The 142,669-nt window shown below is 43.8% G+C and overlaps 4 protein-coding genes and 1 long non-coding RNA gene across 6 annotated transcripts; 1 reads left to right on the top strand and 4 right to left on the bottom strand.

The window, feature by feature from the left end:
- Window positions 1-6,144: 6,144 nt before the first annotated feature.
- GPAT4 (glycerol-3-phosphate acyltransferase 4) lies at window positions 6,145-32,422 on the bottom strand. Of its 2 annotated transcripts, none has more exons than XM_026689039.2 (13): window positions 32,183-32,422; window positions 24,043-24,826; window positions 17,604-17,673; window positions 17,199-17,496; window positions 16,493-16,567; window positions 15,061-15,150; window positions 13,352-13,445; window positions 12,496-12,611; window positions 12,271-12,326; window positions 10,054-10,139; window positions 8,035-8,163; window positions 7,848-7,927; window positions 6,145-6,924 (listed from the first exon to the last, which is right to left on the bottom strand). In XM_026689039.2, exons 2-13 carry the CDS (start codon window positions 24,205-24,207, stop codon window positions 6,816-6,818), a joined length of 1,368 nt encoding a protein of 455 aa, XP_026544824.1. In that variant the 5' UTR covers window positions 24,208-24,826; window positions 32,183-32,422; the 3' UTR covers window positions 6,145-6,815. The 2 variants fall into 2 exon arrangements, with proteins under 2 accessions (XP_026544824.1, XP_026544823.1); XM_026689038.2 differs by lacking the exon at window positions 32,183-32,422 and adding an exon at window positions 26,223-26,351.
- A 10,204-nt stretch (window positions 32,423-42,626) lies between these two features.
- Window positions 42,627-109,596, bottom strand: FER1L5 (fer-1 like family member 5). Its single transcript, XM_087969815.1, has 47 exons — window positions 109,575-109,596; window positions 108,915-108,970; window positions 107,659-107,750; window positions 104,886-104,994; window positions 103,121-103,228; window positions 101,687-101,815; window positions 101,205-101,267; window positions 100,403-100,453; window positions 98,816-98,846; window positions 97,569-97,684; window positions 96,333-96,456; window positions 94,561-94,658; window positions 93,575-93,643; window positions 89,379-89,492; window positions 88,042-88,219; window positions 87,226-87,350; window positions 85,544-85,644; window positions 84,453-84,567; window positions 81,480-81,611; window positions 80,931-81,094; window positions 79,323-79,437; window positions 77,791-77,893; window positions 76,202-76,365; window positions 74,984-75,157; window positions 73,960-74,101; window positions 73,372-73,449; window positions 71,882-72,063; window positions 70,540-70,701; window positions 69,625-69,723; window positions 68,769-68,930; window positions 66,496-66,661; window positions 66,059-66,084; window positions 62,214-62,324; window positions 60,874-60,996; window positions 59,318-59,473; window positions 58,272-58,363; window positions 56,705-56,875; window positions 55,262-55,410; window positions 54,668-54,807; window positions 54,456-54,544; window positions 53,435-53,530; window positions 51,751-51,892; window positions 48,193-48,292; window positions 47,616-47,827; window positions 45,311-45,420; window positions 44,024-44,171; window positions 42,627-43,445 (listed from the first exon to the last, which is right to left on the bottom strand). Exons 1-47 carry the CDS (start codon window positions 109,594-109,596, stop codon window positions 42,627-42,629), a joined length of 6,228 nt encoding a protein of 2,075 aa, XP_087825941.1.
- Window positions 109,597-119,864: 10,268 nt separating this feature from the next.
- Window positions 119,865-121,556, bottom strand: LOC113432475 (small serum protein 5-like). The gene is made up of 3 exons (XM_087969899.1): window positions 121,403-121,556; window positions 120,820-120,949; window positions 119,865-120,051 (listed from the first exon to the last, which is right to left on the bottom strand). Exons 1-3 carry the CDS (start codon window positions 121,530-121,532, stop codon window positions 119,943-119,945), a joined length of 369 nt encoding a protein of 122 aa, XP_087826025.1. The 5' UTR covers window positions 121,533-121,556; the 3' UTR covers window positions 119,865-119,942.
- A 5,025-nt stretch (window positions 121,557-126,581) lies between these two features.
- LOC113426653 (small serum protein 5) lies at window positions 126,582-130,502 on the bottom strand. The gene is made up of 4 exons (XM_087969898.1): window positions 130,380-130,502; window positions 128,745-128,834; window positions 127,660-127,789; window positions 126,582-126,770 (listed from the first exon to the last, which is right to left on the bottom strand). The coding sequence occupies exons 1-4, from the start codon at window positions 130,384-130,386 to the stop codon at window positions 126,662-126,664; spliced, it is 336 nt and encodes a 111-aa protein (XP_087826024.1). The 5' UTR covers window positions 130,387-130,502; the 3' UTR covers window positions 126,582-126,661.
- Window positions 130,503-137,235: 6,733 nt separating this feature from the next.
- Window positions 137,236-139,193, top strand: LOC148130008 (uncharacterized). Its single transcript, XR_015750335.1, has 3 exons — window positions 137,236-137,365; window positions 138,117-138,213; window positions 139,088-139,193. It is a non-coding gene; the product is annotated as an uncharacterized LOC148130008 (long non-coding RNA).
- The last annotated feature ends 3,476 nt before the right edge of the window (window positions 139,194-142,669 follow it).

Raw genomic sequence — 142,669 nt, 5'->3', positions numbered from 1 at the left:
GTGCAATGAAGATGCAATATCGAACTCAACTAAAGGGAAAAAACCCATAAGGTTTGTTGTGCAAAGAGGGAGGAGGAGGAGGAGGAGGAGGAGGAGGAGGAGAATGACTGTGGGGCCCTTGGTGCTCTCTGAGCTTGGTTGTTTTCTTGCAGATGTTTTATTACCAAACTAGGCAACATCATCATTGTTAGTAGGGAGTGGGAGCTACAAATATTTTCCTCTATTAGTACCACTCCCTACCAGCCCTGATGATGTTACCTAGTTTGGGTAATGAAATGTCTGCAAGAAAACAACCAAACTCAGAGAGCACCAAGGACCCCACAGTCATTGTCTCCTCCTCCTCCCTCCTTCCTCCTAGCCTGATGATGTTCCTAGTTTGGTGAAATGTCTGCAGAAAGCCACCAAGTTCAGAGAACTCCTCCTCCTCCTCCTCCTCCTCCTCCTCCTCTAAGCCCACTTCCTTCTAGCACTGATGATGTTACCTAGTTTGGTGATGAACCGTCTGCAAGAATGCCGCCAAGTTCATTTCAACCCTGAAACGCTACACATGGTTCTTTTCTCTTGACACCTTATTTCAGATTGCTTAATTTTGAAACTGCAACGCCACAATTCCTCCAGTTGCTAAGCTTCCCTTGCTCGATTTCAGGGTTTGACTGTGAGGCGAAGTTTTGCTAGGCTGTAACTTTGCCCTGGAAAGCGTCGCTTGGATCTTTACGCGATGGGCAGTGAGAGTTGAGCAGATGATACGAGGGGAGTTTGTGTGCAAGGGAGGGGGGGAGAGATCTTGGCAGCCGGATGGATGGTCCTTCCACTTCAATTCCACATCCTTTTTCTTCCAGACAAACCCCGTCGGATTTTCATAAATCAAAGCACCCCACTCTTTAATAAAAATTTATTGACTTACAAGTGATTATTTATCAAAAGGCCATTAATAGCAGATCCTGGAATGATGTGCTATTGGGTGGTGCAAGGAGACTAATAGGAAATCAATGCTTACACCCGGGTGGAATGCAGATAAGGGGGCCTCCATCTCAACCCACCCACCCAATGGCAGCCGGAGCCGGCCCTTGCCTTCCTGGTTGCCCAAGTAGACCTCCATTTATATATCATTTACAAATGGAGGGATCAATACTTTTAATCTAGAGCTAAATTTATTAACTTTCCCATCGGAGAGAGAGAGGGGTATTGACTGGGGGGTGGGGAGCGAGGACAAGAGGGGGACACTCAGGCGAGATGGATGCTTCCGAAGTCACCTGGGTGGCCTTGTAGCTGTGGATGCCTCTCGGCTCTCTCTCTCTACTTGCTTTCCTTCTTGGCTCCCTGGACAGCTGTCCTTCCAACAGATAAAGAGAATTGCCAGACAGGTGATGGCTGGGAGACGCAGCTGCCTCGCCCAGGGAAGGTGTGACTCCCAAGGTGCAGAGGTGGCATTCAGCCGGTTCGGACTGATTCTAGAGAACCGGTAGCAGAAAATTTTGAATAGTTTGGAGAACCGGCCAATCCCACCTCTGACTGGCCCCGCCAACCCCATCTATTCTCCACCTCCCATTGAGTCCCAGCTGGGTCGGCTGGGTTTTCTTTAATTGCCCTGTGCAGGAGAACGGAGCTGGAAAGCAGGTTAGTGGGGTGGGGAGGGAATGGGGATTTTGCAGTATCCTTCCGCTGCCACGCCCACCAAGCCACGCTCACCAAGCCACGGCCACAGAACTGGTAGTAAAATTTTTTGAATCCCACCACTGCCAAGGTGGCTTTCTTTGAACCGCTTGCAGTGGCACACACACACACACCACATGCACGTACAGATTCATTTTGGACCACTTAATTCCACTCCTCACTCCTACCCAAGGGAAATCTGAGAAATTTTCCACTCCTCATATATCTGGGAAGGGAACGACGCTGCTGACGATCTCCGTTGTCGTGTTATTGCTACCTGTGTTAAAAATGTAAGTGTTAAACAAGGTGTGCTGATTTCTTGCCCAGCACCTTGACTGAGCGTATCAAACAGATCTATAATTTTAAGAGAGTTGTTCTGGATACCGAGAAATTAGGAAAAGAGGCTGCCTGCTGAGACATTTCCCCTGTTATGGAATTCTACCTCGACATTTCTCCTTTATTGGAGACCCGAGGGGGTTGACCAAGTATTTCATGGGTGAAGCAAAGAGGCCTTAAGCAATTCTTCACCCAATTTGTGGGCAAAGAACCTAGCTGGTTAATTTCTTAATAGTTTTTCCAGGAAAAGATTATCCCATAATACCCAGAGGTGGTATTCAGCCAGTTCGGACCAGTTCTGGAGAACCGGTAGTGGAAATTTTTGAGTAGTTCGGATAACCGGCCAATCCCACCTCTGACTGGCCCCGCCAACCCCATCTATTTTCCGCCTCCCATTGAGTCCCAGCTGATTGGCTGGGTCTTCTTTGGTTGCCCTGCACAGGAGAACGGAGCTGGAAAGCAGGTTAGTGGGGTGGGGAGGGAAATGGGGATTTTGCAGTATCCTTCCCCTGCCACGCCCACAGAACCGGTAGTAAAACATTTTGAATCCCATCAATGATAATACCACAATGGCAGGATCCCCCCCCCCTTAGTGGGGACTCTAGTATTACTCCAGAGAAAGCTACCTCCTCGAAGACGTTTTGAAGGAAGTGTGTGAAACCAAACCATTGGAGAAAGGATGGTACCCAGAGAGAAGATCCGTAGGTCAGGGTGGAAAGGAAGGTCCTTTAGGGGCTGTCTGAACTTGGTGGTTTTCTTAGCTAGTTTGGGAAATGAACCGTCTGCAAGAAAATCACCAAGCTCGAATAATATGCAGCTAGCACTATACTAATAACATTGAGGGGAAAAGGAAATTTAACTGTTATGTGTATCTCTATACTATAGCTTGTATGGCCAAAATGATGGCCAAGAAAGTCGCACTGTGTTCAGTTTTTAATGTTTACTCAATAAAATTTATTTAAAAAGAAAGAAAACAAAACCACCAAGCTCGGAGAACTCCAAGAACGCTCCAGAAAGGATTCTGTAATGAAGACAGGCAAGGAAGGCAGGACCCTTACACACACACACACACACACACACACACACACACACACACACACCCTCTACTTCTTGGCCATGTTGCACAAAGTCCATGGCCTACCCAGAATTCTCCTAGCTTTGAAATACCTTTAGGGGAAAAAAAAAACTCGTTCTCCCAGATCGAATGGAGACGTGATAGAATGATTGCCGTAGACTTGGCGCTAGTTTTTAATTCGCGGGTCGAGAGACGCCAAGGTGACAGGCAACGGAGCAACTAAGGGGCTGCTTGTTCTGAATTATCTTTCCCCAGATCTGACCAAAGTTCAGGGTTGTACACAAACAAGGGGGGGGGGGAAAAGGGGCTGCTCCCTAGAAGGCCTGTTGCTTTTTCCCTTCCAGGAAGTTGAGAAGGTTGGGAACCCCCCACCTGTCCAAGGTGTGGAATTCTTCCGCTTGGCTGTGAAGGGACGGCCCTTCCAACAGGCCCGTGCCGATCTAAGGTAATCCCATGTTCTCAGGGACTTAAAGCCAAAGGAGTTGGAGGAAGAACGTTTGCATGTCTCGAAAGGGGGCAACCCCTGACAAAGAATCTTGGGTGGGAACAGGCGATGTGCTGGTGTTGGATCTAAGGCGGCCGTTCCAAGTTGAAGAAAGTCCTCCTTGGAAAATGTAAGATGCCGGAGAATTCTTCCAGTCCGTCTGTCTGCTGGAAAGAAGGAAGGGCAGAGCAAGGCAAGGTAAGTCGTTTCTTCACCGTGAACATCCTTACAGTCGGTCCAGTTAGAGCCTCCCTAAAGTTGGAGGACAGCCCTCATCACCTCTGGTGAAAGAGGACCTCAGGTTATCATGCTGGCTTGGGAGACAAGGGGGGCGGCAGTCCAGTGCGCTGAAAGAGAACATTCCACAGGATTCTTTTTCACACAGGTTGTACTACCAAATCTGGGTATCCGTTATTCATGTAGAGGTCCGTGTTTTCTTGAGATTATCCACCTCTGTTAAGTGGTGCAAAGGATGCGGCTGCTTTAACAATTCAAAGGGGGATGCTCCTCTGCTTCCGAGTACTTTCACAAAGTGTGTGTGTGTGTATACACACACACGCACACAGGGGTGGGATTCAACATTTTTAACAACCGGTTCTGTGGGTGTGGCTTAGGTGGTGGGCATGGCTTGGTCATGTGACTGGGTGGACATGGCTTGGTGGTCCTGTGACTGGCTGGGCGTGGCCAACTCAACATCACTCACATCGAGGCACACATCTCCTCGCCTGGCCTCTCATGACTGTGGGGATGCTGCAACAGTCGTAAGTGTGAAAAATGGTCATAAGTCACTTTTTTCAGTGCCATTGTAACTTTGAATGGTCACTCCACACAAGCAAAGTACCAGCAAAGGAGGGGAAAAAAACTCCAGAGAAGTTCCAGAGACAGGAAGTCTAGTCCTGCCAAGAATGTAATAAGGGTTAATGGAGAGGCAGTTTCTGTAAGCAACACCAGAATGTTTCCTTCCTGCCTTCCTTACAGGATTAGGCCAGTAATTTCTTCTAACAACCGGTTCTCCGAACTGCTTAGAATGTTAACAACCGGTTCTAGCAAATAGGTGCGAACTGGTAGAATCCCACCCCTGCATACACACCTTCTCCCAAGATATACATTAGCTATTTATTTGTAGATAATATATCTTGTTTGTTTGAAGAATGAGAAACTTGTTTCTAATTTGAGCGGAGATGATCACGCATGAAAGACTAATGGGGTTACCATCTAGAGGGCCACCTCCTTGTACAGACACAACACCCCAGTTTCACAGCCAGAAATTCCGGCTTGAGGTCCAGTGGGAAGGGGGCCACCTTCTGAAATCCTAAAAACCAGGTTTGCTCCAGTCAATCTAGGGCAGTGCTGGCTAACCGTTTTTGGGCTCCCGTGCCGATAATTGCATGCATGCTTGTCCTCGCATGCCATCACCCAGAAGGCAATGTGCACGCACCCCCCATGCCTCTTGTACTTCTGTGCATGCACCCACTACCCCCTACCCATGACACATGCTTCAGCACATGTGTATCTCCTGCGTGCTTCCACGCCCCTGCACCAGATACCCAACGATCAGCTGGCAGGTGGCCATGCGCAGTACACCTTTTCAATGTGAGTACTCGCTCTGCCAGCAGTAATGGCTCTGCGTGCCACTCCGGCATGTGTGTCATAGGTTCGTTACCACGGATCTAGGGTGAGGCCTTTGATCCTCAAGGACCGAGAAAGAGCTGAGGGCCTTAAGAGCTTGTGGATACCACATGACTGCAGAGTTAGAGGGAGACTGGATCATTCAGAAGGGGTTGATGCTTCAATTTTATCGAGGAATCAGAGTGGGCTAGAAATATGGGCTTGGGGGAAGGGCTGTTCAGGCTCTCAGTGAAGAAGTCAGATGCAGAGACCGCTCTCCGATGACTCCTTGGTCTTTGGGTGTATGGTTTCCACCGAAGTCCGTGCCAGAAGTAATGCTTATTCTGAAGTTAACAAGGAGCACTGCAAGGGAACCGACCACGAGAGGACCCAAGTGCCCTGGGAGGAGAAGCAAAGGGATGAGTGGCATTTCTCAAATAAGAGAAATGCCGTCGAGGCAGACTTTAAAACGGCTGGGTTGCCAGGTATCGGGGCTTCCTGAAGTCGGGGCCGCTGACTTCAGCAACCGAAACTGTCTGCCTGGCTCAGCAAGTGCTAAATGTTGCCTTTCTTTACAGCTGAAACTTAGCGGGGATTACTTGGGAAGGCTGGAAGCTGGAAGGGGACGGGGTGGGGGAATGAAGCCTGTGTAATTCGGCCCAGAGTTATTTGCAGAATCTGCTGACGCCGGGCCAAGTTTCCAAAGTCCCAAGTTCTTCAGGGGTCAAACCGGTCTCCCGCGGGGAGTCACCTGATTGCACCACCCAATTTATCAATTCCTTAGCCTGGTTTTTCCAAGGCCAACCCCCCTCCCCCCGCCCCGTCCTTCCAATAATTGTGCCAGGCGAAAGGAATTAACGTGGGGCAGCAAAGGGGGGAGGAGGCGCCAACTCTTTAAGGCTGGTTTCCAAGGGAGCCTCTCCCCCCACTGAACACCCAGAGAGCAACAATGCAGCAGAGGCCGAGGGAACACGACTCGACACCGGACTGCGTCCTTCAACATTATTTAATACAAAATGCAGAGGGGGTGGGTGGGTGGAGCCCATGCGGCAGCTGCATCCGGCTTTTCTGGAGGGGAGGCGGGAGGGGCGAGGGCGGGAGGGGCAAGGAGGCGTCGGCCCGCCCTCTGCAGCGCTCCCCACAGGAAGCGGTGGGAGAGGGGGATCTCTCGTTTGGCGGCAGAGGTCCCGCCAGCCCGTCCCAGGGAGATTGGAGGGCAGGGAGATTGAGTTGCATACAGAATCACAGATTCATTCAGAGATCTATCTTTCTGGCATCAGCTACCTGAGTCTGTTACACAAAATTTGCTTGCAAGCAAACTCACAAAATTAACTCATAACACAGGGGGACCCAGGTGGACTTCAGCCGATTCCTGCAGAAGATGGGCCAGCGCTGCGTTTTGCCAGCAGTGGCCAAACTCTCTCCATTGCCGCTCCTGGGTTCGAGCTGGAGAAATTAGGACAAGGGTCTCTTTCCTTCTGGGCACAAGGCAGCAGCACCATGGGAAGGGGAGGGAGGGGCTAGTGAATTAGGAACCCCACCTCCCAAAGCTTGAAATGCTGCTGCCGCGGGTCACTTAGGCGTCCCAAGACCAGAGATTGTTCTTAGGCAGTCAGTGCTGTAACAGATTCCCCTCCCCGGATTCCCATCTCTGGGAGCTCAGGAGCGGCTTCGGTCCTCGTGATTCCCCACGATCATCTTGCTGTAGAGCTTCTGCTGCTCTTCCTTGAAGGTGTCCTTCACCTTTTCCCTCTTTAGGCCCCCGTCCCTGCGGAAGAAGCAGCACAGCTGTCAGGGCGTTAACGGTCAAATCGGGGCCGGAGCAGGAGGTCGGCTAGGAAAAGGGTGTTTGGGGAGCATAAAGGATGGGGCTTTCAAGGTCCGTGGAGATTCTTCTCCATCCTCCAGGCCACGGTTGTCCCAAAGGTGGGGTTTTGTTTTCCCCCAAAGGGGCAACTGGACTTTTTTTTTTCTTTTGAAGACATTTCGCTTCTCATCCAAGAAGCTTTTTCAGCTCTGACAGGATGGTGGGGAATGTAAGGATTTATATCCATTCCGCACCATCCAAGTCAGCTGAAGAAGCTTCTTGGCTGAGAAGGAAGGAAGGAAGGAAGGGAGGGATGGGGAGGGAGGGAGGGAGGGAGGGAGGGGAGGGTGGGGAGGGAAGGAAGGAAAATAGCCATAGCCCTTAGACTTACAGTAGTATATACCACTTTACAGTGCTTTCCAGCCCTCTCTAAGAGGTTTAGAGTCAGCCTCTTGCCCCCAACAATCTGGGTCCTCATTTTAACCACCTCAGAAGGATGAGTCAACCTGGAGTCAGTCAGGATCGAACTGCTGGCAGTGGGCAGTTAAGCCTGCAATACAGCACTCTAACTACTGAGAGGGTGGGAGGAAACCAGCCCTTGGACTTATATACCGCTTCACAGTGCTTTACAGCCTCTCTAAGCAGTTTACAGACTCAGCCTCTTGCCCTCAACCATCTGGGTCCTCATTTTACCCACCTCGGAAGGACGGAAGGCTGAGTCAACCTTGAGCTGGTGAGATTCGAACTGCCAAAATTGCAGTCAGCCGGCAGTCAGCAGAAGCAGCTCTACAGTATTGCACCTCAACCACTGCGCCACCACGGCTCTTACACTTATTTCCTTCCTTTTGCTCCCACCTCCAATCAATCAGCTCGGATTGGCTTACCATAAGAGATCCACCAGGCCTCCCTGTCTGGCAATGGCAGATTTTACCCGGTTGGCAAACTGCACGGCATCTTCAGCAGGCTGAAAGGGAAGGCAGCCGAGAGGGTCAGTTTCTTTTCCGAAAGAACCCGGGGGGTGATCTCAGCTGATTTCCTGACATCCCAAAGGCCTGGATCCAGTGAACTCACCTCCCTGGTCATTGGAGGCAGGTACCAGACGCTGCAGACAATTGCCCAGCTAGTCATCATCCTGAGCAGATAGTTCACCATGCCGTATTTGCTGCTGTTGAAAAAGGCGTCTCCAAATTGAGGGTCATACTGAAGACAAAAAGAGAGAGAGAGAGAGAGAGAGTGAGTGTGTGAGAGAAAGGCAAGAGGGTGAGAAGGTTCGCCCAGAGCAGAAGGACAGAGACTCCAAATAGAGCATAACAGGATGAGAGAATTGGGAAGGACCTTGGAGAACTTCTAGTCCAGTCTCAGGAGACCCCTAGACCAGGGATAGCGAACCTTTTGGCATCAGGTGCCCAGGTTGGAATGCGTGTGCATAGGTGTGCGTACGTGTGTGCCGAGCACCAGAAACCTGAAGACCAGCTGGCCAGTGTGCACATGCCTGTTTTCAAGCCATTTTGGACCTGGGCTGTTTTTAGGTCATTTTTGGGGCCAAAAAACGACCTGAAAAACACCCAAAAATGCCCCCAAAAGATCGGGTTTTTTTGCCATTTTGGGGCTTGTTTTCAGGTGCTCTGGCACCTGCAAAGACCAGCTGGCCAGTGCGCATGTGTGTGCCATAAACCAGAAGAGCAGCTGGCAATGGCGCCCGTGCCCACAGAGACGCCTCTGCATGCCACCTCTGGCACACATGTCATAGGTTCGCCATCACGGCCCCAGACCATATCAGACAAATGGTTATCCAGTCTTTTCTTAAAAACATTCAGTGATGGAGCATACACGACTTCTGGAAGGCAGCCATTTCACTGGTTAATTTTTCTCACTGTCAGGAAATTTCTCCTTAGTTTTAGGTTGCTTCTTTCCTTTAATTAGTTTCCACCCGCTGCTTCTTGTCCTGCCTTCAGGTGCTTTGGAGAATAGCTTGACTCCTTCTTCTTTGGGGCAGCCCCTCAAATATTGGGACACTGCTATGTCACCCATAGAATAGAATAGAATAGAATAGAATAGAATAGAATAGAATAGAATAGAATAGAATAGAATAGAATAGAATTCTTTATTGGCCAAGTGTGACTGGACACACAAGGAATTTTTCTTGGTGCAAATGCTCTCAGTGCACATAAAAGAAAAGAGACATTTGTCAAGAGTCAAGGATCATCAGGTACATGTTTCTGTGCATCCCATTCCCTGTGGTTGAAAGAATGGCATACCCAAGAATGGCAAATAGCGTCTCTTCTCTAATTGCGTTCTGATTCTAGGATAGGTTTCATCAGCCCGTCAGGACAAATTGTCCCGGTTCACCCGTAGGACTACCCTCTGAAACCACCCACAGTGGTCTTCCTGGTATAGAGTAGGGAGGGCTGAGCACCCATCCCAAAGGGAACCAGGGCACCTAATAGTGCCTGAAGAGTTCTTCTCACCAATGCGAAGCCTGACAACGGTGTGTGTGGACTGTCGTCGACTCTTCGGATCACGGTTGGGGCAACTTTATGACCTGTGGACTTCAGCTCCCAGAATTCCTGAGCCAGCATGGACCGGCTATCCCTACGCTCCAACATAAGCGTCTCTGACAATTGATTAACAGGGCAGTTGGCAGGGTGGTGTGTGTTTGTGTTTGGAAGGGTGGGATTCTGAAAAGATCTCTGGTATCAGGAACTCACCTGGCTTTGTCCTGACCCAACCAAAATCCCAATTCTTACTCCTTGGCGCTTCTCTTGATCAGTTTGGCTGAATCCCATAAAAAGGGAAATTAAATGCGGTGGGCAGACTCCACCGGGTGTTTTCCTACCTGAGGACTACTGAACTAAGGCCATGTGGGTCACAGGGAGTACCAAAGTCCACGTTCTTCCAGTTACACACGATTGTGGGATGGCAGGAAGGCATTTCAGGAGCTGCCTTGGTGAAATGTTGGGTCCTACCTGCTTTCAGGTATCTCTGCTACACCCAGAAAGTTGAGCCACGCCTACCTTTCCAGGTGCCACTCTTATCTACATCTCTTACCTTCAAGTTTCAATGGGTTTGCTAAGCAGCAAGAATCCTTACCTTGATGGCAACAGGATAAACTGTAGCGTCAATCTCAAAACTTCCTTTCTTAAACATCATCACCGAAGTGTTGTTAATACATGTGCCTATTAAGAGAAATGAAAGATGATCTCCTGTGAGACCTGCTCGTAGTGGGAATAATGTTACACTGGGGACTGGCCAGACCTTAAAACAAGGAGGCCCCTGACCCAATCAATCTAATCAACACTCATCTGATTTAGACTGGCACACAGAAAGCAGGATTATAAGTTTCTTTGGAAACAGGACAAACTCTTTTAATTTACACTGCTTCTTCCAAATAGTGGTTTTCAGCTCAGAACAGGAAAATGGGAGCTGTTGCTCTCTTTTGTCCTTTTTGTTTAGTTATTATTTTTATTAAACGTTTGATAAGGAAGGAATGCAAGTAGAGCAGAAAAAAAAAGTAAAAAGAGAGAGAGAGAAAAAACAAAACAAAACTGAAAATATAAGTAAAATTATTTTTTTCAGAACATTAATTTTATGTAAATATCTTGTGCCATTTAAAATTACAGATCGGTCAAAATCAATATGAGAATATACATGACTTAACCAAATCCAAGCCAAAAAAAATTACAATAATTTCCACCTAGTGCCTAAAAAAGGAATCTATCCTTATCTAACAAATCATCTAAGGCTTAGTCACAAGAGGTCCTCGACTTACAACCACATTTGAGCCCAAAATGTCTGTTGCTAAGAGAGACATTTGTTAATTAAGTGAATTTTGTCTTATTTTACGACCTTGCTTGTCACAATTGTTAAGCAATTCACTGCAGTTGTTAAGTAAAACCTGGCTTCCTCCACGTAACCCCTGGGACACAGCAACCGTCATAAGTGTGAGCCGGTTGTCAAGGGCCTGGATTTTGATCATCGTGAAGTGTGAAAAAAAACACTCGTAAGTCACTTAGTGTCATTGTAACTTTGGTCTCTAAATGAATGGTTGTAAGTTGAGTTCAAAGTTTACCTTAAGAGAAAAGCAGCTCAGGTTTGGAATGCAATAGAAACCCATGCGTAGAATTATTTTACCAAAAAAAAAAAAAAGGTTTCCACACTACGGTAGAAGAAATCCTGTGGTACATTTATTTTTTTAAGTATAAAGTCATACTAGATATGTAGAAATACAATTAATATTAATTAATTCTGAGCTATATGATTGACTCATAGTGCTGCAGACTTAATTTCCATCATGGTTTAGTTTAGTTTAGTTTAGTTTATTGTCACTGCACCTTGTACAACGAAATTACCACATTTGGGACAATCAGACCATATGTCACTGCTTTTAGCACCAGCATACATCCCTCTTAGGAGACGGGTTCTGCCTATAATAAAGACGGTGAAATCTTGGCCAGAAGATGCTTCCCAACAACTTCAGGATTGTTTTGAGAACACAAATTGGGACACCTGAGCTCGAGGAACGAACTGCAACTGTTCTGTGCTATACCGAACACTGCACAGATACTATCACTGTAGATAAACGTATTAGGATCTATCCCAATCAGAAACCCTGGATGACTATAGGATGTGGAGGATGTGTGTTTGTGTTTATTTTCAATCATGATGTACGCTGAAGATGGTATTTAATTTCGTTGTACGAGGTGCAATGACAATAAACTAAACTAAACTAAATAGCATCTTCAGTGTACAATTTATGACTATGAAAATAAACACAAACACACATCCTTCGCTTTCTATGCAATTGAATTGAAAACTCCTGATATTGCATTAATATGGCACTATACAGTGGAATTCAACAGAGTTACTGCCCTGGGATAGAAGCTGTTTTTCAGCCTCTTTGTCCTTGTTTTTATTATCCTGTACCATCTGCCAGATGGTAATAGTTCAAAAAAAGGCTTCCCAGGATGAGATGGATCTTTGAGGATGTTTTGAACTTTCTTAAGGCAGCAGGAGCTACAAAGCTCTTCCAAAGAGGGGAGAAGGCAACCATTGATCCTCTGGGCAATGACATTCACCCTCTGGAGCGCTGCCACTGTGCAGTTGGCAAACCGTACAGAGGTGCAGTAAGTTAAGATACTTTCTATGGTCATGTTCAGTTAGGAAAAGGAAGCTGGGGGAATATGTGTGTGTGTGTGTCTCTCTCTCTCTCTCTACTTTTCTCTGGACTCTCACGGTTTAAAAGGCCAACTTCCCATTTCACCCATTTTAAGTAACAAACTCACTCCTCTCTCTTCATCCGGCGCTTACCTTCAGGGAAAATAAGGACGGGCAGTTTACTTTTGTCGTTAGCGTGTTCTGTTAGCCTAAAGGAAGACACAGAAAGGGAAGAGAATCTCAAGAAACGGCCCTGGTAGCTCCGGAATCAGACGTCAGCAACGCAGGACTGGTGGATTCCCGGCCGCGGACACGCCATCCAGCGAGACCCGGGCTCCACTTTCACTCTGCCGAGGGAGCAGGACGTAAGCCACGTACCTCTTGGCCACTAAATGGCGATCTTTGACCTCAGACCGTTCAAACCAGACGTGCGGACAAGCCTTCACCATGGCCCTCTGTATGACGCCCATGAGCCCCCCGTGGATTTGGCCCACCTGAGCAAAGAAGAGGGGGTCAGAGAGGTCACTTCCCGCAGCAGTCCCAGAATAATGTAGCTGGCCCAAAATAGCCGCTTCATTCAGAATAGTTTAATCCGGAAAGAAAAGTGCCTTTGGCTCGTAAGACACGTTGTCCTACAAAACGTCTGAATACCCCTCGCTGACAGATGGGGTGTCATGCCCCTGATGGAGACTGACTCCGAGGGAGAGGAGGAACAGCCGACAGGGAGTGGAAGTGGGGCTCTGCGGAGGTTGTGGAGGAGGCTGGGGAAGGGCAGAGGCCGGCTGGGCAGTCAGAGGAAGAACCAGGCCCATCCCCTCTTCATCCTAGGACACGCAGGGAGGAATGGAGAAGGCAACAACTTGGCTTAGGGGAGAGGAAGCGGCCATGATCCCCCTCATTGGTTGCAGCTGTGACAACTGGATAAGAGTTTGGACCTGCGTACTGGCGCATGCTGGAAACAAAGCGTGTAAATATCTCTAGTTTATGGTTCCTTTCTGAGTTTGGTGTCCTTCCCAGTGTGTGTTATCTGTGGACATCCTCTAGCCCTTATCTTGCCTGGTTTGTGTTGGCTTTTTTCCTTCTTCTTGTAACTGTTTGTGTGGGGATTTTTGGCTCCAGTCAAGGATATTTGGAACTTGGAAGCAAACTGAAGGAATAAAAGGGGCTTCCCCTGTTTTCTGTGACTGTGTTTTGTATCCCACCCTGGGTCATCACATGGGACTGCTGTCCTTACCATTGCATAGTAGCCATCGCTGGCCAGAATGATGACATCAATTGGAGATGTATGGTTAGCCACACAGATCCCTCCATTGCGGGGCCTGTTTTCCCTAAGGTTAGGAAGGAAAAAGGGATTACGTGAAAAACTGAAGCAAACGCTCAATTTACTCAAGAGGCAGCTTGTTTGCATGCATCCTTCGCTCCCCGTTCCCCTCTTTTTTAAAAAAAAATAAATGTTTATTCAACGTTTCAACAATTAAAAACAGATCTCCACATTTTGCAACGTTACTGTAACAGTGTTTACACTGCTTAATAACATCTATAACTATGTTATCCATAGCTGTGTTAGATTCTTCCCCATTCTAAACATTTATATATATATATATATATATATATATATATATATATATATATATATATATATATATATATATATATATACATACATACATATATTTACACATAGACGATATTTATAATTTCGCACACGTTATCATTTGATGCCTCTGCGTCTTCCCCTTAAGCCATTTGGACCAAACATCTCATATCTTGTAATATTCTCCTTCTTCCTTATTTTTCAATAACATCGTCAACCTGTCCATTTTGGCACTTTCGAATATCTTATTAATTATTGCGGTTTCTGGGGGAGGTCATAGGCTGTTTCCAGTTTTGGGGTGAAGGAAATTCTAGCAGCAGTTATAATAGGGAGTATTAAGTATTGATGTTTTTTTTAATTTAGTTAGATTCTAACATGCCTAAACAAAAAACTCTTAATGGACAAAGAACTTTTAGGCCAGTTGAACTTGTAGACTTCAAGTTTAGGCCAGTTGAACTTGTAGACTTCAACTCCCAGAATTCCTGAGCCATGCTGGCTCAGGAATTCTGGAAGTTGAAGTCCAAAGGTCATAAAAGGGCCCTAGTTCCCCACGTCTGCTCTAAGCCTTGCCCCAGAGACCAGGGCAATAGATACTTAAAACACAAGCACACAACCCTCCAAACTTATCTGAGACCCCCAAAATGCTGTGCCAACCCCCCCCCCTCAATAAATGGACAATTGCCTAGATAAATTACACCAGAAGTATAATCTCTATTCCCTTCTCCATGGCTTTTAGCAACCTTTCTTCATTTTTTGTTATTTATGAGGAAAATGTATGCCCCAAGCAATAGAAATCTCATCCAGCCATCCTTCTGGGGTTTTTTGGTTTTTTTTGACAAAATAGAGGACTTTGTTGTTCACAAACATTTAAATCTTATCATCTCAGCTATAGCAGTCAGTAATAAAAAGCTGGCTGGGTAATTTTGGGCCAGCCAGTCTCTCTCAGCCCAACCCACCTGAGAGGACTGTTGTGGTGGGGAAAACAGGAGGAGGACCGTGTTCATCCCCTCGAATTACTTATAGAATAATATAGTTGAGATAAACATCAAATAAATAAAAAAAGCAAACGAGCAAATAAACCCGTGCTAAATATTTAGAACGGAGGTCTCCAAACTTGGCAACTATAAGACTTGTGGACTTCAACTTCCAGAATTCTGGGAATTGAAGTCCACAAGTCTTAAAGTTGCCAAGTTTGGAGACGCCTGGTTTAGAATGTTTATATATTTAAACCCTAGCCAGTTCTACGTTTTGCCTTGTGCTATCGTTCTAGAGAACCGTGGCACGTGGGAAGTTTTGTTCTCTTTCTTTGGGCCGATATCTCACAAACTTCCTCCCAGTCCCCACCATACCTGTGATGATAGGTGATGATAGCTGTAAGAGCTCGTATACAGATCCGGTAGCACATCAGGTGCACATGCTTGCTGAGGAATTCTTTGTGCCTAAAGGCGAGAAGAACCGTCTTGTTATCCCATCTCAGTTTATAATTCAACCCAACGGCTGACATGCTAATAGTTTATAACATTACTCTCTTGCCTTTCCCAAACAATGCTTACAAACCTCAAGGAATAATAATAATAATAATAATAATAATAATAATAATAATAATAATAATAATAATAATAATAATAATAATAATAATAATATCCAATTTTACCCAATTTCTTCCCAATGAAGAAAAGCCATAATTTAAAATAGGTAGTAGGTTTAAGAGGGGGCTGTGAGCGTTTGTCTTCAAAGCATTCTGGGATAGGAAATGGAGACTCCAAATATTGTCTCCTCCTCTTACATACATGTGCTTTGATGTCCACAGAGACATATTGAAAAGGTGGAAGTTGCAACGCGACGGTGCCATGCAGCTGCTGTCATTTTGACAAACGCACTGGATTTGGGGGTTGCTTCCGATTTCAATGAAGGAGACTATTTGTAGCTCAGGGTTGGTGCTCTAAGTGGTTTTCTTGCAGGCTGTTTTCCTCAGCACTGCATGATGTTCTCTAGCTTGGGTAATGAAATGTCTGCAAGGAAACAACCAGACCACCAAAGACCCCTTGCTCCAGATTTCTTGCAAGAACCTGCTCCAAGGAACACCCTCTGCAAACAGGAACCTTAAAGTCTGTTCCAATAATTAACTGATTTCCAAGTAAGAAGTGAGGCGAAGAGCTTCCTCTTGAATTATCTTGGAAATCTTGAGCTGTGTAGATGCCAAGAGCTTGAGACAGGCATTTCCTTAAGATGTTATCTTACAACTAGTAAAGTCAGCCTTCTGAAATATACCCTGAGAATCCTGATCCGCCAGCCTTTTTACAGAATGGCCTATCCCTCCCTTCAAATCTCTCTCTTTTTTTCCCTTTGTGTGCCCTCAAGTCATTCTTGGCTCTCTGCTGACTGCCTTGGTAAGTCCAAGCTGTTTTCTTGGGCAGATTCTGGAAGTGGTTTGCCTGCGTTCTTCTTCCCACACCTAACCGCCTCTCTCACCTGCCCATTAAGTTTATTTAACACTCCCTCAAGAATCTGAGGACAGCACCCCACATAATGGGAAGGAATGTCAGAGAAGGTGTCCCATTTCTTTTAACTCCTGGCTGTTCTGCCAAAAGAGTTGGGTAGAGAAGGAAGATCGGCTTTGCTTTGCTGCTGAAGGACAATCCAAACTGTGGAGATGACAGCAATTCAATGTGTTAAGAGGGGATCAACCATTTTACCACCCCAACAACTGATTATCTTTTAGATGTTTACGTTCCTCCCTTTGGACAATGAATGTCATGTAATCTGTTGCTAAGGACTCACCTTCCATTGGGTAACAAACCCACCATGGTAGTGCCCGACACCAGAAGGCTAATACCAGTAAAAGCCAGGGCAACCCTACAAGGGGGGAAAAAGGGGAGGGAGGGAAAACAAGGAATTAAGGTACAATTAAGGCATAGCTGGCTGGAGAATTCTGGGAGTTGAAGTCCACAAGTCTTAAAGTGGCCAAGTTTGGGGACCTCTGCTATAGGGTGTCAACCTTGAAGCTGATCTGACCCATGCTATCTTGACAGCTTCAGAATTGCCACACTGGAGCTGAGGGGTAGGGAGGGGGGATTTGAGATAGCTGGGATTCTGTAGCCAAAACAAAATATTTTCTCTTGGGAACCAAGGACATTGTCACACGTGGTCGGAGGAAGGAGGAGTGGTGTCACCAGGCAACCAGACGGAGCCGCGATTGGACCATGCGACTGATTGTTTTGGGAAAGTGGGAAAAAAACATTTTACTTTTAACGAGGGGAAAACTGCGGGAAGTCTTCAGAGTCGGTTTATCACCAGATCTGTGCAAATGTGATATGTCCAATCAAGCCATTCTCGGAGGAATCTCTACCTGCCTCGGAGTTTTGCTTGATGATGGAATTATTACTGGGAACCCTGAAATGGGGTTTGTCCAGGAGAAACAATCAGGTGTCCCACCTTCCCCCCATCGCTGCCCCAGGAGAAGCCCAAGCCTGTCCCTGGCCTTTACCTGAGTGGCAGCAGGAAGCAGTAGCGGACCACGAAGCCCACCCCCCACAGGATGGTGAGGCGCAGGCTGATGTAGTGGAAGTTGTAGTTGGTTCGGCTCAGCAGGTTCCAGGACTCCAGCTCCTCTGCGGAGAAGCGCTTGGTCACCTCGTCGTCCATAATGCTCTCCACGCCTTTGCGGCAGAAGTAGAAGATGTCGGAGAGCTCAAACTCGGGGGCATCCAGGGTCTTGTTGCTGGAGCTCCTGCGGTTCTCCTTGATCTCCTCTTCCAACGAAGTGGGCTCTTTGGCAATGATCCCTGCAACAAGACCAGACACCTGTTCCAGCCGAACCGTAGGAGGAACGGAGCCTGACGCACCCCCCGCACCTCCCCTGCTCTTAAGAAAAGGCACCTGGCCCTCTTACCGTTGACATAGGGCTTATAAACGGTGTGGTTCTTCTCTTTGGCGCCCCGCTCAATCCTTAACGTTGCCCACTGCAAGGCATAAAGAGAAAGAAGAAGTGAGATCCTTCGGAGCCGGATGCGAAACCTTTGAACCAGGGTGCTGGCTCTGTGCGTAGATGGTAAGGAGTGACAAGTTTAGGGAAGCGATCAGAGGCTGGCAACTAACACAATGTCTTAGTTTTATCCTTGGGGTGGACAAGCAAAAGCTTGCCCACCCCAAGGATAAAACCACCCAGATGCAAACTGAGGCGACGTGGCATATGCGGTACAATGCAGTGAGCCATGTGTAGATCTGTACAACGACCACTTCACCAATGCATGGCTCAACATAGGAGAACAAACCCATCAGGGACTAGATTCAGCAGCCCATCTGCATTTAAAAGAGACAGGCCGCTCTTTTGAAGACAACAAAGTCCACATTTTGGACAGGGAGGACCGCTGGTTTGAAAGAGGGGTTAATGAGGCCATCTATGTCAAAATTGAAGAGCCCTCCCTCCACAGAGGGGGAGGGATACGACATCATGTATCTCCAGTGTACAACACAGTCCTTTCAACCGTTCCAAAAAGGCTCCACACCCATTTGCATCACTCGGGTGACCCTGAGGGCACCGAGGAACCTCCAAGTGGCCTCAATGACCCTCTAAAAGGATGCAAATGACCAGCTGTCTGCAAGGAGTATAAATCCTTCCATTCTCCACCACCCTGTCAGAGCTGAAGAAGCTTCTTGGATGAGAAGCAAAACGTCTTCAAAGAAAAAAAAACCAGAAAGTCCAATTGCCTATTGAAAAAGCACCTTTGGGACAGCCATGACTTGGTGGACTGAGAATCTCCATAGATATAACGCACTGCCTGTTTAGCAGTTCATCTAACATCATGGGGTCCAAAAATGAAAATGGAGAGGTGCTAATTTCCTGTCCCGCTTCACCAGCTTCCACTAGGCTGGAAGGAATATGCTGGACAGGATGAGGTCAAATCCAGAAGCTTTGGATAAACAGCTCCTGCATATGCTCTGTGGGAAGAAACTTGTCAAATTCAACCCTCAGCAAACTGCAGTCAAAAGTTAAATTCTGTCAAATTATGGTGAACAGAGCATGCAAAACTGTATTAGATAACTCTATAGAGCTTGACAATGTGACAATGTGACCTAGTCACCCATCTTGCTAAATTGATGTTATTAATTACATTTATGACCACAGACCCAAAGACTGCTAAGCTGTAATCTGTTTGATATCTTTGTTCTTAATGTGCGGTGTAACACCAGCTCCTGTGATTTGTAAACTACGGATCATGTATTATTAGGCTGCGAGAACGATAATTTTAGCTTCTTCCAGTAATAGACATTTTTTTTAACAGTCAAGGGATGAATTATTCATTTTTTCTGGAGGTGGCTGGTTGAGCAAAGCAGAATTTTGGAATATTGCTTTATTTTTTAAAGTAGTAGAGTAATAAGCTGTTTTGGGGCTTATACTGTATTGTTCCACTAAATGTGAGAAAATTGCCTCTCTCACGTTTCCCTTTTGACCTGGATTGCTGAAAATTAATGCCACGCTTTGCCAATCACAAATATAATAAACCATGGCATAACAGGCTGTGTGGAACCAGTGAGTCTATCCTGGTCATGGGCTTCCTCTAGAGTAGAGGATGAGTCATTAGAGAGAAGGGATGCTGGACCAGAATCCTTTGGCATAGAACAGCTCTTCCTGTCATCTTATCTCTTCCTCTTCTGTCATCATTCCTTTCTTATCTAGCCCATTAAGTAGGGGAAATCAAACTGCATTTTATGTTATGGAGGTGGAGGACACACCCACCATCTGAAATAATTCATTTTGCTTGTGGACAGTGAAAACTTGCTCTTTGAGACTGCTTGGGCAAAGAGGAAGCTTTCCAGGGGGCTCTATTTAAACCTGACCATGGATTTCTTTTCAGCTTTTTTTTTATATTTAAAACTGGCTGGTTCAGATGACAATGGAGATGTTATTTGTTGCTTGTTGGCATCTGCAAGTTTTATTTGCTTATTTTTCAATATTCCACTCTAAGCATCTTCCTTTTGGCGGCATCTAAAATCTTGACCAACACCTCTTGATAGGGGCATAGAATAAGACAGGGAGAACAGTCACTAAACCTAGTTGATAAGAATAGAAGCTTGAGGCAGCTACTTAGATGAGAGGTCTGAAAAACGAAAAGTGCTGGCTTAGAGTCAAAAGAAGGAATTTTAAAAAAAAAAAAACATAACTGAAACGCAAATCCCAGGAAGCTTCAAGAGAGGAAAAGTCAGACTCTGTGTTTAAATTGACTTCCAAGTTGCAGAATAATCAGCAGAAAGTCCTGCCATGGTAGGTGGGGCTGGAGCTGCCTTTGCTGCTGCCTAACCTTTGTACCTGGTGTCAGACAGGCTGCCCACCGACCAGGCTGTAAGGGCAAGGGAAAGGACCCACATTCTCAAAGATCCCTCTCATCCTGGGCAGCCTTTTTTGGAACTATTACCACCTGGCAGACTGTACAGAATAATAAAAACAAGGACAAATAGGCTGAAAACCAGCTTCTATCCCAGGGCAGGAGCTCTGTTGAATTCTACTGTATAGTGCAGGGTTGGTGTGGTGTTGGGGGTTTTCGGTTCAATGTGTGGAGGGTGAAGGATGTGTGGGTTTATTTTCATGGTCACGATGTGCACTGAAGATGGTGTTTGATCTCGTTGTACGAGGTGCAAGGACAACAAAGTTAATTAAACGAAACTAAAGCAAGGTGCAGCAGAAGAGGGAAATATGGAGATTCTCAGTCATCCAGGTCATGGTTGTCTTAAAGGTGCTTTTTCAAAGAGGCAACTGGACTTTCTTGTTTTTTTTCTTTGAAGACGATTCGCCTCTCATCCAGTCAGAGCTAAAGAAGCTTCTTGGATGAGAAGCGAAATGTCTTCAAAGGAAAAAAAACAAGAAAGTCCAGTTGCCTGTTTGAAAAAGCACCTTTGGGACAGCAGAAGAGGCACTTCTACCTGGCTGATTCTGAACGTCCTGGGCAGGCAGTCCGCTCCCTTCTTGCTCCCTCTGGGTTCTTCCCCTTTTCCTTTTTGGCCCCAAATCCTTCGTTTCACACCACAACATCCACACAGTCTCCTGGAAACTAGCCTATCGTTGCATTATAGAAAGATCAGGCTCACCCCTGCCCCCCCTCCTCCTCTCCCCATGCTTCTTGCCCCCTTTCCCATCTGACCCTCTGAATTTAACACAGGCTTCATTAAGAATCTTAGAAGGATGACCGACCATGCCTGTCATACACACAGCCACGGATGATGATGCCTTGAACTCCTAGAGGAAATACGAAATAGATACTCAGCAACAAAAAAGTGCAGAATCCAATTTCTTGACAGGCTCTACTTTCATGCTGAAAATAAGGGAGAAAGCACCTCTATCACGGTCTGGTTTGGCTCTGCAACCCAGGCAAGACCGACACAGACTTCAGAGAGTAATTCAGAGAGGAACTGCAGAAAAAACAATTGCTACCAACCTACCTTCCATCAAGGACCTGTGTACTGCACGAGTCCAAAAGAGAGCTGTGAAAATATCTACAGGCCCCTCACATCCTGGACATAAACTGTTTCAACTCCCACCCTCAAAACGACGCTATAGAGTCCTGCACACCAGAACAACTAGACACAAGGGCAGTTTTTTTTTTCCTGAATGCCATCCCTCTGCTAAACAAATAATTCCCACAACACTGTCAAACTACTTAGTAAAACTATATTACTATTATTATTCTTATCCTTCCTATTACCTATCTCTTCCCACTTATAACCGTGTTGCTTGTATCTTTACAATTTATATTTGTTTTATTTGTTCCCTGGTATAATTTGATTGCTTATTAGTAACATATGACTATCACTAAGTGTTGCATCTTATGATTCTTGATGAATGTATTTTATTTTTTTCTTTATGTCCACCGAGAGGCTTATGCACCAAAGACAAATTCCTTGTGTGTCCAATCACACTTGGCCAATAAAGAATTCTATTCTAAAACAAGCTGGGATAGGGAGAAGAAACGCAAGCAATGGTTGAATGGTAGCTAGAGAGATGACTTTGAAAGATTTTCAGTCCTAAGGGTAGCGTTCTGACCTATGTCCTACAAAATACGTTATGCAAAACAAGCATGGTTGCGTTATACAAGCTACGCAAAAGGACACACAGACCTGGTTCAGCTGGACAATTTAAGCAACCCTCACCAAAGCTGGATTTTTTTTGGGTGTATTATTGTTTGCTTTTCTTAGCATGGAATGTGGTCAGATCGGATCCTCCAAGGAACGTCAGAAGCCCCTCATTAAAAAAAAATTACCTACGTACATTCAGCTGACAACTGGGGGAAAAGTATTTGCAAAGGTTCTGACTCCCAAAACAGTTCCCACTGAATCTAACGCCCTGTGGAAATCCCTGGACAGAAATTAACACTCCCTCTGGGTTACAGGCAACTCAGGAGGTAGAAGGTCCTCAGGTGGCTATCAGCATGAAGGGATGTGGTGGCTCAGGCACTAAGACGCTGAGCTTGTCGATCAGAAAGGTCAGCAGTTAGGTGGTTCGAATCCCTAGTGCCGCGTCACGGAGCGAGCTCCCGTTCCTTGTACCAGCTTCTGCCAACCTGGCAGTTCGAAAGCACGCAAAAAATGCAAGTAGAAAAATAGGGACCCCTTTGGGGGGAAGGAAACAGTGTCCTGTGCGCCTTCGAAGGCGTTTAGTCCTGCCGGCCACATGACCACGGAGATGTCTTTGAACAGCGCTGGCTCTTCTTTGGCTCTGCAACGGAGAGGAGCACCACCCACTGGAGCCGGAAACGATTGGCACGGTTGTGCGAGGGGAACCTTTTACCTTCACCAGCATGGTGCGGGTCAGCCTGCTGCCAGCCATCTCATCCTTCAACTTCCTGCTGGTGCTTCACCAAGGAATCAGCCAATGTCCTGGGAAATCTCCCTGAAGGACACTTGAGAGCTATGGCCTGAAATGGTTGAAGAATGGAACGAAGAGCAGCTGAAAATGGAAGTTCCTATGATGGAGGGCTAGGAACAGGGGGGCTGTGAAACATCAGCTGAGAGAGTAAGGTCGCCAAGTTTCTAACTGCACCACATTATTTGGAGCGGTACATAGAAAAAGGACAGGTTCCTAAATTATCTCTGTATGTGAAAAGATGAACACTAAAATTGAGAACTGGGTTCTACGTGGATAAGTACAAAAGTAATTGCTCTTATAATTTGTACTTGGTCAAATAATCACAACATGCTGATAGAATCTGAACTAGGGTGGGCCAGGCCATGAAAGGGATTCTGGAGTTGTTGTGCATGGAAATACTGACCCAGAACTGCTGTTCAATACCCTGTTTTGATTTTTAAAGATGCATAAGATACTGCTGTCACCAACTTCCTTTCAAAGGAAACCAAAGAAAATCTCTAAAAGCACTCTGCTATCCAGAGTTTAACAATGGCATCTTAATTCTCCTTTATTTCCTGTTTTTATTTTTCCACAGTTTATTACTGTTAACCTGTTAACAGGACATGCTTTCAACACAATCTATTCACGCAGTACAACTATTTGATTTTAGATGATTTCAAACGCAATGAACCTTGGGGAAACTGAAGTAATAAATGCTCTTATTTTAAGACTCGAAACTCTCACGTGTATTCTGATTCTGGCTAGTTTTGGAGGAGTAAGAAAGAAAAAGAGGAGAGGTAATTTCCCAGTGACTGGCTCGCTAGGTATAATTGTTTGTGTGACTGCAACCAGCCAAGACTCTGGTAGAATTAATGAACAGTGGTAAGGGATGTACAGGGTCCCAGGGTGCGCATCAAGTTTTCGCGGGCGAAGCAGCCCTCAAGAAAGTGACAAATGGAAAAAAAGAGGGAGGTTCTTTCATGCAACGGCTTCAAGGTGACCCTCGACATGATGTATAGCTTGGTCTTATGTTTCCATCCTTGAAAAGTGATTTGGAGAGGGGGGAGAACATGGAGTTACAAGGCCGGCTTATGCCTGATCAGTATGAGGAAGGCCCACTGTCTTCCTTTTAAGGGTTGATGTCAGAGTCCGTATCTGAGCGGTAGGAGAACTGCTGTTGGGCTACTATCTGTGTAGCTACTCCATTCTGACCTGAAAGCCATCTCCACGCAGGGGAAATTTTAATGGTTAAGCAGCGCCTTGCACCTGCCTGCCAGGGACATCTTCCTTTGTCCTTACGTAACGCTGACAACCCATCGTACAGCTGGGCTTGCCTGAAACTCCACGTTTCCTAATCGAGCAGGCAAGGCCTGTGTCGAAAGAGCTGCTGAGTCATTCCTTTTTTTGTGCCGGTTGCAGGAACAACCCAGCCTCAGGCTGCTCCACCCCCCCACCCCCCACCCCGAGGAATGTTAAAGCATGGGAAACTCACCTGGAAGATCTGCAGAAGACTTTTCATGTAGAGACGGCGGATGCCGAAGGAAACGCCAAAGATGGCTGGCACAATGATGAAGACCAAAAGCAGAGTGAAGAGGACAGTCAGGGAAATGCCCAACAGGTTAACGACCAAACTGTCAACGGGCAGCAACAGAAACATGACGAAGGGGAAGAAGGCAGGCTAGGCCACGCGAGGCCAGTGCCCTGCAAATTCCCGACAGGCAGAAAGAAGCTGCCCTGGGCAGGCAGTCAGTCAGTCAGTCCTTTCCCCTGTCAACCAACAACAACTTTGAGTGTGCAGCAGGTCTCTGGCCTATCACAGGGGCCATTTCAGAGTTCACACCCTTCCTCCGGCGGGCTTGGGGTGGCCAAGAACTCCCATGATCTACTCTGGAAAGAGGCACAAACAGAAACTGGGAAGACTGGCTAGGGGTGAGAGGGTAACACAATGGGTCACTGCACAAGCCACTGGCAGGGCAGGGAACAGCTCTCCAAATGCTGGGAAGAGAAGTCTTGCTTGAGTTTTCGGAAGTACCCAACGTCTCTTTGCAAGAACGAGGTGTGCTCCTTCTCTTGTCCTGCATTGGCGGAAGAGCTGGCGCCCTGCAAAACTAGCGCCCTTGCCCCCGGGACACAAGAGCCAGCTCTGGTTGTCTCGTGGAACTTGTGGCAAAACTCCTTCGAAGGCCTCTCGATCCCATCCACCGCCGAAAGCTGCAAGATGTTTCCTTGTCCATGGAAGATGTTCTTAAAAGTACAGCGTTCCCAGATCCCAGTCACTAGTGAGGAAAGAGAAAGAAAGAAATCTCAGTGCAACCACAACGGAAGTATGGTGAGGCCACATAACCACTTCTCTTTACAAGAACAGACAGTGGCAGCAGTGTCTCCCTCAAAAAGCAGCGAAGATAAAAGCCAGGGATAAGCAAAGCAGGTCGTAAGCTCAGTAAGGTCTGCTTATAATTGAGGAATCCTTTTAGGTCCAAGGACCCACAAAGAGTTGTTCCTAGCTGAAATACTCACCGGGATTTACGTTACTCGTTTGTGGTCTTAAAAGGAAGAAACTTCCCACTAATTTGGGGAAGCTTCCTACCTATTTGTTAGAAGGAAACTGTGACTTGCCAAAGTGACCAAACAAAGTGACTAACTGTCAGCCTGGCATGCGGTCACAATAATAAGGGAATCCTAATCAGTACAAAAAGTGTTGTGCCTATAGAACCCCTTTCTTCAATCTGGTCCCCTCCTAACATTTGGGGACTTCCCATGGGTGGGGAAACTTGGGAGTATACAATTGCAGAGGGCAGCAACTTCAGAAGACTGATATTATAGGTTATTTCCCAGGACTATTTTTCAAGACAACATGTCTACAACTTACATTGCTTCCCAACAACATGTTATTACTAAGGCGTTGTCTGTTTTTTAAGATACTGTACTAAAATCTTTCAAAGAGGAAAAAGTCACTAGACAAACAGTATGGATGTGAGTGAAACACTCTCCCGCAAGCGTTAAAAAGCCCCATTTTCTAGATCAGGGGTCTCTAACTTTGGCAACTGAGCCTGGAGGACTTCAACTCCCTGAAGTCAGGCAGGCTTAAAGTTGCCAGGGTTGGAGATCCTTGATTTAGATGAATCGCATGCAATGATGTCTTTCCCTGGTGGTCTCAGAAGAGGACCATGGATCAAATTATGGAGGGGACAATCCTGAGAAAAAAGGTAGTTAAGGGACCTGTGTTCTAATCTAAGCCACTAGAATATATCGAAAACTCTAGCACCACCTGCCACTGAATCACAGATGTTGTCACAAATCAGACATTTTCAAAGATGCGATTCCCGTTTTTTCTTCAAAGACAGTCCTGAGGAATTACACTAATAAACAGGAAAGATGTACATGGAATAGCTAAATAAAAAAAAACAGAAACGAAAAGTGCACCTAATCCACACACGCTGAATCTGAACCCAAATGAACAGATCGGGAAATCCCCCTTTAAAACACCTCTAGACCTCATGAATATAATGTAAAAGTACAACCTAATACATGAAGCACTTCACTCTGAGAAAAAAAATATATTCTAATTTATAGAAAACTCTGCATTTTACTCACGGCAAACATTAGGTAAACAGAAATCACATGGGAATGGAATAAAGAGCTGGAGCTACCATCCAAGGCGTTTCCACTTACAGTTAAGAGGCAGAAGCAAAATGAAATCTCTGGAGAGCAACTCAGCTCCAGGCAGCCTTCAGCCAGATCTTAACTGCAATAGCTTATAGCCTTGCATCACAGCTGGAAGGGAACAGCAATCAGATGTTTGCAACCACGTGTAATCCCTACGCAGTGTTCCAAGAGATTCCAGAGTACAGGCTCGGGATGAGGAGTGTGTGTGTGTGTTTTTTCCATATACAAACACGCCAGAATCATGACAACCAACTGCCTAACCAGTTCTCAAATTAACTAACCCAAGAGTTATTAGCAAGAGAGACAGTGTACCTGTTTCCCCACGGGGCTAACAGATCAGAAAGGTGCTCCTGACGCAAGCTAGAGCAGAGATCTAGATTAATGTTAATCATGAGACAGTTGATTATTACAATCCCAAGGGCGGAAGTAAAAGGTATTTAACCTGATGTTCTCAACATGTATTTGGATGCAGCCCCCAACTTCTGTAGCCAATTTGTGGGGACTGTAGTTCAGATGGTCTGGGGAATACCTGACTGGTAAAAGGTTCATGTGAAGATGTTCACATCGTAGCCATCAGGAAAGCCAACTCTTAAATGACAAGTTTAGGACTTGGCAGTGAAATCACTGACTAGCTGTTACGACATCGATTAAATTCCGCAGAGGGAGATTATATTGTCTGTCTTAATATTGCATCGATATATGTACTGGAAATGGCAGATAAAAAAGGCAATTCACCAATTAAAGCATGGATTCAATTGCTCTAATGTTTCTCAACCTCAGCAAATTTAGGATGTATGAATTTCAACTCCCCAAATTCTCTAGCCAGCATGAAGAATTCTGGACACCGTCTCTTTCCCGGCTCAAGAGTGACCAATTTAGAAAACTATTTAAGAATGAATATGTTATACATATTGCGCTTCTGGGAGATGAAATCCGTGCACCTTAAAGTCGCTGCGGTTGAGAAATGCTACTCTAAGATGTGACAATAGTCACTGATTTATTTAAGCTGCATCTTCAATGTATATTAACAGATTTTTTAAAAAAGGATTTGACAAATTCATGCAGAGGAGACTCATTAATGTCCGTAGGCCATGACTGTAAAATTAAATATCCAGGTGGTGAAAAGCTCTCTGATCTGATATTGGACGGCATTTTGCTTTCTTGCCAAGCTGCTAGGTTTTAAGCAGCCCTAAAGAGCCTCCCCGCCCCTCTGCTAATAATGGTGCATTTTTCAAAATGAACTTCCTCAACTGGTAGAAACTTGAGCAAGCTGTAGCTTCTCCTATTTGTTACTTAGAAAGTCAAATAAAGAGTGAGAAAACTGAAATGTTGCACAACCGGCATACACTCTTGGTTCCTCATGTTATTGAGATTGTAGTCCAATTCTGCAAAATTTACGAACAAGTTGCTACAAACTCGGCCTTTAAAATGTTTCCTCCGCATAAACAGTCAGAGCATGCAGTTCTCACCAGCCATGGGCAGAGAGTATTGTAAGCCACTAAAACAAAAATAGCTTTTCTTTTTATAAGGAGGGGGTAGACGCAATCTGTTAAACTTGACAACCATGGCCCTAGATAATTTAGGAGTATTTACTGACATAATACATTGAATTTAGAGGCCACCCAATTCCAGATGACTTATATAATGACAGTAAAAAAGAGAGAGAGAGAACATCATGACTACTTAAAACAACATTTACAAGTAAAGGGTTCTTTCAAAAGCAAGGAAGCTAACGCAACCTCCCCACTTCTCTGACTCAAAATAAACAATGACTGGAATATTCATTGACTGGAATATTGGCTCCTATATCAGGCTAAGACATAATTATGCTTAATTTGCTTTTGATTTAGCATATAATATTAACTATTGTCATTCGTAAGCTATAATTTATAACTGAAGATATTGCATGAACGCAGCTGTAATTTAATAAGCCACAAATATGTAAGCCATCGGAACTAGCAGCCCACTGCTTTGTTTTATGTACAATATTTAAAAAAAACAAAACTAACTAGGATGCTCTTTCATTCAACGTATTTCTGAGAACCCTTATAATGAATTTTATAAACCTAAGTTACACAGGCAGCTATCTCGTTTAAACAGTTGTTTCTGAATGAAGCTAACGTACTTTTCGTGCTTTTGGGATGATACCGATGTCATAGTACAGGTGGTCCTTGACTTACGAACCACAATGGAGCCCCAAATTTCTGTTGTTAAGTGAGACATTTGTTAAGTGAGCTTTGCCACCTTTTACGACCTTACTTGCCATGGCTGTTAATTGAATCACCGCAGTTCTTAAATTAGTAATCTGGCTTCCCCATTGACTCTGCCTGTCAGGAAGTCACAAGAATTGATCACATGACCAAGGATACAGCAACCGTTGTAAGTGTGAACCAGTTGCCAAGTGTCTGAATTTTGATGGCACGATCCCAGAGATACTGCAACGGTCGTTAAATGAGAAAAGTGATCTAAGTACTTTTTTCACTTTTTTCAGTCACTAAACAGACTGTTTTAAGTTGAGGACTACCTGTAGACACCATCCTATTTACTATAAATAAATATATAATTGAAAGCAACTACAAGTATGTATTCTTCTTGTGTTCTTTTTCACTCTTTATTTTATTGTTCTATTGTTTTACTTCTGTTTTGTTCACACTCGTGTCATTTCCTTTGATTGTTGTAAGCTGCTTAAAGTTGCCCCACAGCAACGTTAGGGGGCAAATAAATTTAACAAAATAAAAATAAAAATAAAATAAGTAAGTACAAGTATCTCCAAAGCACAAGAGGGCAAGGCAAGATCATAATAGGAAGATTTGATCTGTAGCTAAGGGGAAATTTCCTGCCGATGACAACAATTAATCAGTGGAATGGCTGGCCTTCAGAAGTTGTGGGTGCTTCACCACTGGAAGTTTTCAAGAGGATATTGGACAGCCATTTGTCTGAAATGAATATAGGGTGAGTTTCCTGCTTGAGCAAGGGGCTGCACTAGAAGACCTCCAATCCTGTTATCCTATGACCAAGTGTTGTACCTTATGACAAATGTATCTTTTCTTTTTATATACACTGAGAGCATTTGCACCAAGACAAATTCCTGGGGTGTCTAATCACACTTGGCCAATAAAGAATTCATTCTATGTTATAGTATCTGCTTGTTCTGTAGAGCTTACAAGCACTTTTGTTAAAAATAGCTTATATTTTTAAATACTTATTCAAATGGTTAACTGATATTTTAGGAGCTCAAAAGATTTTAAGAAAAAAAAAACCACCCAGTTTTTGTCTAAATAGTGCAGGCACGCCTAAGTATTGTTTTCTGTATAGCTAAACCACTGCTGAATGACTTGGGGGAAAAAACCCACTGAAGGCTTCAATTCAATATTGTTTCCTGAAAGTGTAATCCTACTCAACCTGACAGCTTGCATAAGTATATTCTGTTCAAAGAATATGTATATATATGTATATTCTGTTCAAAGGCTGGGATGCTGTTTCTAGCTCTCTCACCATCATTGGTACAGATGGGAACAGGGAATATGGTTAAAGAATCTGAAATATCCTTCTGGAACATGTCATGTATTTCAGTGTGCACTTAAAAACCTGGCTTCTAAGATGATTGGCTGTATTAATGTAATGTTGAATTTGTTATTTTTGGCCAGCTTGGATGGCTTCACCACTAGACCAAAGTAGCTGTCATCAATCACATCCCGGACATAAACTGTTTCAACTCCTACCCTCAAAACGATGCTATAGAGCCCTGGACACCAGAACAACTAGACACAAGGAGTTTTTCTCTGATCGCCATCACTCTGCTAAACAAATAATTCCCTCAACACTGTCCAACTATTTATTAAGTCTGCACTACTATCACTATTAATTTTCTCATCACTCCTTATCGCCCATCTCCTCCCACTTGTGACTGTAACTTTGTCGCTTGTATCCTTATGATTTATATTGACCATTTTCTAATACGATTTGATTGCTTATTGTACCCTATGACAATTATTAAGTGTTGTACCTGATGATTCTTGACTCTTGATGAATGTATCTTCTCTTTTATGTACACTGAGAACATTTGCACCAAGACAAATTCCTTGTGTGTCCAATCACACTTGGCCAATAAAGTATTCTATTCTATTCTATTCTATTCTATTCTATTCTATTCTATCGAAAAGTGGTAAGGGATCTTAAAGCGATATAAACTCCCCTCTGTATAAACTTAATTGTAAATCCATAAACAAATATATGCTGCGTTATTTTATCAAGCCTCAACACTATATGGCACCAGGTCAACAGCATCTCTGTTCCTGTCACTCAGGACTGTTGTCATAATTATGAAATGTCTATCATTCACATCCAGACAATATGGTACATTACTTCTCTGCAGCATCAAGTCCATAGATCCATATCGATTTATATTTATCTTCTTGCACCTGCATTTGAGCTACAATTCCTTTCATTCCTAGCTATAAGCAATGGCCAATGGCCATGCTTGCTGGAGATGACACAGATGTTGTAATCTACAAATATTTGAAGAATGCCAGATAGGAGAATGGTGAACTACAGTATGTATGTCACACTCCATCCACCTGATTAGCAAGGTGATTATTACCGCTACTGATAAGATACCATTGTGCTTAATTAAAATTATTCCAATTAGATTTTTACCATAGTAAAAGCATTGCTAACAAAAAGCCTCTGTAGTCATGTCTGTCCTTTAGGGGAAAAGTCCCATAAATTGCTAATTTAATTATTATTGGAGCCGATTAAAATACTCCAAAAGAACATGCAAGGTTCTGAATCCCCCAAGGGTTGTTATCGGCCAGATATTCCCAAAATCAGAGAATAGGGCAGAAAGAAAGCAAAAAAGGTATAAAAAGAGATAAGAGGAGGGGGTCCAGCTACTTTCCAAAGCACCCGAAGGCCAGACAAGGAATAATGAATGGAAAGTGAGCAAGGAGAGATTCAACCTGGAAATAAGGAGGCATTTCCTGAACAATCAAGTAACAGAACAGAAGTTGCCTTTGGAGGTTGTGGGAGCTTCATCCCTGGAGGCTTTCAAGAAGAGACTGACAGAAATGGTGTAGGGTCTCCTGCTTGGGTGTGGAGGGGTTGGACTAGATGACCTATAGGGTCCCTTCCAACTCTATTAAAACTGACTTTAATGAAGAAAAGGACCAGGGGAGACAGGATAGCAGTGTTCTAATATTTGAGGGGCTGCCCCAGAGAGGAGGGAGGGGGTCAAGCTATTTTCCAAAGCCCCTGAAGGCCAGACAAGGAACAATGGATGGAAACTGACCAAGGAGAGAGATTCAACCTGGAAATAAGGAGGAATTTTCTGAGAGGGAGAACAATCAAGCAACAGAACAGAAGTTGCCTCGGGAAGTTGTGGGAGCGTCATCCCTGGAGGCTTTCAAGGGGATATTGGACTGCCATTTGTCAGAAAGGGCGTAGGGTCTCCTGCTTGGGCAGGGGGTTGGACTAGATGACCTACCAGGACCCTTCCCACCCTGTTAGATCTGTTAGAGCTGCCCAGGTTGGACAGCTGGCTGGGGAATTCTGGGAGTTGAAGTCCACAAGTCTTCAAGCCGACCCAGGATGGACAGACATCCCTGCAACGGTGGTTTGGATCGTTATCAGACCGAATCCCGCATCCATATTTTTATTCGTTCCGATGATTTATCCTGCCCTACTTTGTCAGGTGGGGGGGTGAGGTGGGGGTGAGGAGCTTAGGGGCGACCCCCCCCCCCTTTCCCTTCACTCTTTGAGAACAGGCGCCGCGAGGACAGCCCCCCCCCGCACCGAGGCCTTGTGACGTCATTTCCCACAACAACACGGCGAGGTAGGCCGGGCGTGTGGGGGGGGGGACGGACGGAACAACCGACGTCTCCAAAGCGACCCCCGACCCTCCCCTCTCCCAGGCGCCCTCCCCTCAGCCGCCGAGCGCAAAGGGGCGTGGCCGGGGGCGGGACACTCACCTGCCGCCACGCCGCTGCCCCTTCGGCCCGGGCCCCTCCCCCACCCAGCCACGGCTGAGGAGACCGACGCGCCGCCGCCACACAGCTGGAGCCGCAAGGGAGCCGCGCGGAGCTAGAGCGCATGCGCGCTCGGCCCTCGACGTCACCGCGTCGAGGTGGGGGGAGAGCGGGTCTTCGGGCCGCGCCGGGTTGCTCCACCCCCTTTTCCACCTTTCAGCCTCGCCTCCTCCCTTTCTTCCCGACCAACCAATCGCAGCTCGGCCCATCAGAGGCGGACGGCGCCTGCGCAGAAGGATTTGCCCCTCAGTTACCTCTCATCTCTTTCTTCCTTTGACACGTCAAAGCGTTTCGTGTCGTCTTTGTGGGTGCAAGAGGGGGGGCGCGGCGGTGACGTAGGCATGCGCCCTGTTAAGAGGGACGTTGCTTTGAGATCCCACCCTCGGGCCCGTGGACCAATGAGAAGCCCGCAATTCTTTGCCCGAAGACTGTGATTGAAGCAGAGGAGCTGCCAGTGTGATGCGGCCTTTTGTGGGAATAGAGAGATGGAGATTGAAAGATAAATGATAAAGATTAGGACAGAACAGAATAGAAATAGAATAGAATAGAAATAGAATAAAATAAAAAATAGAATAGAATAGAAAAAATAGAATAGAATAGAATAGAATAGAAATCAGAATAGAATAGAAAGAATAGAATAGGAATAATTGGAGTAGAATAGAATAAAGGAATGAAAAATAGAATAGAATAGAACGGAACAGAACAAAATAGAGAATACAATACAATTCAACAGAACAGAAAATAGAATAGAATACAATAGTCTTAAAAGAATAGAATAGTCAAATAGAATAGAATAGAACAGAACATAGAGAATAGAATAGAATGAAGGATAGGATAGAAATAAGGATTAGAATAGAATAGAACAGAATAGAACAGAGAAGAGAAGAGAATAATAACTTTATTGTCACTTTGAATGTACACTAATCTGCATACATTAAAATGAGATTTCATTGCATACAGCTCTCAGTGTCTCCACCTCCATATACTTTACATAACCATGACAGAATGAATGAATGAATACAAAATTATGCATATTCCCATATATACTGTATTATACAACATAGAGAAACAGGGCAGCCTAGTTCGTGTGTGTACATGAAATACTTAACTTTCTTCAAAGTTAAATATAAATATATATTGAAAGCCTGAAAGAAGAACAAAGTATTTGTTTTACAATAAAAGTTTTACAAAAGAGGTCTTAAGCTGTTACTTATTAAAAAAATTCTTCATATTGTTTCATTGTTGTATATATTTTTATGGGTGTACATGAATAGCTGCCCAGAGTCATCTTATAGAGGAAGTAAGAAGCATAAAAAATAAATAAGGATGCAGGTGTTTTGGTGTGTGTTAGAAAAAATAATGAACAAAACTAATTTAGCAATTTTGAAATGCTGAAAAACAGTGAAAGAAGAGGGAAAAACAAGGGAAATAATCATGAGAATGAAGAAGCTATGGAGTACATAATAAAAACCATTTATTAAATGTGTATGCCACCCAAAATTCAATGATTCCAGGTGCTTCACAATAAAAACAATCATTGTAAAACATACAAAACAATAATAATAAATCATTATCTTTTAGGATCTTGGTCTGATTGTCAGCCAGTTATGGTTTAGTCACCAACAGAAAAAAAAGCCACCACCATTTTAAAATTCTGCCATCCCAGGGAAATGCTTCATACAGTTGGACTGTTTAACACTTTAATTTACAGTAAATCAATGTTTTTCAAAGTTGACAACTTTAAGGTTCTGGTTAGTGAATTCTGGGAGTTGAAGCCCATATATATTTTTTTGAATTTGAGATGCCAAATTTGAAAAACATGAGTTTAAATTCTCCAGATACTAAATTATTTAATCCCTCATTTCTTTTCATTTTAGAACCCCAAAATAAAAACCATGCCAGATTCTCCCTTATAGTTTTCAAAGTGGCATCTCTTTGACTGAAATGAAAACCGTTTGAAGGGCAAGGCTTAACTTGCACCATCTTTTCCTTTCCTGCAAACTTCTCACCAGAGATATAGGTTACTAAATCATTGGTGACTCTAAATGGTTATTACACTTTTTTTTTCTTTTCACCTGGAGGAACCTTGAAGAAGTCAAATGTTCCACACTGAGGTGGTCTGAATTGATCAAAGTTTTGCTACCTCCTACTAATTCTGCATAATAGCTGGATTTGAAATATTAACGTATTTTGAAAAGGAAGTTCAGGTTTCTGCTTAGAAGGGATGAAATATCATTGTATCCTGAAAAATCAACATTAAAAAATGACTCGCCTAGAATGAAGGAGTCCAGCATGGGACAGCATGTTCTTTGGCATGAAAAAGCCTTTTCTTTCAACTGGCTTGGCTCAAGAAAGACGTTGTTTTGGATTGCTGCCTTTCCTGCCACAAATTCCAGTTAATCACACCAGCAGACAATATGAGAACTTGAGCTCCGTGACCTAAGAAACAGAAAATCCAGGTTACCCAGCCAGCTGAAGGTAGAGGAGATGAAAAGGACATGGGCGAAAGAGCAGTATGTTTTTCCTGGCAACACATCAATGGCTTTTTAAAGACCAGGAAGCCATGTTTACTATGTTTAAATACTGGTTTTTAGAAAGCAAAAACCACAATTCTCTTTATTTTGTAGTCCGCCAGTTATAATAATGTTTCCCTCCACCCACAACTGAATTCAGCTCCCAGTGATTGTGTTTCTCAACTTTGGCAAATTTCGTATTTCTGGACTTTAGTTCCCAGAATTCCCCAGCCAGCCTTGAAACTGGAATTGGAGTCCATACAACTTAGAGTAGATAGAAAGGAAACAAAGAGAAGGGAGGAAGAAAGAGGGAGGGAGGAAGTGAGGAGGAAAAAGGAGGGAGGCAGGGAAGGAGGAAGGCAGGAGAAAAAAAGAGGGAGCAAGGGAGTAAAGAGGAAGGAAGAAGGGAAGGAAGGAAGGAAAAGAAAGAGGGAGGGAGGAAAAAAGGGAGGAACAAGGGAAGGAAGGAAGGAGAAGAAAGAGGAAGGAAGGAGGGAAGGAGAAGAAAGAGGGAGCGAGGGAGGAAAGAAGCAAGAAGGGAAGGAAGGAAGGAAGGAAGGAAGGAAGGAAGGAAGGAAGGAAGGAAGGAGGAGGAGGAGGAGGAGAAGAAGAAGAAGAAGAAGAAGAAGAAGAAGAAGAAGAAGAAGAAGAAGAAGAAGAAGAAGAAGAAGAAGAAGAAGAAGAAGAAGAAGAAGAGGAGGAGGAGGAGGAGGAGGAGGAGGAGGAGGAGGAGGAGGAGGAGGAGGAGGAGGAGGAGGAGGAGGAAAGAGGCAGGGAGGGAAGAAAGAGGAGGGAAGGAGGGAAGGAAGAAAGATTTTCCATGTTCACTGCAATCTTCCCACAAGGGAACTCAATCGGGAAGTTCTACTGATTTTTTTTTGTCCAATCATGGTCATTCTGTTTCTTCTGTTTAGGTAAAGAAATATCCCTGAAACAATGACCCAACAGGTCATGGGTTGTCCAGGAGGATATAATAACACTTTTTGTAAATTAGAGTGTGCCCACTCTTTTCTGTACCTCAAGGAGCTGTTTACTTGACCCATCTGCACACAAGCACGTAGTTATTTATTTTTGGTTGTGTTTCTGTGTCCTTGGTAAGACCTAGAACTTTTGCTGCTGCCTTTGTTTGTTGACCATTAATTGGTAACCGATTAGATCTTTTTACTGTTTTCTCCCTAATGGCCGCTGTTTTAATTATCTGATCCTTTTCTTGCTTTCACTTACAAGCCAGGGTCATAAAAAGGGAGCCACTTATTCAAAGCCATTAAAACATGGTTTGTAATCTTTGGCCAGCAAGCAAACCGTTATCTAACAGGAAGCAATTTACCTCTCCATTCTTTTGAAGTTGTTTTTTCCCCCCAACTTCTTTGCAAGTTCTTAGTTGTAATTAGCTCACCTTTCCTAACTGGGGACTAAATTTGACTCTGCTTAACCTTTTGGAGCGAAGTCAAAGTCAATTAGATGTTGCCACAGAGGGCAACATGCCTTTTGTTTTTAAGCAGCTGATAAAATTCATCCAGGTATGATGAGAGGAAAAAAATGTTCCCATGTTGAAAAGATGCCACAGATCAAATATTTGCCACGTTGATCTGTCCGAGCAGATATTTCTGCTGTCAACAACAAGAAGGTTTAATTTTACTCCTGAGCCAATGTTAACAATAATATAAGGGCCCTGGCAGGAATTGAGGAGAGGAAGAGAAAAAGAAAAAGAAAGCAGACTTAAATGGCAAGAAATGATTTCAGAGCAACGAGAGGGCCAGGAGCTTTGCATGTCCAAGAAATCTTGGAAGGAATGGAATGCACCACACACAGGGCTCCAAAGCTTTTGGCTCTCTCCTAGGTTCTCAAATGCTAACTGTCCACAAACAAAGCCCAGCTCTGAATGCCACAGGCCTAGCCTCTCAAAAGAGGGGTGGGTCGTGCACCTGCCTCGCTCATGTGCGTCATGGGCAGCACATGGCAGAAGCTGAGAAAGTCACATTTGTGTTTGTAATGCCAGCGTGTGGGATTGTCCTGGAGGACAGAGGTCAGAAGAGGCTAAAAGATGCAGTGGTCGTCCCCCTCTCCTGTCCTCAGTGACCCCCTGCTTTCTGAACATCTGTCTTCTAACACAAGAAGGTAACAGATAACAGATAATCAGAGTTGGAAGGAACCTTGAAGGTCATCTAGTCCAACCCCACACCCAAGCGGGAGACCCTACACCATTTCTGACAAATGGCTGTCCAGTCTCTTCTTAAAACTTTCCAGTGATGAAGCTCCCAGAACTTCTGAAGCCAAGCCATTCTGATTAATTGTCCTCACTGTCAGAAAATTTCTCCTTATTTCCAGGTTGAATCTCTCCTTGTTCAGTTTCCATCCATTATTCCTTGTCTGGCCTTCGGGGGCTTTAGAAAATAGAAAACCCCTTCCTCCCTGTGGCAGCCCCTCAAATATTGGCACACTGCTATCCTGTTTCTCCTGGTCCTTCTCTTCCCTAGACTAGCCAAGCCCAGTTCCTGTAACCATTCATCGTACAGTATATTTTAGTCTCCAGTCCCCTAATCATCCTGGTTTCTCTTCTCTGCACTTTTTCTAGAGTCTTTTTTATAACGTGGTGACCAAAACTGGATGCAATACTCTAGGTGTGATCTTACTAAGGTTTTATAGAATGGCAAGATTTATCTCTCTAGTTAATCAGCCACACGACCCACCCCAAGCCACTATGAACCAAGGGTGTAGGAAACCTAGGGTAGAAGGTGTGTAGGACATCTGCTTGGGTGGGTAAAAATAAGGGTGGGATGCAGAAGTTTGAAACTAAAGAGGACCTGAAATATTTCAACGGAAATAGAGAACAAGGCTGGTTCGCACAGTGCATTAGACACTCTATATTTTTAATGACACATTAAAAATATTACACATCTCATTGAGCCATCATGGGCAGGATTTCCTACTGATTCCACTATATTGCTTCATTTTCTGTATTGAAACTGCAGCAGTGCAAGGACGCCATTAGAGTCCAGGTAGTTTTCAACTTTAGAATTTAGAATAGAATAGAGCTGGAAGGGACCTTGGAGGTCTTCTAGTCCAGCCCCCTGCGCAAGCAGGAGAATCTATACTATCTCATACAAGTGGCTGTTCAATCTCTTCTTAAAAACCTCCAGTGATGGAGCACCCACAACTTCTGGTGGCAAGCTGTTCCATTTGTTAACCGTTAGGAAGTTTCTCCTTAATTCTAGGTTGCTTCTCTCCTCGATTAAGGGAAAGGTAAAGTTTCCCCTAACACATCCATGCTAGTCATTTCCAGCTCTAGGGGGCGCTGTTCATCTCCGTTGCAAAGCTGAAGAGCCAGCGCTTGTCCCAAGACGTCTCCATGGTCATGTGGCCGGCATGACTAAACGCCTTCGAAGGCACACGGAACGCTGTTCCCTTCCCACCAAAGGGGTCCCTATTTTTCTACTTGCATTTTTTACGTGCTTTTGAACTGCTCAGTTGGCAGAAGCTGGGATAAGTAACGGGAGCTCACTCCGTTACGTGGTGCTAGGGATTCGAACCGCTGAACTGCCGACCTTTCAGATCGACAAGCTCAGCATCCTTAGCCACTGAGCCACTGCGTCCCTCCTTGATTAGTTTCCCTCAACTCTTTCTTATCTTGGCTTCTGGTGCTTTGGAGAATAGCTTGACTCCTTCTTCTTTGTGGCAGCCCCTCAAATACTGGAAGACTGCTTTCATGTCTCTCCTAATTCTTCTTTTCTTTAGACTAGCCAAACCCAACGATTCGTTTAGTGACCATTTGAAATTAGCAGGACACGTCTCTTTAATGACTCATTACTTCTTGTCCTGACCCTCTGGCGCTTTGGAGAATATCTTCTCTTCTCTGTGACAGCAGAACCTTCTCTTCAATAGATTAAACATTCCTAGCTCCTATTTCCATTTTTATACTTCTCCTCCACCCCCCTCAAATTGTCTGAAAAAGTGTAGAGAAGAGCAACAAAGATGATATTTCGTCCCTGGTTTACAGAAGGGCTGACTAGCATGGAATTTTTGTGAATAGACCGCAACCTGGTGGCACGATAAAACATAGCACACTCAGTGGGTGAAAAGAGGACTATAATGAAATCTATAGTAAATATTATCTGTTGGTGGACTCAATCATCTACAGCAGTCCCAATATGTAAAAATTACCCAACTGTGAATTGTAACCTTCCATGATGTTTTCCCCATTGTCTTTGCTTGTTGGAAGCCTGTGGACAACTGGATGTTAATGGATTGTGACCAGAGGTGGTATTCAGCAGGTTCTGACCAGTTCTGGAGAACCAGTAGCGGAAATTTTGAGTAATTCAGGAAACCGGCAAATACCACCTCTGACTGGAGATTTTACAGCATCCTTCCCCTGCCATGCCCACCAAGCCACGCCCATAGAACCGGTAGTAAAAAATTTTGAATCCCACCACTGATTGTGACCAGTGGTGGGATTCAAATGTTTTTTACTACTGGTTCTGTGGGCGTGACTTGGTGGGTGTAGTGTGGCCTGGTGGGTGTGGCTTGGTGGGCATGGCAAGGGAAGGTTACTGCAAAATCCCATTCCCTCCCCACCCCACTAACCTGCTTTCCAGCTCCGTTCTCCTGTGCAGGGCAACCAAAGAAGACCCAGCCAATCAGCTGGGACTCAATGGGAGGCAGAGAATAGATGTGGGTGGGGCCAGTCAGAGGTGGTATTTGCCAATTCTCTGAACTACTCAAAATTTCTGCTACCGGTTCTCCAGAACTGGTCAGAACCTGCTGAATACCACCTCTGATTGTGACCTTATTTTTATTTCTTTATCATATTTACATTCCACCCATCACCCTCTCAGGATAACTATTCTAGCTAAAAGACTGATATTGCTACGTAGACTGAGTCCGAAGGAGGAGTCAAACACATCATCAGACATGAGTCTCTGCGCGCCCGTAAGAGATCTAAGCCCAGCCTACTTTGAGTTCCAATGACTTTTATCCACTGCCAAATTAGCCTTGACTGTTTCAGATTCTTGTAGAGGGCCTTAAGCTTGCAACAAATCCTTATATTCTTTTGAATTGCCCAAGTTTCCTGATGTCCACGCTTGACGGATCATATACATAGAATTATAACAGTTTATTGTTTGAACATATTACACTGTATTTTATTTTTTTCACTTATTTTAAGCAATTGTGTATATATTCTATCATATACATAAAAAGCAGATAGGTCTATGCCAGATGTGGTCTTCAGCCGGTTCTGACCAGTTCTCAAGAATCGGTAGCGGAAATTTTGAGTAGTTCGGAGAACTGGCCAATCCCACCTCTGACTGGCCCCACCCCATCTATTCCCCGCCTCCCGAGTCCCAGCTGATTGGCTGGATCTTCTTTGGTTGCCCTGTACAGGAGAACGGAGCTGGAAAGTAGGTTTGTGGGGTGGGGAGGGAAGGGGGATTTTTAACTTTCTCCTGCCACGCCCACCAAGCCACACCCACAGAACCGGTAGTAAAAAAATTTGAATCCCACCACTGATCTTTGTGCACAATACATTGGGCTTAATTGTGGTTATCTAATTTGTAGCTCAGCGTGTTGGACAATCTCAAGGTGTGCCCCGACTAGTAAAATGTAAGGAAGGAAACTTGGGCTGAGGCCAGAGGACAGCAGCCAAAGAGGCCCAGAAATCTAAAAATAATGCAGAGATCAAATTGGACAAATCATTGTTCCTTTTTTAGTTCACAATGAAGTTTTTTTTTTAACATGCCACCCAAGTTGGAACAGAGCGTTGTCTGGGAAATCAATAGAGAAATCCAATTATTTTACAGAAGAGTTCAAAATAGCCTACTAATGATGAGGAACAAATGATATGTGTGTATGGGGGAACACACTGTGAGCTTAAATTTGGAGCTCAAGACTCACAGCTCAACATCTTAAGAGGGGAAGGTTTTGCATCCAAACTATAAAATGTGGGCAGGCACTTTTTTGTCATCGGAAAGGCCAAGCTTCCAAGATAAAAGACATCCAACTGGAGAACCATTTGTCCAGAATGGTATAAGATCTCCTCCTTGAGCAATGGGTTGGACTAGAAGACCTCCAAGGTCCTTTCCACCTCTATTATTTTATGTTCAATGTCTCTAGATTTGTGGGAGTTGACATTTTAGTGTAGATTCAAGAGCGGATGTACTGCCTGTTCATCAGGAAAATGAGGCTAAGAAGTAAGGCTTCTTTTAGTAGCACTCCATGTCATAAAATGTCAGGAATTCCAACTGAATTAGAACAGAACAGAGAAAAACAACAGAGTTGGAAAAGGGATCTTAGAGATCTTCTAATCCAACCCCTGCTTAAGTAGGAGACTGTATATCATTCCAGACAAGTGGCTGTTTGATCTCCATTTGCAGATACAAAACAGTGATGGACAACCATGAACAGACTTCAAGCCACAGGCTGTCCCAAACCATTTTTCTATTCATTTGTGGTGGACTCATGATTATCCCACTGATTGTGAAAATGTCAGAATTTGCAGAAATGGCAAAAGTGGATCTATTCTGTCCTTTGATTCAATTGTTGAGCATAAAGACAGATAGATAACCCTACAAATTCTTCCATACAAACTTTCTCTTATTGGATTATATTAGGTATCCTCAAGGTAACTCACAGTTATGTCGAAATGCATCTAATGTCCAATTCTTTGCATAGTTGAAATCATAGTGTAAAATGATAGTAATCTTTCCCCTATTTCATCCCATAGTAGTAGAGCCAAAGGAGAGACGCTAGCACGATGCTAGGGTCCAAGCAAGAGTGAAGAAACCTCCCCCAATGCACCAAGGGTCAATTCAATGACCAGTCAGGATTACAGATGTGACCATATGACATGGACTACATTTCCCAGGTTACCTTAACTACATTTACCATGATGCATTCCCTTAAGGGGACAGCTCCCAATTCCTAACTATCCCAATTCCCATATACTGGCTGGGCAGCATAGATCTGTCTGGTCAGGGAAAGACAATAACAACTGTTCTGAAAGGCTGGAAACCTTATATGGACTTCTTGCTGAAAGAAGAAGGAAACGATGTATGGGTTTGAAGATGAAGAAAATGTGGATTAAATGAGGAGCTGAAGAAACTTGTAAAAAAAATATTAAGACGAGGAAGGACTTTAAGATTGTAACGGTTGAAAAGAAGGTCAGACGTCATTATATTTCTTAAATATATTTATTTTTTTTATTTTTTCACTTGTTGCCTCATTTTCCTTTTCCATTTCTCTTTTGATTTATATTTTACTCCATGAAAAAAATTCCTTCATATTTTTCTTAAAAAGGACTATCTCACCCAAAGCATCAAAGGACCATTGATGGCATATTTATTTTGTATGGTATGACTTGGCTCCAGTGATGGCTGAAAACTTGTGTAACTGAATTGCAACTATTTATGGCTCTAGTTCTCTAACTAACAAGGCGTTGACTTCTCTTGAACTATATTTCATTTGAAGGAGGGGCCTTCATCACCTCTTGGAGATACCAGGACGGTGTACTTTCTTCTGAAGTCCTACCTGACTCCACACTGTCTTCTCTCTTCCTCCCTCTGCAAGTATTTCAGGAGTTGGCTTTGAGGAACATCATCAAAAGTGAAAAAGTTGGAAGGAAGGTACCAAATTCATAAAAGACCGAGTGTTTCTACTCCTTAAGACCCTTTGAGGACAACAGGGAAGATGAAGCAAGAATGGCCCTTCAGTGCAAGACATTTCAAATAGACTGTGAAGAGCAGGATTTATTTTGTGTAGCAAATTTTTTTTCACTTAACTATAACAGACCAGGGTCTTAGTAGTTGATGGTATCCTGCAAGGATTTTTTTTGGAAGAATAACGATTATTTTGGAGGTGTTTTCAGTGTTACCAATCTTTTTTTAGGAGTGGAAATTTTTTGGGGGGGGAACTGGTTTTTTCTTGGGAGAAGTTGGCCATAATTTCTTGGTAGTTGGTTGTGATGGGTTTGGGACAGTTGCTTTTGGTGTTTTCTTAGGAGATGGCTTCTTTGAGGTGGGAGGTGACACTTTCTTCAGAGTTGTTGGTTTCACTTTCTTCAGAGTTGTTGTTGGTCCTTTCTTCAGCATGGTTGTTGGAACTTTACTTGGAGTTGCTGATGACATATTCTTGAGAGCTGTTGTGGACACTTTTTTGGGAACTGCTGGAGGCTTTTTCTTGGGAGCTCCTGGTGGTCCTTTCTTGGGGGCTCCTGGTGGTCCTTTCTCAGGAGCTCCCGGTGGCCCTTTCTTGGGAGCTCCTGGTGGTCTTTTCTTGGGAGCTCCTGGTGGTCCTTTCTTGGGAGCTCCTGGTGGCCTTTTCTTGGGAGCTCCTGGTGGTCCTTTCTTGGGGGCTCCTGGTGGTCCTTTCTTGGGAGCTCCTGGTGGTCCTTTCTTGGGAGCTCCTGGTGGTCTTTTCTTGGGAGCTCCTGGTGGTCCTTTCTTGGGAGCTCCTAGTGGCCTTTTCTTGGGAGCTCCTGGTGGCCTTTTCTTGGGAGCTCCTGGTGGTCCTTTCTTGGGAACTCCTGGTGGCCCTTTCTTGGGAGATGCTGGTGGCAATGACACCTTTGAAATTGTCTGCATTATTTCTGAGGTTGTCCATGTTAATTGAAAGCTCGTGTTAATATTATTATTTGGAGACTGCTTGGACCAAGATGGACCACGCAATTTCATTGGATTGACCAACTTCATGGCCAGATAACCCTGAGTAAAGAAAGTTAGAAGATGGAGGAAACCAGTAAAAACTGAACTCTATCATCCCTCTCTCTTTCTCTTTCTCTCTCCCTCCCTCCCCTCCTCTCTCTCCCCATATGACTGACAGAGCCCTACCCCTACTACTTATAACATGTGTCAGGATTCCAACACTTAACCCAATTTAAATCGTGAGTCTCAAGCCAAACTTCCAAAACTTAAAGAGGATTTATTGGGAGTTAACATGCCGGCACTGCCTGGGTGTAGCCGACTCTGAGACACGTAATTCATTGCCACCCTTGACCCTGGTTTTCCCCCATCCCCTGGGTGTATCATCATTCATATTCTCCAATGGGACACCTCCATAGCCCAGAGTCATCAATCATACTCTCCAGTTAGAATTTTGCGTGGCAGAAACTTCGATCACCTAGAAACTATCTTTGAAAACATTTATAGAATGCAAGCTGCCCACTGTTCCCCCCTCCCTTTCTGTTGGCAACTCTAAATAGACCATAGAAATATTTTATGAGTTGACAGCATGATTCCCCTTCCAGCTTACATTTTCACATTCTTTACTGAGAAGAACTTACTGGCGCTGCGTAGATGAAATCTATGAACAGCCAGATCACCAGAAGGATGCAAATCAAAATTAGGATCTTCCATTTACTCTTCTGCCAGATAATAAAATGGATGCTCTTTAAGGGGGCTGTGAACCATAGGAAAGAGGTTTCCGGTCTCCTAGTTTGGGGGAGAAGAATGAAGAGAGACGGGGTGGTGAGATAGCCGCTGTATTCAGATGCCATTGTAACTTTGAATGGTCACTCCACACAAGCAAAGTACCAGCAAAGGAGGAGAAAGACATCCAGAGAAGTTCCAGAGACAGGAAGTCTAGTCCTGCCAAGAATGTAATAAGGGTTAATGAAGAGGCAGTTTCTGTAAGCAACACCAGAATGTTTCCTTCCTGCCTTCCTTACAGGATTAGCCCAGTAATTTCTTCTAACAACCGGTTCTCCCAACTGCTTAGAATGTTAACAGCTGGTTCTAGCGAATAGGTGCGAACCTGTAGAATCCCACCCCTGCTTTTAACCCCTAGACCTGGTCAGGGTAACTAATTGGGAAGGTGGTTTAATTTCCACCCTCCTGCCTGCCTGTCGGTTGAGAGTCTCAATCATCCAGGTCATGGTTGTCCCAAAAGACAACTGGACTTTCTTGTTTTTTATTTTCCTTTGAAAACATTTCGCTTCTCATCCAAGAAGCTTCTTCGTGGTTCTCCCAAATACCAAGAAACCACGGCCAACTTCATCCAAGAAAGAGAACTAAAGAAGCTTCTTGGACAAAAAGCGAAATGTTTTCAAAGGGAAAAAAAAACAATCAAGAAAGTCCAGTTGCCTTTTGGGAAAGCATCTTTGAGATACTTTCCTGCTTCCAAATCTGCCAATCCCTATGAATGGTGATGTAAGGCTTGCAGCTACTTTCCCAGAGATGCTATTCAGCCAGTTCTCACAGGTTAAAGAGAACCGGTAGTGGAAATTTTGAGTAGTTTGGAGAACCGGCAAATACCGCCTCTTGACTGGCCCCGCCCCTGTCTATTCTCCGCCTCCCAAGTCCCAGCTGATTGGCTGGGTCTTTGGTTCCCCGCACAGGAGAACAGAGCTGGATAGCAGGTTAGTGGGGTGGGGAGGGAATGGAGATTTTGCAGTCTCCTTCCCCTGCCACGTGCACCAAGCCACACCCACCAAGCCACGCCCACAGAACCGGTAGTAAAAAAAATTTGAATCCCACCATTGTTCCTTCCATACTTTCTCAAGTTACAATTCTGAGGACAGTCATCCCTCCACCAGGTTTTCTATCCGAGGACACCCGCGTTCTGATCTTACTCTGGTGGCTTCAGAAAAGGGTTTGCATTCGGCTCTTCTCTTCCTCTCCCAGCTGGCAGTTCGTCGGCCTCCAAATCGGTCAGCAATTCCAGAGACATCTCGATCTTTCCCTAGAAAGCCAGAGACACACAAGAACATAAAGTGGAGATGAAAAGTCATTCTTGATGGGCTTGAATATACAGTAGAGAATAACATTGGAGTTGGAAGGGACCTTGAGGTCTTAAGTCCAACCTTCTGCTTAGGCAGGAAAGTCTATACCATTTCAGACAAATGATTGGCCGATCTTTTCTTATAAACATCCAGTGTTGGAGCATATACAACTTCTGGAGTCAAGTTGTTCCGCTGATTAATTGTTCCAATTGTCAGGAACTTTCTCCTTAGTTCTAGGTTGTTTCTCTCCTTGATTAGTTTCCACCCATTGCTTCGTGTCCTTCCCTCAGGTACTTTGGAGCAGGGGTCCTCAACCACCGGGCCCCGGACCGGGACCGGTCCGTGGATCATTTTGTACCGGGCTGCTGCTACTTGGGCGCTTCCATCTTGTTTCGACGGCGCTTGAGAAAGTGCTTCTGGGTGAGCTTGTCGGTCGTCGGTTGGAAAGCAGCGTTTGGGTGCTGAAGGAATCCTCGCGCCTTAGTTTTGTCGAAGGGGGCAGTGGCTTCGAACGAAGAGCCGTCCCGATGGCAGTGGAGTCTCGCGTTACTCAGGAGGAGATTAAGAAAGAGCCTGAAAAGCCCATCGACCGCGAGAAGGTACAAAGGAGGAGTTGAAGGTGGCGGGGAGAAGCGGGGGACAGCTGGCTGGCCGGTCGCTCGGCTCGCCTTGCCTTGGTTGTGCGTGCTGATGCCGGTATCAGTCCGTGGATCATTTTGTACCGGGCCGTAAAGAATTAATAATCATGAAACTGGTCCCTGGTACAAAAAAGGTTGGGGACCACTGCTTTGGAGAATAGCTTGATCCTCTACTCCTTACCTTTGGACAGTTGTAGCCAGCCTCGCACACCTTAACACTTGTCTTGCCAGCCCATTTTTTCTGCAGCCGGCAAGGCTGGCCAGGTTTTCTTAAGGTCTCTGTAGCTGAGAACAAAGCTCTGGATCGATCCAGAGCTCCATTATCGGCTGCAGAGGCCTTCAGGAAAGCCTTGCTGGCTGCAGAAGAAGCTCCTGACAGAGAAAAGGAGGCTGGGGGCGATGGGGCCAAGTGAGGTTAATCAGTGGATGACATCCCCTGAAAATAAGACCTGTTGCCTTTTTTGGTGGCAAAGAAAAAAGAAAAAAAAGACAGGGTCTTATTAACATTAGCAATTAGAGAGCAAGAAGAAAGGGAGTACGATAAGATTTGGGGTTTATTTTATGGATGGTTAGAAAGCAGAGTAAGAAATTAAAGGATACTGTAATAATGATATACTGTAATAGATCATTCTGAATAAGTTATAACACGAATATATAACCTAGTAAGAGTTGGGATTTGCTTTCAAGGATAGCTGAAAACTGAAACAAAAAAAAACACCTAATGACATAATGATAATAATCATATAATACAATATATTTTGTTGATTAGAATATGTGAAATGTTAAAAGGGGACTATGCAAAAGAAATGAAATACTTAATTCTCCATATAATCACGGCAGCAAGAATTGCGTTGGCACAATGCTGGAAGGGTGACCAAATGCCAACAAATAATTTGATAATTCATAAAGTTCTTGACTGCGCTGAAATGGACCTACTTGCACAAAAACTTATAAGGTAGACTCAAAATCTACTACAGCTTGGGGAAAATGGTACAACTGGATGAAGGAGAAAAACCAGGAAATTGAAAGATAAGGATTTGAAAAATGAAATGGTTAAACTGAGAGCATATACCAAAAATAGAAAATGAATATTAGTAAAATTGTTTTCAATAAATGATCACACCGTCTTAGCTGATAAGAAATATATATGTTTTATGTCAATATTTGTATTTGTATATTGGTTTTGTCTGGTAACGAAACGTGGTATTTTATACACTGTATATATTTTTCTTTTTAATCTTTAATAAAGTTTGTTTTAAAATTAAAAAAAAAGAATATGAGTGCAAACTCAACAAGAAATGGATGCAAAAATTATTATGTGCACAAGATATGTGTACCCAGTCGAGACACTGTATAACTGAAAGATGGTTTTGTTTGTTGTTTTTGTTATAAAAATTAAAAAAAAACTTAAAAAAAGAAGACAGGGCCTTATTTTCGGGGAAACATGCTACGTGTAATTGGAGGTTTTAGAGATACCCTATTAGCACCCGTATCCCGCCAATCTCTTCCTGACTTACGGACACTCGTGGCTTGTCTTTCTCGAAGACAATGCAAGGCCACCAGCCCCTCATATTCCTTTGGCTGAACAGGGAAATGCATTTCTGTTTCCGTCGGTGAAAAGGAGTGGAAGATCTGGCCCTGCCGCTATCGTCCTGCAGGACTTTCAGACTGCAATCCCGAGGCCGCTTGGCAGGCCGTGGAATGCTGGTTAAGTTGATTTCCAGGTTGCCTACAGAGGAGGAACAAAAGTATAAGGTCCCCTGCAGGGAGTTGGACTAGAAGACCTCCAAGGCCCCTTCCAACCCTTCCATGGTTCGCAGAAGGTAACGCAACGTCCTAAGCAGCCCTGCTATGTACATCGGACCGTCCGAAGCTGGGCATGGAAGAATGGCAAGAAGTAACGGGTGGACAATCACGAAAGAAATGACTGGAGATAGTTGAATGGCTGGATGCCTTTCCTGTCCCCGGTGTGGAGTTTTGTTCAGCCGATATATTCTCAATCAAACAAAATGAGCATGCCGAGAGGAAAATCTTGTTGAGAAGCGGCAGAAAACTTTATTCCAAGAGCCCTCATCCTGTTCAAAAAAATCTTACCTATGAAATCGTCAGCTGAGAATTTGTCATTATCCCAGACCTGGATGATCAGTTTCGGAGGTACTTTCTGCATGGTCTCATCCAGACTCCAAAAATGTTGCTGCAAGAAAAACGGAAGGGAAGAAAATGGTATTTAAGATGAAAGCGCTAAAAAGGAGAGATTGTAATGGACGCCCCCTCGGATGTCTGGGAAGAACGGTGTGACATACATGGGAGGATAAATGAAACAGTTGAACGAAGCACCTGTCAAAACTAACGCTTCTAGAGAAGAAGATGCCTTGATCAGATCAATCGGAAGAAAAAACTAAAATTGTGCTATTAATCCTTAATGTTATTACCGGACAATAATTCCTCCCTCCCTCTTTCTTTCTTTCTTTCTTTCTTTCTTTCTTTCTTTCTTTCTTTCTTTCTTTCTTTCTTTCTTTCTTTCTTTCTTTCTTTCTCTCTTCTTTCTTTTCCTTCCTTCCTTTCTCTCTCCTTTCTCCGTTTCTTTCTTTATTCCTTTCTTTCTTTCTTTCTTTCTTTCTCTCTCTCTCTCTCTCTCTCTTTCTTTCTTTCCTTCCTTCCTTCCTTCCTTCCTTCCTTCCTTCCTTCCTTCCTTCCTTCCTTCCTTCCTTCCTTCCTCCTCTTTCTCCTTTCCTAACTTCTTCCTTCCTTCCTTCCTTCCTTCCTTCCTTCCTTCCTTCCTTCCTTCCTTCTTTCTTTCTTTCTTTCTTTCTCTTTATTTTTTCTTTCTTTTCCTTCCTTCCTCTTTCCTTCTCTCTCCCTCTCACTCTCTTTCTTTTCCTTCCTTCCTTCCTTCTTCCTTCCTTCCTTCCTTCCTTCCTTCCTTCCTTCCTTCCTTCCTTCCTTCCTTCCTTCCTTCCTTCCTTCCTTCCTTCCTTCTTTCTCTCCATCCCTCCCTCCCTCTCTCCCTTCTCCTTCCCTCCTTCTCCTTTATAACCCTGTGATTCCATTTTGGGCACTTGGCAATTGGCTCACATTTACAGCTCTTTGCAGCATAACTTTGATTTCTGATGGTTTTTTTTTTTTTTTTTTTTGCCAGCTTCTGGCATTTACTTCTAGTTTCCAGGAAAAAAAAAAAAAACATCCATTGGGGAAAACTAAGCTGTTAACACCAGTTACATTAATAACCTGGCTTCCTCAGTCACTTTGTTCATCAGAAGGTCGCAAAGGAGGCTCACGTGACCTTGGGACTCAGCAACGGTCATAAGTACGAACCAGTTGCCCAACATCTGAATTTTGATCACATGATGATGGGAACGCTGCAAAGATCATACCGTATTTGCCGGCGTATAAGGCGACTGGGCGTATAAGACGACCCCCAACATTTCCACTCAAAATATAGAGTTTGTTATATACTCGCCGTATAAGACGACCCCCCACTTGGAGGCATGTTTTTCAGGGCAAAAAGTCATCTCATACGCCGGCAAATACGGTAAGTTGTAACACTTGGGGTATTCTGGATATAATTCTTGATTGACACCCCCGCCCTTTCCCCCAAACTTACAAAGCCACCAAAATGCTTTAGAGAGGCAGCTTCGCCTTTCTCAGGCTGGCACTCAATTCCTCTCCCTTTCTTTGTGACAGCCCCGCGTGCGTGCCATCGGGACTCAAGGGTGGGGGATGGACAGCTGCCAATCTCTCTCTCTCTCTCTCTCTCTCTCTCTCTCTCTCTCTCTGTGTGTGTGTGTGTGTGGTGTGGAGGGTAATTCCGGCTATCTCTGGCCTCCGTTCGGTTTTAAAGTCGCTTGGCCGGTTCCCAAGTCAGCAGCGCGCTGGCCGGGAGACGCGGCGCCGGGTGGCAGCTCGGTGCAGGGGAGGCGGATCTTTCTCTCTTAAGTGAGGAGGGGACAAGAGGAGGGATGGGACGGGACAGGGGGTGGGAGGAGGTCCCTCGCCTTCTTCCACCGCCCACGGACCCTTTTCTTCCCAAGGGGACCCTGGAAAGCAGCTCGGGAGCCGGGTGGCCCTGCCCAGCAGGGTCCCATCAGGAACTTCCCGAGGACATCCCCCAAGCACAGCCCTCCCGGTCTTTCAAAGAGGGAGGGAGAAGCGGAGGAGCAAATTGCCGCCCCCGCCCCGCTGCCCAGAAGGAGGGCGCCACAGTCCACCCCCACCACCTTCTCCCTCCCACTCCCGGGCCATTACGCGGCTCGGGGCTGGCTGGGCGAAGCGGCCCGCCAGAGACCCTCCGCTCCACCCCCACCCCACCTCCAGATTGGCCTCGCAAGCGCCCGAGCCGGGCGGAGGGTGGGGGTGGGGGGAGGAGGAGGAAGAGACTCCGGCTGGGCTTGAAGGGGCTTCGCAAGTTGCGGAGCCCGCCCCGTCGCTCTTGCACCGAGTGACAACGTATTTACCGGCGTATAAGACGACCCCCCCACTTGGAGGCATGTTTTTCAGGGCAAAAAAGTCGTCTTATACGCCGGCAAATACGGTAACTGAAAAACGGGCATAAGTCAATTTTTTCAGTGCCATTGTAACTTTGAATGATGCCTAAACAAACCGTTGTAAGTTGAGGACTCCCTGTTACTTAAAAAAAAGACTAGAAAGTATGTTATTCCGTGGCTTTCCTGTCTGTCTCAGAAGGTGGCAGCATTTCACCATCTTTAGGCTTGGAAGAATAAGAGAGAGTAAGAGAGGGTGGGAGAGGGAGGGAGAAGGAGAAAGAGAGAGGGAAGGAGAGAGAGAAAGAGGGAGGAAGGGAGAGAGAGGGAGGGAGAAAGAGAGAGGGAAAGAGCAGGAGAGGGAGAGAGAAAGAGAGGGAGAGAAAGAGAGGGGAGAGAGAGAGAGAGCAGGAGAGAGAAAGAGAGAGAGCAGGAGAGAGAGAGAGAGAGAGAGAGAGAGAGAGAGAGAAAGAGAGGGAGAGAGCGGGAGAGAGGGAGGGAAAGAGAAAGAGAGAGGGAGAGAGAGAAGTAGAGAGAGAGAAAGAGAAAGAGAAAGAGAAAGAAAGAGGGGGATGGAGAGAGGAAGAGAGAGAAAGAGAGAGAGAGAGAGAAAAGAGGGACAGAGAGAGAAAGGAGAGGGAGAGAGAAAGAAAGAGGGAGAGAGAAGAGAAAAGAAAGAGAGGGGGGAGAGAGAGAGAGAGAGAGAAAGAAAGAGGGAGAAAGAAAGAGGGACAGAGAGAGAAAGCAAGAGAGAAAGGAATAGAGAGGGAGAGAGAAGTAGAGAGAGAAAGAAAGAGAGGGAGAGACAAAGAGATAGAGAGAGGGAAAGAGGAAAGAGAAAGAGAGAGGGGAGAGAGAAGTAGAGAGATAGAAAGAGAAAAAAAGAGAGGGAGAGGGAGAAAGAAAGAGAGGGACAGAGAGAGAAAGCGAGAGAGAAAGGAATAGAGAGGGAGAGAGAAATAGAGAGAGAAAGAAAGAGAGGGAGACAAAGAGACAGAGAGAGAGAAAGAGGGAAAGAGAAAGAGAGAGGGGGGAGAGAGAAGTAGAGAGAGAGAAAGAGAAAAAAGAGAAAGAAAGAGAGGGACAGAGAGGAAAAGAGAGAGAAAAAGAGAGAGAGAGAGAAAAAGAGAGGGTGGGGAGAAAGGGAACTAAAAGCCAGTTTATGCCCCACCTTCTTAGTGAGGACACAAGCTTGCTCCATGGGCAGATAATCCAGTGTGAATATGAACCGCCAGTTGAAGTTGCCTTCTCCTGCCAAAGACCTATAATGGACATCCGTTCTTTGCTTGTCTTCCTCCTGGCCATCCAGCCACCTGGGACCAAAGCAAAGGAGAGGGACAGAAATATTTTTAGCCAACCCAAAAATGGGATCGGATTTAGTGAAAGGTGCATTATGTAATCGGGTTGGAGTGTTGGCCAGCAGGTGTAGACGGAAATGAAAGCAGCCATGTCCACTGACTCTCTGTTGGCATGTAGGTTGTGTGGAAATGTGTGAAGGACCTTCGATGGGGGTAGAAATGACACTCCTGTCAAACCACGACTGGTTTGATTCTCCACTTCTCACAGAAGAAGCTGTGGTTTGGGGTTGTGGGATGAAGAAGGAAAGGGCCGTAGAAGTAGGAATCCAGGAATGGCGCTCAAGGGATGCAAAGAAGAGACCAAAGCCTTTGCCAAGGGAAAGATAGGATTGGAAAAAAAGAGAAGGCCTGATTCAGCGGTGGGATTCAGCCGGTACACACCGGTTTGAGGGAACCGGTAGTTCCGGCAATTAGTTAGCCCTGCCCACCCACCTCTAGTCCAGCGTTGGTGAACCTTTTTATTGTGGTGTGCCGAAAGTGTGTGTGTGTGTGTGTGCGATAGTGTGCGCACACATATTCCAGCACCCACAATGCTGCATGCACAACAGCCTGCCCCACCCCCTTACCTGCACTGCGCATACGCGCCTCCTAGTTGATTTTCGGCCCGTTTGAGGCCGTTTTCGTCTTCCCAGAGGCTCGAGGGAAGCCTTTGCAGCCTCAGGAGGCCGAAAAACGGGCCTTCTGGAAATACCGGAAGTGCCTGTTTTCAGCCTCAGGAGGGCCTCTGGAGCCTGGGGGAGGCCGTTTTCGCCCTCCTGGAAGCTTGAGGGAAGCCTCTGGAAGCTGAAAACGGGCCTGTTTCGGCACTTCTGGTATTTCCGGAGGGCCCATTTTCCGGCCTCCTGAGGCTGCAGAGGCTTTCTTCGAGTCTCTGGGAGAGCGAATATGGCCTCAAATGGGCCAAAAATCACCTGGGAGGCACGTGCATGCACAGTGCAGGTAAGTTTGGCTGGGGCTCGCGTGCCCGCACAAATGGCTCTGCATGCCACCTGTGGAACACGTGCCGTAGGTTCCCCATCATGGCCCTAGTCTGTCCTATATTTCTTTGCTTTTCAGCCCAGCTGATTCGTGTGGCACAGCGGTTTGCCGCCTATCAGCTGTTTTACTCACCATGGCTGCAGCAGAAAGTGAGTTTGAGCTGAAATTGTTTGTTTTTCAAACTCTGCACCTGCGAAGTGCGCGCTCACTGAACCGGTTGTTACACCGGTTGAATCCCACCACCGATGGCTAGACTGATGGATCTGCATGAGCTTTCTCAGTGTCTCCTCTCCCCGCTGAGATGCTGAAGATGGGAAGAGTTATGTCGCCTTTTGTTTCAGAAGAAACTTACAAACTCCCCCTGAATTATGTTACTACTTTTGAATACTATGGAACCACTTCCTTCCTCTGAAGGGGAAAAATAAATAACCAATCACATCTTTTTAAGAACAGAGGAAATGGATTCCTTATCAAAATGCACCTGATTGGGATCCCCCACCAAGATGACTGATCTCATACCCTTTCACATAGATGTCACTCATCTTGTCTCCAAAGATATTGGTATCTTCTAGATCCACATCTTTTGTGTTCCAAATTATGCAGCGGAGCTCGTATCTAGAAAGAAGAGAGAAGAAGGTGATTTTCCTATGGTGCAGAGTGAACTTGAACCCGGATCTTTCCATTCCTAGCTCAATGAGGTCAACCACTACCCTCCTCTGACTTTTGGGGTGGGGGGACAAGGAAGAAGCTTCCAGGAAGAGGAAGCTATACTTGGGCATCCCTTGAGCCTAGAGTCGGCTAAAAGTCTGCGGAGTTTCTCAGTCATTCAGGTCATGGTTGTCTCAAATGTGTTCTTTTTTCCCAGAAGGCAAATGAACTTTCTTGTTTTTTCCTTTGAAGACATTTTGCTTCTCATCCAAGAAGCTTCTTCAGCTCTGACAAACCACCAAGTGGCCTCAACGACCCTCTCAAAGGATACAAATGACCAGAGCTGTCTGCAAGGAGTATAAATCCTTCCATTCCCCACCATCCTGTCAGAGCTTGAAGAAGCTTCTTGGATGAGAAGCAAAACATCTTCAAACAAAAAAACAAGGAAGTCCACTTGCCTCCTGAAAAATTGTTTGGGGGAATTCTAAGCAGAAAACAATTCTTGGCTCCATTTGCTGAGAAAGGTGCATTTTTATTAGAGATCAAATGTATTGCAGCAATGCAGAGCCAGAACTGAGATTCGCACCAACTTCCCTACAATATGCATTCCCCTTCTTAACTGTCTTTCATTTCCCACCCCAAGGTAACCAATTAAAATCTTGCTGGCTGTTTTCCTAATGGTCAGTTCTAATATGCCACTCCCTCCTTCTTCCAGCTGGGTGAGATGACACAGCACCTACTTTTGATTTCCCAAGCAAGCCCTCGTCCCCCTTCTCCTTAGTCAGTGGCAGAACTGTCACCACATATCAGCGAAGCACAAGCAAGTGTGAGGTGGCAGCTGACATTTAGTTTAGTTGCGTAAAGCGACTTGACACAAATCGGCAGCACCTACTTCCTGGGCTTCCGTGGGGTGATATCAAATGGAGGTCCTGGGTCGCCCAAGTAGAGTGGGAAGACGTCCACCCACATCTGCAATTTACCCTGGATAGGAGAGAGGTACAGGGTTTATAAGACGATATCCACCATGATAGATTTGCCGGTCTGTCGGATTCTTCTTTCTATCAGCTAACAAGTATAGTATGAAAATCTGAGATTAAGGGTTACTTGGTCAATCCCAGGTAGAGCTGAGTCGTAGAGGGTGCGAGTTTCTATGTGTTCAGAGACCAAACCACATGTCCGGAGAAGATGGAGTGCCATACGTTCTTTGGCGGGTCCCAGAAATCCATGCGAAGGTACTTTGGTCTCTGAAAGGAGGAAACATCAGGTGGAATCCCATCAAACTCAACCCAAGGCCTTGAGTAGGCAAAACATCAGTGACTATAGTTTTAAAAGTGGGGGTTAAGAGGAAGAATCTCTAAAGTTAAAATATCTAAGGTGGGTTTGAGTGAAAGTAAGGAGTTCCAAAATGTAGTTCATTCCCTTTCCTTTTGACCGGGAGAAGGTTGATAGCTAAGGAAAGCCTTAACCAGCTTTCCAAACATTGCTAGACAGCAGTTACTTGACTTCCTGCAGGCATCTTCATAGCTTTCCTACCTGGGTTTGCAATAGTTAAAGGAGACACTGAATTTCCCAAGAATCCTAGTTGGCAACCTCCACTTCCAAATTGTGATGCTCTCTACCCATTCTTGAGTTGTCAGTGTTTGGGGCGAGACGCACTGCCCCAAACAGTACAGTACCGAAAGTTGGATGGAAACTTACCGAAGTCAGAGAGCAGATAAGTTCTACCCATGAAAACAGCTTTGCTTCCATCTTCACTTATCTCCGTCTGGGGCAAGTTTTTGGCCTGAATATGATTTTCCAAGAGTTCGCTTGGAAGAAGCTGATCTCTCCATTGTGTGGGGCCAGCCCTACAAGAGAGAGAAGGGGATCAATGTTTGTAGAGAGCGTTTTCAGAAGGACTTGTGCCTTTTTCTTGAAGCTATCACTTCAGTACAGGATAACCAAGTTGCAAGGGACCATGGAGGTCTTCTAGTGGTGGGATTCCATTTTTTTTACTATGGTTCTGTGGGTGTGGCTTGCTGGGCATGGTGTGGATTGGTGGGCGTGGATTGGTGGGCATGACAGGGGAAGGATACTGCAAAATATCCATTCCCTCCCCACCCCACTAACCTGCTTTCCAGCTCCGTTCTCCTGTGCAGGGCAACCAAAGAAGACCCAGCCGATCAGCTGGGACTCGATGGGAGGCAGAGAAGAGATGGGGTTGGCAGGGCCAGTCAGAGGTGGGATTGGCTGGTTCTCCAAACTACTCAAAATTTCTGCTACCGGTTCTCTACAACCGGTCAGAACCGGCTGAATACCACCTCTGCTTCTATCCAATCCACTGTCCAAGCAGGAGGCCCCATTCCCTTCCAGACAAATGGCTAGCCAATCTCTTCTTGAAAACTTCCAGTGATGAAGCTTCCACAACTTCTGGAGGCTTGCTTTCCATTGATTAATTTTTCTCACTCTCTGGAAATTTCTCCTTCATTCTAGGTTGGATCTCTCTTTGTTAAGTGTCTATCTGTAACAACTTCTCTCTCCCTCAGGTGTTCTGGAGAATCGGTTGACCCCCTCATCTCTGTGGCAGCCCCTCAAATACTGGATTATTGCCATCATGTCACTTCTTTTTATGGAGACTAGACATTTCCAGTTCCTGCATTTGGTAGATGAAAATAACCTGAACTTCTAAAGCTAGGAAGATGTTCCTGGGAATTTGAATATAATAGAATAACAAATTTGGAAGGGACATTGGAGGTCTTCTAGTCCAACCCCCTGCCTACACAACTTCAGACAAATGGTTATCCAACATCCTCTTAAAAACTTCCAGGGTTGGAGCATTCACAACATCTGGAGACAAGTTGTTCCACTGGTTAATTGTTCTACAGTCAGGAAATTTCTCCTTAGTTCTAGGTTGCTTTTATCCTTGATTAGTTTTCACCCATTGCTTCTTGTCCTGCCTTCAGGTGCTTTGGAGAATAGCTTGACTCCCTCTTCTTTGGGGCAGCCCCTGAGATATTGGAACTCTGCTATCCTGTCTCCCCTGGTCCTTCTCTGCACTAGACTAGACATGCCCAGTTCCTGGGTATTTCTGGGAGATGACTCCTCCAAACATCTGGAAGCTGCTAGGAGGAGAAAGATGGGATTACTCACGCGTATACTTACACACAGTAAGTCTGTGGCAGCCCACAGTTGGCCCCATAATGAGACATGAGTCGGTTCTCCAAGTCTATGGTGGTGTCCCCAACAATGTCATCAGGTGAAAAGAGGTCAAAATCAAATAATGAGATCTTCAGGTCCTTTTCTAATGGGATGGTGCATGTGAGTTCATACGTTCTTGAGAGACCACCCAAAAAAAAAAAGACGAAGAAGGAGAAGAAGAAGATATAAGTTCCCCACTCCTATCCATTCTGGTATCTTCACTCGCAGAATTCATTGCAAGAGTAGACTCCTAGGAATTTTGGGAGCTATGACCCCAACAGTCTTAAATGTTGCCTGGTTAGAGAAGGCTGGACCAGACCTTTGAATGCTTTGTCCATGAAAGCAGAAACTTAGGACTCTCGTACAGGTAAGCCTTTGTAAAAAAATAATTTTCATTTTTAACAATTAAAACAGAATGACACTTTGCTTACAATTATGAAGGAAGATCAATATTTCAACATTAGACATATTGAAAGGATATTTTGAACAATGGATCCAGAAGTTAGTTTTAATCCTATCTGCCCCTATAGATAGACTCTGTTTAAAAGGCATTATGGAAGAGGAATGAGAAATATCTAACAGGCCTGATCTTAAAATGGATTATAAGCTACAAGAATATGAAAAAAAGAGAGGTTGCACTGGATGTACAAAATAAACCACTGAAGTCTTCATCATTAAAAAGAATATAAAAATAACAAGCTAACAGAGTGACCTAGATAATTTTCCTGTATTGGATTTATCAAAATCTTATAAAAGCTTTAAAGAATTGTGTGAGAGGGGACAAAGAAAAAAAAGAAAAGAAAAGAAATCAAGTTCTATGACATCAACTGAAAGATCAAGCCAAAATAGATATGCCGTTATCTCTGATAACTCTTCATAGACCATTGCTAATATCAAGACTACAAAAAACAAGGATTTATAATTTATTTATAGATAAGAGATGGATTATGGAAAGGTGAAGAATATTCAGAAGAAAAATAGAAGAAAAAAATGGAAATATATAAAGAAATGATTTCTCACATCACAAGTCTAAACAATTTTAGTAACTTATCACCTTCTCTTAAGGTGCAAGAAATGATCTCATCTTCCCATACCTCATCTCTTATCTAATTTTTTATTTTCTATTTCTCTTTTTATGTACTTTATATTTTCTTCTTATTCTTTTATTTTTAGTTTGTATTAGTTTTTATCGTCTGTCTCTCTCTCTCTCTTTCTCTCTATCTCTTTATCATCTGTCTATCTATCTATCTATCTATCTATCTATCTATCTATCTATCATCTATCTATCATCTATCTATCTATCTATCTATCTATCTATCTATCTATCTATCTATCTATCCATCCATCCATCCATCCATCCATCCATCCATCCATCTATCACCACAAATTAGTTAACCAGGTTTGAGAGGAACATGGTCATCTGCTCCTTATGGGAGAGTGTTTTCTGCAGTCCCAATCTATGGTTACACACATCGCTTGAATGCTGGTCAGCAGTGCAACAAAGCAATCAGAATCCATTTGCTAGACTGACCTTCCAAACACAGGATCCAGGGTGTTGGGTATATATTCTTCTCGATCAGCCATCCTTTCTTTCCCTAGCTTGATCTTGATGTAGGGGTCACACTGTAAAGAGATGCAAAACAAAAGCTCCACCTTCTGTTCTCCACATCCCATCCCAGGCCCAGCACACACAAAGACACAAAGACATGGTTTCGTTCTCTTTCCTAAACGAGACTCACGAACATACGACCCTTGCAGTATAGAGACAGGTTCCTCGCCAAAATTTGGCAAGTTTGACTTACAAGAGTAGCCAGGCAGACTCTGGGAGTCAGAGCTTTTAGGAAATTCGTCAGTTGGTGCCAGTTAATAATAATATAATATAATAAGTCTTTATTGATTAGCCCTTGGGCCATATCAAAAGGTGCCAGTTCAAAACAGGGGTGGGCTTCAAAATTTTTAGCAACTGGTTCTCTGCCAGGTTGCTGGGTGGGCATGGCCTACTCAGCCTCCTGCACCACAGCAGGGGGGCCTTTTTTGCCTTCCCTGGGCTCCGGAAACTTTTCTTGAGCCTCCGGGAGGGTGAAAATGGCCTCCCCAGGCTCCGGACGCCCATTTTTCAGCTTCCCCGAGCCTCTACACAGGCCCTGTACTTACCTGGCATCCAAAAATGTGGAGACTCCTGGGCAGGGCAGGGCAGGGTTGGTGGAGCCAGCCAGGGGTTGGATTTGCCGGTTTGCCGAACCAGTCATTAAAAATGATCACATTAGCTACTAGTTCGCCTGAACCGGTAGCGCCCCCCCCCCCCAAGGTTCAAAATGGAGGTTGCAAGGTTTGTGAATCAAGCCACACGGAGTAGAAGGGAATGGACGGTTGTTGTCAGTGTTTGTATCTGCCGCTTCATTTTAACGAAAGCAGCTCTGCTCTCGTTTGTTTAATGAGGCGAGACTCCTTCCGTGCAAGCGGTCTCGCAGAGTGCCTTCGCTCCACACACTTTGCAAACCACTGAGCTCTTTTTATTGACGGTTGGCCCCAAATCACCTTGCCGGCTCTCACGGCTGAGGAGGTACTTGAACTTACCAATCCGTTGACGTCTTTTGGCTGGAGATTAAAAGCTCGGATAATATAAACGCGAACCAGACAGTCCTGGGAGACATTGGCAGGAAGCTCTTGGAACTGACGTGGTGGAGGTAGAATTCTGGGGTCTTCTGGCAAAGGATAGATCCGGAAAAGCCCCTGTAGAACAAAGCAGGGGGTCAGTGGAGGCTTCAAGGAGGACCACTGCTGGTTTTCTTTCCCCGAGACAAATTCTGCGATTTTTGAGAAAATGAGCAAATGATATTGTTCCCCTGACTCAACGCTGCTGGAATTTTGCTTCCCATGGACTATTAATGAATTGGGAGATTTGGACACATCAACGTAACAATGAAAAGCCCTTGATAAGTCACTAGCAGCAGTTCATTGGAACATGTTCTTCTCTATTGTCTTCTCTATGCAGGAGCACACCAGGAGTTATTATTATTTCCAGTTTTCATTTAAATAACCTGGTCGTTCTGATTTGTTTTACCTTAAAATGCTACTATCAGATCCATTTGGCTCCATCGCTCTGTCTACAGGCAAGTACTCCTCAGAACCTCACACTTTATGGTGTAGGTTTGATTCTAACCCTTCTTAGATATTTTAGAATCTTCCTTCCTTCCTTCCTTCCTTCCTTCCTTCCTTCCTTCCTTCCTTCCTTCCTTCCTTCCTTCCTTCCTTCCTTCCTTCCTTCCTTCCTGTCTCTGTTTCTGTCTGTCTCCCATCTATCTACCTACCTATCTATCTATCTATCACTTTTATCATTGCTATTTATCATCTATCTATCTATCTATCTATCTATCTATCTATCTATCTATCTATCTATCTATCTATCTATCTATCTTCTATCTCTATCATCTGTCTGTCATTTCTCTCTCTCTCTCTCTCTCTCTCTCTCTCCCTATCTATCTATCTATCTATCTATCTATCTATCTATCTATCTATCTATCTATCTATCTATCTATCTATCTATCTATCTATCTATCTATCTATCTATCTATCTATCTATCTATCATCTCTCTCTCTCTCCCTCCCTCCCTCCCTCCCTCCCTCCCTCCCTCCCTCTCTCTCTCTCTCTCTCTCTGTTTCCTTCATGTTCCAGTGAAACAGCTTGCCTTCTCCAAAGCATCAGAAGGCAAGGGAAGAAATAATGGATGGAAACTCATCAAGGAGAGAAGCAACTTGGAATTAAGGAGAAACTTCCTAACAGTGAGGACAATTAACCAGTGGAACAACTTGCCACCAGAAATCGTGGGTGCTCCATCACTGGAGGTTTTTAAGAAGAGACTGGACAGTCACTTGTCTGAAATGGTCTAGGGTCTCCTGTTTGAGCAGGGGGTTGGACTAGAAGACCTCCCAGGTCCCTTCCAGCCCTCTTATTCTGAGTCTTTTGTATTTTAGTTTAATTAATGTGATTTCTGTATTCTACATGCCGGTCTATGACCTAATAAAGATTTCAGTTGAGAAGTAGAGAGGTCACGAAGGACAGAAATCCAGATTTTCTGGGTAAATTTCCTCAGGTGTTTTGCCAGAGAGGGGAGTTGGGCTCATATCTTCACCTTAAATTCTCCCCCCACCACAGGGTCATCATCTTGGACTTTTCCTCGGTACAGTTGAAAGGTCTGACAGAAATCCTGGAGACCGTGGAATTCAGGAACTTCTTCCAGCTCGCAGTTGTAGATCTGGGAGCAAGTTATTTAAAAAAAAAAAAATCAATTGGAATGTTCTTTAGTTTCTCTATGTATGTTTGTGTGATTTTTATTCTCTAGTCTATGTATTCTTATATTATTGTACATTATTAAATCTACAACACTGCAAATGTAATACCTCTATTTGTATTGTTACATCTACTATATTGTAGATGTAATTATTGTAGATTAAAAATATCAATTGGGATATTCTTTACTCTCTCTACATATGTTTCTGTGATCTATATTCTCTAGTCTAAGCATCCGTCCACTTCTGTACTAACTAACTACAAATGGTCCAAACATTTTATACATTTGTTGATTTGCAAAATTGGTAAGCATTCAGGCCTCATTGTAAGTGATTATAGTTACCACACTGCATGATGTGTTGGCTGGATGTTTGAATATTCTTACTTTAATAGCTGAACATACTTTGAAAAACCCTCCCACAATTCCTCAGCCAGCATTGCCTCTTCCATTGCAAAAGATGACTTACAATATTCAACTTCATTGTGTCAGCCTTGGAATCCATATTTTACTTGGAAGCTTCGAGGCTGCCTGGGAATTTGGGAGGGGGGATTTCATAGAGAGGTGGAAGATTAGACTCAACAACACTCTTTCTCAGAGAGTCAAGGACATGTTGCCCTGCACCTGGAGGGGAGTGACTGGGGGGAATGTCTCCATTTGGGATGAAGATTTGATTGGGCCATGTGATGGACTGGTGGGTGCAGAGGATGGATCTTTGAATTCTCTTTTGGAAAGGGGAAAACCTGGAACCCTCAGATTCAGGTTTTCCCCAGATATGCCAATATGACAACTCTGATAAAATGGAACGTTGAGAAACTGTTTGTCTTCGAGTTTATTGATTTGCAGTTGGAACGCTCAGTGGTGGGATTCAGCCAGTTTGCACCAGTTTGGGACAACCGGTTGTTAACCTTCTGAGGAGTTTGGTGAACTGGTTGTTGAAATAAATCATTAGGGCAGAGAACCGTTTGTTAAATTCTTTGAATCCCACCACTGGGAACATTGACACATTGGATATGGAGACCAGCCCCAAGCTTCAGAGAAAACTGGAGATCCCTTTGGTGGATATTTGATGAAGTGAAAAACAGGAATCACCGGATGTCTCTAGGGAAACTTGGGAGCTGGTATTTCTTGTGACAATTGTTGCCCTGTGCCGTATTCTTATGATATTTCCTTTAAAAGCACACCTTTATGCTATCATAGCCCTTTTCCAGGTAGTGTCCGCTCTTTGACAAATCTCCCATTGTGGCATAGTACTTGCTCCACCAATCAATTTCTTCTTCTTCTTCCTCCTCCTCCTCCTCGGTCTGTCCAAAAGGAAAGAAAGAAGCTTGGGTATGTCCCTCTCCATGTTCTCCAACATGGGATGCAGTGGCTCAGTGGCTAAGGTGCTGAGCTTGTCGATCAGAAAGGTTGGGAAATTGGCGGTTCGAATCCCTAGCACCGCATAACAGAGAGTCCCTCGCTAAGACTGTGGGGCTCAGAGAGCTTCCAATAACCTCCGAAAGACAAGCAGCAAGGGAAAGCTCTTAATAGGCTTCATTGAACTGGGCGTTCAGCCAAGAGCATTTCACACCTCATAAAAGTGTTGCAAGCTAGATAAACAATCCACTCGGCGCTTGCAAGGGAGAGCCATTGAGAAAACCAGATAACATAGCCCCTAGCCTCCAAGGGGATTATTTCCCAAATAATAAGAATCACGTAACTCACAAGAAACTCCACTAAGACTCCAAGATCCCTCTCACAGTCACTGCTAGTAAGCCTGACTTCACCCAGTCTTTTATTTAAGTATTAAATTAAATGCATGAAATAATAAACAACTTTTTGGTATTTATCTTTTTTTTTAAGTAATTAAGACAAAGAAGCAATGTTGAGTTGGCCACACTCACCCAGTCACATGATCACCCAGCCATGACTACCCAGCCAGTCATTAGGGCAGAGAGCCTCTTTCTAAAAAATTTGAAGCCCACCCCTGGTTAAAGATGATAAGATGGATGGATGGATGGATGGTATGTATGTATTTTGCCATAGCACAGGGTCTCCAAACTTGACAATTTTAAGACTTATGGACTTCAACTCCCAGAATTCCTCAGCCAGCAGAATTCTAGGAATTGAAGTCCACAAGCCTTAAAGTTGCCAGGTCTGGAGCCCTCCCATGGAAAGCAATGTACTGATAAGGGTTTCCTACCTCAAGTACAATCTTAACACAGGAAACCCTTGACTTCCCCTCTTGATTTGGGGTGATCACCCTTGGCCTTTCTCTCTCAGGTAGCAAAATATCTCTAAGGAAATGGTTGGGTGGAAAAAAAATAATCCAGGGCTCACATTTGGGAAGATCTACAAAGGCATTTTGTCTCACAAAAATCCAGCCACATCAAAACGAAATCTTGATCCTGATTTACCTTCTTTTCTTTCGCTTTCCTCCAAGACCATAATTTGAAGCTGGTCAATCTCTGTAAGAAGCAGCAGAATTAACCTTAATTGTGATTATTGGAACAAATTCTGTTTAATCTGTTAATCTTTTCAGAAAATCCCATCAACTGATTAGTCATAATGCTGTACCTTCTACTAGAGGATTCTCTCCGAGAGGATTCTGGGATTCAAAACTTGTGGGGGAGTAAATAGTAAATGCCTGGTCATTTACTATAATCTTAGCATGCATTCTTAGCATGGCAGCTGGGAAATTCAGGGAGTTGAAATCCATCTATCTTAAAGTTGCCAAGATTGAAAAACAGCCATATAGAGTTTTGTAGCTGATAACCAGAACTTTGAATTAACAACAAATTCAGGTTGTGCAATATTGTCATGCCACACCAGTTCTGGCTCATTGGGGATAGCTATGTTCCACACCACATGAAGCTTCCAGATAGCCTGCAAGGGCAGCTCCATGCAAAGTGAATGACAGCAATCCAACTGATAGGTAATAAAGATAGGTATCAAATACATGAGTGACAGCAGTAGTACCCTGTTTCAGAAAAGGCTACAACTGGTGCAGTAGCCAAGGCAACAGAGCTTTTTCCATCCAGATCATCTTCTATATACCTGGCTATGATAGCTAAGCAGGACTCTTGAGTCTAGGACCACTAACCTTCCTTGATTGTACACCTGCTCTTCTAGTAGTAGCTCAACTCAAACCTGGAGTTGCTTGGAAGAACGTTGCAGGAACAGCAGCTCCATTGTGCCTGGATGGACTTAGAACATGTTTCCATCCACCCCATACCTGATTTCCACCAGATATTGAATTAGAACACTATCAAACTATTTACTAAGACTGTATTGCTATTCTTCTCATCCTTCCTATTACCTATCACCTTTTTCTACTTATGGCTATAACTTTGTTGCTTGTATCTTTGTGATTTATATTGTTTTATTTAGTTCCCTAGTATGATTTACGTTGACTGCTCATTTAATACCCTATTGATTATCACTGAGTGTTGTACTTTATGATTCACGATGAATGTATTATGATGACTATGATAATGATTTATCACTTATATCTTTATGTATGCTGAGAGCTTATGCACCGAAGACAAATTCCTTCCGTGTTCAATCACACTTGGCCAATAAAGAATTCTATTCTCTGCATCTGTGATGACCTGGGGTGTGGCAACACAGCCAGAAAATAGGTATGACTCCCTTTATTTGCTCCAACTTTGCCCCTTACATCCCGGTTACTCTCCAGCCTGGAGAAAAGCTCTCCCACGAACCTACAACAGCCTCTGGCTGCAGATACTCCAGTCCAAATGCTGGAAGCAGAATGACTGCAATCAATGACTCCAGCAAGGCAAAATAATGAGTCCAATAATTCCAGCAAGGCAGATGGGGGCATGACAGCATCTCTACATGGTCTGTAGATACACAGCTGACTATCATTAACATATAGATGACAATCTCTCTTGAGCTGAGGGATGGCCTCCTCAAGCGGTCTCACATAGATGTTTAACCCAATGAGGAAGAGAATCAAGACCATTGTGGAATGTCCAAGGACGGATCTCTCTTCTCCCATAACCACAAATTGACTCCCCTGGCCAGAAAGGAGTTGGAACCACCACAAAAATTAAGAAAATATTAAAGATGCAAAGGTGCAAGAATAGGACGATGACCTTGTGATATCCTATTGAGCTGTTCCTTATCTCTTATATTTATTTTGGGTAGTGGGGCTACCCAGGAAGCAGGTCTTTAAGAGGTTGCTGATAAATGTGGTGAGTTTCCCCCCTCTCCGGAGTATTTTTTCCACTCTACTGTAGCTCTAAATCTGGATCTCGCTGAATCCCATATATATGCTTGTTTTCCCAGCAAAGCCTGGATTAAATGGTTGGTTGGTGGAACAGCTTCCCTCCAGAAGTTGTAAGTGCTCCTTCACTGGAGATGTTCAAGAAGAGGTTGGACAACCATTTGTCCAGGATGGGATACGGTCTCTTGCTTGAGCAGAGGTTTGGACCAGAAGGTCTCCAAAGTCCGTTCCATTCCTGTTATTCTATGTTATTCTGTTTCAATGGGCCAGATCAGAAGTGTCTAATCTATAGCTCACTGTGCATGGATTTATTGATCACAATAAAAATTGTGTGTATGTTATTCTCTAGCTTAAGCAGGAATTTTGCCAAAGTCATAAAGCAGAAGTCTTTTCCAAGCTCTGCTATTAGGAAAATCTCTGTCTGTCTGTCTATCTATCTATCTATCTATCCATCCATCCATCCATCTATCTATCTTTCTAATCTATCTTTCTCTCTTTCTCTATCTATCCATCTATCTATCTATCTATCTATCTATCCATCTATCCATCCATCCATCCATTCTATCCATCTTCCATCCATCCATCCATCCATCCATTCTTCCATCCATCCATCTATCTATCTATCTATCTATCTATCTATCTATCTATCTATCTATCTATCTATCTCTCTATCTCTTCTTCTCTCCCTCCTCCCTCTCCCTCCCTCCCTCCCTCTCTCTCTGCTAAACAACAGGTCCCATCACAAAGAAGAAAAGAAACAAAATGATGATCGTGACACCAAACAATAGGGATACTTACCTTTTTCGTCTTCACCTTTTTAGTGACTGTTAGGGAGGGAAAGACACATTGAAAAAATTCATAAACATTTGAACAGGAACAGAATTCACCCTTTTTAGCAGATATAGTTCAATGAGTTATCTCTTCTTCTTATCTCTTCAGAAGGTTTAAAAGGGCTTTTGTGAAACTTCTAGCAACCTCAACTGGCTTCTTCTAACCTTAGCTGTAGATAGACCACAAGCCCCGCCAAAAACTGAGCTGACTGGGCCAATTCAGCTTTAGGACCTCATCTGAGTAATGATGCCCAAATTTTTAAAAAATGGTTAACATGGAAAGGATTAAGACTCTATGCCCAGTCTGCGGCATACTTGTGACTATTTCGTGCTATCATATTATCCTAAATTGTTTGATGAATAACTTATTGATAACTGACTTACTAAGACGTTTATAAAGCATACCTCGGGGCGGTAGGTTATGGACTTTGCTTTCTTCCAATGGATTGCAGTAATATTGACTCAGAGATCTGACTGTAGCTTGGCCCACCACTGGCTTATATCCAAAATCGCGGTGATCGATCACCTTCAGTTCAATGGGAGGGGAATAATCTTCATCAACAGGCAGGTACTGCAGAAGATCAAGACAGAAAAAGGAATCTTTTCAAGAGAGTTAACAATAGAATAGAAAAGAATAGAATAGAATTCTTTATTGGCCAAGTGTGATTGGACACACAAGGAATTTGTCTTGGTGCAAATGCTCTCATTGTACAAAAGAAAAGCTAGTCGAATCATCAGGACCAATAGAAGAAGATGAATTTGATAGAAGAATATAGAATATAGAGAGATGAATGAAGAAATCTTTCTCAAGTGTACATAAAAGAAAAGATACATTCGTCAAGAGTCAAGAATCATCAGGGACAACACTTAATGATAGTCATAGGGTACAATAAAGAAAGAGGGTGATCCCTCTGAGATTACTCAGTTCATAACTGCCGATTAAAGATAGACCTCACTGAACAACAGAAATGGGGACTGGAATTGGCTTTGTTAAGTGATGCAACTGTCAGGCACAATGTCACATGACTACATCACTTAGTGATGGCAATACCAACAGTACGCCCTTGATTTTGGGCAAGTCCTTCTGTCTCAGCCCAACTTACCTCACAGGCATGTTGTGCAGAAAATAGGAGGAGGGGAGAGGAGTATTGTTAAGTTCACCACCTTGAGCTATGGATAAAAAACAATAAAGGTGGGATACGAAAAAATGTAAACTAGATAAAATTGTGGATTGTTAAGCGAGAACTTCACATGACTGCATCTTGTGACTTCCTGCTGCTTTCCCACAAAGTCATTGGGGAAGCTGGTTGGAAGTTGGAAATCCCAGGAGATTCTCAAGTGGGCTGTGGAGAAGGCAAGATCTACAGAGTGAGGTGAAGTTACGCTGCACTGAGTGAATGTGGGCTGGGTAGGAAGTCCTGTAGTCCCACGGAACTGCAGGTGGGCTGGGGAGGGGTTGCTGTGATGCCAAGGGAGGGTATGTGGGCTGAGAAAAGGGTGCTACAGCATTGTGCAAGGGGGTGCAGCTGGGGAAGTGATGCTGTGGTGTGAGCCTGCTATGGAGTACAAGATCCTTGGGATTTTGTGGGGTCTCCTTGGGAGAAAAAGTGACAGGAGTGGCTTTGCTTGTGGGAAGCCAGCAGGGAAGGTTGGGAATAGCAGTCATGATTATTGTCAGCCTAGGAAGCTATATTTTACTTGGAAGCTTCATGGCTGCCACATTTAGTGTGTCAGGGTTCCGAAGGATGCCCTAATTAATGCATGAGCCTCAAGCCAAGTTTCAAAAGAAATCCAATTATTTATTAGGAGCAATATGTTGGCAGTTTTCCCAAGTGCAGTCAGCTCTGCCCCACATAATTTACTGTGCACCTATGACCCTGTTTCCCCCCTCCTCCCAGGGTGTGTCATAAATCACATTCTCCAATGAAGCACTTTCGCAGGCTGTGGAAAACATGCGTCTCTGGCTGGGCTTGGTAACTTGGGACACAATCTGGAGAAAGGCATGCGTGGAATGTGCTTCTAGTCATAGCAGCAAACTGCTACATCAGCTCTTCCCCCCTCCTTCTTATGGCAACTTGAGAGCAAGCCAGGAATGCTTTATGAGTTGACATAGTGCCTGGGAATTTGGGGAGGGGGGGTTTCATAGAGAGGTGGAAGTTTAGACTCAACAACATTCTTTCTCAGAGAGTCAAGGACATGTTGCCCTGCACCTGGAGGGGAGTGACTGGGGGGAATGTCTCCAGTTGAGATGAAGATTTGATTGGGCCTTGTGATGGACTGGTGGGTGCAGGGGATGGATCTTTGATTTCTTTTTTGGGAAGGGGAAACCCAGAACTCTCAGATTCGGATTTTCTCAGATGTTCCAGTATGACAGCTCTAATAAAATGGAACTTTGAGAAAATTCTTGTCTTGGGGTTTATTGGTTTGGAGTTGGTTAGTTGGAACGCTGATATTTATGGGATGCTGCAATTGTTGTATGAGCTGTTTGCCAAGTGCCTGGATTGCAATCACATGACCATGGGGTGCAGCGGCCATCAGAATTTTGAAGATCGGTCGTAAGTATTACTCATTCAATGCGGCCACAACTTCGAATGATCACTGAAGAAGTGATTGTTAACCAAGGACTACCTGTATTTTACTCCTCCCTCCGTTTCTTAAAGTTTGCTTATGTAACTCACCACTTTCATGAGATAGACGTTAATTGAAAAATTTGGGTATTCCTGAAAGTTCCTGATGGTGGTTGTCTGAATGGATTCTCCCCCACACTCTATAATGAGGCTAGGATTGTTCACGACCATCAGATTGTAATTCTTCATGTCTCGGAGACCCCAGGCAAGAATCTGTGGGGAGATTGGGCAAAACTGTCAGCTGAATCTTCCATCGATTGGGTATAAGATCTCCTCCATCTCTCTCGGTTGGTGCCAGCTCTTAATAACTTCATGCACATCTATATATATAGCTTTCTCGGCAGCAACATCGAAGTGGTTTTGCCAAGTTTCTCTCCTGAGATATAAAATACAGCAGGGGTCTCCAACCTTGGGCCCTTGAAGCTTGGCGGACTTCGACTCCCAGAATTCCCCAGCCAACTGGCTGGGGAATTCTGGGAGTTGAAGTCCGCCAGGCTTCAAGGGCCCAAGGTTGGAGATCCCTGGAATACAGGACATATAACTAATATGGTTGGAAGGTACCTTGGAGGTTTCCTGTTTCCTAGTCTTGGGATTTCTGATGATTTCTGCTAGTGCATGATGTATCTCAAACCAGATCTAGCATATACACTCTCTCTCATGTAAATGCACTAGAGATTCCAGAAACACATATACTTTTATTTTGTTGATTTGTTGAATGAATAAAATTTCCCTGTCTTGTTAAATACTGTAGGTCTACAGTAGCTTTCATTGTTTCCCCACTTTCTGAAGGCTCTCATATCACTGGATTGCTGGCCCTGTCACCATCCCTCCATTCCCAAGATACCTGTGGAGAAATTTCTTGCCCACCAAGATGTCTGGAGCCACCTGAATTGGTTCGCAAGCTCACCTCCACAGCCATCAGCCGCAAAATGGGCCGGATTCCTTTGGGGATTGTATAAACACCATCTTTCCAACTAGGAGGTGGAAGTTTCCCCATGGATCCGTCCTGGAAGAAGAAAAAGTTAGACCTTTCTGAAGTTGGGTACCATGCAGTAGTGGGATCCTACCTTAGTCGCTAGTCGCCTCTTGAAAAAGCACCTTTGGCACAACCACGGATGACCGGGAATCTCCATAGACATTTAGTAGCTTCTGACCTTTTTTTTTTTCATTGCATTAAAATGCAAACAGAATAACAAAACCACCCTCTTATTTTACATTTCTAAACATTGTGAGACATTTCCACCACAACAAAGTCATTCTAATCATGCATACTGAAAAAATCAAAGTTTGATATATTTCTTCCCAATTATCTATGCATCAACAGAAGGCCTCCATGGAAGGCTGGAGGCTTCCTGTAATCCTGGAAAAGATCATTCAGTTTCACGATTACATCCATTTCCTCTTTTTAGAGAATTGCTCAGGTTTGCTGAGGAAAAAGGACCAGTGGTGGGATTCAATTTTTTTTTACTACCGGTTCTGTGGACGTGGCTTGGTGGGCATGGCAGGGGAAGGATACTGCAAAATCCTCCTTCCCTCCCCACCCCACTAACCTGCTTTGCAGCTCCGTTCTCCTTTGCAGGGCAACCAAAGAAGACACAGCTGATTAGCTGGGACTCGGGAGGCGGAGAATAGATGGGGGTGAGGCCAGTCAGAGGCGGCGTTGCTACTGGTTCTCCAGAACTGGTGAGAACCGGCTGAATACCACCTCTGGACCGATCCATCATTCCGTTTGACAGTGTGGTGTTGTGCACTTGTGACAGTACCTCCAGAGTCCTCAAAAACATGTAATGTGACTTTTTCTTTCTTTCTTTCTTTCTTTCACCTTCCTATCCAAGAGAAGCTCAAAAGCAGCCATGAGGTAACCATTCTCCTCTTCGTTTCTGGTGATAGGATGCTTCTGGAGACGGGGTATACTTCGTACATTCAGATCCAGGCACACCATTGGAATGCAGATGCATCTTCCCATAAAATCATTGGATCGGGCCTATCGGAAAGAAGTGAGGCAAAGCAGATAAGCTTGTGAACAATGTGGCCAAGAGCAAAGAAGACGTGTCTGGGTGCTGGGTAAGATAATATAACAATCAGTCAGATGCTAAAGGCATTTCGGGGATGTTCTACCACATGTAGAGTTAGATCAGTTGTGGGATTCAAAAATTGTTACCACCGGTTCGGTGGGTGTGGCTTGGTGGGTGCGTGCAGGGGTGGGATTCAAATTTTTTAACAACCGGTTCTGTGGGTGTGGCTTAGGTGGTGGGCATGGCTTGGTGGTCATGTGACTGGCTGGGCGTGGTCAACTCAACATCACTCACATCGAGACACGCATCTCCTCGCCTGGCCTTCAAGATTGTGGGGATGCTGCAACAGTTGTAAGTGTGAAAAATGATCATAAGTCACTTCTTTCAGTGCCATTTTAACTTTGAATGGTCACTCCACACAAGCAAAGTACCAGCAAAGGAGGGGAAAGACCTCCAGAGAAGTTCCAGAGACAGGAAGTCTAGTCCTTCCAAGAATGTAATAAGGGTTAACGGAGAGGCAGTTTCTGTAAGCAACACCAGAATGTTTCCTTCCAGCCTTTCTTACAGGATTAGCCCAGTAATTTCTTCTAACAACCGGTTCTCCAGTGGGTGGGCCCAACAGCAGAGCAGCGGAGAGTTTGGTCTCCGCTGCTCATTGGCACTACCGACCTGATAGAACCAGGCCGAACCGGTAGAATACCACCACTGAGTTAGATGTTCTATGTAGAGTTAGAGGTCTATGTATCATCTGTGAAGCACATCTTGAAATGACAAGAACCAGTGGGGTGTAGTGCAGTGGTAAGATTCAAATATTTTTTACTACCGGTTCTGTGGGCATAGCTTGGTGGGCGTGGTGTGGCTCAGTGGGCAGGCTTCATGGGCGTGGTAGGGGAAGGATACTGCAAAATCCCATTTCCTCCCCTAACCTGCTTTTCAGCTCCGTTCTCCTGTGCAGGGCAACAAAAGAAGACCCAGACGATCAACTGGGACTCAGGAGGCAGAGAATAGATGGGGCGGGGCCAGTCAGAGCTGGTATTTGCTGGTTCTCCGAACTAATCAAAATTTCCACTACTGCTGAATACCACCTCTGGTGTAGTGGTGAAGATTTCGAAACTTCTCGTGAACCACTGAAATGTCCCCCCTACGTACGCCTGAATCATAGTCAAAGATCTCCACGGCCACAATGGGGGGATCCTGAGCCGTCCCTTGAGGATCTCCATAAATCAAAATGTCTTCAAAGAGGAGGGTCTCATCCCAGCATGGGTGCAACGTGCCGCTGATAACGTGGGTGCAGTGGCTCAAATGAAGGAAAGAGACATGAGCCACAGGATCTGTCAGAGATACAAAACCTCACTTCACTTTGCTTATTTAATTTATATCCTGCCATTATTATTATTATTATTATTATTATTATTATTATTATTATTATTATTATTATTATTATACACAAAAATGACAGTATACACAGCAGACGAGATAACCATGGTGGATTTCGTATCACAAATCACTAGTCGAACACTTCCCAAGTGTTTAGGACTGCGTGATGTATCGGCGGATTATGTGAGCAGATCCAAGTATTATTATTATTATTATTATTATTATTATTATTATTATTATTATTATTATTATTATTATTATTATTATTATTACTACTACTCAAGGTCGCAAAGTCTGTAGCAATTCTCAGTCCTCCAGGTTGTAGTTTTCCCAAAGGTGCCTTTTTTTTCCAGGAGGCACGTGGACTTTGTTTTTTCTTTGAAGATGTTTTGCTTCTCATCCAAGAAGCTTCTTCAGCTCTGAACTAGATGGTGGGGAATGGAAGGATTTATACTCCTTGAAGACAGCTGGTCATTTGCATCCTTTTAGAGGGTCATTGAGGCCACTTGGAGGTTTATTTGGCTCCTCAGAGTCACCTGAGTTCCTGGTTCCTGTAGTCTACAATTTTTTTCCTCTGGAAACCAGTGGTGGGGTTCAAATAATTTAACAACCGGTTCTCTGCCCTAATGATTCCTTCCAACAACCAGTCTACCAAACTGCTCCGAAAGTTAACAACCAGTTCTGCTGAAGTGGTGCAAACTGGTTGAATCCCACTACTGCTAGAAACTCATTCCTACCCCCACACCATTCAAAGGGTTGATAATTCCAAATTGTATCGTGAAAAGTCTGTGGCAATTCTCAGTCATCCAGGTCATGGTTGTCCCAACAGTGCTTAACTGGATGGTGGGGAATGGAGCTGAAGAAATCAGAGCTGAAGAAGCTTCTTGGATGAGAAGTGAAACGTCTTCAAAGAAAAAAAGCAAAGCCCAGTTATCTCCTGAAAAAAAAAAAAAAAGAACCTTTGAGTCAAGGTGGCAAATGTATCCAACACACCTTCCTCCTCCTATTTTCCCTACAACAACACCTGTAAGGTGACCTGGCCCAAATTCAGCCTCCTGGCTTACATAGCTAAGGCCGGGACTACAACTCACCCTCTCTTGGTGATTGGCTCAAAGTCAACTGGTCAACTTAATGCGTGGAGTAGAATTTGCTATCTCCTTTGTACGCCTCTGAGTAAATGAATAGGGATGTTCACAATAGACAGAGATGAGAGCAAGGGTGAACTAATTTTATCTTGGCTGGGTGTGTAGGAGGCATCTCACCTGCGGTCCCTTTCACAATGCTTCTCAGAAGGTCTCTGGCTTGGTACATGTAGCAGCGCAACTGGAAATACATTGGACCTAAAAAGAGGAATATTTTTTTTTCAATTTTTCTTCTGGCTTCTTCATTACAGTTTCCCAAAAGGAGACTCTATCAAACATTTAGCTTCTCATCTTATAAATCCTTTCTCTCATATCGATCCTTCCATTCCTTCCCATCCTGTCAGAGCTGAAGAAGCTTCTTGAAATGAGAAAGGAAACGTCTTCAAAGGAAAAAACAAGAAAGTCCAATTGCCTCCTGAAAAAAAGTACCTTTGGGACAACCATAACCTGGAGGACTGAGAATTTTTACAGGCCCAGTACTCTTCAATATCTTCATAAATGATTTAGATGAAGGAATAGAAGTGGAACTCATCCATTTTGCTGTCGACACTAAATAGGATGGTTTTCCAAATGATAAATTGGACACCCTTCATGGCTGCCCTTGCATAAGCCAATCTTCTCTAACCCTACTGGTTGGGTTTCCTAATATGTGAAGGCCAAACCCATCTGAAGAACCTCAACTGGAGGAAGACAGTTCTGGGAACTCACCCTTGAAGACGCAGTAGAGAAGAGGAGTGTTCTTCTTCAAGAGACCTTGGGAAGCAGGTGGCTCTAGTTCCACCTCCTCTTTTTCATCTTTCCTTCCTGCTTCAGTTTTTTTCTTTTTCTGTCGGTCTCCAACCTCCACACCCTGAAATAAAGGAGATAGTCATAATGCAACTTTGAGAAAGCGAAAGACTGAATTTGGCTTCTCTTTTTGGCAGGGAGATTCCCAGGAGCATAAAAAAAAAAAAATGAAGATGTGTGATGACCCAAAGGGGCATGGCACAAAGGCAACACAGTCAGATAATCAATAAGAGTCCCTTTATTAGCTCCAACTTTGCCCCCAATGTCCAGGTTATCTTCTGGCTGGAGAAAAACTCTCCCAGGAACAGCCTTTGGCTGCAGAAAATTAAGTCCAAAACATGAGCAACACAAGCTGTAACTTAAAGTCCAAACAAGCCAAACTGAAGTAATTAACTTGGCAGGGCAGAAGCAAGAATTTCAGGCTTGAAGGCACAGCAAAACTCACACAGGTGGGAAGATACCAGGAATACAGATAAGCCACAACAACACAGGATAAAGTCACGTTTGCTCCTAGCAGTCTGCCACACGCAGCCTGCCTTTCTTATCAACTGTCTTCCCAGCTGTAGCTAATGAAGGGAATCAGGGCCCTCTCCTCCCTCATAAGCCACACAACCTATGTTGCTCTCTTCTCCGTTCCTTCCTGCGTGCCCTAGGATGAAGAGAGGGTGGGCCTGGGTCTTCCTCTGAACTCCCTCTCCCTTGTTCTACCTTTTCCCTCCTCTGCCCAGCCGGACTTTGCCCTTCCCCAGCCTCCCCCACAGCCAATGGGACCACACTCCTACTCCCTGTCAGCTGTCCGACTTCCTCCTTGGATTCAGATTCCGACAGGGGCATGACTGATGGAGGTTGCAACCATGTAATTGAAGTCCTTCCCTCTTTAATCACTGCTGTCTTTTTGGCCCACCCTCTGGACAACCCTGGTTACGTGACAGCTGTCCTCTCTTACCAAGGAGCCTTCCAAGTAGAAAATGGGTGCCACCAGGCTGGGTGCCACCGGAGCAAGCTTCCTGCGCCAACAACGTCGCCGAAAAACATCATCTGGTTGCCTCTGGAGGTGGAATCTCCAGCCGTAGAGAGGTGCATATTCCCAGACATCCTCTTTCACTTTAATATCTAAGTGCTGCAGAAACCACAGGGAGGAACTTTCCAATTATGACGTCTTATTTTAGCCAGAATTTAGCCTTTCTCAAGCTGGTAACCCAGAGATGTTATGACAGTAGAGTGGCAAAGGATCAGAGTTGCAATTTACTTATTTATGGGTATCCATAATACCCATAAATACACCTCATACTCTTTCCTCCTCTTCTTTTCCCCCACGACAACAATCCTGTGAGGTGGGTTGAATTGACAGTGGGAGGACTGACCCAAAGTCGCCTAGCAGGTTTTTATGCCTAAGGTGGGATTAGAACTAACCACCTCCTGCTTTCTATACCAGCTCCTTTACCACTACACCAAACTGGATCTAACACGTGTGAGTGTCCCAGAGTCATCAACAGTTGAGCAGAAATTTTGGTCTAGCGGTTTAAGGCACCAGGCTAGAAAATGGAAGACCATGAGTTCAAGTTATGAAAGCCAGCTGGGTGACTTTGGTCCAGTCACCCGGACACTGTGAGTTCTAGTCCTGCCTTAACCTTGAAAGCCTAGCTGGATGATTTCGGGCCGATCACAAGGAAACTGTGAGTTCTAGTCCCACCTTAACCTTGAAAGCCAACTGGGTGACTTTGGTCCAATCACCAGGAGACTGTGAGTTCTAGTCCCGTCTTAGGTATGAAAGCCAGCTGGGTGACTTTGGGCTAGTCCCTCTTTTTCAGTCTAACCTTCCACCTGGGTTGTTGTGAGGAAAAAACAGCAATATGTGTTGGATATGTTGGCTGCCTTGAGATATTTGTAAATATAATAAAGGCGGGATGTAAATAAAATAGAATTTAATAAGTTATGACGATGACGTCATGGAAGCATCTCCTTGATAGATGAGCTTCATGCTAAGGCTACCATCTCATCCAGTGCTTCTAGTGAAGTCTTCTTGGTCGCACCCTGGACCAGCCTACCTCAGCTCTAGTTTCCCTCCACGGCCCTGGTAAAATGTCCCCGCTTCCAAAGCTCTCCCTTCATTCATCGCTGACTTTCTGTCTGACACCCACTCCCCGAGAAAAAGATTCAGTACCAGCTGGAGAAAAGCGGCCATCTGATTTTGTTGAGTCTCCCTGCCGAGGTTCCGGAAACGCTTCCTGAGCCAACGTCGCCGCCGGTGTGTGTGGTAGGTCTTCTCAGCTGTGTTCCAGGAGTGAGGAAACTCAGCAGGTGGGATGGCAACGCCATACTCCCATCCTAAGGAGGAAAAGAGGTGCCCTGAGGCCCGTGGGCAGACGAGGAAGCACACGCTGCAACACTTCCCTTCAAATTCTGCCCCTTACAGACCCGCTTATGACTGTCAGGTGTGACAAAGCCAGGACCAGACATGTCGTTTTCAATTCAGCTGGTTTATGACTCACACCTATGCACAGCAGTAACATGGCAGCCACACTAGGGGCCAACGCCTATTAATCCACATCATGTGGCTGCAGTATTATTATTTATCCTTCTGGGAGGAGGCTTCGCAGGATCCAAAACAGAACAATTAGATCCTGGAATAGCTTTGTGTCATATAGCATCAACCTTGTCAACTCTTAAGACTCTTTTTCCCCGCTATGTATTCAAAATGGACTATGATTGATTGAGAGATAGATGGAGGGAGGGAGGGAGGGAGGGATAGATGATAGATTAGATAGATAGATAGATAGATAGATAGATAGATAGATAGATAGATAGATAGATAGATAGATAGAGATAGATAGATATAGTGATATAGCTACAGATACAGATATATAGATATAGATAGATAGATAGATATAGATATAGATGATTTAGATAAAGATATAGATTTATACAGGTAGTCCTTGACTTACAATAAATAGTTCATTTAGTGATGGTTCAAAGTTACAATGTCGCTAACAATAATGACTTATGACCATTTTTCACACTTCCGGCATCCCCATAGTCACATGATCAAAATTTGAATGCTTGGCAAAGTGATTCATATTTATTTCAGACAAATTCCTTCTGTGCCTACTCACACTTGGCCAAATAAAGTATTCAGTTCAATTCAACTCAACTCAACTCAACTCAACTCAAGTCAACCCAACTAACAGTTAGCACTATTTTGGCACTAAACCACAGAATTAAGGAGGGTTTGGACTTAGTCCATTGGTGGCTATGTAGTGACTCTAGGCTAATTCCTCTTTTGACTCCACCTCCAGGCTCTCTCACTCCTTCTCGTACAATAATCCTGCCCTGCAAGCAGAGATGGCCGAACCTGCATTCCAATGTCACAATGACTATCCTGTCATCCTTGTTGATTAGTGATAAAACACTCCACATTCATGCAATGACCACTCCAGGGCTGAACAGAGCAGATATTACAGGCCTTTCAAGAACCATTATTCCTTTTTATTCAATCATCAACCTGTCTCCCTACCCAGAGGAAGTTATAAGACAATATTCATGCATTGGGTAAGGTTTCTATATATTACTAGATTTTTTAAAAATGCTAATTCTCCATCCAGAACTTTGATGAAAGATCCCCAGTGATTTATCTACCTAATGGTTGCCCTTCCACTCAGTACTTTTCTTTCAGCTCAAGTTAAATTGCTTCAGTTAAATATCTGGGCTGCTTTTTCCAAAGAAATATCTGTCTCATTGCAGCCAAATACTTGCCAGCATCGTCCACAGCCCGGTTCAATTCCACTTTCCATTCTTCTACAAAGACCCATCCAGGAGGACACAAGATGTCTTCTTTTCGGGGAGCAGGAACCCCACTCTAAGAATGGTAAGGGACAACACAGAGTAGAAAATGAGAGGAAGGAAGATCTAAGCATATATTTGAAATGCAACCTTTTGCAACCTTTCTGATTCCCCACCACCCAGAACAGGCCAAAAATGGGGTACACAGCAACTGAAAATGGGGCATGTGGGAGTCTGAAAAGGGGTGTGGAGGCCAAAAATGGGGCACGCGGAGGCAGCAATAGGCTATGGCCATTCCTGCAGCCTGAGACAGCTGATCGTTGGGAGGCCAATCCAACCGACAATCAGCTGCTTGTACTACTCAGGCTGTGCTGAAGCTGAAACAGGCTATTTGCTCTTTGCTGCAAGGAGGGAAATTGCTGGGAGGCGGAGGCAGATTATTTTTCTTGTTTTCCTCCCCTAAAGCTAGGTGCAGTCTTATACTTCGGAGCATCTTATATTCTGAAAAATACGGTAATTGTCCCCACTCTTAGGAAGTTTCTCCTTAATTCCAGGTGGCTTCTCTCTTTCTCTGACACTTCTCAGAAAACAACAGCTGAATGAAAAACTGCTGGTGACCTTCTACCGCTGCACCATAGAGAGTATCTCAACTTACAGCACCTGTGTCTGGTTTGCCAATTGCACAGAGGCAGATGGGACAGCACTCCAGAGGGTTAACGTCATTGCCCAGAGGACCATTGGTCGCCCTCTCCCCTCTTTGGAAGAGCTTTATAGCTCCCGCTGCCTTAAGAAAGTTCAAAACATTCTCAAAGATCCATCTCACCCTGGGCACACTTTTTTTAAACTATTACCATCTGGCAGACAGTACAGGATAATAAAAACAAGGACAAAATAGGGTGGAAAACAGCTTCTATCCCAGGGCAGTAACTATTGAATTCTACTGTATAGTGCAAAGTTAATGTGATATCAGGGGCTTTCAATTCAATGTGTGGAGTGTGAAGGATGTGTTTATTTTATTATGTGTTTGTGTTTATTTTCATGGTCATGATGTGCCCTGAAGGTGGTGTTTGATTTTGTTGTACGAGGTGCAATGACAATCAACTAAACTAACTAAACTAAACTAGACTCTTTGATTAGTTTCCAACTATTGTTTCTTGTCTTGCTTTCTGGTGCTTTGTAGAAAATCTCCTCCATATTGCTGCTAAGAAAATCATATGTGTGTGTCCTGGAAGTCATAGGAACTAGCTGGACCAGAAGGAGACTTTGCTTTTTAAGACTCTAAAAGCCCTTTGCTTTGAAGATTTTGTACAAAGTTCACCTTGGAAAAGAGACACCCTTGAAACACACGCCAGGAGTTTTCGTACGCTCCATTTTGGAGCTTCCAGTCCACACCCCTCAATGGAAAATCACTTCCAGCCATCAAAGAGAAGAGATGAAGAACAGCAAGCAAATCCTGGCTTACCTTCTTCGTTTCTCTTTTCTAAGTCCTAACCTGAGCCACTCACCGCGTTGCTGTAAGGGACCCTGGCTGGTTTCCATCGACGGCTAGGCTGTCGACTCTGGTTCTCGTAAACTTCCTGAATCACTTCGGAATAGTTGGTCTCTTTGTCCAGCAACAGCCTAGTCAGAAACACAGTGCAACAGGAAGTTTGGGCTGCCATTAGTGGAAGACCTTTTCTCCTGGAGTTGTGCATAATAAATTTCCAAATGGAAATAAATTTCCTTTATTGCTTCCAACTTGGCTTCACTGTTCCATTGTTTGCAGTTGGAAATTAAACTCGTTCCAAAATAATATTCCAAAAGAAAGAAAGGCAGTCCAAACTCAAAGAGCGGATAACGGAGCAATAAAAAAACCAAAAACAAACCGCACTGAAGAAAGTTCCACGACAGATGAGGATAATTAATTACAAACTTCAAGAAGATAACAAGGCACAGTCCATTGGAAGAACACCAACTAAGAGAAACCTCATCCAGGAATAAAACACGCTTTGCTTCTGGCAACTTTGTGTTTGAAAAGCCCCTTTATACTACTCTCCCCAGCTGCAACCAATGAGGAGGATCATGGCCGCTTCCTCTCTCGCAAGCCAAGTTGTTGCCTTCTGCATTCCTCCCTGCGTGTCCTAGGATGGAGAGGGGATGGACCTGGTTCTTCCTCTGACTGCCCAGCCAGTCTCTGCCCTTCCCCAGCCTCCTCCAAACCTCCGGAGCCACACTTCCACTCCCTGTCAGCTGTTCCTCCTCTCTCTCGGAGTCCGACTCTAACAAGGGCATGACAATTCTCCATCACTGAAAGCCTTCAAGAAAAGGCTGGACAGCCATTTGTTTGGGATGGAATAAGGACTCTATGCTGCCCCAGTCACTCTTACACACACACACACACACACACACACACACACAGCTAAGTGTGCTTTAGAGAGTTTATTGATGTTTCCCAGAAGTTCCCTTCACCCAGCCTCAGAACTGCCCTGAATAAATCCAGCCACAAGCAGGCCAAGATTAGTCCACAAGGCAATGGCCAACAGTCCACAAGGAAATGGAAAGTTGGTCCAACAAGCAAGTCCACCCAGGGGTGTGATTCAACCAGTGTAACAACCGGTTTGGTGAGCACACACGTTCACTGGAGTCCTTGGTGATGTTACATAGTTGGGTAATGAAACATTTGCAAGCAAGCAAGCCAGCTTAGGGAGTGCTAAGCACTCCACAGTTCTAAATTATTACTTTTATGGAATTTAGTTCCATAAAACTAGTTAGTTTTATGGGGTTTTGAGATCTTGTGAAGCAAGAGCGTTTGTTTGTGCATGTGTGTATGTGTGTGTGTGTGTGTGAGAGAGAGAGAGAGAGACGGGGGGAGAGAAAGGGAGAAAAGAGAAACAGAGACAGAGAGAAAGAAAGACAGACACACACACGCACTCATACACACGGAGACGGAGAGAGAGAGAAAGAGAAAAGAGAAAGAGAGAGAGTCAGAGACAAAGACAGAGAGACAGAGACAGACGCACACAGAGAGAGACAGAGAGGGAGAAAGCGGAGACAGAGACAGAGAGTGGGGGGAGGGAGAGGGAAAGAGTACGTTAAAGGAAAAAAGGAGATAGTTATTAAGTCCATCAGCTCACCTCCTTTGGGGTTCCACAGCCCACTCGCTGTCCCATTGCCAACCTGTGGGTAGCTGGAACGTGTCTTTGGGGAGGCTGACCTGTCCAGTCACATCTGAAAAGTTGGGGTGCGGCATAAGATCCATGACTCCCCATATTCCGTGTGTCTTCTTTTGGTTTTCATACTGAAAACACCAGAACACAAACCCTCATCCATGAGCCAACCCTGGGATGTCTTTCTAGCTTACTCTTTTACACCTTTGGGACCCTTCCCTTAAATGTTGCCCTATGACAGGAGCTCCGGAGGCATGTCTTCCCCATAGCTGCCCCGTCATTCTGGAACATCCCTTTCTCCAAGATTTGGGGGGGCCCTTGTCCTCTTACCTAGGATGAAAAAGGAGCCCAACAATTATGGTGAGATATTATGGGGCCGTGATGTCTCATTTGGGGGTTTTGTGGGCATGTATAGATAGTCCTTGATTTATGACTATAATTGGACAGGAACTTTTGTCACAGTGATGCTAAGAGCTACTGAGATTTTCACCCTGGAATTGTCCTGGCTCATCTCACCGTTTCTGCGTAGACCGCGATCCTCCCTTCGCAACATCTCATGAAGTCTGCGCAGTCGGCCATCCGCCCCATCCACATTCGAACCCGGAGCACGGCAGGGATGGGGTCATAATTCATTTTGCTTTGCATACCCTGGGAGGTGGGTGGGTGAGAACGAAAGTGTCAGGCCCTTCAACATTCATTTTGTTAATTATTAGGGTTGCAAATAGTAATAGCCCTTAGACTTATATACTGCTTCACAGTGCTTTCCAGCCCTCTCTAAGCGGTTTACAGAGTCAACCTCTTCCCCCCCACAACAATCTGGGTCCTCATTTGATGCACCTTGGAAGGACAGAAAGATGAGGGAGGAAGGAAAGGAGGGAGGAAAAAAGGAAAGGAAGGAGGAAGGGAGGAAGGAAGAGCAATAGCACTTAGACTTATATAGTACTTCACAGTGCTTTTACAGCCCTCTCTAAGCAGTTTACAGAGTTAAGAGTCAGCCTCTTGCCCCCAACAATCTGGCTTCTCCTTTTCCCCACCTCTGAAGGATGGAAGGCTGAGTCAACCTTGAGCTGGTCAGGATCGAACTGTTGGCAATCAGCAGAGTTAGCCTACAACAGTGTAACTACTGTGCCAACACAGCTTCCTTCCTTCCTTCTGCTCATTTTCCTCCCTCCCTCCCATCTTTTCCCTTTTCCCTCCCTCTCTTCCCCCTTCCTTCCTCTCTTCCTTAGCAATAGCACTTAGACTTATATGCCGCTCCACAGGCAGAGAATCGGTTGCTAAAATTTTTGAAGCCCACCCCTGCAGAAATGCTCTAGCAAATCCTGCACTGAGCAGGTGCTGGGACTAGAAGATCTCTAAGAACCCTTCCCTCTCTATGGTTCAACAATTCTAGGAAAGATGGAAGGGCTTGTCAAGGGCTTGTCAAGAACCAGAGAACCGGAAGGCATCAATTCCTAGGTTTCTTGGAGCAAAAATGACCAGAACCAAATGTGTCTTGTTACCTTTAGGAAAAGGGTATGAGTTTTGCCACAAAGCCTGCCTTTGGCATAGGGGCCGTCTTTGGAGAACATTATGGACTGGGACTTCACCCGCACATAGGCCACGCGTTGGTCACCCAACAGCATCCAGATCATCACATCGGGGATACTTATTTGAGTCTGAAAAGAGCAGAAGGGAAGAGAGGCAGCCATGACTTCCTGGTCTCACTGATGCTTTTCTTGATAATCCTGATGCTTTCTGGAGTGTTAAGAAGACTAACAGAATAACAGAGTTAGAAGGGACCTTGGAGGTCATCCATCCGCACGAGAGCTTTGGCCTTTGCATCCCGACTTTGCATTAGGATGGGGCAATGCTACTTTTGTCTGTAGAGATCCTCAGTCATCCTAGTCCTGGTTGCCCCAAAGATGTTTTTTTTTTCAGGAGGCAACTGGACTTTCTTGATTTTTCTTTTGAAGACGTTTAATTTCTAAAGAAGGTTCTTGGATGAGAAGCGAGGCATTTTCAAAAGAGAAAAACAGAAATGATACATTGCATGATCTCCTGGGACGTTGCATCATCCAGGCTTCAACCAAACTTAGCTCAGACAACCTACAGAGCCAGCTATGACCTCTACAACAGCCAATAGAATACACGTCCTTGTGCAGGAACAGGAAGTTCAAGTGCAAAGCCCAAGAGAAGGTATAAACAATAGAATACACGTTCTTGCGCAGGAACAGGAAGTTCAAGTGCAAAGCCCAAGAGAAGGTATAAACAATAGAATACACGTTCTTGCGCAGGAACAGGAAGTTCAAGTGCAAAGCCCAAGAGAAGGTATAAACAATAGAATACACGTTCTTGCGCAGGAACAGGAAGTTCAAGTGCAAAGCCCAAGAGAAGGTATAAACAATAGAATACATATTCTTGCGTAGGAACAGGAAGTTCAAGTGCAAAGCTCAAGAGAAGGTATAAACAATAGAATACATATTCTTGCGCAGGAACAGGAAGTTCAAGTGCAAAGCCCAAGAGAAGGTATAAACAATAGAATACACGTTCTTGCGCAGGAACAGGAAGTTCAAGTGCAAAGCCCAAGAGAAGTTATAAACAATAGAATACACGTTCTTGCGCAGGAACAGGAAGTTCAAGTGCAAAGCCCAAGAGAAGGTATAAACAATAGAATACACGTTCTTGCGCAGGAACAGGAAGTTCAAGGGCAAAGCCCAAGCGAAGGTATAAACAATAGAATACACGTTCTTGCGCAGGAACAGGAAGTTCAAGTGCAAAGCCCAAGAGAAGGTATAAACAGGGGAGGGATTCTACCGGTTCGGACCAGTTCTATAGAACCAGTTATTACTCTTCTGCACAGTTCTGAGAACTGGCAAATTGTGACCCTGGCTGGCCCCACCCGTCCCCACCAAGGCAGTCCTTATCTTACATGTGCAACATCGCACGCGTGCCCGGCTTCCCTGACTGCATTCTCACTGCCTGGTCACTCCTTAAGGTATTTCTTTTTCTTTTTTTTCCTCCAGATGATCAGCTGTTCCGATGATCAGCTGTGCTGGGATCCAGGTGGTCAGCTACCCAGAACCCCCTGTGGTTCTGCTTCATCAATCAACGGAACCATCTTTCCAATCAGCCTCCAGCTTCCATTTTGCCTCCAGTGTCTTTCTCCCGGCTTGGACCTGGACCTGAATATTTCTTCCAACAATCCGCTTGTGGAGAGGACCCGTCAGAGAAAGGCATTTTGGAACGAAAGACCTTTAAGGTAGAAGACATCATGTGGGGCAGAGCCCCTCATCCTTGGCGAGTCACCCTCCCCTCCATCTTCTACCCAGGAGAAGCTGCAACAAGGAGTACCTCGACTGCGACGGAAGCAATCCGATTCAGCCACCCCTCAACTTTAGGGATGAGTTTCTGCAAGGGGGTTTTCCAGTTGGTCTTCTCTGCAGCCTTGCCGATTTGTTGAAGTACCCGAACCCGTAGCTTCCACAGCTGTTTATCGAGGACGGTCACAGCTTTCTGGATGTCCAAAGCTGGCAAAGGCTTCCTGGAGATGGAGCAAGAGGAAGAAGACTCAGGAAAGATGGTGGCCGAGGAGATCGAGGTACTACGGATTCCAACCACAGAACTAGGTAGATACAAGGAGATACATGCTTTGCCAATCTTGAGACTGTTGAAGAAGATGAGTGGTGTGGTGGCCTAGAGGCGGAGCTCTCGCCTCACATTGTTGCTATTCATTGATTTCTCCAAATTTCTTCCAAAAGAGAAGAAAACTTTCAGAGGTGGGATGTATTATTCTCTAATATATTTAGTCATCCTTTAGGAGAAGGTTAAAGAAATGTCCCCTAAATTTTTTTTATGGAAGGGATAATAAAGAATCAATAGGCAGTTCCAAACAGTAATTAAAACCTGAGGCCACGCCTAAAAACTGGATTAATGTGCTAGTTCAAATACTTTTGGTTTTTGTATACCAACTTGCTGAAGATATTTTTATATAGATATATAGTATCTTCCTCTACGCAAGTCATGGTTAGCTCTCTCAGGATTTGTTGAATCAACCATACCTGATTGGATTAAAGCAACATGCCAAACCATAAATGATGGTTTATAAATCACAACCCAGGCTGTATGCTAAGCCAAGCCAAAGCTTTGTGCTACTGTGTAAATATATTCACTGACTAAATTCTAGAAGATGCTTGGGGTTGGTAGAGAAGACTTTTGGGAGACCTGAGTTTGCTTCTAAACAAGACACCTGATTAGAAGAAAAAACTAGGTTAGTTATTGCGGAAATTGACTCGAAACCTTCACACTACCACCTGAAAAGAAATGGATACTGCAAAACTCATTAAGGTAGTTTCACTGATTTTTGCTCTTCTAGTAGAGCAGGGGTCTTCTAACTTGACAGCTTTAAGACTTGTGGACTTCAACTCCCAGAATTCCTTCTCCAGTCATGTGAGCTCAGGAATTCTGGGAGTAGAAGTTCACAAGTCTTAAAGCTGTCGAGTTTGAAGACCCTTGTAGTAGAGGAACAAAAATCAGTTTCCACTTGGTTCTGTCTTCCTCAGAAGCCACATTCCTGTTAGAGTATCCCATTGAAAGCTTACTTGCAGTCTTCGACCAACTCTTTCTGAAGCTTCTTCCAAACAACAGCCACCAATGGGTCATGGGGCTGGAGGATGGTTTTAAGAGTATCCAGATTCTTTTTCTGTTGGGGGAAGAAGCACATGTCAATTCTGGTCATCCATGACTCTTCAAGTGAAGTGACCTCTGGGGTCAAAAATGCAGAAAATTTCCCAAACATCTGCCTGCTTCCAGCCTTTAGAGTTAGAAGCAATCCCTGGGTTTCAGGGAGGAGCCAAAATGGCAGTTACCACATGGGCTGAAGCACAGCACAAGTTTTGAAAAGGGGGAGGCTCTGCCAACTAACCTAGATTATTTTTTAATCACCATCCTCATCCTGTGAACATGCCTGGAATCAAAGAAGAACTGGTAGAATTTCTGTAAGAAGCAGAATGCTACAGAAAGGACCTTTATGGCTCTAAGGTCAACCTTGTAATTGATGGGTTAAAAATCACCAGTCATAGTCTACGGCAGGGATGGGCAACTATGGCCCTTTTATGAATTATGGACTTCAACTCCCAGAATTCCTGAGCAAGCCATGCTAGCTCAGGAATTTTGGGAGTTGAAGTCCACAAGTCATAAAGGGGCCATAGTTGCCCACCTCTGGTCTACGGCAAGAGTCTTCAAACTTGGCAACGTTAAGACTTGTGGACTTCAACTCCCAGAATTCCTGAGCTAATATAACTGGAGGAGAAATTCTGGGAGTTGCAGTCCAACAAGACTTAAAACTGTCAAGTTTGAAGACCCCTGATCTTTCCACCCAGCTGAGCTTTTTATTACCCAACAGCTAGATGAATTCACCCAACATATACTGAAAACATGAAAGCATTTTCCTGTGGGGGGTAGGACCAAGGGTATTTTTGGTATCTGAGAATCTGGTGGTATTCAGGGGACACAGTGACACTCTGCTGTGGGTCACCTGGAGGGAGCCATTGGTTGGCACCTATGTTCTCTACCTGTTCTCAATGTTTCAAGGGTGAGAGGAAGGGAGATCACAGAACAAGGGTCTTAAACCTTGGCAAGTTTAAGACTTGTGGACTTCAACTCCCAGAATTCCTGAGCTAACATGACTGGAGGAGGAATTCTGGGAGTTGAAGTCCACAAGTCTTAAAGCTGTCAAGTTTGAAGACCCCCTGGTCTACTGCTTGGTCTAAGTGAGCCTCAAGTCCTGTTGACCTGATATGTTCAGTCTAATGAAGAGAAGGATTAGGGATGACATGATAGCAGTCTTCCAATATTTGAGAAGCTGTCACAGAGAAGAGGGGATCAAGCTATTCTCCAAAGCACCTGAGTGCAGGACAAGGAGTAACAGGCAGAAAGTTATCAAGGAGAGATCTGACCTAGAATTAAGGAGAAATTTCCTGACAGTGAGAACAATTAATTAGTGGAATGGCTTGGAATGGGTGCTCCATCACTGGAGGTTTTCAAGAAGAGACTGAACAACCATTTGTCTGGGATGGTATAGGGTCTACTGTTTGGGCAGAAGGTTGGACTAGAAGACCTTCGAGGTCCCTTCCAGCTCTGCCATTCTGTATATATATCTAAAGCTGTCAACTTTGAAGACACCAATATAGAAAATGCATTCCTCTCCCATCAACCACCCTTCATTGCACTTTGCTTATGTGAGTTTGGAATAATGACTCTTTCCCTTCCTCTTGAAGCTTACCAGCCTCTCATGAATGAACTGGAGGGTGTTTGTGCAGGCAACGCGGTAGCTAACATCCTCCCAGAAGGAAGTGATGGTCACCATGGGTTTAGTGTCATACCATGGTAGGTAATAGTAGAAGTTACCTGCAATGGAAACAATGAGTCACTGGTCCTTATTTATTACGGGAGTGTCAGGCTTGTCCCAACACGACTCCTTAGGGAGGGGTCAGCAACCTGTGGCTCTAGAGCCACATGTGGCTCTTTCCTTCCTCTGCTGTGGCTCCCTGTTGCTGGTCAGCTCCATAATTGATAGGGATTTTAAAGAGCAGTCCGGAAGCTTGGAAATCAAAAGTGCATTCTATAAATAGTTTTTGAAGGTAGTAACTAGGTGGCCGAAGTTTCTGCCACATAAAATTCTAACTGGAGAACATGATTGATGACTCTGGGCTATGGAGGTGTCCCATTGGAGAATATGAGTTATGATACACCCAGGGGGTGGGGGAAAACCAGGGTCAAGGGTGACAATGAATGATGCGTCTCAGAGTCAGCTACACCCAGGCAATGCCGGATGTGTTAACTCCCAATAAATCCTTTGGAAGTTTTGGAAGTTTGGCTCGAGACTCACGATTTCGTTGGGATAACTGTTGGAATCCTGACATTATCGCTCAACCATTGACTCTCGGTGGCACTTCTGGTTCTTGTCATCCCCCTTCCCTATATCCCTCCCATCCCCTCCTTTTTATGACAGGATGCCATCAAAGTGAAGCAGGGCTGAAACAGTACGATGACTTTGATTTCCCTCCACGCACTTTTCCTTCTGCCTTTTCTTGCTTACCATCATAGACAGCATGGCAGTACTGAGTGGTGGAGGCAAATGGTTTGCAGGTCTCATCAAATTTGTTCCCGTAGTTCCCTAGGCTGACCTCAAACTGGATTGGTTCCGTGATATCAGCCAACATGGTAGCAGAGTAAAAAACAACGCATAGACCATATCGGAACTGAGGCAAGAAATACTGAGAAGATAAAGAATTGTCATGGGTTATGTGAGAAAGGTGTACGTTAGCCCAGATCTTCCCACATAATTCTCCACTCTAACTTCTTACTTACTTGCTTACTTTCTTGATTTACCAGGTTTATAAGCTTGACTGAATTCCTACTTTCATTCATTCATCTTAAAACAGATTAATTGATTAAAGCTCAATTGCTAGAATTTCCACAATGAAACTCTAGTAAATTCATAGGAAGAAAAAAAGATTTTTGGGGGGTAATGTTATGTTTTTCCACTTTTCATCTTCATGGATTGTTTAATTTCAATGATTTAAAGATCAATAGGTAAAGATAAAGGTTCCCCGTGCTAGTCGTTTCCGGCTCTAGGGAACGGTGCTCATCTCCGTTAGAAAGCCGAAGAAGAGCCAGCGCTGTCCGAAGACATCTCCGTGGCCATATGGCCGGCATGACACGGAACGCTGTTACCTTCACACCAAAGGGGTCCCTATTTTTCTACTTGCATTTTTTACACGCTTTCGAGCTGCCAGGTTGGCAGAAACTGGGACAAGGAACGGGAGCTCACTCCATTAAGTGGCACTAGGGATTTGAACCACCGAACTGCCAACCTTTCTGATCAACAAGCTCAGCGTCTTAGCCACTGAGCCACCACATCCCTTAAAGATCAATACTACCCACCTAAGACTCTAGAAAAATTTCAAGGAAATTCGAAAGAGTTACTATTAAAATTCCTAAACACGTTCAATAACTATTAATGCCAATAGCCTAAACAGAATAGAGCATATAATTAATGAGTAGAAGATTTTCACTAAAGAATCAACAGAATGGGGCCTGTTTGTGATTGTGTATGTCTCTGGAGGATCTCCAGATTTCTACACTGATTTCTCCACTTTCTTTAGTTCACGTAACAGCTTTTCTTGGTTGGGAATTATGGGTAACCATGAAGGCTATAGAGGGAGGGACATACAGGTACTGTAACTAACAGGAACAACTTCCACCCATCCAATGATCAATCTCAAAAATATTACTAAGAACAATTCGAAGGACATTCATAAACCCTTTGAAAATAAGTTGAAAAACTACTTTGGAGAAAGTCCAGGGCATATTTCAGATCAAGGAAATATTTTCTTGCAAAATAATTGTGGATCCATTTCATTGCCTGGTTACCTGCATCTTTTTAACAGTTTCTCCAGGGATGTCTTCAATTTTCTGAACTGGTATTGGTTCCCTGAGAGTCCGCAGCTCCATAAGAACTCTTCCACGATATGTGGTCCCTTCTTCCTGGAGAAGATTGTGGAGATATATGGAGAATAGAATCACAAATAGTATAACGGAGTTGGAAGATACATTGGAGGTCTTCAAGTCCAACCCCCTGCTTAGGCAGGAAATCCTATACTATTTCAGACAAAGGGTTGTGCAATCTCCTTCTAAAAATCTTCAGTGTTGGAGCACCTACAACTTCTGCAGGCAAATTGATCCACTGATTAATTGTTCTAACTCTCAGGAAATCTACGCCACTCCATTCTACTCCACTCCACTCCACTCCACTCCACTCCACTCCACTCTCTACTCTACTCTACTCTACTCTACTCTCTACTCTACTCTCTATCTACTCTAGTCTATTTTCTCTTCTCTTCTCGTCTATTTTCTCTTCTCTTCTCTTCTCTTCTCTTCTCTTCTCTTCTCTTCTCTTCTCTTCTCTTCTCTTCTCTTCTCTTCTCTTCTCTTCAAGTCTGCTTAGCTTACAGGACAAATGAACAATCCGCTCACTTTCAACCTCCCCTTAGAAAACTTTGCTTGGTTAATGGGACAAATTTACCACCTGAATCCTGCGTTTCTCAGGAGTTTCAGCTGGGTTCAGAAACTCCTTTTGGCTTCCGTAGAATGTGAGAAAGCTTGGGCCAAAGCAAGGTAAGAAGCCTGAAGTCTCTTCTGAAAACACAAAGAGTTTGGGAGAAAAATGAATTTCTACTAATGTTAAGGTATTGGGATTTAAGAGTTTACCAGATGTAAAGCTGATGCAATGTAAGGCTGATGCAATGTAAGGCTGATGCAATGAAGATGGATCAGCATTGGTATTGCCCTTTTAAAACTAACAGTGGGTCCACAGAAATTTTACCACTTTAAGAGGTGTTTATATAAGGCAGCCATTAGAGGGTGTATTTCTCTCTCCTTGTGTCCGGTATCCATTGCAGAGTTCTCCATGTAGAGTTAAGAAGAATGATTGCTTGTCAGGTATTTGCCTACCACATATATTTCTGTATATGTCTTGTATATAAACCACTGATAAATGTCTAAGTCTCTGTGTGCTGTGTTTTGCTCCTGGATTGTTTCATAATAGCAGTCACGCTACAAATGCTCTGACAGCTGAGGAGTTCTTTTGGCTTATTTCCTGAATGACACCTCAGTCCAGTTCCCAAATCCAACTGAAGTGATCGGTTTAGACTTCTTTTAAGGCAGAGAAGCAAAGGTGCCAGAAAGGAATGAGTGAGGACAACAGGAGTAATATTAAAAGTAGCCCTCAACTTAATAACAGTTCATTTAGTGACCATTTAAAGTTACAACAGCATTGAAAAAAAGTCACCGATGACCATTTTTCACCCTTACAACTGTTACGGCAATCCTATGGTCTCATGATTAAAATTCAAAGGCTTGGCAACTGGCATGTACTTATGACAGTTTCGGTGTCCCAAGATCACGTGATTCCCTTTTGCGACCTTCTGACAAGTAAAGTCTATGGGGAGGCGGATTTGCTTAACAACCGTGTTACTAATCTAAGAACCACAGTGATTCACTTAACAACGGTGGCAAGGAAGGTCGTATAATGTCCCCAAGTCTTAAAGTTGCCAATTTGAGTTCAAGGGGGTATGTGGGAAGGTTAGACGGAATAGGAATAAGCATGTTCTTACTTTTGGTTTCAGCTCCCGTGCAAGAGATCTGGGCAAGGCTGAGGAAGGCAGTGCCCAAAAGAAGTCCATCTCCTTCTTCTGCACTAAGGAAAACGAGGGGTACAATGGAGTCTTATACCAACAGAAATGCTGGGAGTCTTGACAATATTTCATTTTTAAAATCCCTTGTAGAAATATCGTTTTTGATGGGACAGGAGTTCGAATAAAATCCTCCAGGTCTTGCTCTTTAAAAATAATTTTTCTTTCTTTCTTTCTTTCTTTCTTTCTTTCTTTCTTTCTTTCTTTCTTTCTTTCTTAGAGATATAATCTATGTACCATCTATAATCTATGTACTATCTATAATCTATGTACCATCTATCTATCATCTATCTATCTCTATATCTCTATATCTCTATGTCTGTTTCTGTCTGTCTCTCTATCTATCTATCTATCTATCTATCTATCTATCTATCTATCTATCTATCTATCTATCTATCTATCTATCTATCTATCTCTATTTCTATATCATCTATATAAAATTATTTTTAAAGATATATGTATATGCAGATACATCTGCATATAAAGCAGATTTCTGTTGGCCATTGCTGTTTAAAAATAATTTTATGTCTATATCTATATCTATATCTATATCTATATCTTTCTTTCTATCTCTATATTTCTCGATCTATCTATCTATCTGTCTGTCTGTCTGTCTGTCTGTCTGTCTGTCTGTCTATCTATCTTTTATATATACAGTAGGTACTCCAATATTCTTTTTTCAATAAAAAATAAATTCAATAAAGCTTTGTCATGAAGAGTCGATTTGTCCTGGGGAAGAGCAGGCAAGAGGACTATAGGGCTTGCGATACATCATATTTGAAAAATACCAGGATATGCTTTCTCTAAATTTCTCTAAATGCTTTATTTTCTACTTTGGGGCAAACAGTCAAGAGTTGATGCAGTTATCGCAGTGGAAAAATGACAGAAATTGCTGGTACTCACCCATCTATTAGAGTGAGTTTAATGAGGTCACAGATAGAAGGCAACTACATGGAAAATATAAAAGAAAAAATAAAGACAAGATTCCCTTGAAACTTATTTGATTTTTGATTGGGTTTTCTTGACAGAACATGTTGTTAACCATTGTAGAAGGTGGCTGCAGCTAAGTCCTCCATGAAGTTAGCTGTAGCCTCTTTACACCTGAATAACATTTTCGGCATCTCTCACCAGGGAAATCTTCATGTGTGACAGAGAATTCCCATGCTTTCACAGGTCCAAAGCCCCAGAATGAAAAAAATGGAAATGTTGCAAGAGTTGGTTTAAGATATGAATTGATCTGATTTGTAATGGTCATTCATGTTGCAGACTCAGGGGTATTTCTCAGAGTTCTTCTATGGCTCAAAAAAAAAAGGTGAACTTTTAGATATAGGTATAGAATTCTTTATTGGCCAAGTGTGATTGGATACACAAGGAATTTGTCTTGGTGCAAATACTCTCAGTGGACATAAAAGATACATTCATCAAGAATCATAAGGTACAACACTTAATGATGTCGTAGGGTACAATATGCAATCAAATCATATTAGGAAACAGTCAATGTAAATTTTAGGCATATTTAAATCCAAAAGACATCCAAGATCTCTGGTACCCCAAAGGTTTCCAAGAACCCTGAGGATTTAGTCTCAGAGCCAGGTGCCAGAGGATCTCAATGTCCTTAAAACTATATAATAGTTATCCCTACACTTTGAAAATTCTTTGGTCTTCCACTGGAATCCCAAAGATGTTTTTTTCAAGAAGCAACTGGACTTTCTGGTTTTTCTTTGAAGACAAGAGCTGAAGAAGCTTCTGGGATGAGAAGCGAAATGACTTCAAAGGAAAACCAGAAAGTGTCCAGCTGCCTCTTGAAAAAGCATCTTTGAGACAACCACTGCCCTGTCTCTTCTTAAAAATCTCCAATGATGGAGCTTGTCCTGCCTTGGTTTTTCTTTGAAGATGTTTCCCTTCTCGTCCAAGAAGCTATTATAGCAATATAGCCAGGGGTGGGGTGCAAATTTTTAAACTACCTGTTCTGTAGGCGTGGCCAGGTGGGTGTGGCCAAGTGGTCATGTGACTGGGTGGGTGTGGGGGTTTTTTAGGGACTATTGGGCCTCAGGGAAGCCTCCTGGGTGAAGCAGAACAACAGCGAGGGGGGAAATCAGCTGTGCCATGTGATTTAGATTAGCTAGAAAGCAAGAAATCGGATGATTTCCTGCTAATCTAAATTGTGCGGCACAGCTGATCTTCGAAAAACAGCTAATATTGGTGGGGGGGGAAAAGGAAACACCTTGATCTTCGGAGCTACCGATTTGCCCGAACTGGGCCGAACTGGTAGAATCCCACCCCTGAATATAGCTTTTATTGATGGGTGTCCTGCTTATTGATAAATTTAGCCTGCAGTCAGTGACATCCCATCTTTTCCCTTCTGCCCCAGCTTACCTGCATGGGAAAACAGAGCACCTGGTTCCACACAGGGTTGGTGTCTCCAAGAATGACCTTGGTCCTTAGCTGAACATAATTGAGAAAGAAAGCAAATCAGTCAAGGGCAAGCAGGCAAAGTAAGAGCCCAGCCAAATGTCCCCTTGACGTCTAAATCTTGAGTGCAAGGGTCACCAGGGTAAAGTTTATATATTGTGGCTCACCTGTGATGATCAAGGATCATCTCCAAGTGACCAAGCATGAAACCTTTGGGAAAGGGGGATGTTTCTTTTGTCAAGCTGTCAGTAGGCCACTGATGATAAATATAAACGGGCTAACATGTAAATACACGCAGGCAAGGAGTTAATAGCAATAGCCCTTAGACTTATATACTGCTTCATGGTGCCTTATAGCCCTCTCTAAGCAGTTTACAGAGTCAGCCACTTGCCCACCCCCCAACAATCTGAGTCCTCGTTTTACCCACCTCAGAAGGATGGAAGGCTGAGTCAACCTTGAGCGGTCAGGATCGAACTACCTGGCAGTGGGCAGACTTTAGCTTGCACTACAGCACTTTAACCACTGCACCGACATGGCTTCCTTCCTTCCTTCCTTCCTTCCTTCCTTCCTTCCTTCCTTCCTTCCTGTTAAATGCAGTATTGCAGGCTAATTCTGTCCACAGCCAGGAGTTCAATTCTGACCCGCTCAAGGTTGACTCAGCCTTCCATTCTTCTGAGGTAGATAAAATGAGGACCCGGATTGTTGGGGGCAAGAGGCTGACTCTGTAAACCACTTAGAGGGGGCTGTAAAGCACCATGAAGCGATATATAAATCTACGTCCTGTTGCTGTTTGTGACTCTCTAGTCCTCACTAGAGATTTACCATTGTTGGCGTGTGTGTTTTGAAGAGTGTTGTAAACATACTATGCTACCTGTTAATAGCTTATAGTTGTCTCTTAAAAATAATAATTCTGCTAAGAAAAGCAAACCCTCAGTTTGCATAACACCCACCACTCGTCCTCCAAAATTAACTTCCAGGGAAGGGTCCACAGAGATGCTGAGAGGATCCACAGGTGGGGCCGTGAAAGGTGTCACTGTGTCGTCTTGTACTGCAAAGAAGAACAAGCATCAGGCTAATGAAAAAGTAAGGAAGAGGATTATTTTTAGTATCCCACTTTATTAAGGTGTGTGTGTGGGGGGGGAGTTATGTGGTCTGCTAACTGCTTGCATGTGGCCCAGTGGTGGGGTTCAAATTCTTTTACTAACAGTTCCGTGGACATGGCTTGGTGTGGCTTGGTGTGGCTTGGTGGCCATGGCAGGGGAAAGATACTGCAAAATCTCCGTTCCCTCCCTACCTCACTAACCTGCTTTCCAGCTCTGTTCTCCTGGGCAGGGCAACCAAAGGAGACCCAGCCAATCAGCTGGGACTCGGGAGGTGGAGAATAGATGGGGTTGGCGGGGCCAGTCAGAGGTGCGATTTGCCAGTTCTCCGTACAACTCAAAATTTCCACTACCGGTTCTCCAGAACTGGTCAGAACCGGCTGAATACCACCTCTGATGTGGCCTCTTGCAGACAGCGGCTTGTCTAAAACAGGATTTAACCTGAGCTGTGATAGGAAATGGAAAGCAGGAACATGGGAGATAAGGGAGCTATGCAGACACTAGGTGCGTGTGAAATAGATTAGGAGAGCCTTCATGACTGTAATTGTAAATCCCATAATTGGTTGAGTCTTGCTTTGTTGGCTTGTCCCACAACCAGGATGCTCTAGAACAGTTCCAAGCCCATAAAAGAAGTTCCCTTATTGACGATAGATTGTCTACCCCATTTAAGAAATGGATGCCAGACTAGAGAAGAACATCTTCATACCATCCTCTCATACAGTTAAATTGGCAGAGTTGACCTCCCACTGCCTTCAGAATGCTTTGGAACCAAGTATGTTTCAAGATTCATCAGTCAAGAACCAAACAATAATCCCATTCAAGACCTGCCAAGCAAGATAGCAGTAAATGGGTCCAACCAACTGCCATTGGGCAGTAGAAGCTCCAAGAACACTTCATTAACCCTGACAGGGGAAGCACTAGCTGTCAGGATTCCAGCGATTGCCCTCATTAAATCATGAGCCTCGGCCCAAGCTTCAAAAGAATTCAAAAGATGTATTAGGAGCAACATGCCGGCATTAACCTAAATGAAGCCAACTCTGGCATACGTAATTTACAATCACCTGTGACCCTGTTTCCCCCTCTCTCCCCCCTGGGTTTATCATAAATCAGATTCTCCATTGAAGCACGTCCATGGGCTGAGTGTCATCAATCATGTTCTCCAATGAAGGACTTTCATGGGCAGAAGATCCGGTAACCTAGCGACAATCTTTTAAAGATAAGGGTGGAATGTACTTCTGGTTTTAAACTGCTGTACTGCTCCTTCAGTTCCTCCCCCCCCACCATTTATGGCAACATGAAAACATGCATAGGAATGTTTTACGAGTTGACATTAGCACTGTTGCTGTTACCTAGTTTGAGTAATGAAACATCTGCCTAAAAACAACCAAGCTCAGAAATCGACCAAGGACCCCCTGATATTAGGACATCTGCTCCCTTATAGGAAGCAAATTTTCTCCAGTCTCCATTGACTCTCTGGCTGAATGAATGATCCACAAGAACCACACATGGTCAGAAACACTAGAAATGCCACCCCTTCATTCTTGCACCCGCGGCAAGATTTCTGCCTTTGGAAGTGCCATTGGTTTCCTCAGTAGAACAACGTGGTTGACCTGAGCACCTACTTTGTGGGACATCTTCTGCTCGGTAGATGTACAGCTGGAGGGAGGCTGTGCGTGCAGCTGGCACACTTGCCAGCTGTAGCAGATTGGATTCTAAATCACCAGTCTCTGCTGGCCGGTCCAAGTCCTACAAGAGAGGAGAGAAGGGATCGATCCATCTGTCAGCTAACCAGCTGCAACATTGCTAGGTCTCCTCCAACAAAAGGCACTTGAATGTTCTAGATTCTGACACGATGATGTGGTGTTGGACAAGAAGATCGAGGTTCCAGTCTATCTCAAATCAAGGAAATTCCCTTAATGACTTTTTGACCATGAGTCACTGTCTCTAGCCCAACAGAGAGGTTGTGGAGAGAATTAGAAGGAAGAAAAGCTATGAACATCACTCTGAGCTCATGAGGAAAAGGAAGAGTGCTGGTGAAGAAGTTGGACTAGGTAGATAGGTAGATCTTGCTTAACAACCACTCTAAGGACTGGCAATTCCATTGCTAAGTGAGAGGATCATTAAGTGAAACATCAAACATTACGTTTAACTAGCCCACAGTGGTCATCTAATGAGCTTCATGGCCAAATGAGAACCTGTCAGCCCCACCGAGTAGACCAGACTAGAAAAATCAACTCCACAGAATGACTAGACCTATCTTTTTGGAGAGTCCTTCCTTCCTTCCTTCCTCCCTCCTTCTCCTTCCCCTTCTTTCCTTCCTCTCTCTCCTTCTTTCATTCCTCCCTCACTTCCTTCTTCCCCTTCTCAATCCCTCCCTCCCTTTTCCTTCCTCTCCTTCCTTCCTTCCTTCCTTCCTCCTCCTTCCTTCCTTCCTTCCTTCCTTCCTTCCTTCCTTCCTTCCTTCCTTCCTTCCTTCCTCCTTCCTTCCTTCCCTCCCTCCCTCCTCCCTCTCCTCCCTTCCTCCCCCCTTCTTCCTTCCCCTTCTCCTTCCTTCCTCCCCCACTTCCTTCTTCCTGTCCTCCATCCCTCCCTCCCCTTCCTTTCTTTCTTCCTTCCTCTCCTTCCTTCCTTCCTTCCTTCCTTCCCTCCTGCCTGCCTGCCTGCCTCCCTCCCATCCTTCCATTATTGCATGCTATTTTTTGGTCTAATGAAGATATAACCCTAACACAAATATTTTTATTGATGCCCAACATAGTTACCTTTCCATTTTTATCAAACTGTTTAATAACTAGCATCATCTTTAATTATCCTAGATAATGATTTTATATTGCTGAGCATTAAAACAATAAGAGCTTTACCGGTGCACGATCCCCAGCTCCCAGGACACAAAGGGTGACCTTCACATAGCCCTTAAATCCAGCATTGAGATTCACTGGATCATAGAGGCTCAACCATTTGGAAATCATAGCATGACCTAAAGAAAGAAAATAACAAATATACTGACCCACACTTGCCTTTGTACTAAATTGTTCTCAGTGATCCCTACTGAGATCCATACAGCCAAATCTAATTGATTAGTCAGCCATGGGACACAACGGGATTTAGGACTCCCTGGTTGGCAGGAACTATTCTTGTGTTTGGTCTAGTCTAGTGTCAGGATTCCATCAATCGCCCTAATTAAATCATGAGCCTCGAGCCAAACTTCACAAAACTTCAAAAGATTTATTAGGAGCAACATGCTGGCATGACCTGTATGAAGCTGATTCTGAGATACGTAATTTACAATCACTTATGACCCTGTTTCGCCCCACCCTTCTGGGTGTATCATAATTCAGATTGTCCAACGAAACACGTTCATGGGCTGGATGTCATCAATCACACTCTCCAATAGAGGGTTTTTGCACCCAGAATACCCGGTTGCCTCAGTTACAATCTTTGTGAGATAAGCTTGGAATGTGCTTCTGAGTTCATTTGGCTAGGTGGTTCTTCTTCCTGTGGAAACAAAAGCTGGCCGTGCTGAGACCCGAAGGTGGAGATTGATGACATCAGGAAACGTGGATTTACTTCTATTGCGGAATGTGACTTTTGGGGGCTGTTTCTAACTTCCAATATTATGTGGTGTAATTCCGGGTTGTGTCAGATCCAGAATTATAACAGACTTTGCCAATTTGATGCTTTCCTAAATAAAAGAAATTGTTTTGGAAGATGGACTTTGCTCTTTTCTTTTTAAATGGATTTCAACTCTTGGAAACCTGACACTGGTTGTCAAAAAGAATTTCAGAAGAAGGCAATGGCAAACTATCCTAGAAAAAGCTGATGGCCGCAAGTCATGGTTTTGGGCACTACCCCAGCTGGAAATAGATTTGGTCGTTACAGATTGGAAGAACACCTAGAGGCAGGCTTTCCAAACTTGGCCACTTTAAGACTCGTGGACTTCAACTCCCAGAATTCCCCAGCCAGCCATTCTGGGAATTGAAGTCCACAAGTCTTAAAGTTGCCATGTTTGGAAACCCCAGCTCGAGAAGACTACAAATAGGTGTCATGTGACAAGAAAAACCTCATATCCCCCATCCCACATGCCATAAGGTAAGAATGGAGGACATACCTGGAGAGTCATATACAAGTCCCATCTCAATCTGCAAAAAGAAGGAATGGCACAAGTCACAAGTAATGGCCCAGGAAGGAAAACAACACCAACCCTGAGCTGTAATAACATTATACAAAATGATAATTTTCCAATGGAATGGTGCAGTAATAAATTAGCTTCTACAGTTTCGGTACAGGCCAGGCCTCACGTAGGCTGAAAGCGTACCAGGAACAGAGAACATCAATCAACAAAACGTCATCATGGGCTAAAACTGGACTGCAAATGCTGATTTGCTACTTTGTACCTTTCAAACTGACCATGTAACTGTGATTGGATGTTACTATGTGTGCACTAATATTTCTACTCATGTAAACATAATGATTGGATAGAATTCACCGCTTATGACGTATCACTATGTGTTTTTAATAAAAGAGCTTCCCGAACTTGTGATCGGGGCAGCTCACCCAAGATAGAACCTGCGTTAGTGTCTTTCTTGATGCATTCGACCACCCAGTGAGAAGCCTTCCTAATGCGGAGCAAAGCCGCAGAATGGTACAGTTTGGATTTCTTTTTAAAAAACCTGAAGACTGAACTTTTCACTGACACTGGAAATAGAGGTCATTACAGAAATTATTTGAAATATTTAGAGATGTAAGATAAAAGCTTGAAGTTCTAATTTTTTTTTTTTTTAGAATTCTACTGCACAAAAAAAGTTGGAAGTTTATTTCTTTCCTCTTTCTCTTCTCTTGCTCCTATCTGCCTTTCCCCAGATTTGGAAAGATCAAGATTAGATATTTTATGGCGTTGAGTGTTTCTAGGGGCAGGTTGGGGGAAGAAGATACAATAACAGAATAACAGAGTTGGAAGGGATGTTGGAGGTCTTCTAGTCTAACCCCCTGCTTAGACAGGAAGCCCTACACCACTTCAGACAAATGGTTATCTAATCTCTTCTTAAAAACTTCCAGTGTTGGAGCATTCACAACTTCTGGAGGCAAGTTGTTCCACGGATTAATTGTTCTAATTGTCAGGAAATTTCTCCTAAATTCTAGGTTGGCTCTGTCCTTGATTAGTTTCCATGTTTGGTTGACAGTTTAAATAGAAAAAAAAAATTGACCTGGTGATAGGATAATGTCAACTCATAAAACATTTCTATGCCTGTTTTAGTAGTTGCCATAAAAAGGGGGGGGGAGGAGGAAGGAAATCTGGAAGAACAGTTGAAAATGAAAGTACATTCCAACTCTTCTCTTTAAAAGATTGTAACTAAAATACCAGAGTTTTTGCCCGTGAATATATTTAATTGGAGAACATGAATGATGACAGCCTGTGAACGTGCTCAATTGGAGAATCTGATTTATGACACACCCAGGGGGGAGGGGGGACTGTAAATTACATATGTCAGAGTTGGCTTCATACAAGTATGTTGCCTCTAATAGATCCTTTGAAGTTTTTTGAAGTTTGGCTCGAGAATCATGATTTAATTAGAGCAATTGCTGGAATCCTGACAGCTAATAAGTAAGATAGTAGAGCAGAAAGCATAGATTAAGCATTGTCAAGAAGTCTACCAAATAGGTAAATTTGGTCAGCAGTAAAGTAGCAGTAGCTCACCTTAAAGACACCAATGAATGCATCTGCTCTGACAGACCGAGAGTTCAGCACCTGTTCAAGATCATGTAGAAATTCCCATTATAATACTTTATTATTATACTAATGGGGGACCACAGAATAGAAGAGAAAGACCTGGAGAAGATAACAAAATACAAAAGCCTGCAAATAGAAGTGGAACAACTGTGGTTGTAAGTCATGGACTACCTGTAATTGTTACACAGATTGTGCTTTAGTCTGGCAAGATTCTGGTCTGTAAGTGAGCAACCATAAAGAAACTACTGTAAGTAAACCATCATGTCGTTCTTGGTTCCTTGTGACTGACATTAATCTCGCTCATCTGCAACACTGCACTACATTGCACTACTCAAATGGGTAGGAGGATTTTAATTCAGCTGCATCTGTTTTGTTCCTCCCCTAAAACTGGTTTTTCAATTTAAATGTTTTTCTGTATGTGGGATATTTTGTTTTGCTCTGAGAAGCAATTATGGATTTTTTTTCACTGAAATTGTCATGCTGATAGAATCCAGGATTATTCCACCCACCTCCATTTCCAGATAGTTGGAATAACATCTGAATGCCAACTTTTAATTTGTCACCTTCTCCCCATCGGTGGCTCTGTTGGACTCAAGATAGCTGCACTTGGATTCCATTTTCAGGGTTGTTCCTGCTGCCACAAGGCAGCTTCATCCAAGCCAGGAGAAATATTTCATTTGCATATCCAAAAAGGACACACCGAAGAGGCTCTGTAAGGGAATTCAGAAGCCCAAAAAGAGGCCACGAGGAACAGACTTGGCTTGCTTACCTGTATGGTAATAAACTGATCAAAAAGGTGAAGAGGCGTCTCGTTGAAATTTTGAACAAAGGTCTACAAGAAAAGCAATCAAAACTTTCATGTTATTTTCTTGCAATTGTACACCAGAATGGACTTTAGATTGGCTTTTGATGACTATTTTAAAGCAGAGTCTTTAAAAAGAAAGTGTCATTTTTTTCGAAGGCCACTTTTCCCCCAACGAAGGTTGCGCAGCAGAAACAGAACAATATTGAAAAGCAAGGATCTGAACACTGATTCCCAGAACCTGATCGTTATCTTAAAATATTTTTCTTTCAGTTTACGATGATTAAGATCATGATTTATCACTTGTTGCTTGTATTATACACTGAGAGGTGTAGCTACGGCTACAGTTCAATTCATTGCATATTAATTAGCTTAGTCTTTTTTTCTAACTGAGCCAAATGCTTGTGAAAAATCTTCAAATACCAGAAAATAATGTCCAGAATGCCAACCTCATTATAATATGGATTGTTTCCACGTCTGATTCTTGTCCGGAATGTATAATCTCCAATACTGACTTTCACCACCGGTTTGACGTTGTTTTCTTGCAGTTGTCTACATTCGATGATGATAACTCGCACCTACAAGGGAGAAACTGCTGGTCAGTCCCATCCTGCAATCATTCTCAGAAGATGCCCCATTTCATGTTCTGAAATTTGTCCAAAGGGTTCAGGAAGTCTTGTGGGTTATCTAGCTTTGTGCGCCAGTGGCCAGTAGCATGAAAATGGGATGTTCTGGAAGCTTCTGTTTCTCTTGAGGAAAACAGAAATGTTCATTTCCCCCAGGAATGTGTCATTCCAACTTTGGACCACCATACATAGTCTGTAAAAATTGGGATGATCATGAAATACCACCGAAGAGATACAGGAAACATGACCCTTTTGCAGCTATCTATATAAATTGTTGAGATTTTTGAAGGCTAACTCTTGTAAGTTTAATACAAGAGTCCTAAAGAGTTGATACATTTCTGGGATTGTATCAGAGGTGGTATTCGGCAGGTTCTGTATTTTGAGTAGTTCAGAAAACCGGTAGAAGAAATTTTGAGTAATTCGGAATACCACCTCTGACTGGCCCCACTCCCAATTATTCTCTGCCTGCCAAATCCCAGCTGATGGAGTGGGTCTTCTTTTGTTGCCCTGCACAGGAAAACGGAGCTGGAAAGCAGGTTAGTGGGTGGGGAGAGAATGGAGATTTTGCAGTATCCTTCCCCTGCCACACCCACCATGCCACACCCAACAAGCCACGCCCACAAGCCACGCCCACAGAACCGGTAGTAAAAAAAAATTGAATTCCCCCACTGAATTGTATCATTGGGAACAGTAAATAATTGCTTATAGATTAATGAAAGTCTTCATAGTTTAATGAAAAGGACTTAGTTTAATTAAAATTAGGACTAGGCGTAAAATGGTAGCAGTGGAGGGAGTCAATCTATTCTCCAAAGCACCAGAGGGCAGGACAAGAAGCAATGGATGGAAACTAATCAAGGAGAGAAGCAATTTAGATCTAAGGAGCAATTTCCTGACAGAACAATTAACCAGTGGAACAACTTGCCTCCAGAAGTTGTGGGTGCTACACACTGGAGGTTTTTAAGAAGAGACTGGACAGCCGTTTGTCTGAAATGATATGCAGTTCCTACTCAGGGGTTGGATCAGAGGATGTTCCAAGGTCTTTTCCAACTCTCTTATTCTGTTGTCATAGTACAGCTTTACACTGTACTGGTGGGACCATACTTGAAATAAATGATTTGTGGTGTTCGGACTTTATTAAAGATCCATTTCCATTTACAAGAATTGCTCTTACAACAAGAATAACATCTGCTGAAAAACCACCAGTCCTCTCAGTCTATTTCTTTCTTTCCAGTATCAAGAGCTGAGCTGTTGCATTACCTGGAACAGTTGTTTCTTGTTGGAAAGCTCTTTCGTGGTGGTTGATGTTGGAGCTGGTACTTGAGGTGCCTCGTTTTCTTTGAGAGTAAATTCTTCTATGCCAGAAGCCTTGGCAAAGACAGGGCAACAGACTGGGGGGAAAGGACAAGGACCACCATTATCAGTGGTGGGATTCAACACTTTTGACTACTGGTTCTGTGAGCGTGGCTTGGTGGGTGTGGCATGGTGGGCATGGTTTGGTGGGCATGGCAGGAGAAAGTTACTGCAAAGTCCCCATTCCCTTCCCACTCCTGGGGGAAGGATGCTGCAAAATCCCATTCCCTCCCCATCCCACTAACCTGCTTTCCAGCTCCATTCTCCTGGGCAGGGCAGCCAAAGAAGACCCAGCTGATAAGCTGGGACTCAGGAGGCAGAGAATATATGGGGTTGGCAGGACCAGTCAGAGGTGGCATTTGCCGGTTCTCCGAACTACTCAAAATTTCTCCAGAAGTGGTCAGAACCAGCTGAATACCACCTCTGACCATTATCAACATTTGCCCTTTAAGGGGGACATTCTTCTTAAGACCTTAAATATTCATTTATTTATTAGAATTATTTCTCACTCTTGGTAGATCAAAGCAGCTTATATAGCACTACCTTCTCCTAGTTTTCTCCACATTATAACTCTTGAAAGAAGAATGGGTCAAAATCCTCCAGGGAACCTCTATGGTTAAAGGCAGTCTAGAACTGGGGTCTCCCTAAAGCTAATCCAGCCCCTTCACCAATAGACCATGTCAGTTCTCAAGTGTGAATGCTCAGCGTCTTCACACTGACTCCTACATTCAGCCCCAAACACACAAGAATCTGTCCTCCTGGAAAAAAATTGGTTCAAATATCCATCAGTGCATGTGTTATACTACAGGTAGTCCTCAACTTACGATAATCGAGCCCAAAATTTCTGTTGCTAAATGGGACAGTTAAGTGAGTTTTGTCCAATGTCATGTTCCTTCTTGCCACTGTTAACTAACAAAAAGTTTCAATTTTTATACTCCGATTCATTAACAGGAACACACAGATTTTTACCCATATCTCTTTTCATGTTACAAAACACCTACTTTCTTCTCAACACGAAGAGCTCAAAACAGTCCAGACAAGGAATCAGACATTAAAATCCATGCAAATTCCACGCAATACATACTTTAGTCCCCCCAAATAAATACCCAATACTTACTCAACTTCTTTAAATCATGTTTTCTTCTGTGCGTAACCATTTTAGGTTCCGGCGGTGAGAAGCAGATTTTTAGACTGATGGTGCACTGGAAGCATAAAATCACAAGAAACTCTTTTTAATTTGTCTGCGGATAAAAATCTGGCTGTGCTCTTCTTTTCAAAGTATGGTATCTATCCCCATTCCGGATAGATTTCTATATGATGAGAAACATCAAAATTTTGGGGGACAACCCTCCTTTTCATGCAAATGTGAAGACAACTTTCTGCTTTAATATTGTGGAAATGAAAACAGAGGCAGTGAATAGATAGTTTCATAGCCGATTAAAAGTTTCCTGCTGGTATTAATATTGATAGGGAAAATAAATTTTAGCAGCACTGAAGAGCGGCTGAATTCCACTAATAAAAGGCAGAAAACCCAACCTGAAGCACTGAAAGAAACATTTCAACGTCTTTATTCTGAGATTACCGTAATGTTGGTGGGCATCCAGTCTTCCTTGCATTTCACAGTGAGGCCCTTCACGTTTAAAACATTATTTTTATTTCCTTCCTGACTTACCCCGGTTGGCTGCAGACTGTTATTTCGCAGACTTTGATTTTTCTTTATCATCATGACATTTGGTTTTTCAGCTGCTCCTCCTAGGGCAACTTCCACACTGCCAAAATCCCTAAAGTTAGGGAGAAGTGGAAAAGTCAAGAAGGAGCTTCCAAGAAAGACCGATGTGACATCTTAGGAGGAGGAAGGAACTTAAGGAGAAACTTCCTCACAGTGAGAACAATATTACTCAACGGAACAGCTTGCACCCTGGAGTTGTGGGTACTCCATCGCTGCAGGTTTTCAAGAAAAGACTGGACAACCAATTGTCCAGGATGGAATAAGGACTCTTGCCTTGGACTAGGACTACAAGATCCCTCCCAGTCCTATAATTGTACAAAAAAAATAACACGCGATAGGTGGACAAAAGTGTCAAATCCAGTCTGATCTTCTAGACGACTCGGCCATCAACCATAATATGCTACCCATCTCCCAACAAATCAAAAGCTGTTATGGGTGTCAAGAGAAGTTATTTAGAGATAAACTGAGATAAGCTAATGAGATAGGTTTTGTTGGACTTTGGAGAATGAGAGAGTTACGTTCCCAAACTTGATGTCAGGGTTCCAACGGAAGCCCTAATCAAATCATGAGCTTCGAGCCAAACTTCAAAGAAATCCAATTATTTATTAGGAGCAACATGTCAATGCTTCTCCTAATGAAGCCAACTTTGCCTCACGTAATTGCACCTCTTTTCCCCCTCCCCCCTGGGTGTGTCATAAATCACTTTCTCCAACTGGAGTATCTTCGTGGCTGATGTGTTATAAATCATGTTCTCCAACCAAGGGCTTTCTCGGGCTCTACAGACAATGCCCCTCCAATTGGATCAATAACCTGGGAGACCCCTTGGTGAGGTATGCATGGAATGTACTTCTGTTTTTTTTTCTTTTTGATTTCCTTGCGGCTCCTTCAGGGTTTCCCCTCCCCACCCCATGGCAACTCGAAAGGAGGCCAGGAATGCTTTACGAGTTGACGCTCAACTTCCTATCTTAACTTGGCCCTGGACTGAATATCCCCTAGTTGAATACTCTCCCGTTGAAATGGCTCTTTGCACATAAATCTAACAAGCCAAGAAGGGCAGAAGATTGAGGCGGACCAAGCCCTGTGAAATAGTGATACATCAAGACCAAAGAAGATGAACATCTAAAGGAGGCTGTTCAACACAACCAGAAAGTCAAAAGTAGAGCTTTCTGATTTATGTTGGCTGGAATGGGGTTGAAAACTTGCCTGCTGAGCTTCATTTCTATATAGGCATTTCCCTCTCTAATCCGGCTGGCAACTATGCATGATGGGGGGGGAAAAACCCTCATCAGTGGTGGGATTCAAATAATGTAACAACTGGCCCTAATGATTTCTTCCAACAACCAGTTCACCAAACTGCTCAGAAAGTTAACAACCAGTTCTCCCAAACTGGTGCAAATTGGCTGAATCCCATCACTGCCCCTCATCTCATGTCACTGCTTTTTAAAGCCATTTCATCTTGGTCTGCTGTGTATCTTATGTCCATATCTACTGGTTGACTACTGAAAAACTTTGTGATTGTCTTTTTCAAATTCATAGTGGGCTCTTTTCTTCTTCTTCTTCTTCTTCTTCTTCTTCTTCTTCTTCTTCTTCTTCTTCTTCTTCTTCTTCTTCTTCTTCTTCTTCTTCTTCTTCTTCTTCTCTTCTTCTTCTTCTTCTTCTTCTTCTTCTTCTTCTCCTCCTCCTCCTCCTCCTCCTCCTCCTCCTCCTCCTCCTCCTCCTCCTTCTTCTTCTTCTTCTTCTTCTTCTTCTTCTTCTTCTTCTTCTTCTTCTTCTTCTTCTTCTTCTTCTTCTTCTTCTTCTTCTTCTTCTTCTTCTTCTTCTTCTTCTTCTTCTTCTTCTTCTTCTTCTTCTTCTTCTTCTTCTTCTTCTTCTTCTTCTTCTTCTTCTTCTTGTTAAATTGACCAGAATTATAATGAGGGTTTGGAAATCATGCTCTGGACAGAAAATCAGGTCATCAGTTTAGCCAAAAAGCGATATGGAGTCATGGTGGAGAAAGAGATTTCTTAAGGAACTTCATTTCCAGCTAGTTTATATGCGCAACTCAACTAGCTGAAGACTGCCCTGCACAAGAGGCCAAAAGCCAAATGGAGGATTTAAGTTGAAAACCTGTCCATGGAAAACCTATCCTGTTTACCTCTTGAAATGACTTTTAAATTTTGACATTGTGGCTTTTAAGAGGTTTCACTTTTGTGAGGTGTCTGAAAGTGGGATGGATCAAAAAGCGGAATATAAACTTTTAAAAGAAAAATTAATTCAATGGATTGTTCAATGCAGACCTTTAGATCCCATTTCTCCACCTGCCTAAACCAGGCATAAAGGTCTCCTATTCAAACAGTGGGGTGGTCTGGAAGACCTTCAAGGGACCCTCCAACTCTTATTCTATGTTCTACTTGACAGTAGGAAAAAATTACTTTGCTCCCAGTTCAATTGGAAGTAGGATAAATGAATCAAGGAGAGGAGCAACCTAGAAATAAGGAGAAATTTCCTGGCATGATATTGGAGTCTCCTGCTTGTGCAAGGGGCTGGACTAGAAGACCTCCAAGGTCCCACCCAACTCTGCTATTCTGCTATTCTGCAAACTTTTGCTGCAATGAAAGGAAGTGAACTGGACAGCACTCTTTGGGCTGAAACAGAGGAAGATGGTTGGGGCTTAAGTAGCATATTTGTCCCCATGTCGGACAACCTAATTATACAGATCCTTCTTTCCATCATTCACCTGTTTTGGATTTTTGTGCCCCATTCAAGGAGTTTAACGATGGCAAAAGAACTGTTATCCAGAAGCTCCTGGTCCAGATACCACATCAAAGTCTGCAGAGCAAGCACAAAGAATAATCAACAATGCAATATTTGAAGGTCAGTTACTCGTTCTTGTTTTGGACAAATTCATAGCAAGCAAGACCACCAAGCATTCTTTCTGCTGTCTATTCAAGATATTTATCTGCTACTTGAAACTGAATTTGATGCATGATCTTTCCTGGTCACTGGCAACATCTGGAATTTTGTGTCACGAAGAAGGTGACTTCTGATGAATTAGTTGTCCTTCTAGAATTAATACCTTCATAGTCAGGGCTATGTGTTATTCTCCAATTCCTTCTTCTGTATTAAGTACTGTGGAATGGCTTGCTGGAATAAGAGTTGGAAACTTGGCCCTTCTCATATATTAAAACTGCTACATTATATTTCAAAGAATGTGCCATTAGCTTCTTAATCCTTTGAATGGCACTCCTTTTTTGTTATCTTGCATTCTTATTGGAAAGCATTTTTTCTGTATTTTGGGATTTTTGCTAGTAAATGCACACCCTCACACTGAGACAAAAGGGACAACTTGAGAGTAAGGCTTGGAGGTGATTGCCCCTCCCATAGGGTATAAAGGAAGTGCAAAGGTAGGAAAACCTTTGCAGGAAGCAACGTCGTTCTCTCTGATCAGTTTGGACTCTGAAAGCTCCATGGTGTATTTGTTCTCTGTTAGGTTTTGGAAAGACTAATTGGGACTTTAGTCATTGACAGCATTTCAAGTAAGATGAGGTACATTCTTATCAGATGTCTCTCAAAGAACTTTGGCAAACCTCCCTGGGACTAATTATAACCGGTTAAGACTCATTCTGGGCTGTGAATGACGATAATTCATAGCCATTGAACTAGAATAAAAGAGTTTTGGATTTTATGTGTGTTTGTTGATGTCTCAGGAAGCCTTGGCTAGAACAAATATAACTCCTTCCCCTTTCTAAGTTCTTATTAAGGGACTTTTTTTTTTTTCAAAAATAAGGAAATTAGAAGGGAACTAAGTCAAAAACTGATTTAGCATTAAGGATTAAGGAGGATTAAGGAGTCTGGGGAAAAATATAGACTTCATTGATCCTAGCTCCACTTTATGGTATATCCAGACAGCCTTCTAAACAACAGTAAGAAAGATGGTTTGCTAGATTCCATTTTTTTCCCAGGACATTTCTCAACTTCCTTGTCTAGTTTTACCTCATTCCAGATTGGATTCTGATCCTTCTGCACAACTCTTGTGCTCCTTTCAATGCCTAGGGGGGAAAAAGTTCCTGAGTCAATTCCAGCTGTTTCCTGATGCTTTGCCTCTCACGAGCGTAGCTCTGACAGACAGCGTGAATAGCATGGCTGATCAATCAATTTCTATGTTCTTTCAAAAGCAACCACCTCTTTTTTTCCAGGGGCGGATCATGGACCTCTGGGATACATCGATCACAATTTTGGTGGCCTCAGATAAGACTAGCATTACTAGAAATGCTGATGGGGTTCCAGTTATGCCAACCTCCAAATAGAGATGATGAGCTTACAAGCAAAATCTGGAAACGTTTATGCCTGGGGCAGAAGCAGAACACACCCAATAAAATCAGTAACAGATAGGTGTAAAATCTATGCTTAATAATACCTCTGAATTCTGTAGTGACATGATAAAGATGAGCAGTCTATGGTACTCAAACGTTCTGAATTCCTGAAGAGCACCAGACCCACATTTGAAACAAGAGTGGCTGATAGGTCATAGCCACCGGGGATCTCTGAACCCGCAATTTGTGCATCAGACAACTTGCCTAATGACTCTAAACACACAATCCAAAACATCCATTCACTTGCCCCACTCCACACCAGCAATTGATGATATCTTACCCAGTGGCAGGTAAACCTTCATGGTGAAAATTGGTAAGGAAATACACTAGTCACTTTTTTAAAAGCCTGTATTAAAACAACAAAGCAGCACCAGTTGCCAACTTGAAGTTGAGTATTCCTTAACTTTAAGATGTGTTAGACTTTAGTTCCCAGAATTCCCCAGTCATGCTAGTTGAGGAATTTGGGAAGTTGAAGTGCACATATCTTAAAGTTGCTAAGGTTGAGAAACATTGCTGTAAGTCAGGGATCTCCAAAGTAGGAAGTTTTAAGACTTGTGGGCTTCAACTCCCAGAATTCCTCAGCCAGAGGAACATGGTGGCTGGGGAATTCTGGGAGTTGAAGTCCACTTGTCTTAAAGTTGCTAGGTTTGGAGACCCTTGTAGTAGTAGAATAAGGCATGACTACCTCAAGAAGTGATGGATTGCATTAATGGAGCTATCTGATATGACTTAGCTGGGGCGTATGGGAGTTGTAATCTAATAATACATCCAAAAACAGCCATGTGGGAAAGACCGTATTCCTTCATTTGATCTAATGATCTTTACTCCTGCTTATAGTAAATGTTCTCACTACTTGATAGAGTAGTAACTGTGGGATATTCTACAAATAGTGCAGATTTGAACGATGGACTACTGAGACAAAAAAAAAAAAGAATTCTACAGAAAATGACCATATTTTCTTGAAAAAAATAAAGGACAAACCTGGAAAAAAAGGGAACAAATCTGAAAGATGATCATAAGGATTTTTTAAAAAATGATGTTTGTAACTTTGCTTTACGAAAGGAAATTCAAGCGCAAAACCAAGAAAATAAATACATAAATAAGTTAAATAAATATAAAAGACAGCTTTCTGAAAGAAAGGATGTTCCTTTGCAGGAAAGGACATATGATCACTGCAGTGATACAATTAGTGCAAATTTGGCAAAATGTAAATAGGGTCTGTATTTGCGTACTTCCCCTGCTGTCCTGGAAGCAGGAAATGGCTATTTTCTGAAATTTTATCCTCCCTGGCATTTCCCCAATTTGCATTCATAATCAGATAGAATTTTTTTTTAGTGAAAATACAAGCAGATTGGCTTTGTAAGTTCCCCTAAAGTAAGATGTGGACATAAGAGGAATTTATTTTAATATGTAAAAACAAATGGGATTCAGATACGGCTTTACCTCTGAAGGTACCAACCACAAATGTGTTGGGCTGAATTGCATGTTCAGGAGGCACATGAGCTGACAGAATAACAATATGCAGCATCTTTGGTTCTACTCTCTCTCTCTCTCTCTCTCTCTCTCTCTCTGCCCAGTGGCCTGTGATTACTGAAGACCTCGCATCAGCTCTAGGTCTTCATTCCAGGATCCACTTGAAATCTTTTTCAGAAGGCCCAGTGCAAACGATTCTGGAAGTGGAACTAAAGAAATCCGATGTCACAAAGCATGAAGGAAGGCTATGTCGTGAAGCAAGGCAAGAGATGTGAAGTTATGACAAGTTTAGGATGTGAAAAGTCAGCCCAGGTGCTTCCTACTGGCTAATCAACGGGGTTGTAAAATATGATTTAGAACAGTGGTCGCCAACCAGTGGCCCAGGGACCACGGGTGGTCCATGAGAAAATTTTGGTGGTCCACAGAGGAATGTCACCCCAAAGCAATTAATCCAGGCTGCGCAGGAACACAAGGCTGCGCTGCCCACATGGCCCGCAGGAACACAAGGCTTGCGTCGCTTGCATTGCGAACAACATGAGGTATTGAGGGGAGGGGGGAAAGGGCGGAAGGGGCCCCCACTCACCCCATGTGCCTGGCCTGGCCACCAGACTGCTTCTTTCAGCTTCTTTCTTCTGCTGCTTTTGGCTGCATGCAAGGAAAGCAGCAAAAGTCTTTCTTTCTCTCCCCCAGACTCTGCCAGAAATGAATCTTTGAGACCCTGCAAGGCCTCCTGCTCAAAGAGGCTTGACAAAGACTCGTTTCTGGTGGAGTTTGGGGGAGAGAAAGAAAGACTTCTGCTGTTTCTGCTGCTTTCCTTGCACGAAGCCAAAAGTCTCTCTCTCTCTCCCCCTGAGAACGGAGCTGGAGACGATATTCTGTGATCCCAAATAAAGAATGATCGATCGGTAGGAAAACAGGGTGGGAAATTTTCCTGCAGACTTTTGGGGGGATTTTCCCAGGGTCTGCGGGATTTAAAATTATGAGTTTGGTGGTCCCTGAGGTCCAAAAGGATGGTGACCCCAGTTTAGAACTTAGAATAACAGAGTCAGAAGGGAGGTCTTCTACTCCAACCCACTGCTCAAGCCAGAGACCTTATCCCATTTCAGACAAATGGCTGTCCAGTCTCTTCTTAAAAGCCTCCAGGAATACCTACCTTCTGCAAGAGCTTGAAGACCTGGATTTGCTGCTTGGCCTGGACACCCAATGGTGACGTTCTACACTGTGACTCAGAGGTGGTATTCAGCAGGTTCTGACTGGTTCTGGGTTCTGCCCCTTGGTCCCTGAGTTCTTGATTTGTTTTTAACATTCCTTTGGAATCTAAAACATCATAATATTTAGTCCTACTTCCAATTTCTAATGCAGGTGTATCAATGCCTCCATGACGGATACCCACCCTGGAATTTTCATATAGTGTCTGTGCTTAATTTCTCGCCAAATTCTCATTAATGAGTTTTGTATCACATGTCTATTCAAATGAGTATAAGTCTGATTTCCTGGGTTCCACATGAAGGCATGCCACCCCACCTACAGATCATGCCCTTCTAAGGTTAATATTCTTCAGTTCCTCAAATTAAGCCAATCTTTAACCCACATTAATGCTGCAGCTTTATAATATATTTCCCATGCAGGGAGTCCAAATCCACCTCTGCTTCTATTATATTGTAACGCACTCAATTTTATCCTCACTCTTTTTCCTGCCCAATTTCGTAGTTATTTTGTTTAATTCACTAAACAAAATTTTTATCCAATTTTACAGGAATCGTTTGAAAGAGAAATAATAACCTTGAGAAGATGTTCATTTTAATAGTCGCAATTTTCCCTAACATTGATAACTGTATCTTCCCCCATTTTTCTAAATCTCTTTTTATTTCTTGTACTAACTTTATATAATTATCCTCTTTTATCGTTGAACATCTCGCTGTAAGCCAAATTCCCAAGTACTTGATTTTTTTAACAATTTGTAGGCCCATTACTTCCCTTATTTCCTTTTTTTGACTGTCTGTTAAGTTTATCGTTTTAGTTTTATCTTTATTAATTGTTAGGCTGGCCACTTCCCCATATTTCTCTATTTCTTTGATTAAATTTGGTCCTGAGTCTATTGGTTCTTCTGCAAAGAATACAAGATCACCTGCAAAGGCTTGAACCTTGTATTCCTCTTGCTTAATTTTTAATCCTTTTATCTCCCGATTTGATCTAATTCTTCTCAACAAAATTTCTAATGTCATGATAAAAAGCAGAGGTGAAAGTGGAGTACTGTTGAACTTCTTTTCCTATCTTGAATGAATTTGTTGTTTCTCCATTAATTATTATACGGGAATTCTGGTTCGAATATATTGGCCCTATCATTTTCTTCAAATCTATCCCCACATTTCATCTTCTTTATCTGTTGAATCAGAAATTGCCAGTTTACTTTGTCAAAACCTTTTTGGGCATCCAGAAAAACTAATGCAATTTGTTTTTTCTGGATTTGCCTCATAGTACTCCAATACATCTATTACCATCCTTGTATTATTTAATGCAGAGTGAAAGTGGGGTGCTTTTGTCAGAATAGCCACAGCCAGAAGAAGAACATTTGCTTTGTAAATAATCTGTGTTTGTTTTGCAGATGTGACAAAGGGAAAGTATTTCGTCAGCTTTAGAAGAACATGGCTAGAAAAAGACCAACTTATGGTGAGGTTGAAAGCCTCCTGCAGAATGTGGGAAGTCGAAACAGCCAGGTGTGCAGCTTCCTCCCCACCTTCTCCCAAGATGAGCCCTATTTTTGCTGCAAACCCCTTCCAAAGCATAAAATGTTTGATGCTTCTTAAGAAAGGTGCATCCAACCTTCTTGTTTTAAACAACAGAAATCCTTGATTGAACCCTGTGTGACTTTAGCTTTTAGCTAGTCTCCAGTCCTATGACATTTTCTTTTCTTTCAAAAGTTTAAATAGCCTGTGTCGTGTCCGTCGCGGGAAGGAAGCTCGGAGTCAGTGACTTAGTTTCAGCTCTTTATTGACTCCGGATACAGCTTAAGCTTGAAGGGAAAAACTGCGGCTTTTTATTTCCGAGCCGCGGCGGCGAGCCAATGACACCGCTTGAATCTCCGCGATTAGTTTCCACCAATCGCGGGGATTCGCAAGGCCAATCAGTGCGGCTCGCTCGACCAATCCGGTCGCCCGCGCTTAGCCAATCGCGACGCGGGGCTATGAGTATGTAAATTGACTTGTACAGAACACCCCTCCCCTCTTGGTTCGGTCCTACGTAACGTAGTCCCGTAGGTAGGCGGGGCTTCGTACTTGTCTACTTGACTTGCGCAGCTTAGTTGTTGTTTGGCTCCCGGCCGGTTCGGTCGGGACTTCTGTTTCTCTTGGCCCTGTCGATGGAACCCCCTGGAAGGTGTCGCTGGGCCTCTTGTTGCAGCTCCCTCCCGGTCTACCCGGGTTGGTCGAGCTGCGACTTTCGCCGCTCCTGCCTGGTCTTTCCGGGCTGGTTGAGCTGGCCTGGCTGTTCCTTCCTGGTGAGACTTCGGGCTGGCTGTTGACTGGTGAGTATTGCTGGTTATTTCCTATTTGATCCCCTGTATCTTCCCTCCCCTCTTGGTTTGTGTTATCGGGGTCGTCTGTGTTTGGTTGCGTGTCGGTTGTGTTTTTTGTTCTTGATCTTATTTGATCGATGTGGCGTTTCCATGTTTGTCCGTCGGTTGTCTGTAGCCGGTAGGAGTGGGGTCCTGTCAGTTGGGTTATAGTTGCGGTACCCATAGTGGGTCTCCGGTAAGGTTTTTTGCATAGACTGCGTCGCCTGGTGCAAAAACCCGGTGCTTGCTAGATGAGTCCGGGGGTTTTCCGGGTTGTATGTGGGGTGTAGTCTGTCGAGTGGTGACCTTAGTTTTCTCCCCATTAGTAATTCTGCCGGGCTTTTGTTTGTCGTTGTGTTTGGGGTGATATGTTGTATTAGGAGCATTTTATTTATTTTTTCTTGTATGTCCCGTGTTCGATCTTTTGGAGGGTTCTTTTTGTAAATTGAACCATCCGTTCTGCCCTACCATTGGCCCCGGATGCGCCGTCGCTGTCAGTGCGTGTCGTATGCCTCGTTCCGCTAGGAATCTTCGAATTCCAGCGAGGTGAACTGGGGTCCGTTGTCTGACACGATGACATCCGGGAGACCGTGGGTTGCGAAAAGTTTGTTTAAGACCTTGGTTACCGCATCTGTTGTGGTGGTCTTCATGTTGCTTACCTCCAGCCAGTTGGAGTAAGCATCCACCGTGATGAGGAATGTGTTCCCTTTTGTGGGCCCGGCAAAATCTATATGGAGTCTCGACCATGGTCCCCTGGGCGTTTCCCATTCTAATATTGGTGCTGCGGGGGATTTGGTCTGGTTTCTTGGCAGCGCGAGCACTTGGCTACCCAGGCCTCGATCTCCTTGTCCATACCTGGCCACCGAGCATAGCTTCTGGCCAAAGCTTTAGTCCTTACAATCCCGGGTGCCCTTCGTGTAATAATTTTAATACCTTCCCTTGCAGTTTTTCGGTATGACCACCCTGTCCCCCATAGCAAACAACCTTTCTGTAGTGACAGTTCTGTTTGCGGTTTGGAATGTCCTGAATGCTTCATCGTTGTCTTTCTCTGGCCATCCCTTTTCTACCCAATGTAACACCAGCGCCAGACGCTTGTCTTTATTAGTCTCTCGGGCAATGTCTGACGCGGTTATGGGTAGGTCGGGCAATGTCTCTATGCTGAGGGTGGTCGTCGTGGGAGCTGGATCGTCGTCTAGGTAGGGAAGCGGCGGCGGCTCACGCGTCTGCATGGGAGATCGTCTTACCGGGTCTGTGTGTGAGCCGGTAGTCGTGGCGGCGAGGAACTCAGACCACCTTGTCATCCTGGGGGATAGGATGTTCGGGGTGGCCTTGTTCCCCGCCAGGATGCCCAGCAGCGGCTTGTGGTCCGTGATGAGGGTGAATCGGCGGCCGTAGAGGTACTCGTGGAACTTCTTTACTGCTGCGACGATAGCCAGTGCCTCCTTATCTAATTGGCTGTAGTTTCTTTCGGGTTTGCTGAGTGTTCTTGAAAAAAAGCGATGGGTGCTTCTTTTCCGTCTGGGAGTGTATGGCTGAGGACGGCGCCGGCGCCAAATGGTGAGGCGTCGCATGTGACGGCGATGGGTAGGGTCTCATTATACTGAATGAGAGCGGCATCCGAGGTGAGCAGGTCTTTGGTATTCTTGAATGCGGTGTCCTCCCGTTTCCCCCAGGTCCATTTGGCCGTCCTGTCCAGGAGCCTATGCAAAGGCTCCGCCTGTGGTCGCCTTTTGGGGCAAGAACACATTGTAAAAATTTAGCAGTCCCAGAAATGCCTGCAGCTCTGTTTTGTTCTTGGGCGTGGGGGCTTCCTTTATGGCTTTGACCTTGCTTCCGGTTGGGTGGATGCCATGTCGGTCTAGGAGGTACCCCAGGAACTCGACTTGCTCTGTGCATAGCTGGCATTTCTCTTTCTTCACCTTTAGCCCGGCCCTTTGAATTTTTCTAGTACCTCCCTTAGGCGACCCTCTAGTTCCTCCTGGTTGGCTGCCGACACTAATACATCGTCAAAATAGGGAACCACCCCTTGATTCCTCGCAGCAGTCTCTCCATGAGGCTCTGGAAAATTCCTGGGGCTACGCTGACTCCAAACTGGAGTCGGTTACAACAACGCTCCCGGTGGGTGACTATTGTTTGCGCCTCGGCGGTTTCTTCATCGACCGGCAGTTGCTGATAGGCTTGCGCCAGGTCGAGCTTCGCAAAGACCTTGCCCCCCAGCGAGTGTAATAGGTGTTGCACTACTGGGACGGGGTAGGCGCTTTGTTGCAGGCGCAATTTAGGGTGGCCTTATAGTCCCCGCAGATCCTTACTGACCCATCTGGCTTGACTGGGGTGACTATAGGGGTCTCCCACCGGGCGTGGTCGATTGGCTGCAAAACCCCCTGTTTGACGAGCTTGTCAATCTGCTCGTCTATTTTCTTCAGTGCAAAGGCACCCGTCTGGGTTTTAGGCGTATGGGGGCGACATTTGGGTCTAGGCTGAAAGAGATAGGGGCCCTTTGTACTTGCCTAGGGTGCCGTCGAATACTTCTTGGGAATCCCTCGCCAGCTGCTGCTCCCAGTCGGCCTCTGTGGTGTGGTTTATTCCCGTGACCTCGATCCCGAGTGGCGCGAACCATTGGAGTCCTAAGAGGCTGGGTCGGTTCCGGTCCACGATAGTCAGGGGAAGTTTCGCGGTGCGGTTTTTGAAAGTCACCTCGAACTGTCCGGTCCCAATGACGGGGATGCGGTTCCCCTGATAGTCCTTGATGATCAGCTTCTGGTTCTCCAGTCCTCTTTTCTGGATGTTTGGCACCAGTCGCTTGAGTTCTTTCAGGCGACCATGGAGAGGTAGGATCCGGAGTCTACCTCCATCCGGCATGGCTCGCCCTCGATGCTCACCTCCACGTAGACCTTCCGGGCATCCGTGGTTTCGGCATGGCCGATGGTGACCGTCTGGTGGGTTTCTTCTCTCTGGCGGCCTTCCCCGCTCCGTCGTCCTCGGTTGTCTCGGTTCCAGCGATAGTCGGCTTGGCGATCTCTGGTCCTCGGGGGGGTGTCGTCTCGTCCCCGGTTGCTTGGTTCTCGCCGGCGGGGGGCTGTGTGTCTTTCTGAGTCGGCAGACTCGGGCGATGTGGCCCTTCTTGTTGCAATGCCGGCAGATCGCGTCGATAAAACGGCACTCTGATCGAAGGTGATTTCCCCGCACCCGGCGCACTGGTTCCCGACTTACGACCCGTTGATCTCGCCGGTCCCGTCCTGTTTGTAGTCGGTGGACGTCTTCCTCCTCGTCCGTGGTATCGGGCGGAGTCCAGGTCCCGTGGTGTGTGGTGGTCTCTCGTCGGCTTGTCTCGGGGGTTTCAGTGCGGTCCCCGTTGTCTGCCCTCCGAAGTCTGGCTGCTGACTTCCGGGTGGCTTCGGCTGCGGAAGCTTCGGCCAGGGCGTCCCGAGTCGATGTTGCCTTTTGCCATCAGTCGACTTTTTAGTGCCTGATCCCTGAGGCCTAGGACAACGCGGTCTCGGAGGACATCGTCCAGGTCCCTGAACTCGCACATCCCCCTAGGTCTCGCAAGGCGCTATGAAGTCGCTAATGCTCTCGTCCTGCCGCTGGTTCCGCCGATAGAACTCATCCCGCCGGATGAGGATGGGCACAGCGGGGGCGTAGTGGTTCCGAAGGAGTGGCTCGAGATCGGCCCAGTCCATCGCCTTCACATCCTCGGGCTTCGCGAGGGCTTTGGCCATCTTAAACACTGCGGGCCCGCAGTGTGTGAGGAAGACGGCCCTTTTCTTCTGCCCGTTCGCATCCTTCAAATTGCTACTTTCGAGGAACATCAGGAATCTATCCGTGTACGATTCCCAGTCCTCGGTAGCGGGGTTGAAGGGTGCTGGTGGGGTCATGCTGGCCATCTCGTCGGTCTTTGTCTTCCTCGGGACACGTGCTCGGTGGTTATTCTCTGAATCCCACCTTCGTCGCCAGTGTCGTGTCCGTCGCGGGAAGGAAGCTCGGAGTCAGTGACTTAGTTTCAGCTCTTTATTGGCTCCGGATACAGCTTAAGCTTGAAGGGAAAAACTGCGGCTTTTTATTTCCGAGCCGCGGCGGCCGCGTGCCAATGACACCGCTTGAATCTCCCGCGATTAGTTTCCACCAATCGCGGGGGATTCGCAGACGCCAATCAGTGCGGCTCGCTCGACCAATCCGGTCGCCCCGCGCTTTAGCCAATCGCGACGCGGGGCTACGAGTATGTAAATTGACTTGTACAGAACAGCCTGTTTGTTTGTTTGTTTTGTCTGGTTATGTTTCCTGCTTCTCTGCACAATGTGATTTACATTTATATTGTTTTATTTGTTTCCTAGTATGATTTGATTGCTTAATAATTAGCTATGACTATCACTAACTGTTCTATCTTACGATTCTTGATGAATGTATTTTATTTTTTTCTTTATGTACACTGAGAGCATATGGACCAAAGACAAATTCCTTGTGTTCAATCATACTTGGCCAATAAAGAATTCTATTCTATTCTATTCTATTCTATTCTGTTCTGTTCTATTCTATTCTATTCTATTCTATTCTATTCTATTCTATTCTATCCTATCCTATCCTATCCTATCCTACCCTATCCTATCCTATCCTATCCTATCCTATCCTACTCTACTCTACTCTACTCTACTCTATTCTGTTCTCTCCTATTCTATATTCTATTCTATTCTATTCTATTCTATTCTATTCTATTCTATCCTATTCTATTCTATTCTACTCTACTCTACTCTACTCTACTCTACTCTACTCTACTCTACTCTATTCTGTTCTCTCCTATTCTATATTCTATTCTGTTCTATTCTACTCTACTCTACTCTGTTCTGTTCTGTTCTGTTCTGTTCTGTAAAATAAATTCTATTTGATTCCTTGGCCAAAAATTACATCAGTAAAGATTGGATTTTGCATTCAGCCAGCACACTCCCACAATGAAATTCACTGGTTTTCAAAATGCTTCTTTTTGTCCTAGAAACTGTTACCAACACTGTTTCAGCCCTCCAAAATTTCCATTGAGAAGAGTAAGCAATGCCGTTTTATTTCTGTGCCTTGACCTGAACCCAACCTTTAAAAATTCTTGATAATTTGCATCATCTTGGCCTTCTGTGTACCAACCACCCTAAAAAGGGAGGATTCAAGACTTTTTGCAGATTCAGGCTATTTGCAGGTATTATGCTCTAGTTATACACTCCTCCTTCCATTTTTTTAAAAAAATATTTAATATTTGATATATTTGCCACTTAATTGGTCAGAGAGCTCTTTATGCAACTACACTGGTCTTGTGAGGTATCTTTTATTTTTCTTCCTTTTGTAATATTGTAGTATTGTTCCAGCCCTAAATGTTCCAGCCTCTTTCTACTTCTGACATTTTACTTTTTACAAGAGAAAGGAATGCTCAAGCAGTGATAGTTTGACATAGAGTGCCATACTGACACAGCCAGCATCCTTCTATTTTGCACGGTTGACGTCATGACCCCAGCGTCATGTTTAACGTAATTCTTACTTAATGAAAAGAAAAGAGAAGAAAAAAGATTAAGATGCTGATGGGAAAGATTTATTTAGGTTCATTTGCACTTAAGAGATTTATTCCAGTTTTTCCATGTGAAGAGATCAAACATCACAGCGCTGCGATGGGTCATCAATTCTGTAGTGTTCATGTTTACACGTCACAGGATTGACTACCGTCGTGCACCCTTCAAGAACTTCAATGCCACCATATCTTTGAAGGGGAAAAAAGGGAGGCAAAGAAGGAAGAAGAAGGAGAGGTTATGGTCAGTCAAAGTTTCCAATGGCATTTCTGTCTTTATTTCATCTAAATTACGTACAGAGTATTTCTCCCATTATTGTAACCACAGCTATAACTCTCAGTTCTGCTATGAGAGAGTACCTGTCCCAAAGGGGCCAACACATTCCTCAAGCCATTCTAGTCAAAATTGAGCAAAAAAAAACAAACCCATTCCCATGGCTGCCACCAGCTCCTTCAGCAGGAGTTGTTACTCTAAGAAGATTCTTCCCCAAATTGTGTACCAGCGCAATCTGGGGGAGCGCCACCCAGTATCGAGTCAAAGGTGATATATGCCCTGGTCCTTTGGCACGGGACAAAAATGCTACATCCATGCTATGTTGCCATGGTTGGGTCAAAACTGCTTCTTCCCCATCCTTTAAGGACATCTAATACTTGGCCTAAGAGTTCAGCTTCCATCCTTCCTTCCTTCCTTCCTTCCTTCCTTAATTCCTTCCTGCTCTCTTTCTTTCTTTCTTTCTTTCTTTCTTTCTTTCTTTCTTTCTTTCTTTCTTCTTTCTTTCTTTCTTTCTTTCTTTCTTTCTTTCTTTCTTTCTTTCTTTCTTTCTTTCTTTCTTTCTTTCTTTCTTTCTTTCTTTCTTTCTTTCTTTCTAATACATGCTATCTCAATAAATGCTTGTAGCTTAACTTCAGAGAAAACATGCAAATTAATATATCTGAAGGTGGCCTGGAGCCTCTTCTTACCTGTGACAGCAATCCAATCCATTTCTGCCGCATTCGCATCTTAAACAATGAGCTGTGTTCCAGGTGGACCCAATGAGATGCTTTCTCCCATCATATATATCATGACAAGTGATTGGCACCACCGGTTTACCTAAGAAAAAAAGAATGGAAGAGCTGAAAGTTGAACCTTCAACCGAACCCAGAAATGGCATTTCTGTCTTTATCGCATCTAAGTAATGCACAGAGTATTTCTCCCATTATTGTAACCAGAGCTACAACTCTCAGTTCTGCTAGGAGAGTGTGATTGTCATGCTGTATTGAGAAACCTGCTAGAGTTGGAGGCTACTTATAGAAATCTACTCTTGAGCAAAGGTGACAAGTATACAAATTCTCCACATTTGCTGAATATCATTATATATTAATGATTGTTTAGATTTGTAAGGATCCCTGATGATCAAACAACTTCTGCATTAGTACAGTCGGGGTTTCCTGGCCCAACTTAATGAAAACCTGGATTGTCAAAATTAAGCCCACAACGTTTCTCCTGGCATTACTAAACCTTTGCAAGCGATGATTTGCTCAGATGTATAAAGAGTTTGATTACCATCTTTAATCTCAGCTGCAAAGGGCCCACTAAAGCATGCTCCTTGACATGCAGCCAGCATGAGAGAGAAGATGATCAGGCTGAAGAAGACTTTCTGAGAAAGGGAAAGAAAAAAGAAAAAATAAGCCATGAGAGATCCTACTAATTGTTTCAGCAAGTGGCTGTTCAAATTCTTTCTAATTTCCCCTCCGATAATACAATGAACTTTGGAACCAGCCCTCTGGGTTAAGTTTGCAATCTTGTGCAAGTGTGCATTTCGATCCCTGTTGCACAAGAGGGTCACCCTGGAACATCTGCCTCCCCTCTTTGTCCATCCACCTAATAGTTGTCAGGATGAAATAATTTTCAGCCCCCCCCCGGAGGCAAAACTCTCCATTGGTATCATTGGAATTGATCTACCACCACAGATATGCTTTTCCCGCACATAGTTTCCATACCTTCTTCCATCTGGGATGCTTTGTGGGAGGAAAGTGACAATCCTGACTCTCTATTCCTGACTTGATGTGTCCTTCATACCAAATAGTGAATTTCTGCATTTGTGTTTCTACCGTTAAAACTTTTAAATTGCCAGAAAATAAACTCTGATTTCAGTCCTTGGCCAAAAATTAGACCAGCAACACCTGGATTTTAAAGTTATCTCACACACCCCAAAATGTTGTTCATTGGTTTTGCAAACAGTTCTGTTTGTCCTATCTCTATTTTGGAGTTCTAAAGAAGCATCTGATGACGAGTGAGAGAAAGAGCAAGGCCAAAGAGAGCAAGTAAGAACCTAGCTTAGGACTTACCTTCTGGGGAAAGAGAAATGGACAGGAAAGTGTAATTACTTCTTCACCCTTTTTTGCATTTAAAGATAACTGACCAGCAGCCCAATTTTGGGGGATCTGGTCCCTCCATGGTACACAGGAAGTGGGGGATGCTTTGGAGGGTGGCTGTGTAAGGAATGTTGCATCTCTCAGGTAGAGTTCAGCTTTTCTCAGAGTTGGCTCTTAGCTGGGCAGATCCTGGCTGATCCTTGTTCCCTAGGAAATGTTTGGCCAGTCGCTCTTGAGGAACTAGACCTGGTCTTTGTAGGTGTGAGATTGGTGACCAGTGTTCTGGACACTTGTCCCTCCTTAAGACGCCATCCTTAGACCCAACAGGCTATTTTCATCCAGTCCTCAATCTTCCCTTTTAAAGGAAGATTGTTGAGAGAGTGGTTGGTGTATCAAAGGACCCAGTTGAAGCAAATTTCCCAGACCCTTTTCAGTCTGGCTTCAGAGTGGGACACAGCATTGAAATGTCATCAGTGACACTTGTGGGTGTTCTTTGGAGAGCTAGAAATAGAGTGGCGCAACCATTCTGCCTTTTTCAAAGCCATCAACCATGTTTCCCTCCTGGACCAGGTTTCTGGCACACGTTGTTTTTCAGTAGTTCTCTTCTTTCCACCATGGCCACTTCTGGTTGGTGTTGGTGGAAAAGGAGAGATCAAGTCCCCTGCAACGTGGACACCTCAGGGATCAAGACTCCCATCTCTCCTTTTCAACCTCTACATGAACGTTTTGGGGAAAGTCATCCATCAGTCTTGGGTGCAATACCAACAGGCTGATGATACCCAGTTGTAGACATAGCCCTACTCAGACAGATGATGTGGTTCTGGCCAAGTACTGGATGTCCTTAAAGGATGGGGAAGAAGCAGTTTTGACTCAACCATGGCAACATAGAATGGATGTAGCATTTCTGCCCCGTGCCAAAGGACCAGGGCATATATCACCTTTGACTCGATACTGGGTGGCGCTCCCCCAGATTGCGCTGGTACACAATTAGGGAAGAGCCTTCTTAAGACTAACAGCTCCTGCTGAAGGAGCTGGTGGCAGCCATGGGAATGGGGTTTTTTTTGCTCAATTTTGACTAGAATGGCTTGAGGAATGTGTTGGCCCCTTTGCGACAGGTACACTCTCATAGCAGAACTGAGAGTTATAGCTGTGGTTACAATAATGGGAGAAATACTCTGTACGTAATTTAGATGAAATAAAGACAGAAATGCCATTGGAAACTTTGACTGACCATAACCTCTCCTTCTTCTTCCTTCTTTGCCTCCCTTTTTTTCCCTTCAAAGATATGGTGGCATTAGAGTTGTTGAAGGGTGCACGACGGTAGTCAATCCTGTGACGTGTAAACATGAACACTACAGAATTGATCACCCATCGCAGCGCTGTGATGTTTGATCTCTTCACATGGAAAAACTGGAATAAATCTCTTAAGTGCAAATGAACCTAAATAAATCTTTCCCATCAGCATCTTAATCTTTTTTCTTCTCTTTTCTTTTCATTAAGTAAGAATTACGTTAAACATGACGCTGGGGTCATGACGTCAACCGCGCAAAACAGAAGGATGCTGGCTGTGTCAGTATGGCACTCTATGTCAAACTATCACTGCTTGAGCATTCCTTTCTCTTGTAAAAAGTAAAATGTCAGAAGTAGAAAGAGGCTGGAACATTTAGGGCTGGAACAATACTACAATATTACAAAAGGAAGAAAAATAAAAGATACCTCACAAGACCAGTGTAGTTGCATAAAGAGCTCTCTGACCAATTAAGTGGCAAAAATATCAAATATTAAATATATATTTTTAAAATGGAAGGAGGGGTATATAACTAGAGCATAATACCTGCAAATAGCCTGAATCTGCAAAAATTCTTGAATCCTCCCTTTTTAGGGTGGTTGGTACACAGAAGGCCAAGATGATGCAAATTATCAAGAATTTTTAAAGGTTGGGTTCAGGTCAAGGCACAGAAATAAAACGGCATTGCTTACTCTTCTCAATGGAAATTTTGGAGGGCTGAAACAGTGTTGGTAACAGTTTCTAGGACAAAAAGAAGCATTTTGAAAACAAGTAATTTCATTGTGGGAGTGTGCTGGCTGAATGCAAAATCCAATCTTTACTGATGTAATTTTTGGCCAAGGAATCAAATAGAATTTATTTTACAGAACAGAACAGAACAGAACAGAGTAGAGTAGAGTAGAGTAGAGTAGAATAGAATAGAATAGAATAGAATAGAATAGAATAGAATAGAATAGAATAGAATAGAATAGAATAGAATAGAATAGAATAGAATAGAATAGAATAGAATAGAATATAGAATATAGAATAGGAGAGAACAGAATAGAGTAGAGTAGAGTAGAGTAGAGTAGATAGAATAGAATAGAATAGAATAGAATAGAATAGAATAGAATAGAATAGAATAGGAATAGAATATAGAATAGGAGAGAACAGAATAATAGAGAGGAATGGAATGGAATGGAATAGAATAGAATAGAATAGAATAGAATAGAATAGAATAGAATAGAATAGAATAGAATAGAATAGAATAGAATTCTTTATTGGCCAAGTATGATTGAACACAAGAGTAGGACAACTAATTGCTGGATGGGCTACAATCTTCAAAATGGGTAGGGCTCATCTTGGGAGAAGGTGGGGAGGAAGCTGCACACCTGACTGTTTCAACCATGGGAGGTAAATTGGTTGAGGGAAAGTGACTGGCTAAGGCAGGATTAGAACTCACTGTCTCCTGGTGGTTGGTCCAAGTTCAACTCACTGGTTTTTATAATCTTATGAATATGGGGTGGAATCACATTAGCTGCTCGCATGTCACTTGGTTTCATTTTATTCACATTGCAATGGAATCAGGGTTCTTTTCTGTGCTACGTTGACTATTCTCTTCTCCTGTTCTTGGCAACTGAGACCATCTCTGGAAAACCGTGTAACCCACATCTTGAAAAAGTTGTAGAAGAGCCCTCCTGTTGTGGAAGGGTATGATCAAAAGAGTTAAATTATGTCAAAAGAGTTGATTCCCCAGATCAGAAATGACTTTCTGCTGCTTTCTAACTTTCTGCGATGAATACATGAATTACCAGGCAGACCGATGGTTAAAGGAATGGCTATCCCATTATCTCATTATCCCATTGTCTCCTTAGCTCCAAACAAAAGAAAAGAAAACCACAAAAATGAAGCAAAATGAAGTAATCCCATCATCTGGATGAGATGGAAGTTAACAAAGATCGCAGTAGACCAGAGGTCTCTGAACCTGGCAACACTTGATCTCTAATAAACCAGTGGTGGGATTCAAATTTTTTTTACTACTGGTTTTGTGGGCGTAGCTTGGTGGGTATGGTGTGGCTTGGTGGATGTGGCAGGGGAAAGATACTGCAAAATCCCCCTTCCCTCCCCACCCAACTAACCTGTTTTCTAGCTCCATTCTCCTGTGGAGGGCAACCAAAGGAGACCCAGTAGATCAGTTGGGACTCAATGGGAGCCAGGGAATAGATGGGGGCAGGGCCAGTCGGAGGTGGGATTGGCCGGTTCTCTGAACTACTCACAATTTCCACTACCGGTTCTCCAGAACTGGTCAGAACCGGCTGAATATCCACCTCTGTAATAAACTATACCATCCATTTATTTATTTATTTATTTATTTATTTATTTGTTTGTTTGTTGATTTGTTTGTTTGTTTGTTTGTTTGTTTTTGTTTATTTATTTATTTATTTGTTTGTTTGTTTGTTTGTTTATTTGTTTATTTATATGTTTCTTTGTTTGTCAAGCAAGTATTAGATAACAGGTATAAGTCTAAACATGGTTATAAATACATGAAATGGATACAAATAAAAAAGAAACAATAGGACAGGGAGGGTAGGCACATTTTTCAACACATGGAGCCAAGGATTGTTTCTATTTAGAAATTTATTTTGTGGTGGGTCCAGCATTTTCTTAAGTTTGCATCACTGGAGTTATTTAGTCCCAATTCTTAATCTTCTAAGTTCACTAGTGCATCTCTAATGCAAAGCAATTCAGCGAGGCCAGAGTGAAGGCCACAATAGCCCAGAGAACGTGAAATTCCTGCCTAAGACTCAAATTAAAAACTTATTTAGGCTTAGCTCACTTAGCACCAGAGGACAGACAGACTTCGAAGAATGTCGAGGTGAAAAATTGACAATGAATTCTCACTTCTAATGCTTTCCATTCTTTCTTGCTCTCTATGGGCTTTTTGACAAGCAACATTAATGCTCAAGCAGTGTTTTGCTTGTTACACAATGCCAAACTGATGCAGACAATATCTCCCAGCTCTGCATGCCTTATATTGCAAGCCCCACCTGGTGCTTTAACCTGATTGTTATTGAATAAAAAAAAAAGAGGCAAGGAAAAGTTTAAGACACTGATCGTGAGAGATTTATTCAGTTTCATTTATACATAAGAGATTTATTCCAGCTCCTCCATGTGAAAAGGTCAGACATCACATCGCTTTGATGGGTCATCAAGCCGATAAAATTCATGTTTACATGTTTTTGGATTTATCACTGTTTTACATCCTTCCACTTTGGCAATACCACCATACCTTCAAAGGAGAAGAAAGAAGAAGTTATGATCAGTCAAAGTCAACCTTAATTGACAAGGTCATCTAGGTTCATCTGCCACCTTAGAACTTGCACAATATTCTAGAAACTGCCTGGGAGAAATGTTGATGCAATGAATCTTTTCTTTTATGTACATTGAGATCATTTGCACCAAGACAAATTCCTTGTGTGTCCAATCACACTTGGCCAATAAAAGAATTCTATTCTATTCTATTCTATTCTATTCTATTCTATTCTATTCTATTCTATTCTATTCTATTCTATTCTATTCTATTCTATTCCATTCCATTCCATTCCATTCCATTCCATTCTATTCTATTCTATTCTATTCCATTCCATTTCATTCCATTCCATTCCATTCCATTCCATTCTATTCTATTCTATTCTATTCCATTCCATTCCATTCCATTCTATTTCTATTCTATTCTATTCTATTCTATTCTATTCTATTCTATTCTATTCTATTCTATTCTATATTCTCTCCTATTCTATTCTATATTCTATATACTCTATATTCTATATTCTATATACTCTATATTCTATATTCTATATTCTATATTCTATATTCTATATTCTATATTCTATATTCTATATTCTATATTCTATTCTATTCTATTCTATTCTATTCTATTCTATTCTATTCTATTCTATTCTATTCTATTCTATTCTATTCCATTCTATTATGTTTTGTGTAGATGGTGAAAAGAAGACTCGAAGGACTTGAGCTCTGAGACCCCCCCGCATTGAAGAAACTTGGGGTTTGACCTCTCCTACCCCACTCAACACTGACGGGAACTGGCCATGAAGTCCAGAGAAGTACGGCAAGACAGTGACTCCCACTGGTCCAAAAGATAGGCATGATTTTTTTACCTGTGGCAGCATGACATTCCTACTTTGAGGCACTCGCATTCTAAACAATCATCTGTATTCCATTTGGACCCAGTGGGATGTTCTTTTCCATCATAATGATCCACACATTTGTTTGGCCACACTTCTTTCCCTTAAAAAAAAAAGAGTTCAGGTGAACTGGAAGCTGCGCCCAAACCTACATTTGCGCAAAGGGTGACCGGTGTACAAATTCTCTGCATTTGCTACAAAGCATTTTGTTTTACTTATTGATCAGATTTGTAAGGACCCCCGTGATGAGCCAACAACTTCTGCATTATTATGATTGGGGTTTTCTGGTCTAGTCAGGAGGCCTTTGGTGGAAGTCTGGGCTAAACACATCTTAAACAGAATAACAGAGTTGGAAGGGACCTTGTAGGTCATCTAAGTACAACCCCCCACCCAAGCAGGAGACCCTACTACACCATTTCGGAGGGTGGCAGTCCAGTCTCTTCTTGAAAGCCTCCAAGGATGAAGCTCCCACAGGTAACTTCTGTTATTGCTCTCACTATCAGAAAATTCCTCCTTATTTCCATGTTGAATCTCTCCTTGTTCAGTTTCCATCCATTATTCCTTGTCTGGCCTTTGGGTGCTTTATAAAATAGCTTGACCCCCTCCTCCTCTCTGTGGCAGCCCCTCAAATACTGGAAGACTGCTCTCCTGTCTCCCCTGGTCCTTCTCTTCCCTAGACTAGCCAAGCCCAGTTCCTGCAACCGTTCATCGTATGTTTTAGCCTCCAGTCCCCTCATCATCCTGGTTGCTCTTCTCTGCACTCTTTCTAGAATCTCAACCAGTGGTGGGATTCAATTTTTTTTTTAACTACTGGTTCTGTGGGCGTGGCCTGGTGGGCGTGGCAGGGAAGGATACTCTAAAATCTCCAGTCAGAGATGGTATTTGCCAGTTCTCCGAACTACTCAAAATTTCCATACTGTTTCTCCAGAATGGGTCACAACCTGCTGAATACCACCTCTGGTCTCAACATCGTTTTTAATAGTGTGGTGACCCAAACGGGATGCATTATTCTAGCAGTACAGTCATGATTTGTTCGGATCAATAAAGAGTTTGGTTACCGTTTATAAAGGAAGGTTCAAAGGCCTCCACAAAGCATGCTGCTTGACATGTAGCCAGCATGAAAGAGAAGACAATCAGGCTGAAGAACACTCTGAGAAAGGAAGAGAAGAAAAGAAAAAATGAGTCAGCAGAGAACTTCGTGGTTGCTTCAGAAACTGGCTGTTCAAAATCTTTCTAATGTCCTCTTTCAATACAGGCAGTCTTCAACTTACGACAGTTCATTTAGTCACTGTTCAATGTTACAATGGCACTGAAAAAAGTGACTTATGACCATTTTTCACGACCTTTGCAGCAACCCCATGGTCATGTGATAAAAAATCCAGGTGCTTGGCAAACAGGTAATACTTATGCCCCCCTCCAAAAGCAAAACTCTGCATTGTTATTAAAGGTAGAATCATAGAAGTACAGAGTTGGAAGGGACCTTGGAGGTCATCTAGTCCAGTGGTTGCCAACCAGTGGGCTGGGGACCACTGATGGTATGCAAGAAAATTTGGGTGGTCCGCAGAGAAATGTCACCCCCAAAACAATTAAGGCTGCACGGGAACACAAGGCTGAGCCGCCCACATGGCCCACGGGAACACAAGGCTTGTGTCACCTGCGTTGCGAACAACACGAGGTAGTGAGGGGAGGGGGGAAAAGGGCGGAGGGGGGAACTTGCCCCACTCGCCCCATGCACTTTGCCTGGCCACCGGGCTGCTTCTTTTCGCTTCTTCCTTCTTGTGCTTTTAGATGCACGCAAGGAAAGCAGCAAAAGTCTTTCTTTCTCTCTCCCAAACTCTGCCAAAAATGAGTCTTTGGGACCCTGCAAGGCCTCCTGCTCCAAGAGGCTATGCCAGCAAAGACTCGTTTCTGGCAGAGTTTGGGGGAGAGAAAGAAAGACTTGCTGCTTCTGCTGTTTTCCTTGCACGAAGCCAAAAGTCTCTCTCTCTCTCTCTCTCTCTCCCCTGAGAACGGAGCTGGTGGCGTGGTATCCTGCAATCCCAAATAAAGAACAATCGATCGGTAGGAAAACGGGGTGGTCAATTTTCCTGCAGACTTTTTGGGGGATTTTCCCAGGGTCTCTGGTCCGCGGGATTTAAAATTATGAGTTTGGACCAAAAAGGTTGGTGAACCCTGATCTAATTCAACACCCCTGCTTGAACAGGAGAGTCTCTATTTCAAATATTAGCCTCTAGCCAGGATTGAACTCACAGCCTCCTGACTGTGAGGCAAGAGCTCCACCACTAGGCCACTGGAGCTCAAGTTGATTGTGTTGATTGAATTGATCCCACTACAGATGGAAGGAGACCTACTTTACTCCCGCATCAGTGTCATGCCTTCTCCCACCTGGGGGACTTGGTGGAGGAGAAAAGGGACTCATTAATTAATAGTTCTTTTTGTCCTTTCTCTCTTCTGGGGTTCTAGAGAAGTACATGCTGGCATTTGTGCTTCGTTTCTTTCTGTATTTCTGCCTTTACTGAATCTGCATAAGGTACAGAGGATTCCTCTCATTATTATAAGTACAGCTACAACTCTGGGTTCGGCGTCAAGATATTGGCTGTTCCAACAGGACCACCTCATTCTTCCAGCCGTTTTCTTCTCCCCTCCAAATTAAACCGAGCTCCGGTTTGTGAATGAAGAAGAAATCATTTTACTTACCATCTGAAGAGGCTTTGGGGAAGACGCAGGAAACTCTTGCTAGGACGGAAGGGCAAGGACAAGCTCCTCTCTCTGAGGTCAGCAAGGAATCCGCTGGTTCAATTTATACAAAAACCAAGACAGCCCCTGGTGCAATTTAAAAAAAAAAGAATTCTGAGAGTTTTGTCAGAATAGCCACTGCCAGAAGGGAAATATTTACTTTATGACTAGTTTGTGTTTGTCTTGTAGATGTGATAAGGGGGAAGTATTTTAGAACAATATGGTTAAAAAAAATAAAAAATCGAAATGATGGTCAGCAGGATGTGTGAGTTTGAAGCAGCTGGATGTGCAGCCTTTTTCCCAGCTGCTCCAAAGATGCCCCCTGCCTGTCGGGTACAGGTAATCCTCAATTTATGACCACAGTAGAGCCCAAAATTTCTGTGGCCCAGTGAGACATTTCTTATGTGAACTTAGTCCCATTTTTACAGCCTTTTGCTCCGAAGTTGTTAAGTAAAGCACTGCATTTGTTAAGTTAGGTACAAGGTTGTTAAGTGAATCTAGCTTCCCCATTGACTTTGCTTGTCGGAAGGTCTCAAAAGGGAATCACATGACCCACTGCGATCGTCATAAACAGGAGCTAATTGCTAAGCATCTGTATTACGATCACAAGGAGGTTGTAATGGTCATGGGGGTGAAAAACTGTCATAAGTGTTCTGACCAAGGCTTCCTGAGACCGTAATGAAGCACACGCTTAGTCCAAACAATTCTTGTTTTATTTCAACGCTGGGAATTATGTTCATTCCCAGCCAATAATGAGTCCCAAACAGTCTCTCGAGATAAGCACCCACCTTTCTCTCCTTTGAATTGCTGCCAACAACTAAAGTACCAAATTAATAGTTAAAAAATCAAAACGAAGTACAAAGTCCACACAGAGCTTCAAGGTTTAATCCAAACAGAACGAACGTCTTTGCTTCCTGCAAAGGTTTCTTCACCTTTGCCTGTCCTTTATATCTTATGGGAGGGGCAATCACCTCCCAATCGCCCCTTCAGCTGCTCTCGCCTTCTAGCAGCTCTGTGCACACGTGCACAGGGAACAGGTTCCCCTTGTTCCTCTGCCTTGCTGATGCCAGACTCCGGAGGCTCTGGAGTCAGCACACAATTCCCAGATGGCCCTGGCCCCATCTCTGCGTCAGATGCAGGACCTTCGTCTGAGTCCTCTCCAAACTCCAGGACTGGCCCCCGTTCTTCCCCACTGTCCGATTCCGCTGCTGTCTGCACAGGCTGCCGATGAACCACAACAAGAAGTCCCTTTTTTCAATGCTGTTGTAATTCAGAACAGTCACTAAATGACAGTTGTGTTGTTGTCGTTCTTGCCATGAACATGTATACACTGTCAGCCTGATGTCATCCGTGGGCCGCCAATCGGGGTGGGCGGGGCTGACAAAGCCCTTGTTGCAAAGCCCTTCCCTACTCACTGCTCATTCAGACGTCGCAGAGATCGGGGCTGAGGCATTTGTGACCTTAATGCGGAACAGCTGATGGGGCGGCATGTCAGCAACTATGAAGCCCTGGAACTTTGCGGTGATGTAGAGAGCGGCTGGCGGGCGCAGTCGGTGTTTAGGAACAACGTTCTAGGGAAGGGTGATTGGGCCCGGGTGGGGAGCCGGGATGGTTGGGGTGGGGCACATCGGGTGTATAAAGGTGGTGGGACAGATTGGGAGTTAACCCTGACTTTAATCTATGCTAGCTTGTATTGGCTAGCCGCTGTTCAGTAAATTGCCAGCTCTGTCTGGAAGAAGATAAACGGCTTACATCCAGCCCTGTTGTGGTTGTTGTTGTGTGTGATGGAACCTGACATATACATCCCAACTAGGCTGTGTTGTTTCTCTGTGTCATATAATATATGTGGGTATATACATGATTTTGTATTTATGTATTTATTCCATCATGATTGCGTAGTGTATATTGAAGGCGGTGACCCTTTGAGAGCTGCATGCCACAAAATTTCACTTTAATGCATGCTGATTAGTGTGCATTCAAAGTGACGATGTTGTAAGTGGAGAACCACCTGTACACAGGATTGTAACCCATCTGGTTATTGACTGTCCTACTCTGGAGAGTGGGACTTACTCTCGCTCTTTCTCAGGGGCTCCCAAGCCGGAATGAGACATTTTAGAGCATTAGGGATATCCTCTCTTTATATGGCTTTCCCTGCAGGTTCTTTGTGAGTTACAATCTTGTGTGGTTTTGTCCTGCCCACTTACTATCTGGCTGTGCTAAGAGAGCTGTGTACTCTCCCGTGGACCTCTTGTAGAGATATTTTGGGTGAAGACATTTGACAGAGTAAACTTGCTTTCCCCACAAACTCTTTCCTTCTTGGTTACCAGCTCAACGTTTTTGTTTTACGTTAGTCCTACCCACTTGCTCTCTGGCTCTGCTTCATACTCTCCCATGGACCTCTTGTGGGAGATGTTTCTGGTGAAATCCAGCGCTTGGTCTTTGCTATGATTTTCACTTTCTGGGAATACCAAAAGTTCAGAGTAGTAAGAAAACGCCATAATTATCTTCTTTTACTTCAAACCCAAGAGAACTGTACTGTAAAAAAAGGCTTATGTTATTTTTTTTATTATTACAGTATGGTTTATAGAAACTGGAATGACTCACTCTCTGAAATATTGTTCAAGCGGGTGTTTCAAGTTTATTCTCACTGAAATGTTGTCACGTTAATGTTCCTGGTTTTGTTTCCATAGAAAAATAGTTTTGCCTTTGAAATGGAATTACGACTTCCCTTTTGTTTGATTTTGCAGGCTGAGCCTGAAGGGATATTTGATTTTTTTTTCTTTTTTCTTTTCAAGAGTTCAGCAAATCAAAAACCTTGCATTTGTGACAAAACGGTAGTCTGTTCTCTCTCTTATTTCCAGGGCATGAATTATGGTTGAAGAGGTTTTTTTTAGCAGAGAGTGTAGGAATAGAATAGAATAGAATTCTTTATTGGCCAAGTGTCATTGGACACACAAGGAATATGTCTTGGTGCAAATGCTCTCAGTGTACATAAAAGAAAAGATACATTCTTCAAGAGTCAAGAATCATCAGGTATAACACTTAATGATAGTCACAGGGTACAAATAGGGAATCAAATCATACTAGGAAACAGTCAATATAAATCATAAGGATACAAAGCGACAAAGATACAGTCCTACAATCACAAGTGGGTGGAGATGGCTGATAAGGAGTGATGAGAAGATGAATAGTAATAGTAATGCAGACTTTGTAAATAGTTGGACAGTGTTGAGGGAATAATTTGTTTAGCCGAGTGAAGGCGTTTGGGAAAAAACTGCCCTTGTGTCTAGTTGTTCTGGTGTGCAGGGCTCTATAGTGTCGTTTTGAGGGAAAGAGTTGAAACAGTTTATGTCCAGGATGTGAGGGGTCTGTAGATATTTTCACAGCCTTCTTTTTATTGTGCAGTATACAGGTCCTCCATGGAAGGCAGGTTGGTAGTAGGATCAAAGCAAATAACTTTTTTTTAAACTATATTGTGCTTTTAATGTTTATGCTACTTCCGTTCCACTTCTTCCCACAGGTAATTTGTTTCATAGAGGTGTATAAAATCATTTTTGAAAACCATTCATCCTTATAGTACAGGTTGGAATGAATTCTCCCTTGCCTTTCTCTCACCTAGGTTACATGAGAGCCAGTTTTGTATCGTGGTCAAGGTATCAGGCTAGAATTTCTTATATGTACCCATTTCGTGTATTCATAACTATGTATACACTTATACTTATTATCTTGTAAACAATTGACAAATAAATAAATAGAAACCAGAAGATTATGACTTTTCTAGTCCGTCCTTAGCACAGAGCTGGATAGGTGACCTTGGGTCAGTCCCTTTCTCTCAACCCAAGGAAGCAGCACCTTGCCAACACAACTCGTGGACTTCTCCTGGCAACTTTCAAGTGGACAACACTGACTGGGAGGTACAAAAACTAAAAACAAGCTCGTAGTTGAACAGAAAGATTGTCCTTCACCTCAAGACCTCAGTGAAGATTCTTAGCCACCCAGGTAGAATTGTCTGGAAAGTGAATCATGGCCACCAGACCAGAGGTGGCCACCAGCCGGTTCTGAACAGTTCTGGAGACCTGGTAGCGGAAATTTTTAGTAGTTCGGAAAACCGGCCAATAGCGCTTCTGACTGGCCCTGCCCCCATCGATTACCCGCCTCCCATTGAGTCCCAGCTGATCGTCTGGGTCTTCTTTGGTTGCCCTGCAGAGGAGAACGGAACTGGAAAGCAGGTTAGTGGGATGGGGAGGGAATGGGATTTTGCAGTATCCTTCCCATGCCACTCCCAACATGCCACTCCCAACATGCCACGCCCACCAATCCATGCCCACAGAACAAGTAGTAAAACTTTTTGAATCCCACCACTGCACCAGACATCTTTTCTTTTTGGTTTGCAATATTGCGTTGCTTATCTCCCAAGTAGAAAAAAAGAGAGAGATAAGCAGCTAGAGACAGAAACAATTTAGATAAGCAGGGAAACGTTTCAAGAAGACAAGAGGTCCAGTTGCCAGGACCCAATTTCCGGTTCACTTCAAGACAAATAATCTCTGTCACTGCAGCCTTCCAGGACCTTAGATCCTGACCATCTGTGGATTATTATTATTATTTTTTTCAAGCTGTCCCTTCAGACTTCAGGGGAAGCTGTTAACTCTCTTACTCATTCAATCACGCTAGAAGTTTAAGAGAGTGGTACGGTGGCCTAGAGGTGGAGTTCTCACCTCACAATCAGGGGGCCGTGAGTTTGATCCTAGGCAGAGGCAGATATTTCTCTCTCTCCGCGCACCATGAAGAATATATCTGCTGCAAACTCTGCATTGGCGACAGGAAGAGCATCCGGCCAGTAAACACTCAGCCCCATGCAGTTGCCCTGACTCCACCCCACAAGGGATTATGGAGTCATTAAAAGACAAAACAATTCTAGAAGATTAAGATTTCTTTTGGCTGTTTCATGGAATGTTTGTTTTCCTCTACCTCATAGGAAGCCACCTTGGTTTTCTTGAAAATGTCACGGAAAAGCTTAAGAATTTGAGCAAAGCAGCTCTTTACAGTACATCTTTATTGCATTCCGTGATCCATGTTGGGTCAATGTTATTTACTTTGCTGCTACACTCTAATAAAAGGCTATTAGACTACAGTTTGCACACGGGAAATAAGACATAGGACATATATCTGTTTTGTAATAAATTTACAAAACTTCAAATTAACCAAATGGGAGAGAGAAGCTGTAACCCTATTCTAAAGGGCTCCGCCAATTGCATGTGTATTCTCCTAAGGAAACGAAATCTGAAACGCCAGTCTGAACGACATTGCAGAGAGAATGAACCTGAAAGTCCAGTCTGAACAACATTTAAGAGATAATGAATCATTCCAAAATTGGGAGAAAGGAACTACAAATCATAATGTAATAAAAGTTACCAAGAAGGTCCCCACACATTATTTTACTGGTAAAGTGGTCGTGTGTTTGAGATAAAGCATAGGAAATCAACTGGAAATCAACAATTAAGGATGCATTTAATGTTTCAGATTTGCAATCCAGGTTGCTTTAGGTACAGGAAGGGTATGAAGTAAAGTTTGAAAACCATCGTTGAGATGTGATTCAAATACAGAACTACTTGTGAAAGGCCCTCACCAAAAACATGGACTGTGTAGATCATATTGTGCAGAGAACCAGGTGAAATAGGAAAACAAGGCAGCCAAACGAGCTGTTTAAGCTTTTGCCACAAAAGAACATGGCATAGGATTGGAGTCTTTAACCAAAGGTTTCAGGAATAAAGCCATGCATGATTCAATCAAGTATTTCTGCTGTTTAAAAGCAAGAGAGATCAGATGTACATTTCTTGAGAAGAAACAACCATCTTGTATTCCAGAAACGATTTACAGGAACAATTTGTGGCCAATGCAAATAACTGCACAAGAAGGAAGCAGAGAATTACGGCAGCCTCTTTCTCCTTTGGGCCATCAACCAAGTTGGTGTATAGCTAACTCTACCCACTGGCTCAAGGTTGACTCAGTCTTCCAAACTGCCGGGGTTTGTAAAATAAGAACCCAGATTGTTGGGGGCAATATATTGATATAAACTGTTTACAGAGTGATGTAAAGCATCAAGGAGCAGTATATACTGTAAATCTAAGTGCTCTTGCCATTGGTGTTTTGGTATTCCCAGAATCATGTCTCATCAAAGACCAACAGCTGGAGTAAAGCAGCTCTGGGTATCTTCACCAGAGGGTTACAATCCTGTGTACAAAGGGTCCATGGGAGAGTATGAACCTCACCGAGAGCAAAGACCGAGAGCAAGTGTGTAGGACGAACGCAAAACAAGCTGTGAGCTGGTAACCAAGAGAAAAAGAGCCTGCAGAGAAAGCAAGTCTACTCTGTCAAATGCCTTACTGAAGATTTTAATAGATAAAATGCATGCTGGAAACACCGTATAAAGAGAGGACATTCTTAAACCTCTAAAATGCCAGATTCTAGCTTGGGCGACTCTGGGAAAAGAATGAGAGGAAGTCAACTTCTTAGAGTAGGACAGTCGATTTCCAGGTGGTCTACAATCCTTAAAATGGGTAGGGGGCATCTTGGGGGAATGTGGGGAGGAGGACGCACATCTAAATGTTTCCAGTCCTCTCGTTCTACTTAATCTCTCCATCATGTGGTCTTTTCTTTACCATGTTGTTCTGAAGTTAATGACATGGTTCCCCTTGATTGTATCTATCAGAGACCAATGAAGAATGATGCATGTCTTTTCCTCTTGGCAGGACCTATTTCGGCACAACTTGCACCCAGCAAATTGTTAATAGGTTCACAGGAGGCAGTCTCCTTTTTTACACTGCTGTCTTCTACTTCTTTATAAACTGGAGGAACAAATTCCTTGGTGGCCTCAGAGAGAGCTGCTACTCCTTGTCATTCCTCCTACCAAGAGTTTCCTTAATTCTTCCCCAAATCCAAGATGGTAAGCAAAATTGTTGGCTCTGCTTTGCCACAAGAGTTTGAGTTGAGTTGGATGTAAGAAGGGAATGTCTGTAGGAATGAGATGAATAATATGAGGCAGCTTTCTGGATATCATTTGGGCGAAATAAAGCTGAAAATAAAAATACATGAATAAATGTTAACGGAGCATCAAATGCAATCAGACGCTCCTTTAGAACATCAAAAGAGAGAAAGTAGAAAAAGAAGAATTTGCAAAACTAATTAATTGCACTTTGTGGTATTAGGGAGGAGTGTAAAATCCAGGCATTGCTGATGTAATTTTTGGGCAAGGACTCAGTTAGTTTTTATTTTCTAGCTATTTAGCAGGATTAACAGTAGATACACAAATGAACAAACACCAATTTTTGTATGGGGGAATATATCAACTCAGTAATATAGATTCAGGATTGACCTTTTTTCACAGGGAGGGAGGGAGGGAGGAAGGAAGGTGCATTGAAATTATGTTATTGTTTATAGATTCACAAATCTCCCACTAGAAAATTCCGGAGAAAAGACATTGCTGAATTCCAAAAATAAAGATAGATTTCAACTGCTTTAATTAGTACCATTCTGTTGTTTGAAATTTGGCTTCCCACTTTGAATAGCAGCTATCTGGAAATTAAAGAAATGGGGTAAAAGAGAAAGAAAATGAAGAAGGTAGAGTCAATGAGTTTTGTGACCGGACATGTTTTCTCTGGTCACTTATTGTATTTTTTCTTGTTCTACTTTCTTAGAGAGTTTTCTTCATTCTGATTGCCTTCTTCTTCATGCTGGCTACCTGTCAAGAAGCACCACAACAGCAAAGCATACAGCCTCCTGACTTAAGCTGGGGTAATCAAGTTCCTTCTTGATCTGAGCAAATATTCTACTTCTTGCAGGAAGCTTGTCAAGGGGTTTCGGAAGCCTCAGGAGAGGAGAAAATAGTCACCTGTAGCCTTCCTTTCCTGCTTATCCATGAATTAATTGCTGGAAGTGCCCTTGGGAGGGTTTTCAACCTGACTAGCTTCCACCCGCTGCTTGGCCTCCTCCGCCCAGATGCTATGGAGAATAACCCTCTTCCCTGTAGCAAGTCTTCAGGCTGCCAATCTGAAAAATAAGGAACATAAAATGGTTTGCAGCACAGGTGGGATTCAAAAATCCCAGCCACCGATTCACCGCCTGCTGGCTGGGTGGGTGTGGCTATGGTGGGCTCGGCCTACTGCAACTTCCGGGAGGCCGTTTTTCACCTTCCCCAGGGTCCGGAGGCTTCCCTTGGTCCTCTGGGAGGGCGAATGCAGCACTTCCGGAAGGCCCATTTTTCCCCCTCCCAGACCCTCCACGCAGACTCCTGGGAGGGGAGGGGTGGGCAGGGCCAGTCTGTTGGGTCAACTACCAATTCTGTGAATCAGATGTAAATTTAACATCTGTTTTGCCAGAACCGGTCCGAACCGGCTGAATCCACCCCTGCTTTGCAGCAAGCGCAGATCATTTATATCCTTGCCACATTTGTCCAACAGTGGATTTCTCACAGCTGCCCCCAACTGTAGTGGTTGGTTTCCTGGCACAATTCGGCGATTTGGCTGTGCAAAATGACAGAATAATAGAGTTGGATGGGACCTTGGGGGTCTTTTAGTCTAACTCCCTGCTCCAGCAGCAGACCCTATACCATTTCAGACCACCGTTTGTCCGAGCTGCGGGTTTAATTGCAATATTTTTCCTTACATAGTAAAAAAGCCCAATCGGAAAGGGGGAGATGACCATGAACCCGCTGCGGGTTGTCCTCATGATAACTTGTGTTAATTGCCACATAATCCTGGAATGCACTACCAGAGGTAGGAAGATCTTCCCAGCAGCGACTGGATATATGACTTTGCACATGATTTTTCTTAACTTAAGCCAGAAATGTTCAGTGAGTTTGTTTGTTTGTTTATTTAATTAAGTTAACATGGAGCAACTTTACACCGTTTGAGATAGCAGATATCCATGCACACCCATAAACATTCAAGGAAAGGTTCCCCATGTTCAGTCATGTCCATTTCTTAGCCAAGGGTGCCCGCATTATCCAAATACACCTCCATGGTCATGTGGCCATCATGACTATATGCCGTGGGGCCTGGGACACTGTTATCTTCCGGCTGAAGTGATACCTATTGATCTACTCACATTCACTCGTCTCTGAACTGCTAGGTGGGCAGGAGATGGGGCAGGGAACATGGGCTCACCCATCAGGCAGCACTGGGGACTCAAACCTGGCCTGCCAGTTTTCCAGCCGGCAAACTCAGAGTCTTTACCTGTTGAGCCATCGCACCTTTAATGCACACAATAGACAGATGCAGAAACTTTCTGCCTAAGCATTTTAGTGAACTGTCTTTCATGATAATCCCCCATCGCTAATGTAGGTCACCATGTGATCCCTTCCTCTCCAGCTAATGATATTCAATTTCAAGGCCACTGAGAAGTTGAGCCCCTTGTTTATCTATCTAATGTTGAGCAAAGAGTATTAGGTGGAGACCCAGGATTGTCGGGTGCAGAAGGGAGTAGAGAAACTGAGGCTGGCAAGGAGGAGGATTTCTCCCTGCTTCCCTTCCTTTCTCTTGGCCTCTCGGGGCTGGGGGACAGCTGGGCGGCCCTTTTGACCATCCTGCTGGGCCTGGTGGCAGGTCTCCAAGAAACTCACAATCCTTCTTGAGATCAAACAAAGGGACACTCAAAATGCATTTTCCATCGTGAGATTTCTCCATGCCAAGAACTGACCATGACTTTTTCTTCTTTTGTATTTGTTCGATTTAAGGTTCAGTAGTGGTCCAGAGGCACCTCTAAGATGCAAGACAACGGTACATCTACCGTCGTCAATGTGCTGTTTTTCTGATCTCCTCACCTAGAGGAACCTGATTAAATCTCTCAACATGTGAATGAATCTGAATAAAGCTTTCGCATCATCCTCTTCGTCTTTTTTCTTGTCTTTCCTTGATATTAATTTACAACTTGTATGTACACTGAGAGCGTATGCACCAAAACAAATTCCACGTGTGTCTATTCACACTTGGCCAATAAAGAATTCATTCATTCATTCATTCATTCATTCATTCATTCATTCATTCAACTTGATATTGGTTTATAATGTCATGGAAATGGTGGAATGGGAGATGACACAACAACGCTATTCCATCCATATTTATTCACATGGAACAATCTAAAAATGCATGTGGAGATTGGAACAATAGATATACTTGAGGACTAGAGAGTTGGGTTCATTAATTTGTTAAAGTCAAGGAACAAATTCTCGCGTGAAAAATCAAGGGGGTCATAAGGAACCTTCAATCTTAATTTCCTGTATAGAAGAAAAGACAATTCAACTGTGCTGAAAAGAACCCTACTGTTACGAACTAAGCAAACGCATTAGTTTTGAATCCTAATAGTTTTACTTCCACAGCAGGCTCGTAATCCTGCACTTCTGATTGGCCCGCAGTTAGCAGATCGTGATTGGTCGTCTCTGGCTAATCTGATTGGCTGACAGCGGGTCGCTGCTGATTGGACGCTCCCAGCGCGGCAAACTTAAATCATTGGACATTGTGACAGCAGCCAGCTCTATAAAAGGAGCTGCTGCTGCCCAAGTATTCCGCTCTGTTCTGAAGTCACTAATAAAGAGTTGAGTCACTATTCGATGCCTCGTCTCCATTCCTTGCGCCCACTCCTCCAGATCTAACACCTACGGTCCCCAAACTTTAAAAAAAACTTAAAACTTGTCCACTTTAAAATATATTCTCTCATTTATTTAACCAATATGCTGAATATATAAAGAGGGAATCTGAACTGGAAGAAGAGGAGTATGATTTTAAAACTGGGGGAAGAAATGGTAAACATTTGGCCACCTTTCAGTATTGGGGTGACATCATACATGCTTCAAAAGGTGCTGCTTGCTTTCTACCTGCCGATGTAACCGGAATGGTGAGGCATCCTATAAAAAGATAGAGACAAGCACAGTTTTTCTAACTGGGAAGTCATGGCTGCAGAAAAGATAGAATCCCAGCAAAGGGACGCACCTTCCAGTCCAACCTTCTCACCCTGGCAAGGAATGATGTGGTTTTGCTATTTTTGTTTTTGTAATGGCCCTTTGCTTTTTGAGATGAACGTTGGGTGACACCTGGCTCTCTGCCTCCATCCTGTCTTTTCAAGGAAATGTAGCCATCCCATTAAATCTCCATTTCTGTCCGTCGCAGGAGTCCATGTTTTTGAGGGACTTTCAGAAGGACATCGAGGAATGGAGCCACGTCAAGGGAGGGATGATATTCCACGGGGGTGGGGGGGCAGAAGAAAAGGCCCTTATCCAGGCTCCCTCCAGACCAAACTCTAGTCTAGCAAACAGGACACACAGCATACGTCTCCTGCTGATTCCCACAGGGTGGGCCATACCGCTGGGAGAGGTTTTCCTGCAATTAACCATCGTTTCGAGTAACCGCAAAAGGCTTTCAGAACCGAAACCAGCACTTCTAACTGGGCCCAGAAGCAAACTGGCAACCAAGGGGTAACAAAGCAGAGGTTACAACATGCAGAGGTTACACATGCAGGGTTACACATCAATAGTGGTGTTCCCAAGGCAGTGTTCTAGGACCAACTCTCTTCATCTCATAAGCGACCTCTGTGATCATATTAAGAGCAATTGCGTCTCTTCTGATGATGTAAAGCTGTTCAATACCACAGACAATACTGCTACCTACAAAAGATCTTGACTATGTATCAGAGTGGTCAAACAAATGGCAACTTCAAATCTCAACAAATAAATGCTCTGTCTTACATATTGGCAAAAAAATCAGAAAATAAAATACAAGCTGAATAGTCAAGATCTTGTTGATGACTCAAGCTCTGTAAAGGACCGGAATACTCACCTCTAATGATCTAAGTGCTAGAGCCCACTGCAACTACATAGCCAAAAGGCATTAGAGTTGTTAACCTAATCCTACGTAGCTTCTTCTCTGGTAATATCACACTACTAACCAGAGACCCATTTCATGTATTCACAACTATGTATACATTTATACTTATTATCTTGTAAACAATTGGCAAATCAAATAAATAAAATAAATAAATAAATATCTGCCTGCACAGCTGCATTTGGGGATGATTGTAACACAACTCACATCTAGCTCTTCTTCTGAACCGGAAAAGGTACTACAACACCACTGAAATTTCAGAAACCATGAAAGCTAAGATCATGAAAGCCTAATCTGGTTGATAGGATGGTTACAGAAATGCTCATTCCTCAGAACAATATTCAATGTCCAACCAAAGAACTGTGTTTGTATTCATA

This window comes from Notechis scutatus, chromosome 7 (assembly GCF_049901735.1).
Source record: "Notechis scutatus isolate UNSWTSFEM ecotype Mainland chromosome 7, rNotScu1.2, whole genome shotgun sequence".
Lineage (NCBI taxonomy): Eukaryota > Metazoa > Chordata > Lepidosauria > Squamata > Elapidae > Notechis > Notechis scutatus.
The sequence above is the reverse complement of the archived record's forward strand: the minus strand, read 5'-3'. Positions and strand labels throughout refer to the sequence as shown.

Coding starts and splice junctions, on each gene's coding strand:
- GPAT4 (XM_026689039.2), bottom strand. CDS start 24,207: ATGTTTCTGTTGCTGCCCGTTGACAGTTTGGTCGTTAACCTGTTGGGC. Junction 17,497..17,603: donor TTATAAGCCCTATGTCAACG/GTAAGAGGGCCA, acceptor GTCTTGTTGCAG/GGATCATTGCCAAAGAGCCC. Junction 6,925..7,847: donor GGCCTGGTGGATCTCTTATG/GTAAGCCAATCC, acceptor CTTCTTCCGCAG/GGACGGGGGCCTAAAGAGGG.
- FER1L5 (XM_087969815.1), bottom strand. CDS start 109,596: ATGAAGGTTTACCTGCCACTGG. Junction 101,268..101,686: donor ACAATCCATATTATAATGAG/GTTGGCATTCTG, acceptor CTTTTCTTGTAG/ACCTTTGTTCAAAATTTCAA. Junction 85,645..87,225: donor AGTTCATTCATGAGAGGCTG/GTAAGCTTCAAG, acceptor TTCCCCCAACAG/AAAAAGAATCTGGATACTCT.
- LOC113432475 (XM_087969899.1), bottom strand. CDS start 121,532: ATGGCTTATTTTTTCTTTTTTCTTTCCCTTTCTCAGAAAGTCTTCTTC. Junction 120,950..121,402: donor TGCAGCTGAGATTAAAGATG/GTAATCAAACTC, acceptor TTTTTTTCTTAG/GTAAACCGGTGGTGCCAATC. Junction 120,052..120,819: donor GGATTGGATTGCTGTCACAG/GTAAGAAGAGGC, acceptor TCCCCTTCAAAG/ATATGGTGGCATTGAAGTTC.
- LOC113426653 (XM_087969898.1), bottom strand. Junction 127,790..128,744: donor TGAACCTTCCTTTATAAACG/GTAACCAAACTC, acceptor TTTTTTTTTAAG/GGAAAGAAGTGTGGCCAAAC. Junction 126,771..127,659: donor GGAATGTCATGCTGCCACAG/GTAAAAAAATCA, acceptor TCTCCTTTGAAG/GTATGGTGGTATTGCCAAAG.